The sequence below is a fragment of the Pelmatolapia mariae genome, linkage group LG17 (assembly GCF_036321145.2).
Source record: "Pelmatolapia mariae isolate MD_Pm_ZW linkage group LG17, Pm_UMD_F_2, whole genome shotgun sequence".
Taxonomy (NCBI): domain Eukaryota; kingdom Metazoa; phylum Chordata; class Actinopteri; order Cichliformes; family Cichlidae; genus Pelmatolapia; species Pelmatolapia mariae.
The window spans coordinates 25,963,332-26,107,510 of NC_086242.1; the positions used below are offsets into that span (position 1 = coordinate 25,963,332).

General features: G+C 41.6%; 4 protein-coding genes and 1 long non-coding RNA gene across 5 annotated transcripts; 1 reads left to right on the top strand and 4 right to left on the bottom strand.

Moving 5' to 3' along the window:
* Window positions 1–26,009: 26,009 nt before the first annotated feature.
* On the bottom strand, window positions 26,010–43,304 carry pomgnt1 (protein O-linked mannose N-acetylglucosaminyltransferase 1 (beta 1,2-)). The gene is made up of 21 exons (XM_063460169.1): window positions 42,818–43,304; window positions 41,884–41,986; window positions 40,947–41,062; window positions 40,144–40,209; window positions 39,648–39,761; window positions 39,442–39,559; window positions 38,736–38,834; window positions 37,366–37,493; window positions 36,390–36,460; window positions 36,218–36,293; window positions 35,149–35,232; window positions 34,948–34,989; window positions 34,397–34,455; window positions 31,903–31,975; window positions 31,627–31,755; window positions 31,176–31,301; window positions 30,951–31,015; window positions 30,817–30,861; window positions 30,581–30,716; window positions 30,382–30,491; window positions 26,010–28,813 (listed from the first exon to the last, which is right to left on the bottom strand). The coding sequence occupies exons 1-21, from the start codon at window positions 42,935–42,937 to the stop codon at window positions 28,732–28,734; spliced, it is 1,962 nt and encodes a 653-aa protein (XP_063316239.1). The 5' UTR covers window positions 42,938–43,304; the 3' UTR covers window positions 26,010–28,731.
* Window positions 43,305–45,111: 1,807 nt separating this feature from the next.
* On the top strand, window positions 45,112–46,578 carry LOC134646666 (interferon-induced protein with tetratricopeptide repeats 2-like). Its single transcript, XM_063500530.1, has 2 exons — window positions 45,112–45,116; window positions 45,279–46,578. Exons 1-2 carry the CDS (start codon window positions 45,112–45,114, stop codon window positions 46,576–46,578), a joined length of 1,305 nt encoding a protein of 434 aa, XP_063356600.1.
* Window positions 46,579–51,595: 5,017 nt separating this feature from the next.
* Window positions 51,596–53,219, bottom strand: LOC134647150 (uncharacterized). Its single transcript, XR_010096808.2, has 2 exons — window positions 52,980–53,219; window positions 51,596–52,313 (listed from the first exon to the last, which is right to left on the bottom strand). It is a non-coding gene; the product is annotated as an uncharacterized LOC134647150 (long non-coding RNA).
* Window positions 53,220–69,470: 16,251 nt separating this feature from the next.
* LOC134646667 (mucin-2-like) lies at window positions 69,471–85,786 on the bottom strand. Its single transcript, XM_065469462.1, has 9 exons — window positions 85,018–85,786; window positions 84,015–84,971; window positions 78,368–78,484; window positions 76,637–78,070; window positions 74,801–76,582; window positions 73,145–74,566; window positions 72,074–72,961; window positions 71,369–71,596; window positions 69,471–70,579 (listed from the first exon to the last, which is right to left on the bottom strand). The coding sequence occupies exons 1-9, from the start codon at window positions 85,784–85,786 to the stop codon at window positions 69,471–69,473; spliced, it is 8,706 nt and encodes a 2,901-aa protein (XP_065325534.1).
* Window positions 85,787–115,214: 29,428 nt separating this feature from the next.
* Window positions 115,215–119,420, bottom strand: LOC134646669 (mucin-5AC-like). Its single transcript, XM_065469463.1, has 5 exons — window positions 119,347–119,420; window positions 119,051–119,155; window positions 117,813–118,252; window positions 115,862–117,763; window positions 115,215–115,714 (listed from the first exon to the last, which is right to left on the bottom strand). Exons 1-5 carry the CDS (start codon window positions 119,418–119,420, stop codon window positions 115,215–115,217), a joined length of 3,021 nt encoding a protein of 1,006 aa, XP_065325535.1.
* Window positions 119,421–144,179: the final 24,759 nt, after the last annotated feature.

The following is a 144,179-nucleotide window of genomic DNA, read 5'->3' on the forward strand; positions in this document are numbered from 1 at the left end:
TCACTCTCCCCTTATTGGAGCCTTTATTTCTCATTCTGCAGCCTGTTATTCAGTCACAGTCCACTAACTGTAAGACTCTTTCTGTCTCTATAGATGACAAAGACATTGTTTCTCCACCACTACCACCAATTCTCAGTCTCATAAAACCTGGTTTACTCCCAGTCCCTTTGCAATGTAGCTCCTGAAAAAGACATCCAAGACATCACCGTCAAAGGTCTCAAAAAAGGTGAAAACTGTGCCAGTTGTGATAAGTGTATTTATAGCTGGCACACTTTTCACCTTTTTGTAGATGGGGCATGATGGTGACAGAAATGGGGTTTGAGGGGAAATATGCTTCTTGCATCACATTTAGTCGACAATGCTATGATGTACTGAACAGGTTGAAGAGACACCCCAGAGTAAGAGGTGGAGAGTGGAAACAAGAATAAATGAGAGAGTCAAAAACAAAGAGAATGTGTAGGAAAGACAAAGACAGGAAGCAGGAGATTTTTCCCATAAGGGACATGTCAGTGTCTGAAAGAGTGCTGGAGTGTGGAGTGCTGGTTCCTGATGTGGAGCAGAAGGGGGTCCCATGACTGAAACCAGTCTGATAGAGCCTGACTGCTCATATGAGGCTTCAAAGTAGGGTGAGTGGAGGGTGAAATACACAGAGGGGATGGAGAAGGTTAAAAGGGTATAAAAGAAAGTGAAGAGAAAGTCAAAGATGGAGAGATGAAAGAGGAGCAGGAGAGATCATGGCAATGACATTTTATTTATAGAGCACATTTCATCATACATACATATAGTTAGAGTTCTGCAAAGATAGCATTACAGCAGTCTGTTAGCAAACGCAAGTAGAAACAAAGTACAACAGCTATCTGGTGAACAGAAATTCACCAGAAAGTATCACGCAGCAGTGAAATCAGCAATTGAATAGACTACTGACTTATGACAGTAAGACTGTAATATGAAATGTGATCCAATTCTAAATTTGCCATGACTCTTTGTCATGTTAATGAAAATGTATTATATATTTTTTACATGATTAATACTGCAGCAGAACAACATCACATTTAGCCCTTATCATATTAACCTTTTTTCACTTGTTATCCATATTTACCTATCTCACTCACCAAACCTAGAGACTAATAGTCACTGGGCTTCCCTTTGATGTTGTGTTGTAAAGCACCTGGAGATAACAGTTTCTGTGAAATAGCACTGTTAACTACTAAGCTATTCAGTGAATGCCCATGGGGATACTGGACACATACGTAGTGTCCAGTTTTTGTAAAGCTGAAGATGGAAAAATTACACTGCAGTCCATAAAATTAATGGAGGATGGTAACATTCTCTCTTTGTTACTGGCAAAGCCGTAATCCTGGAGCCTTCCTCCAGAAACCTGAAGGCTGGCTTTCTTAAACAGCATTGGATGGTTATTGAATCGGTTCCTGTTCAATGAGCCTGTGTGAGATAAAGGTAGTGACATAAAGATGCTGTCATTTTGTTCACACAGTTTTAAAAATGGTGAGGTTTTGACTTGACCCAAGTCCATAATAGGAAGCTCTGGCAGCAGCAAAGTTAACAACAACAACAACAAAAAAAAAAAAAAACAGGAAATGCAGATGCCTTCACACAGGTCAGAGAAACTATATTAATCCCAGAGGGAAACTGTGTTGTCATAACAGCAAATATACACCAAACATCAAGCACTCATATAAAATGAGTGTAGAAACAGAGATATTGATAGAATAAATATTAAGAAATTTTAAGGATATTAAATATTAAGATAAATAGATAAATAGAGATAGGTATAAATATAAATATACATATAAATAATAGCAGCGGGAAGGAACGACCTACTGTAACGTTCCCTCAGACAGCGAGGTTGAAGGAACCTGTTCCTGAAACTGCTCTTCAGATTGTCCAGTGTGTTATGGAGGGGATGGGAGTCATTGTCCATCATTGCCTGCAGTCTTGCCAGCATTCTGTCACTGATCACCTCCTCCAGGGTGGCGAGCTTCATGGCAACAACAGACTCTGCCTTCTTGATGAGTTTGTTCAGTCTGTTTGCGTCCTTTGCTTTGATGTCTGCAACCCAGCACGCTACAGCAAAGAAGATGGTGCTTGCAACAACAGACTGATAAAACATATAGAGCAGCCTACTGCAGACATTGAAGGATCTGAGCCTTCGTAGAAAGGACCCTTTTTATAGGCACTGTCCGTGTTGGCAGACCACTCCAGCTTGTGATCCAGTTGAACTCCCAGATACTAAGGTGGACTCCATGGTACAGTTAATTGGGATTTTTATAAGATGGAAAGAGGAAAAGAACTTTTATTTTTACCCTCAGGGGCTGCTGGCATGAAATCTAGACACAAAGACTACTACACTGTCTAGTGACATCTCTGTTTGGATTTATAAGACATCATTAAATAGTCAAAAATTGTGGTTGAAAGAATCGATCTGTTGTCTGTAATGCTCATGCATCAGTCTAATTGGTGCAGCATTTAATGTGATGTAATGTGGTTTCTTAAGTAACGGCAATGGCTATATCCATAGGGAGGCTTACTTGATTGTGGACCAGTGTGAGACACTACAGGTTGAAGTCTTCATGAACCAAGCAGTTTTTTTTACATTTTAAGCTGGTTTCCTTCTATTAGGCTACATAGCAATTTTTCTCATTAGCACAAAGAAATATCCAAGATACACATTTGGGTACTTATTTGACTACACTCTGTGTATTGGAAATATATGCAAATTAGTGCATAATAATGATGATGACCCTATTTGCCTTTTCAAACATAAAAAATGCAGGAAACATAAGGAATGCTACAAGTAAGTGTCATTGTAGTAGTTATTTCATCATTTCTTTTTACCTGTAAATACTACTTTACAGTAAACATTACAATGCATAGCTTAAGCTACAGTCACCCTGGGGAAAGCAGTAATCTGATATAACAACAAGATCAGTGTGAGGCTGTCTGTCTGAGATTATAACTTGTTGATTTATCAGCTCTGTAAAAACAAAACAATGTAACCAATTAATGTATCCAATAGTAAAATTTAAATGATTCTGTACTAGTAGAATAAAAAATGACAACACTAACGAGACAAAGCTGACCAGACAGTTAAAGTGAAATAATATTAATTATTAAAGATACACCATATTATACTATTAAGTGCAGAAACATTATCCAACATATCTTACATTGAAAATAATAGTGAGAGTGAGGGAAACAGAAACTGACATACTATGTTAAAATTGATGCACTGCTCTTGACGGATGGCAAAGTAAATGCAGAAGTCAATAAAGAAATAAAAAAGTGAACTGAACAGATCATCCCATTTTCAATTAAACAATTGAACTTACTTATTTTTGTCAAATGGGAATTACTTGCACATACTTAACAGAAATTTGCACATGGACACAATTTTTTCCTAAGTGTACAGTATATGGATCTTGTTTCTCCTACAGATGGGTGGCCTCACTCTGCTGGCATTGGGGATCTGGGTGAGCAGTGATGGGGGTTCCTTGCTCCAGATCTTGGGACCTTTCTCCAAACAAAGTACCCAGGTGGTCAATGTTGGCTTCTTTTGCATTGTCATCGGGGCTGTGCTGGTGCTGCTGGGACTCTTGGGCTGTTGTGCAGCCCATAAGAAGAGCAAGTGTCTACTCCTTACAGTAAGTGGACAACTCCTGCTTTAGACCGTGGCTAATAAAGTACCTGAACACTGGCGTAACAAATGAGTGTGTAGCAAACAGTAGGAAAAAGGAAAAGAACAAAGACAGGAAGGAAAACCATAGGGTACACCCAGAGTCACTCCCTGTGTGCATTCAGATGGAGAAACTCACTTGGTGTGCAGAACTTTGAAGCTGACAATGAGTCACTAACAGATTTTCCAGGCTCCGGGGGCCTAGACAATCTTCTAATATTTTTACTACCCTGTCACGTCAGTCACTGATATCATACACAGTTTCCGGTAGTCATTTCAGTCTGTCTTCAGAGTCAATAAAAGTTTGTCACCTGTAATTGCTTAAATATTATTTCAGTGGAATCATATCTCAATCACATCTCAATGGAAAGTTTAAGCAACTAAAGAAATAAGACTAAATGTTAAACTTCAATTCATTAGATGGAATCAAACAGCAATCATGGATTAATAATCTATATATGTATTGCCTCACTGCTTTTAAATGAGGACACTGATATTAAGATCAAAAACACTAAAAATGATACTGTGCGGTTTCATGAAGTGGCCCACATTGTTTTGGTATCCCACCCATCCTTGCATTTACACTGGGTTCATGAACCACCCTCCTTCCTCATCCATATCAGCAATACCACCAACCCTTGTACAACACATTGTACATTATTACACTCATTAGTGAAGACGTTAACTACCTCTTAGCCCACTGCAGTGAGTAATGAGGAGCACAAGCAGCACATTTTACCCCTGCAGAGCCCCCATCACGTCTACAGCTCCTGGTGAGTTGAATGACAGCAGAGGAGTATATTCTACAACTGGCATCACAGTTAACAGCACATTTTTGGCCTACCTGAGAAACTGCTGTAATGAACTAAACATAAAAAATGAGGATGGATCATCAGCTCTGTCCTTTTAGCATAGACCTGTGTACTCACTGTCCATTGATTTTACAACAATGCGACTATAGATAAGCTTTTTTTTATCAGTATATTTGAAAAATCTTGACACATTCCCCTCTTCTTCTCTCCCTGCAGTTTGCCTCCATCATGCTCATCATATTCATTTCTGAAGTGGCTGCTGGAGTTGTAGCTTTGACCTACACCTCATTTGTAAGTTTTCATTTCCTGCATCCATCCTTTTTCTCTTTGTCCATTGCTCTCATTCCTTTTTCTTTTGTCTTTTTTTATTTTTCTCATCTAGTTCTGCTTTTTCTCCCACCCTTTCACCTCATTGTGCCATTCTCTGGATTTTATCTCAATATAAATGTTCTATCTTAGCAGTGGACTATTATTGAATTATGGGCTTTATGTCCACCTCACTACATTTCTGCTACTTAATGACTCTGGGATAGCCTGGGGCTGTGTGCGCTGTCTCTCACTTTGAACAATATATTACTCTGAAATATAAAACCTAAAGCATTTTATATGCAAAACAGCCTATTTAGATATGTGTTCCCCTCTGTCTGCCTTCTCTCTCTCTCTTTCACTCACATACACACACACTCACACACACACACCTGCATACATGCATGCTCCATTTTCATTTAGTGCCACACCAAGTAAAAATTAAAAGGAATTCAAAGGCGCTGTGAAAAGGGAGGTTAGTGAAGACTGGGGTCCTTAGAGAAAATCGGTTGTGCCTGAAATTCCGGAAGCAAGAATGGTAATCTAATACTTGGCTTTCTGCAGCTGGGAAATGGGGAATAGAGCAGAGGGAACTCTGCAGTGCTTGGAAATTTCATTTAATTTGTTTGAACTTCTGCTGTTGATAAACCAGTTCAAGCTGCAGGTGCACACTGCAAAAGGTATCACAAAAAAGGACAAAAACAAGCAAAAACAAACAAAACAAGCAAAAGAAAGTCCTGTAGATTATAACTGCTGAAATATTTCCCAAAACCAAAAACTGGAGGACGTAAGACTTTTTGGTAGTCTTACATAGCTACAACACATGTACATCCTGATCAAATCATTGCTGGTTTGAACACAAAAAGTGATCAGACCTAAGAAGTGAGTACTTAGTTCAGTTTGACTGGCTCATTGTGATTTGCCAAGTGGCTGCTGCATTTATTTCTTTAACTTACTCTAAATTTCTACTGATTCTTCTCTACTAATTCACTCAGTCACATACACATTCATACAGCACTTACTACTCTATGACATAACATTCTCATGCTCTCATACTCACACACACTGACTCCAGTGAATGTGGTTGTAACTCAGAGGGCAACTCATTATTTTGCCCAGGGATACTTCTACATACAGACTGATCCTGTCTGTATGTAGAAGTATCCCTGGTTGATGACCTATTGTACCTCCTGAGCCAGAGCTGCCCCATATCATTTGTATGATAATCCAGTGAAAACAACTATCTCATGTATAGGCCTACTGATGATGTCAAATGGTGTGCCACCTGGCTAATCTTTAGAATTGGTGACAAAGGGCATCTGTGGTGGAAACCAAGCAGATTTATTGTTGGCCATTATAATTTACCATTAGCCCACCAGCAGGCCCATTTTACAAGCACTTTTTAAATGTCCATAACTCTGTTACCGTTTGTGCTAGAGACAAAATGCTTTGGAAGTGAGCTTTACTGGGATATTGTGTTATCATGGTAGCAGAAGACATCCACAAGGTAGTACTGTCTGAACATGGATGTAAAAAAAATCAGGTCTAATTAGATTATTTCACATGCGCTTCACGTTTTCATATTCCTCAACCATTTGGGGCTAGAGAGAAAATTCAAATGGTTCCTTAAAGATGTTACTTATTTTTTTCATTTTGCACCCAAAATAACAAAATAATCCACTGGACCTGTACAAATCTTGGCCAATAAAGGATAAACTACCTCAGTGATCTCGTCCCCAGACTCTGCTTCCTCTACAGAAGATGTGTCAGTGGGATTAAGGAGGTCCTCAAAGTATTCCTTCCACCGGTTGACTATATCCTCAGTTGAGATCAGGAACACCCTCTGCACATCCCTGATTTTTTGGCTTCAGCTACTGCTGAGCCACATTCTGTTTGGCTTGCCTGTACCCATGAGCTACCTTTGAATTTCCACAGGGTAACGCGCTGTTCCGACTAGTTACACCCCTCTAGGTCTCACTGTTGTTGCCCACAGTGTTAAAGTCTCCCAGTAGGAACACTGGATGGAGCACGGTCGAGCACCCCGCTCAGCGACTCCAAGAAAGTTGGGTATTCTGAACTGTCATTCCATGCATAAGCGCACATGTCAGAACACTTTCTCCAACCCAAAAGGCAAAGGGAAGCGACCTTCTCGTTCACTGGTGTATGTGTGTGCAAACTAGCCGGACAAAAATACTTTAATACTGAGGCTTTTGAATCAGCAGTTTTTGAACTAAATTGATATATATACATATATATATATATATATATATACATACATACATTTTTTTGTTGAGCAATTTTAATTTTTCATGCAGTTGCCCTGATGTTCTGTTAAAGATTATTTTTTGCAGTGTCCAGGTTTGCATGTAACTTCTTTCTCTGGGTGGAATCCAATATATTATGTTCCTGTTCAATCCTGAGTGTGCCACCTATCAAACAAAGAAGCTATAGGCAAGTGTGTTGGTCTTTGTCCTTGGAGACTGAGCAGGGAGCTGTTCTCCTGCTGTCGTTCTCCGAGTTTGTTAAATTCAATCTCTCCACTCTCATTTCCAAAAGCTGAGCAAACCAAAGCCAGCCATGTAAACGGCAACTGGTGAGAGATGTTTTGACAACAGAGAGCATGCCTGTCTATAGAAAGTGAGGAGTGGGTCCAAGCTATTGTCTGAACTCCCATTAAATGTAAGATATAACTCAGCTTTGTTTTCATTAAAACAATTTAATGTGGTCTTTCTTATCTTTAGCATCATTGTTCATTGCAGACATGGTGAGTTCCATCGTGGATATTAATGTGTGAGACCAGCTGTCCATCTCCTGCTTTTCATAAGACACAATAAAAACTATACCAGTGGAATAATGAAAATGGACAATATACATCTAATATGCATATATATAGCTGCCTGTGTAAATGTGTAAGAGACAGAGGCGGGTACAAATAAAGGAGAATATAAATAAAGTCCTGATCCAACCTGTATTATTTATCTGCAGCATAAAGCTTCCATTTTGGTTTCTGGGTCTCTGCTGCTCATCTAACCGGGAAGTCAATAACCTTCAGGTAGTCAGAGTAACTGAGATTTCCAGCATGTATTATGAGAAGCTATCAGTGGTCATTGTCATGGTTCTTTTTGTACAAAGTGACCAAAGTGGAGATATATTACAGGGCTGATATGATATGAGTTTTGAGTACATAAGTGAAATAGATGTGCTGTTATGTTTAGTGACACCACAGCTGTGCCACTTTAATTCTTATTAGTTAACCTTACTTAGACAATGTTTGAAAACCAAATGCCTTAAAAAAAAAAACAAACAAACAAGAGGAATATAAATGTATGTTGTACTGATACATGTACAACAGATAAAAAAAAGTATTGAACATGCCACCAAATTTTCTAAGTAAATATATTTCTAAATGTGCTTACTTAGACTTAGATCCTCCCATGCTTTATGTGGCATATCGGGCGGCAAACGAACGCCACCAGGCTCGATCTTGTGCCCGGGTTTCAGCTTCTTCCAACGATATATTCGATGTCTTTAGGTCTTGATGGAATGACCTTCGCCAGGTGTTGCGGGGACGTCCTCGTGGTCTTTTAACGCCCAGGGGTTGCCAGCGCATCGCTGCTTTTGGAATCTGTGTATCAGATGAGAAAAAGTAGAGGTGACAAGATGCAGCCCTGCCTGACGCCAGTGGTGATTTCGAAGAAGTCGGTGTGACCATTTCCGGTTTTAACGCAACAGCATGATCGCAAGTATAGGTCCTTGAAGATGTTAATGAAGATGGTAGGGACACCGTACAAGCGAAGGATCTGCCAAAGAGAATCGCGGTGGATGCTATCGAAGGCCTTCTTGAAGTCGACGAAATTGATGGCGAGTTGTTGCCGGTACTCGACGCACTGTTCGATGATGTTTTTAAGACAAAAATCTGTTCCGTGCATGATCGGCCTATCCGGAACCCAGCTTGCTCCTCTCGTAGACGTTGGTCGAGGGCACTCCTCAGTCGTCGAAGGAGGACGGTACAGAATGCCTTGCCAGGCACAGAGAAGAGGGTGATGCCTCTCCAGTTGGTGCACTCAGAGGTGTTGCCCTTCTTTGGTAGCTTGACTATGGCGCCCTTCCGCCAGTCCTCCGGCACTGTGCCACTTTGCCAGCACTTGTTGAACAGGGTCGTCAGTTCTTCCACCATGGCTTGGCCGCCGTGTTTCAGGAGCTCTGCTGGTATTTCATCTAGGCCGGCCGCTTTGTTGTTCTTAAGGCTCTTGATCGCGATCTTCACTTCCTCGATGGTAATTCTGCCAGTATTGACCCCAAGTTCATCTTGGGAATCCTCCACCTCGAAATTGTATGTCTTGGTGGGCTCTGGCTGGTTAAGGGTTTCTTGGAAGTGTTCTGCCCATCGTTTGTTTTGCTCTTCTTGGGCGATCAAGAGCTTCCCATTTTTGTCCTTGACCGGGACATTTGCATTGGTCCTTGATCCAGTAACCTCGTTTACAATGCGGTATAGGGTCTTAGAATCATTCCAATCCGCTGCTTCCTGAGCCTCGGCACCTTTTCGTTCTAGCCATTCTTTCTTGTCTTTCCGACAGCTTTTCTTCACTAGCCGATCTAATTCTGTGTAGCGTCGGGTTCGTTCCTCTCTGGCTTGTTCGGTTTTGGCCTGCTCTCTTTTGAGCTTCGCAATTTTTCTCTCATCGATCAGTTCCCATGTTCTTCCTTGGATCCACTGTTCTCTTCTCTTTCCTCTGCGTCTTCCGATGGTGTTTTGGGCAGACTCCACAGTTGCGTCCCTGAGGCCAGTCCAGAGGTCTTCAACGTCTTCCCTTTCTCCAAGGAGGGTGAAATGATTTTGCAGCTCTAAAGTGAAGGCGCTGACAACGGTCGGGTCCTTGAGCTTCTCGATTGCAAACGGTGCATTTGGTGCGGGCTGTCTTTGGTTCCGAAGTTTGAGTTTGACTTTCGCTCTGACTAGATGGTGGTCAGCTCCAACATCCGCTTTTCGATAGGCCCTTGCGTCTTGCAAAGCCGACCGCCATTTTTTGCTGATACAGATAAAATCAATTTCATTGAATGTACGCCCATCCGGTGACCGCCATGTTTTCTTGTGGATCTCTCGGTGCTGGAAGTATGTATTTCCTACGCACAGCCCATTGTGCTCGCAGAAGGATACTAATCGTTCGCCGTTATCGCTAAGATGCGTTGAAGATGCATGCGGTCCAACCACTGTCTCCAATCCCAATCGGTCGCCGCCCAGCTGCGCATTAAGTGTCCGATGAGGATCTTAAGATCGTGATTCGGGATGTCATTAAAGACGTCTTGCAGCTGATCGTAGAAGTTGTCCTTGAAAGCGTCTTCTGTATTGTCCGTTGGCGCATAGACTTGCACAATGGTCGTCTTGGCGTGTCCAAATCCAAAACGAGCTGTGATGATGCGGTCGTTAACAGGTTTCCAACCAATGAGTGCTCTCACGGCTTTTTTGCTCAATACGAGCCCCACTCCATGTTCATGTCGATCTTCATGACACGAGTACAAGATCGTCTTGCCATCACTGATAATTCGGCCACTCTCTATCCACCTCATTTCACTGATTCCAAGGATGTCTAGCCGATAATTGTCAAACTCCTTCAAAAGTTGAGCCAGCCGTCCGCTCTGATATAACGTGCGAACGTTCCATGTCCCAATTCTTGTGATGGTTTTGGCGGAGAATAATGCTTCCATCGGGCGCTGGATGCCATTTTTGGTTTCTTCCAGCACCGTCATCCCATTTGAAGTAGAATTCCAGCCACGTTGTCCAAAACTTCTGCTTTCGTTTGTCGTTTCTGTAGCGGTAGGGTTTTTTACAGGGACGGGTTGCTAGCCCGACGCCCAACCCTCCTCCTTTCTCATCCGGGCTTGGGACCGGCCATGGCGGAGTTCTAAATGTGCTATTAACATGAAATTCTGATTAGATATTAGTAACATCCATTCTAACCCACACATGCAATAAACCAAAACATACATGTCCATGAATTAAGTTACTAAAAGTATTGAGCGCATAAAGAAAGGGAGGTGTGAAAAGGCATGGAAAGCCATGACACCAGCTGAAATCTATCAGTAATCATGAATGAAAAACTGCCACTAGGTGCAAATTAATATCAGCTGGTTCAGTCCCAACTAATGACCTGTAAAGAGGTGACTCATTACCAACGTTTGACACAAGAAACATCCCATGATGGGAGAAATCAACACCTCATCTTTCAAGACCTTCACAACCTTATTTTTGGAAAACATACAGGAGAATTTCTGGTTCCTGTGAGCACTGTTGGGACCATAATCTGGAAGTCAAAAGAACGTAATTTCACCATAAACCAGCCATGATCAGGTGTTCCCCACAAGATTTCACACAGAGCAGTGAACATAATTATCAGAAGAGTTTTCCAAGAATCAAGGACCACTTCTGGAAAGCTACTTCTTGCTGGCACGTATGGACGTATCCAGTGGCACAGTGCTCCCAACCTTTTTGTGCACGGTAGTTGGGAGCACAGTGTTTTCATGTTTTTTATGCCTTTTTATTGCGTCTTCCAGCAATGCACTGATCATTTTTAGACATCGACCTCAGACAGAACCCGGACTTTACTTTGGATTGGACAGACAGCATCCCACCTGAGTTTGTGAGACCACCAAGCGCTCTGTGGGTTTTTGTCAGGAACAGAAGGCGACGCATATGGCGCAGGGAGAGGAAACAAAAGCAGGGATGCACAACTGGCTATTGCATCCAGCTGTGAAAATAACAACACAAACCCCTGCTTCCATCCATTGCCAACATCCCCCCCAGGAAACAGACCCCCTCATGGTACCCGGGCCATTAAAACATGGCCAGATGATACTCTCCTCCAGCTACAGGACTGTTTTGATCTGACAGACTAGTCCATGAACAGCAGGATGAGGAGACCTTCACTCAGTCTGTCCTTGTCCACTGGGACAGTGACAATAACCATCTAGGTTTCTCCTAACCAAAAACCTTGAATAACGAGTGAAGTCTCTCTACAGCACTACCAGAGCCAACCTGAGGAGGGGCATCCAACTGGTCAAGGAGGCCTATGGGAGGAGGACAGAGGGCTTCCCTTTGACACCCTTTTCTCAATGAGAAGCCTGGGCTCGGGTGAGCCTGAGTGTCCTGGAGGTACTTTCCCTGCCGGATACACGATGGACGGGTGGCATAACTGGAGGGTCGTGTGTCTGGCGGGACTGTCGATTGAAGACGCTGAAGATATCTACCTATTCGGAACCATGATAACAGGGTTCTTGCTGATCGGAGCTGGCTTGGCCCTGGCTTATCGAAGATTAAAGAAAGTGGAATCGGCTGTTCAAAACCCCACAAGGCTGCCCGCTGGGTTTGAAACAATGGGACGAGTCGTGAGTTCTCAAAATGGGCTCATTGAGTGCAGCACGGATAAGATCTTGGAGAGGCTTGCGGCTGCCGTGAACACTCAGAATAAGACCTCTGAGCGCAAATTGGATTACATCTTGGAGAAGCTCACTGCGGTCGTGAGTTCTCAGAATCTGCTCTTTGAGCACAAGAATGACAACATCACGGAGCGTAAGTTTGATAACATCATGGAGAAGCTCACGGCTCTCCAACAGGAGATTGAGAGACCAGTGTCGGACTGTTAGAACAGCTTTGAAATTCACATGAGTTGTTCGCACTAAAGTAAAAACCACCATCTCTTCATGCGGCTACCACTTCGGCGCCAGCTGTGGTCTCAAGGCTGGAGCTGAACAAAAACACCCTGATAACAGACTGTGATTAGACTGTTTCTTCCTATTCTATGCAAGGCCACCTGGGTTGGCTGGAAGACTGTTTACTTAGCCTGGCAGGGCGAAGGACACTGTCTCAGCTGAACTCTGGACACACATACACATACACTGATACACACTCATCCCCCCTCCCTTTCCAAACGCCTTCGATGTTTATCCCCTCCCGGGCAAGATGGCGGTCGACTGGACCAGCGCAGACATGCTGCAGGACCGGATGCGCTGTCTACACCGGCTCTCTCTTACCCTTTACCCGCCCCTGTTGCTTGTCTTGTGTTTCTATGGTGTATTGATAGTCATGTGCTTTTTGTGCTGAGGTGTTTTTTTTTCTGTTATCAAACTGTTCTCCCATTAGGAGCTCAGTCTGAGTGGAGTTTTTTTTCTCCTCCTCTCACCTCATGTTATGCATTTTCGTTGTTTTTTCCTATCAGCCTACCTCTCTGACATGTCTTCCCAATGTGTTGTTTGTGTAAGGTTGTCAGAAGGTTCCTTTGTAAGCACGAATGCGCCATTAGCGTCCTGCCTGCTGTAACCTATAATTTCCTTCGGGATTAATAAAGTATTCTGATTCTGATTCTTCACTGACAACAACCCCGGGTAGGTGCGGAGAGGTATCCTAACTCTCACTAACTACAAAGAACAGTGCTAACCAACCCCTGACAGCAGCCTCAGAGTCGCAGAGGAGCTCAATACCTTGGTTTGACGTCGGTTTGACGTCACTCCTCCCCCACATCCCTCACCTTCTGCCTTCCATCTCCCCCTCCCCCTCCTGTTCAACTTCTCCCTGACTTATGCCATGGCTTCCACCTGTCTGAAGGCTTTCACCATCATTCCCATCCCCAATAAGACTGGCATAGATAGTCTCAATGACTACAGACCTATAGCCCTCACACACACCTGTTTGCTTAGAGAAGAAATCAGTCCACGGAGGATGCCATCAGCACTGAGCCATCAGGGAGAGCAACTTGAGTATGGTCTTTGTAGACTACAGCTCAGTATTCAACACCATAATACCAGACAGCCTCACCACCAAACTGGACCACCTTCAGATTCCCCTGCCACCTGCTCCTGGATCAAAGACTTTCACAAACTGGCCTCAATCAGTCCCATGCGGCCACCTAACTCTCCCCTCCACTGTCACTCAGCACAGGGCTGCTATCACTGCTTCCACTTAACGTGAATTTTCTTTGTTACTTCAGTACTTGCTTTAAGTTAACATTACTCAGAAATAATGAGTACAGTGGTCCCTCGCTATAATGCGGTTCACCTTTCGTGGCCTCACTGTTTTGTGGATTTTTTTTTGTGCAATTTTGCATGATTTGTTTTGTTTTGTTTTTTAAACAGCGCATTCTGCGTAGACCATTGTCAATCAATCTTGTGCCGTGTCTCCTGTCCAGTACAGAATGCATTCATCTTATCAAATTTACATAAATCCTCGATCGCTAGCAGTGTGGTTCTGAAGTGCTATACTGTCTGTTTGTAAGTTTTCTCCCCAACAAACACAACAATGTCGACAAAACATTTTGCACCATCAAAGACACCAAAAGGCAGAGGAAGATGCTAACCATCGCACAAAAAGTTGGACTTCTGGACATGCTAAAGGAAGGTAGAAGTTACTGTATTTTTGGGACCATAAGGCAGACCGCATTATAAGGTGCTGTAAGTGACACAAAACAGTCAGATAAGTCAAACTTTATTCAACTCATTCTTCTTGCTTCCTCTACTTCCGTATCATTATTTTTAGAACTCCCGCAATAAACGAGGGACCACTGTATATGTTATTTTTACCACACAATCAACAGTAACTTATTAAAAGCTAATAAAAAGCATATATTTTCCATTTCTAAGTAAGCTACTGGAATTTTCCGTGTACAACAGAGTCAAAACTGAACTTTTTTTTTTATTTATTTAAATTTGCAACCAGACGCTAACCCAGTGGTTCCCAAACTTGTTTTTTGCTAGGTCCCCCTTTGTTTTACAATAAAAACACATCCTCCAACCACAAACACCCATATTTTGTTTTCAAACTCCATTGCAGTTATTTTATTATTTCACACCTTAAACTTTTAGTAAACAATTAAACAAATATAGGTAAATAAGTAAATAAAAGTAAATACTAAGCAAATAAAAACTCTTTTACGCTACGTCCACACCTACACTGGTATTTTCTATGCCTTTCGTCCACATGTAAATTGCGTGAATCACCAAAAAAGGAGATTTTTTTAAAAACTCCTTCCAGGTTGGAGACTTTCAAAAACTCCATTCTTGCGTTTACGTGTGGACGAGGAATACGGAGTTCATCACGCAACATCAAAGGTGTGTGCCTTTTTCACATCACGCTGTGTTTACATGAGATGAATTTCTACAATGGCGTATAGAGACAAAATACTGTTACTGTTAATCTGATTATCTGCAGATTTTACACGCTTACATACACACACGCAGTTACTGTCCCTCCATTTAGAAAGGCAGAGGCGTCATGGTGTAATTATTTTATGTGTAGTCGTTTTTTTCCTGTGTAATAATATTCAACATTGCTATCAATACATTGTTCAAAAAATGCCTCTCTGTGGAAAATGGGTTCAAAAACATAAACAACAGTGGGATACTGTTTGTCCGTGATTTGGGCAGTCCACTGCGTGCTCCCGACACAGGGGAAACAAATTCTGTTGGGGAGACCTACCTTGGCACTTGTGTAGGTGAAGGCAAACGCAAGATATGCTTCATCATATTTTCTAATCTTTGGCTTGGAAAGAAGTTGGTTTGGAAACACATTTGGCGATGCTTCATGTTCTGCTTTGTGTTTGTGTGGGAGCCCCGTCAAAACTCTGTTCATTATGCTAGCAGTGTCCCCCGCAATGGCTCTGGGCCCCCACTTTGGGTATCTCTGCGCTAACCCAACAAGGAAAAACATGGCTAAATATATAAAAAAGGGATCACTTATGACAATTATAACAACTACACACTGTGCGTGTGTGTGTGCGTGGGCGAATGCACGTGCACGCATCCAACAGAAAGTGACAAGGTGCAGGGCAATTGACAGTGTTGAATTAGCCTCCTAGTAATATATCTTTCTGATCTTAGCCTCACTTAGGGGGCACATTTAATTGTGACTTGTATCGCAGCATCCCCTTGGGATACCCCATGTATCCCATTCACTGTGCACGCATTCAAACATGTCCACGTACACAGAGAAGCTAAAAAGAAAAAAAAATAGGGCTGTACATGGCTACATGCATTTAGAGTACATTTCTGACCCTCCCTACCCATCAATTAGGTTTTTGTGACAGTACTTGATAGGATTATTTATCAAAACAGAAAGAGCAATCTGCAAAGGAAAGGAAACAAAGAAGGGAGGGCATGAGGGCAAGCTATCCTTGTCATGATGCGGCTCTGTGCAGGCAGGAAAGGACCCAATCGCAGACTACACGGAGGCAAGAAAGTGAACTCAAAAGGCAGCTTTATTGCTGACACAAGGGGAAAACGGTACAAAAGTAAACTGGGAAAATATAAACTAAACACACGGAGAGGCACACAAGGAAACAAACAGCCATGGATCGCGACACGGAGCACAGGAAGACACAGACACTAAATATAAGAGGGATAACGAGGGAAGTGAGGACGCATCTGACACAGATTACCTAGACATCACAAGACACTAAAACTAAACATAACAACCTAGGGAGTATAGATAGATAGGATTGTCAGTGGGTCATTTTGACCCAGTGACTTTAGAAACAAAATATAAAATTCAGACTAAATGTGTCCAGTGAGGATATATTTGTTTATATATGATGTCAGTAAATCTTTTTTTTCACAGGCTGAGGGGATCTTGAGAGCATGGGCGACTCCTGCTCTACAGAAGCAATATGGTAATGATCCTGTTGTCACTAAGCTCTGGAACAGCACCATGACACAGGTACAGGTATTATATTGGATATTGGAAATCCTGCGTGTTTTCATATTCTTGTTATATGTGTTTAGAACTTTATATATAAACTGTATATACATTCACCACTGATTTATGTATACCTGCTCAACTGCATATTAACATATATATCTGTTCTGCCAGTCACATGACAGAAACAAATGCATTTAGTCATGTACAAAAGTGGTTTAAGGGACTTGAGCATGGCATAGCTGCTGATGCCAGATGGGCTGGTCTGAGTATTTCAGAAATCGCTGATCTACCTGTATTTTAGAACATAGTCATCCTACAGACAGTGATCTTCAAAAGAGAAAATATCCAGTGAGTGAAATTCCTTGTTAATGTTGGAAATCAGACAAGGTTGGCTGGGATGCTTTGAGCTGGTAGGAAAGCAACACTAACTCAAATAACAGACAATTGGAAACACATTGTCTTGTCGGAGGAGTCTGGATTTCTGCTGCCTGAACAGGATCTAGTAACCATCACAGTGGCAAACATCCAACAAAGAGTCTCAAGCATGAACAGCACCAGTTGGACAGTACCAGGCCCCAACATGATTCACATCTGCTTGCTGAAGAACTAACTGCACTCCATGAACACCTGGCAGCAGAAATGAACCGGTTGCTAATGGACAACACGTAGCTGGAATGGCTAACTTAAGGCTGGACATTGCTGATCAGAGGGGCAAAGCATCAGCTACTGGTAGACAGAGCAGTTGTTCAAGATGCTCTCCCCCCACTGTTGTTCTCCGTAGGCCTGAACTCTTTCATCCCAGGTGACTGACAAGACTGATTACACACACTGCCTACAGAATAGAGCAATCGTTAGCCACCTCCTCTACATGGATGATATCAAGCTGTATGCCAGGAGTAAACAGGACATCGATTCACTTATCCATCCCACCAAGATCTACACCAGTGACATTGGAATGCTATTCGAACTGGAGAGGGAACAAACAAAGAGAGTGAAGGTAGTCAGAACTGAGGGGATTGCAAAACCAAAAGGGAACATTGCAGACACTAAGGTTAGCGAGAATTACCGGGCAATCTCACAGGGATGTGGGAATCATGAAGCGGCTGCCAGGAAAGTTGCAACCACTAAATACCTGCAGAGAGTAAGTCCGGAAGAGTTAGCTGAAAGAGAAGAATGAGATTCAGGCAAGTAACACCTACACCCTGCTGGAATATGTGTCCGAAAGAGGAGATAGAAACCACTAACATCAAGACAAGAAAGTGCCTTTAAGAAAGGACCATTATGTAGATAACCCTCTTCACATATTTTCCTGCGCATGAATAACACAAGAATGTCATCCTTCTTTCAGCTACATTGCTGTGGTTTCTCCAACTACACTGATTTCATGGGCTCTAACTTCCAAAATGCAACTGGAGGCAGCCTGCCTTCCATCTGCTGCAGGACCAACAACAACACTTGCACCCCAGCCCAGGCAGAGTACAGCAATGTGCAGGTGAAATTACCACATTATACATTGTGCAGCTTTAGCATGAAAACAATGACAATTCAAACAAGCTAATGTTTAGCAGGAATACTGTTTGCCATGCTCTGTGGCGTTCCAGGTCCAGTTCACTGATATGTAGCAGACAACTGCCAGCTACATATGTAGCTGTTAGTGACCACTAATTAGAATCAAAATAGAATCAAAAGAAGTGAAAACAATTATTCTGTCACGCTATGAAGTTGTCTGGGGACTGTGGGCCTGGAAGTAAAGCAGGTTACCTACTAATTTGAAAGTTGGTAGTTTGATTGTCGGTTCCTCCGGTTTACATGTTGAAATATCCTCGGCCAAGATTCTGATGCCTTTATATGAGAGTATGTGTGCTAGACAAGATGGTATGGCATAGAATAAAGCACTGTATGAATGTGTGAGCGATTGGGAGAATGAGGCTTGTAGTATTAAAATGCATTTTGAGGGTTTAATTCTAGTAGAAAGTGCTATTTAAGTATGGTTGTTAGATAAGAACTAACCATAGAGACCAAAACCTGTAAAAGACCTTTTTAATGCTGTAATATTAAATATGTTTACATAGACATAAATGGTGTTAAGCATAAATAAAGTGTATATTCCTGGTATTGAAACCATGCCACCCACATTGCAGTTCATTACTGACACATGGAGTGGTGTGAAAATGTGTGTAACATCCTGCCCAATGACAACAATGTCCAGTAAAAACAATGAAAACTGTCTACTGCAATTATTTTTTTGTTTTTTGCCTTGCGTTTTTAAGCTTTAACATTTTTTCAGGTTAACTTATCTTCAACTGAAATCTCATTGTAGCTCCTGCGTGGATTGAATTTCCACAGTCATTCTTTCTGCATAACCTCAGAGCTATGCAAACAAATGAAAAACACCAAAATGTCACTAAGATTTTAACAAGGGGGGACCATGTATGTCTAAATTCTATGACGGTAGCAACAGTTAAAATATTTGATTCTGGACCAAGTGTTGACTGCCCCAAGCATCTTGATTCTGGCCTAGAAATGTAGTGGTTTTTCAGCCAGCCATTATTTTGCCGTTTTGTGAATGTTTTTTTGCATTAGTGTCTGCATGAGTGTCAGCCATGCGTGTTATGTTGATGCATTAGGAATTAACCAGAGCTCATTTCCTATCAGGGCTGTTTTCAGCACATCCTGATGATCATCAAAGAGAACGCTAGCACCATGGGAGGCACTGCTGCAGGAATTGGATTACTGGAGGTAAAAACTCATGCAAAGTTTAATGATGCATTCATGTTTATGTCATTCTGTTTGGACTCTTACACTTTTGTTTCTCCAGATTGCTGCCATATTGGTATCCATTAACTTGTACTGCCACCTGGATAACGAAGATAGCTGAGAGGTCTTCACAGAGAACATTTTGGGAGTGACAGATAATTTAATTAAAAAGCAAATCTATATTAACATCACTCTTATTCTTTTTATGCAATAATTAGCTATAAAGTCATATTTATTATGTAAAAAACCCCCATTATATATAAGTTTCTGTTAGAAGTAGTACACTTTTACCAATATCATCCTTGGTTTTCAATGTTGCCTTTTCAAAAAGAATGTATATATAAAATAAAATATTTCAAACATTTATTGAATGTGTTTCAGTGTTGGGTTATTTTTTCAACACCTTTTGGGGGTTTTTTCTGATTTTTATCCACATTTAGTGGCCACAGTTTCAGTTCTGCAGCAAAAGTCAGAAAGTCAACTCAGTATAAGGACCTAAAGGTAGAAGCAAACGAAAAACCGTGAGCTGAAGAGGTTCTGTCAGCGAGCACCCAAAACAAAATGATTTAGTTTAACTAACAAAAACCCTTACTTGCAGGCAATTTGTGCCGGACATGCACTGCTTCTTTAGATTTTTCATTTCATATTTAACGGAGAGTTGAACAAAAGTCTGTTGTGGATACAAATTGCTTCAGGTGACATATGCTAAATGTGATGTGAAAGAAACGTAAATGGTGGACATAACATCATACTGATGATGAAAATGAAAATCTAAGGTACTGGAATTTACAATAAATGTTTTTTTAAAAAACATATAGATGCTAATTGCTGCATGGGTAATCATGTTTGTGGAAGGTTTCATGCAGATTAGTCAACCTGTTAAGGAGTTCCGAGGGTACATATAGACATATGTACATAAATATGCTACAATCATATATAGTAAGAAAATTAAGAAGTGTTCTGTTTGGGGAAGGGGAAGTACTGGATTCCTGCATTCAATTCAGTTCAATTCAGTTTTATTTATATAGCACCAAATCACAACAAAAGTCGCCTCAAGGCGCTTTATATTGTACAGTAGATACAGAGAAAAGCCCAACAATCATAAAAACCTGATCCCATCTGTGACATACAGTGGTGGAAGAATGATAGCTTGAGCCTGTTTTGCTGTACAACACCAAGGACAGGTCAGTATGCATGCTGGAATTGAAAAATATGTTGTTAATTGATCTTAAGAACATATTTTAAGCAATGGATTCAGGGAAAAGTTTTTTACATGTGCTTTTAGATTTAACAGCTGCTTTTGACACAGTGGACCATAAAATTCATTACCAGACAGCAAGAGTGGGTGGGCATAATTGCCTCAGCTCTGCAATGGTTTAGGCCCTACTTCTCTGATAGGAGTTTCTGTGTCATGATGGATGATTTTCTTCCGCTGCTTTTGACTTCAACACAGCGTTTAATAATGTTGATCACAATAATTACATACATCTAGTAGAACATGATGTAGATATTAAGGGTACTGTGCTGCAGTGGTTTAAATAAAATCTATCTAAAAGACTTCAATTTTTTCATGTTAGCATTAGTTCCGTGCTAGGACCAATACCATTTGCATTATATATGATTCCTCTATGCAATATAATTAGAAGGCATTGCATAACAATGCCACAACACAACAATGCAGATGACAGCGTGAATTGTTCATGAAACCACATAACATGCACCAATTAGTTAAACTACAGTAATGTCTTAAAGACATAATGATCATTAATGTCCTGCTTCTAAATTCAAGCCTTCAGCTGATCCAAAATGCTGCAGAGAGTACTGATGTAACTTTTTGGCTTCTTTTCACTGGGTCCCTGTTAAATCCAGAATCAAATTTCTAGACGACGGCGTAGTCTGACTGTTTATGTTTTCTCTGTATTATTGAAATAATGTAACTTAATATTTTTACCTTTTTAAAGACATTTTTTCCTCTATTTTAATTTCAACTGTTTATTCACTGCTCTTGAATTAATGCTTTCAAACATTATCCATTAGCCTTGTTCAAACAGTCATTTATAACAGAAAAATAACAGCAAGAAGTACAGACAGGCTGACTTTCAAATGAAAAAGAAACAGCATGTAAGATATTTGATCAAATGAGATCATGTTATATTTATTACACAGTTATACTACAAGTTGTAGAGTTCTGTATAAATTGATTGAGTTCCCTCTGTCATGGCTGCAGTTGTGTAGTGAAATGAGAGTGAGGAGACACTTAAATTTTCAGCAGGCACACTAATCTATAATTTAGATGATGCATTAACAAAATGTCTTTGTATCCTATGAAACATGTCACTCATAGTGATGAATGCACAGAGAATTTCAATTCATCTCTGCAACTGCTCTTGCTCCCACAAAGCATCATTTCAAAGTTTAACAACTAACTGATCCGAGACCACGGGTGAAGATCCTTTTCTTTTGCTTTTGTTACAAAGTCAGTTGAATTCTAAAAAAAAATTAATAATAATAATACATGAAAAATTAAAGAATATTAGCACTGACATGCATGGACTCCACCATGCAATTCAGTCCAGATCACCGTTGTCATGCCCAAATAATCTCAGTGGTCCTTTAGAGAGGTGTATGTCCTCTGAGGCATCTACAAGCCTAACTTTGATGAGTTTAAATCCTCAGATCTGTTTCATTTTGATTGCTGGCTTAAATATAAAGCAGAATTTAAAACTCTTCCATCAGAACAGAAATGTCTCTACAGCTTCAACTTTTAATTATACTCACATGAATGATGCAAGTCAGCCGTATGGTTGGTCACTTGGACATGATCGGGATGCCCAAACTAATCACACAAATGCTCAATGAGGTCAGGGTCACAGGTAGGCCATTCTTTTCTTTCTACTCCCAAAATCTGGAGCAACTCCCTGATAAAGGGGGAGCGAGCAACTTGGACAGGACAGTGAAATGGTTTAAACAACAGATACTCTTAATTTTTCTTAACACTTTCAGCAGAGAGTCACAAAGGGCAAGTGCAGAATATTAATTTTATTAACTATTTATTATTGAATCACTCTTATTTCTTCAGCCTAAACCTTTATGGGCCTCAATCTCTCAATCCTATCCCTAACATCCTCCCCAGTGCAACAACCGTCTGCATGTACTCCTTCACTACATCCATGAACCTTCCCCATCTTCCTCTTTTCCTCCATCCTGAACATTGTCCAATATATCCACTATCACTCTGTATATGACCAAAAAAATCTCAACCTTGCCTCTCCAACATCATCTCCAAACTGCTCAACCTGAGCTGTCAGTCTGACATAGTAATTTCTAGTTTTGCCCATCCCAATGAAAATCTTCAGCCTACAGTGTCTTTTTTTGTGTGTGTCACTGTCCCCAAACCATTCACGGCTAAGTATTGTCTGCACCCGCTCACCATACCTCCACTCTCTTTACTTTTTTTGCTTTGGATGGTTGACCTCAGGTAATTAAATTCATTCCCCTTTAATCCCTCTACTATTTTCACCTTAAGATTGCACCTCCTCTGGCTCAGTCATCTTTAATGCCTCTTCTCCAAAGAGTACCTCCACCTCTTTCACTTGGTCCTTACTCTCACTACAGTTGTCTGCAAACAGTGAACAGACTTTCCGGCCTGAGCCTCATTGCAAACAAGAAGGGGCTCAGAGGTGATTTATTTTCAGCATTAATAAATGTTGAAAATATATATGTACATACACATATATATATATATATATATATATGTACATACATATATATATATATATGTACATACATATATATACATATATATATATATATATATGTACATACATATACATACATATATATATGTACATACATATACATACATATATATACGTACATACATATACATACATATATATACATATATATGTACATACATATATATACATACATATATATATATACATATATATATATATGTACATACATATATATATATATATATATATATTAGGGGTGCAACGATACACAAAATTCACGGTTCGGTTCGGTTCGATACTTTGGTGTCACGGTTCGATATTTTTTCGATACAAAAAAATGTTCATGCTTTTTTAATTTGTCATTTATTAAAATTATAAATATATATTTTAACTCAAAAGTACAGTTTTTAAATTTAATGTTGCTGAAACGACAAAGTAATAAAAAAATAAATATCTCATGGAAAAATCCCTCATCTTTGGAAAAGAGAGTTTATTACAGAGAAATGGCTCTTTCCAAAATAAAAGCTATACTATACCCTTCTTCTGGGGTATACTCTAAGCAGCATATTAAACATATCAGGTCCCCATAAGGAGAATCATGTGCTAACGGCTGTCTAAATGACTCGGGTAAAGTTTGTAGCATGCGTGCTTGTTGTTTTTGTCTGCTTCCACTTGTCTTTGCACTAGGATGATGTCGGAGTAAATGTGCAGTCATATTCGTTGTGTTCCCACTAGTGCTGTCAGCGTTAATCTGAAATGACATTAAGGCCACAACAAGGCAAATCTCCGTTAACGAGCTACCGCGGATCGCCCCGTGCGTGGGGCTGGACGGCGTCAACACGTTAACGAGCAAACTGCGCCAACGCAGTAGTTCCCACCCTTGTAATTGAGCATTGCGTGGCACATCCGACATGCTGTTTTACTTTTGTCCATGATGCGCTTACCTTCAGGGTCATACTTCACATGAAGACCAAAATAGTTCCAAAGGCCAGATCTGAATGAGGGTGGGGGAGGTTCAATTTGCCATGCTGCAATGAGCTAAGCTTCTGTCTTGCTAGCTTGCGCTGCGCTCAGTGGATCTGCGCTCGACAGTGCAGCCTAGGCGGAGTAGTCTAACGCAGATCCACAGCATCGTCAGAAGAAAAGTTGATAAAATAAATTAAAAATTTTGTATTGTTCGATACACATGCGTACCGAACCGAAAGCACTGTATCGAACGGTTCAATATCGATACGAGTATCGTTGCACCCCTAATATATATATATATATATATATATATATATATATGTACATACATATATATATATATGTACATACATATATATATATATGTACATACATATATATATATATGTACATACATATATATATATATATGTACATATATATATATATGTACATATATATATATATGTACATATATATATATATGTACATACATATATATATATATATGTACATATATATATATGTACATACATATATATATATGTATGTACATACATATATATATATGTATGTACATATATATATATATATATATATATATATATATATATGTATGTACATATATATATATATATGTACATATATATATATATATATGTACATATGTACATATATATGTATATATGTACATACATATATATATATATGTACGTACATATATATATATATGTACGTACATATATATATATATACGTACATATATATATATGTACGTACATACATATATATATATATGTACGTACATACATATATATATATATGTACGTACATACATATATATATATATGTACGTACATACATATATATATATATGTACGTACATACATATATATATATATATGTACGTACATACATATATATATATATGTACGTACATACATATATATATATATATATATATATATATATATGTACATACATATATATATATACATATATATATATATATATGTACATACATATATATATATATATATATATATATATACATATACATATATATATATATATATATATACATATACATATATATATATATATATATACATATACATATATATATATATATATGCATATACATATATATATATATATATATATATATATATATATACACGCATTAGACTTTGGAATGCAATTTTCACCAGATATCTGGACTACTAACTCTCTCTTTACATTTAAATCGCTGCTCATCTATTCAGAATTGCATTCCCTCCATGACTCCGTCTTAGTCTATTTTTTACCTTGTTTAGCTTTTATGCTTTCATACTTGTTATTTTTTGTTTACCTTTTGTTTTTATTTGCTGTACTAATGTAAAGTGTCCTTGTGGGTCTTTAAAGGTGCCTATAAAATTTTTTTTTCAGCCTTTCTAAATGTTGAAATATATCTTTAAATATATTTAAATATAAAAAACCTGAATACTTATATCCTAACATATTGTGTGTGTGTGTGCGTATGCGTGCACACGCACACACATACACACAAACACACACTTTTCAACTTGAAGGTATGGTTTCTCAAAAAATTCAGCTCTGATATTTGTAATTAAACAAGCCACCTGCAATCACCTGAGAACACTACAAGGCATGGCTCTTTTTATGTCTGTAGAAGTCTGCCTCCACACACATGCATGCATCAGAACATGTGGCTCTCCTTGAACAAAAGAAAAGACTGACATCAAGGGGGCTAATCACCAAAAAACAAATAGTTTAACTGCAAAAGTTGGACCTCAAAGGATAGGAAGCCACACTCATCCTTGGTCAGCCACAATGAATACAGAAATCCACCGAGTCCTGAGGATTTGCATACATTTCCCTATGTGGTTTTTGCCTCTCAGTTCCTTTGCATTCCTCTCATGGGAAATCTGGAGGCAGCTCTCTTTCTCTCCTCTCCTCTCATCCCCAACACACACACACACACACACACAGAACAAGAAGAGCTTCTGGTTTATTCCATGAATATTATACACACATAATAAATCTTTATTTATGAATTATTAAAATATTGTACAGTCCAGCCTTGAGGGGGGAAAAAAGAAAAGCAAAAAGCATGAGAGTGAGTTTAAAAAAAAAAAATCTTTATTCATCTCCAAGATAAAAGAAACTCATACATGTCAAACTGCATTCAAGTCCACAGATCCTCCTGTGTCACTCATACGAAGCACTTTCCATTATTTTCAGAATCCTGCCACAGTATTAAATCAACTGTATTGCTATGGAAACAATGATTCAATTCAATTTAACCTTTGAAACTCAGAAGCAGCAACACCACAAAGTGAAATGAAAGAACAATCCAGAGGGGGAAAAAAAAGACAATTTGTAGAGATCTAAAACCAGAGAAACACATTAGGACTTAAACTTAGCCCCAACTTCAGTGGTTCATTCTGACAGGTAAACACCTTCCAATCAAAAGACTGCAAATACTAACATAGAATTAAAATTCACATTCATTTGGTTAATGCATTCTTATCAGCTGGTAAGAACATGTCCAGTATCTCTTCCTCACACACACACCTCTCTGTTAACATGGTTGAAAACTCCACGTTCTTTCAAAATGTCTGGCAGTATATCAACATCTGGATTAAAAGTCAGTGTTTTTAGACCTCGATTGAAACAAATGTTTCAATTACCTTTTCATTTTTAATTGCCTGAAACATCAATAAGAATTGTTTGAAAAGATAACATGACCGGTACAGAGTGAATAAATGCTTAGCCAGTTTTATAGTGTAACTTTCAAAATAAATGTATCCATAAGCAGATAATACTTGGTTTGTTTTTGCATGTCTTACCATAAATAATATCAACATTTTCTTAAAGGGTTGGGTTTCTATTTGACCACCAGTTAGAAAAGCTTTACAAGAGAAATAGCTCTCTCTCTCTCTCTCTCTCTCTCTCAGCTGCATCTCAGGGCATTGAATTCAGCCAGTGAGATTATCAAATAAATCTTCTCACGTATTTACTACTCTTAAAAATGAATAACACTGCAATGAGAAACTCAAACAGATAAAAATATGTAACGAAGATTTAGTACTCTTTTCACATTGCTACGTTCAGTGGATGGAAGTGGTGGAGCCTCTGGCCTCCAGGATGGTTGAGAGAGACCAAAATTTACATGCACACTAAGAAATTAGGAGGGAAAAAAAAAGTTTTTAACACATGCTGCATCCATGAAGTAGCTGGTTGCAAGTACCTGCCTGCTGTGATGTCTGACCCACAATGATCTAATTAATATATGACTAAAGTGCTAGTTTGGGGATTTCATTTGGTACAAGCAGAGAAATTGACTCGGTTCTTTAGGGTTTATACCAGGTGTTCTTGTTATCTGAGCCCTTCTTCTACATGACTGGATGGCTGTGTGAAAAGTAACAGTGTTGAGCTCAGTTTTTTAGTAGCTTCAGTAGCTGAACACTGTTCGATCAGGAAACAAAGAAGCAACTGGATGTTCAGCACCTTATGCAGCTGCCGCTGTCTCTTGTATCTACAAAAACAGCAGCAAGCACAGAAAAAAAGCGTCTGCTTCAGGAAAAAGCAAAACAAAACAACAACAAAAAAAATGCGTACACACGTAAATGCTGTGCTGGGATACAAATATCCTGAACTGTTTTTTTAGCACACACGTTTGCATATTTAGATCTGATCCTAGACACGGATTTTGCTGCTTTTTTTGGGTACACAACAAAAAGGTTTCGTTCCTAATGATTGTTAATTATGATTTTCAGTTCCTGTGTCAATTATTACTTGTTGGTACTGGAAGGGCCACATGCTTTTTTTCCCCTGACAGAACAAAAGCCAGTAGTGAACTTTACCAGAAACAGATAATTACATGGAAAAAGGTCAATTTACTTAAAAAACAAACAAACAAAAAAACTGCCCGAATTTAAAGTGATTTGTTCAATGTGCATCATTTTGTAGGTGAGCACACATTAACATCACAGCCTTTGCAATTTCTCTGGTTTCAGATGCACATGTTGTTAAAAGTATGACTTTTCAGGTTTTTGTCTCTCAGCCACCTTTCAGATTACATCATCAAGCCTAATCCGAGGCAAGTGATCTAAACAGTCAATAACAGTACAAACCCATGGGGCTTTTACACTCGATATCTAATGCTGAGAAATATGCCAACCTTTAGATTTCACACACACACACACACACACACACACGCACACACGCACACGTTTACATTTTTTCATTGTAAAAGTCAGACTCTTAAAAATGCATTGAACTTGATCAAAGTGGATTTTCTTATTTAGAAAAAAAGCACTAACTTTTGGCAGATGTAAAATAAATAGAGATTCGTTAAAATGTATGTACAAAAATGGACAAACACTCAGTAGTTAAAACACCAAACTATGAGGAGCACTGGCTTCATTCAGGTCAGTGTGTTTATGTCAAAGATGTAGCTTAGTGATCGATCCACAAAAAGACACAGCTGTTGGCAGCTGTACACTGTTGTGGTTAAACAATCACAATTAACTATAACTAGTTTTAGCATCACTGCTGGACGGACTCACCAGTGCTGTTTGTAGTGTTAATTCTTCCTAAAACATAAAAAATAGACTCAGTGTCCCAGGTATCCTCTTGTACCGGTCAGACCTGTAGCTCTGGGCCCCAGGCTGGATTATTAATGTTCGTTGTTGGAGAGAAGTAGTAGTGTTAAGGCCAGGGCTTGTTGAAGTCTCTGTTTGTGTGTGTGTGCGTGTGTGTGTGCGCGCGCACGCATGTGTAACATCAGATCTACATCTGCTCCACCGGTGCTCCCTCTTCTTTAGGAGGAGGCTCTAAATGAATGGGAGTGACATTCGCTGGTTTCCTCACACTGATCAGAATAAAAGAAGAGAGTACACATGAGGTTAAAAAAAGGAAGTGGAGAGATGATAACATTAAGCAGAGATCAGAGAATCTACACAGAAATACAAGTGAATTAAGGCAAATTGTTTTTTTATCTGGTGTGAATTTACCCAGGATGGTTATTAAAATGAGAATTAAAAGCAAAAGACTTTAGGAATGCAACTGTAATTGGCTGTTCTGGTTGTTGTGAATCTGAAGCAGATTAACCAACCATTGTCTCTTGTGGTCTGACAAGAGAACATAGGAAAAACTATCAGTAAATCAGTAATTAATGCAAAGACAGGGTAGAATTTCTCACTCCAACTAGAGATTCTGTTAAAGGGCTTAAAGTTATTTTACTGAAATAAAGTTTCAAAAACAAAAACAACTGGATGGTTGAAGAAAGGAAGTGTAAACAATCACAGGAGTTATCATATTACTTTTGAAATAAATTCCCTTTCTCCCTCTGATGACTGGCACAGTGCAGCAGGAGTGACTTTGGTTCTTTGTATACTATCATATTCACATCATGTCTTGAGTTGGAGTTTATATAACATTTATATAATTATATGAGTAAGTTTATGGGCAATGGAAGGAAATCAAACATTTTCTTCAAATATCAGTGCTAATGAATTATTTATGAATTATTCCCTCCTCTCTAACGAGGTACCTCTTTAAAAGAAATGAGCCAGGGTACTCAAGAGTATTTCAACAGTCTGCGTTCCTGAAATGCTCTTCTCATTAAAAGCACCAGTTGTAACCAGTACCTCCCACATGAACCCTTAGATCCTTCACTTAATCATGTTTACAATTAATAAATCTGCTCCTTGTGTTGCTATGAGAAGCAATCTAACCATAAACAAGTGAGAGATGCAGGATCTCACCAAAATATCAACAATCTGGCTAAAACTTAAACCTACATACAGAGAATGCACCTTCTAAGCATTTCAAAGCTAAATGCCAACTGTGTAACAGAATGTGTGCTGGATGCCAATCACTTGAGGTTTGGACCTGAATACATCCATTCCAACAGAAGACTGCAGGTGATAGCAGACTGCCTGCCTGATATCATAGGCAGGCAGCAAACAGAGACAATATGTTGTTTAGATTGCATAAGTTATTTGCATAGCCCTTTATCTATCCAAAGTACCAGAAAATCTTCCTTTCTCCCTTTCCTGTCACGTAAAAGGTCATTGTTTGCCTGTGTTTCCACTGTGTTGAAAACCCTGAATTATTCATGTAACAACCAGGCCACATCTCTGCTGTTTGCATCCCTCTCCATCTCCATTTTCTGTTCTGCATTTACAGGCCGTCACACAGAACCTGCTCCTCTAACACAAACAGAAGCTGCTCTTAGGTAATAAACAGGATCTTTTACGGTTTCCTCTCAGGGGTGTGAAAATGTTTCATCTTGTTTCATACTGCTTTAGGGTGCAACTGCTGTAAAACATCAGATAATGATCATATGATTTCCATGTCTCTATCTCATTTCTTGTTTTCCCAAAAAGCACAGAAAGATTACAGGTATGGGCTACATATAATCTGAGAGTTACTTACGAGTACGGGGAGATCGGAACAGCGACGACCAACACATGGTTCCTTTTTCTGAAAAGCCGCCATAGACCTCTGTGGTATCCCCGAACATCTAGATCCCAAACGTGCAGGCACTAAACAAGAGACATGATTGAATTCATAAAGGGCTTAAATCACTGCCTGTAAAAATCACAAGCAAGACCACTTATGTAAATATGACCACCTTGGCAAGCTCAGTCCAAGTGGATGTGTCTGTTTCAGACTCCATCTTAATGAACATGATGTAGCTCTTCCCCTCAGAGTCAGGTAGGAATGAGTCCTCACATGGGTTTTTGGTGTGGTCTAGCACCTCTGCCTCTCTGGAATAACACACACACACACACACACACAAAATTTACTTTTTGTGGTTTACAACAACCATAAGCAAACACGCTGAGTGATGCCAGAGTCTGTACTCACTTCAGCAGGTTCTGGATCTCAACTTCATAAGCATCTTTCTTCAAGCTGTGAAGCACAATTAAAACCAAGTCTGTCACCATGTAGCCAGATTACTCACAGAAAACAATAGCATTTAATCACATGGCTGTACACACCTGCCCACATTCTTCAGCTGTACATTGGGAACAGTGTTGAACTTGTGCTTTTTGAAATATACCTCCTATGTGACACGATAAGACAAAAACAGCAATCTTTAACAGCGGGCTAAAAAGATACAGCTGACTTAACTGCTCTAGTGCTGCTTTCAGACCTGTCGCTTTGTGTCAGAAATACACAAATGAAAAGCTGATGACAAACAGCATTTTCCTTTCAGATCTTACGTGAAAATAGCCATTCATGTTGAGGCCGATGATACCGAAGTGGTAGGAGCGGGATACATCAGGGATGATACACTCTCGGCCTTTCCTCTGTTCTGGCATTCGCATCCACATGTCCCAGTCCCACAGCTACAAGCCAGAAAGAGCGCAGGCACGCATTTAGTCACGATCTTTTTGCCACGGCCTCATACGCATGCACAGCGTGTTCCTGCATTTGTTTTTACTTGTCAGCTAGACACTATTCTTTTTAAGCACTACATAGATATTATTCAAGGTTTTTAGCATTACAACATGACAGTAAAAGCAACAACATAATATATTAAAAATCCTTTCATGCAGCTCCTTTTTAATCACTTTGCTAAATGACAATCAAACTTCACATATCTATTTATGGCCACTGGAAGAATCAATCAGTGACAAAATATCACAACAAAAGAAAAGAAAACTCCCGTACCTTTTCAGGTGTAGGCCATTTTGGCTCCAGCTCATCTTTGTAGAGGCTTTTCTTCAGCACCCAGCCCAGGCCGGGCATACTCTCCACCCTGTAGAGCAGGGCCGGGTCCTCTGCTGTGTGCTCATAACCCTGATCAACACCACATATAGGGGAGCGTTATCATCTACATAACAAAGACTGGTGGGACAATGTTAATAAAAAGCAGGCTTAGAGAAGTCAAATAGAGAAGTCACTTAAGTGTGAAAATAAGGAATGCAGATGATAGTCAGCACTCACCTGGTCGTTCCAGGCTGAAATACAGTACAGGCTGTCATCCTCATCCAGCAGGTGGATGGTCTGACTCAGGAAGCTACAGAAACAGAGAAAATATTGATAATGTAACAATTTTCTGACAATAGACTGAATATAAAAAGGTGTCTAGTTTGCAGTTATGATTTTAGAAAAAAAACAACCATGAACAAAACTTTGATCTACACAGAAGACCTGAACATACCGATGTCTGATCACTGAACAGGAACATTGTTGTGGAACTTCAACAGATTAGACTGAGCTTTTCTACCAGACCTTTCATAGCAAGTGGTCACTGTGATTGACAGCTGACACAGGGAGCTTCTGAACTGGACTTGTAGATATTGCTTCAAGAAACTACAACTATTGTACATAAAGAAGAAATAACAGGCTTGTTTTTGTCAACAGAACCAAGCTTTAATTTCACTGCTCTCTAACTGAAAGCTTGAAGCTCAAAAGCAAACTGGCGCAAACACAGATGATGGCCGCAAGTTCTTCTCCACCATTGAAGTCAGAGCTTCAAACAGATTGGTCAGCCCAGGAGGGAAGCTGGAGCTTTCACAGCAGCAAACACACAGTTCAAAGCACAGTCTGTCCAACAAAGGAAGGCTAGAGGTTCTAACAGAGCAGAGCATTATTATCACTGTCGATCTACTGCCATCTGGTGGTGAATCTTGCAGGTCAGAGTGTTAAAAGGCCGTCTCAGCTGACATTATAGAATCAAAAACATCGTTAAAATGTCTCGGAAGAGCTGAGGATGCTATGCAGAAAGTTCTCTTTAACAAAAAAATAAAGATGCATTTCCACTTTCTCTCTTCATCATTTCTTAATTAAATTGTGGCTAACTATAAACCACAGCTTGCTGCAAAAGCAACAGCACGCAGTTTGGACACATATTCCTAGTATACGTTTGGGTCCTTAAGAGTTAGCATCCCATTTAATGCACAAGCTCTCTTTCTCTTGGAGAAAGAGATTGAGCACCAGTTTTAATGTGTGCCTACATTCAAACCCACAGGTGGCTTTGTTACACGAGGACTGAAACAAGCAACCTTCACAAGAATGCGCACTGTGAGTTCATCTCCAAGGTTAAAAATGAAAATACAGCGTTCTATTCAATGGTCCTGAAGTGTCTTATGACGCGATTATGCTTCACATCCCCACCCTCCCATATGGAAGGACTAGAGTACTGGTGCAAGTTGCTGCTTTGATGTCGTTTTGACCGGTCGTGCACCTCTCAATTTGTCTAACTTGGTGCGTTCTTTCACTGCCGCTGCAGCCAGGACGAAGATACAAGTGTAGGACTGTCAGTTTTTACTGTAATTTTAATAACGTCTCAGTACAGAAGCTCAGAGATCACAAATTATACAGAGATGTTGCAACAGTTTGACTTTCTGTGAGGTCTTTGCTAGTCCTGGTTTTGACTTCTTTTCCTTTTATACCAGCGCTGATAAGTACTCAGTAAGTGCTGGTATAAATGGTACAGAGCTGTGGCGGCATCACTGTCAGGGTGCAAAGCAGCCAATGTGGCAGGAATCACGGGTCCCTTATGGAGACCTTTTAGAGGATCACCTGGAATGGAACTAACTGGTGTGTATTATCTGGCTTCATGTATAGATAAAGCTCGGTATCATCTACATAGCAATTAAAATGTATGCTATGCCCTAAAAATGATACTGTCTAAGGGAGGTTTGTATTGTATACATAGTTTAGGCAAAGTTACACACTGATGCAACATTAATTTTAATGACCTCTAACTGATGTAACCAGGTGTTATTAATACCAACAGGAATTATAATATTACAGAATTTACGTTTATCCTTAGTCAACACTTTCAGGGTTTCTTCAGAATCGCCTGCTCTGGGCCCTGGAAGACAATCTATTATGGTTGCTGGTGTCTCTAATGTCACGTATCTGAAAACTGAATCACCAATAATCAGAGTCTGTTCCTTGGCGGGTGTGGTGCTGAGTGGGGGGGGGGAAAAAAAACCCCAAACAATTCAAGATGGTGGAATACCGTGAACTTCTGTTTAGGGCTATGCTTCATCCTAATCATCACCCAGCCAGCCTGATATCCAGGCTGCTCAGGACAATACAAGGGGAGAGCCACCAATCAGTCAAGCAAGAAAAAGTGTAAGGGGCATACATTTTAGACTTTTAACTGTAGTTTAAAGCATTTACAGCTTACTACACTGAAATAATTAAGTAATACATAAACAATTAAATACACTTTAGAATAACATTAAATGTAAAATCAATTTAAAGGGAGTTTGCTCTGAAATAATGGAGAATTTTTAGCATAGATTCCAGAAGCATGAGTAGAGTCTAACAGCATGAGACTACCAAGTTAAGAACCAAAAACAGCAGCTGCATAAAAAGTTGTCAGTAGAGAGTAACTACATATCAATCAGTAAGAGCCCTTTTCTGGAACTAACATGGACATCTGGCTGCTTTTAGTAGTGGTAATGTAGACTGGAAGAAATACCTGAAGAAGTCAATGGATATATCAAGATCTTCTTCTAGTACAATGGCATAATTAGCATCCTGGGAAAAGATAAAACAGACACAACAAACTCTAATGAGCGCATACATATGGTACATACAGACTCTACCCCAGGCAACTGCACAATAAAACACCCACAGTGCATTCACCCCAAGAGTTCACTGCATAAAATCATAATGTCAGTGTTGACAGTAAGAGTTTCAGAAGTCTCATTAATATTGAGTGGAAGCAGAAATTTATATGTATACAGTTACAATTCAGACTTATGTTAGAGGGTTTACCTCTGGTTAAGTTGCAGGTTAGTTATGATGGTCAGAGAAACAAATGAATTGGAGCAACTGAGTGTGCACTCTGAAACCTCTGTTTGGACGTGTCAGATGATTTTTTTTTTTTTTTAAATTAAAGAAATGCTGAAGTGCAATGTAAAATTGAGGCTGTACAATGCACTTATTATAAAAGATGAAAAATTCAAATAAGAGTTATAACAAGCTGCATTAACATGATACAGCTGAGTGTTTGATGTTGGTACTTACTGGGTGAAGATTGAAGGTTGCAGTCAGACTCGCTTTGTAGTGCTGTGGTTGAGGAAAGATGTTTGAGTTTCACAGTAACAAAGAATAATTTAATAACAACACTGCTGAACGTTTCTATAAAGGAAACATCGGTCCTTTAAAATCTATGCTTGTATTGCTCTGAATTATGTGTTAACCCTTGAATGAGAAGCTCTTGCTTACCTGAGACACTCTGGCATTCTTGATGCTAATAGGTGTGTGTTGAACTCCCTTCAGTCCAAACAGGTCAACAACATCCATTGGCTCCTGAGTGAAAAAGGCAGATGTTTGAGAGCTACAAACAGATTCTTCAATAATGTGCAAATTTTTTCCCTGAACAAAATCCACTGAGGGGGTGAGTATAACCTGAAATGACCATTCTGTTTCTAAAAGAAATAGAAACATAAAGAGAGAACACAAAAAACACCCCAAAAACTGGATTTCTGTAGTTCTAGTTTAAATTGTTTTAATCTCACAAAGAATGCAGTTTAATCCTATTTTCGTGGTAATTATGACAAGGATACACTGTAGAAATTAAATATTATTTTTTTAACATTTAACAAGATAATTAATTCATAGATTCAGTTCATTCATTTGCTAAAACACACGTGATCGTTAGAAGTCAAACTGACTCGCAATAAAAAAAAGATTTGGGGGCAGTGGTCAGTGGTACCCCTTCGTCTCCTAGAGAGAGAGATAGTATCAATTTCAAAAGCCTTGTTTTCAAGTTATTGCATTCACAAGACTTTCTAAAAAACTTGACCTCTGACCTTGAGGTTGAGGTCACTGAGATTCAAACTCATCCAACATTTTTATTAGGAGCACCAATATTATCAATTTCAAATTCCTACGAGTTACTTGAGTTATCGCATTCACATCTTCGGTGTTCACGCTGCCTGCCCAGCAGGTTAACAACAAATCCGCATCAGCTTCTTACAGTCAAGGTGTAAAAAGTTACCAATAACTTCAAAGTCTCTGACAAGGAAAAAAATATATAGATACTTAAACGATCTATAAAGACTTCTGCAAATAAAATTATGTTTGTTGTATTTGTTTAAAATAAGGTATTGAAATATGATGTCTTGATTAAGATCTTAAAATTGTATGACTTTGATAGTCACATGACCTAACACCAGCAAAGGTACACCCCAATCACTGGCAGAAGTAAACTGCAGCAATCACAATAAATAAATACATAAATCAATTAATAAACAAATAATAATAATAATAATAATAATAATGATGAAGGTACCTCATAATATCCATCAATGAAGACTGTGATCATCTGTGGGTTAACACCATGGGCTGAAAGAAGTGACCTCAGCATACTAAACAACAACAACAAAAAAACCAAACACTTAGTTATATTTTTACAGAGATTTATTGCTTCGCTGTATGACAGAAGAGTATTTTTCAGATCTTACCGGTAGAGATAGTTAGGTCTGTTTCCTGCAATAACGGCCACTGGGACATTGAAAACATTATTGATGGGGAGCTGCAAGGACAAAACAGAGTAAAAATGTGATCATACTGAATCTATACTTGCACACAAGAAACTCAAATTAGTGGACAAGAATCGGTAAAGCATACACCTGATTACTTAAATCCAAGTATATGAGCATTTCAACAATGACACTTTACATATAAAATTATTTTGAACTTTATTCCCTTAGGGATTCATAAAGTATTCTGAGTTTGAATCAGATATAGGAATCAGAATACTTTAAACTCATCCAACATTTTTATTAGGAGTCCCACAAATTTCCCCTTGTGGGACTAATAAAGGTATATCAATCAATCAATCATAGACTATACAGCCTCATGTAAATTCGGCAATTTACCTTTATTTTTCCATCTGTCTAAGAAGTGGTTGTTTAACTACTGGACTCTAAGCTAACTCAGTCCTTCCTGTTCTGTGGCATCCTTCGGGCTTGTTTGTCAGATGGAGCCCCCTTATGTCATTCAACTGTCTTGAGTCCCTCGCAGCATGCTCAAATTCCAGCTCCACCATTTTGGACTGCAGATGATGACAGTCTGTTCTGTTCTGTTGTGGTGATCCACTGCAAACTGGAGGGTCACTCTAACTGAGCCTGAAGAGCACTAACGCCAATATCCTGGGCTCACTACAGAGCAGCACAGGAAGTATCATCGAGACAGTGAAGTTGAGCATACTCAAACATACGAGCAAGTGTGCTCAGTGCCTCACTACTCGCTCAAATGCTACGCTCACTTCCGTCTTCATCCAAGACCAAAAAAACCATACAAATTATAGCAAAATAAATAAATATCATTTGACTGACGAAAGGACATTACTTCCTCCTTACAGCTTGGCATTCCTGTGCTTCCCCACACAGGAAAAACATGGTGAAACTAAAGAGTCGTGTCTGTTACATGTCTTACAGGGTCAGGATTAAACTCTACGGGTGCCGGATCTTTGCAGCTGCAGATGCTGCCGTATCCTTCCACCTTGCTGCAGAAGAGTTTCCTCCTCCTGTTCAGCTCCGTGTCTGCCCAGTGGCACTCTGCCTCTGCAGAACATAAGATCACATCCCAAATTATTTTACAGTTTTTTTGTAACATATAAAATTATTTTGAACTTTATTCCCTTAGGGATTCATAAAGTATTCTGATTCCTATATCAGCAAAAAGGTTGGGGTGGGGAAAAAGGCTGGAGAAGTAAATAATACTAAAAAGACAGAGCAGGCGGAACATGTTGCAATACATTAGGTTAACTGTCAACAGGCCAGCGACATGACTGAAAAGAACATGTTAGAGAGGCAAACTTGTATCTGTGTCATCCATAAATACAGTTTAAAGCTCTATCATGCAAAAGAGGAAGATGTATGTGAACATGATTCAGGCATGCTGTGTTCTGCTCTGAGCCAAAGCTCACGTAAAATGACTGAGGCAAAATGGGAAACTATTCTCTTGTCAGACAAATCCAAATTTTAAACTATTTTTTGCAAACATGGCTGCCGTTGCATTCTCTGGATTAAAAAGAACTGGGACAATCCTGCTTGTTATGAGCACTCAGTCCAAAAGCCTGTATCTCTGATGGTATATAGATGGGTGCATTAGAACTGCCAGCTTGTACATCTGAAAAGGCACAATTAATGCTAAAATGTGTACACAGCTTTTAGAGCAACATGTGCTCCCAAAGAGAACACTTTTTTTTTTTTTCCATGTGAGGCATATTTCAGCAAGACAATGCTAAAAATACATTGGTTAGAATTATAGGTGTTGAACTGCCCTGCCTGCAGCCGAGACCTTTAATTAGTTAAAAATATTTGACGCATGATGAAATGAACTAATATCTTTTCTCAGTTTTAACATTTGTGTTATTTTGTGCGTAAAATGTGTTTGACTCAAATCATCATCTTGTTTTTAATTTACATTGTACAGTTTCCCCAATTGTGGCCAAAATGTAGCTCATGCTAAACCTACAAAATGTGAAATCCAAAACTACCGGTGACTTCAACCATCATTCATATACAGTCTTTGGCTCAAACTTTTAACTCATCTAGTCCCTACAAGGTCGGGACTAAAATATACTAATATAAGCAGAAGCAAATCCCCCACTTTGACTTTTTTCTCAAGGACCCAACCTTTACTGCATGTCATTGCACTTTCAAAAGATTATTCACAAAAAAGCTACAAGTCTTTTAGTGAATAAACAACTTTTTTTTTTTTTAAATAACATTTTGTGCACCAGAGGGGAATCAAGTCTAAATACTTCACCTTTTGTCAAGCATGCTAAAACTGGCTCTTACCTTCAGAGGCAGTGAGTTGCACTTCAGTCTTGAGCAGCACTGGGTCTCCCCAGGTAGACAGAGCTGGAGACTTTGAATGCTTCTCTCCATAAACCTGACCTGAACACAAAAACAACGTCAAGTCAAGAGAGGTAATCTCAGGGCAAGTCTAAACTCTTGTTTTTCCTTTTGTCTCTTCCTCCCTACTGACAGCTTAATTAGTAAAGATCAAAGATGCCTTTTTATGGTTTATACTGATAACTTCTCAACAAAATCCAAGTTTATGTAGAAAATAGTGATGAAAAACTGCACAGACAATTAAATATATCCATCTCTTTTGTTTCTTGTACACCAACGACGATTAAGTTCAGCCTAAAAAAAAGTGTAACCATTAGTGACAACACCTCAAGCACAAAGGTCAAGACACAAATGTGAATATGTAGAACAAAAAAGTCTTTCTTTCAGTCATACACGGTAAAGCTGTAGTGGCCCAGAAAACAATCTAAGCTGATCCTAGTTAAAAAAATAACTAAATTAAATTTTTAAAAAAATCATATGTCAATCAACGATAAAATGGTGCACTTTGGGCTGACTTTGTGAAATCTCATAATTAAATCTTCTTAGTGTTTCTAAACAACCAATGATATGACTGATCGATTTAGTGAAGCTCTTCCTGTATAATGGCTGTCCTCAGTGACATTGATAAAATGAAGGTCTGCTTTTCTACCTCCTTTCTTCACCACTAGAGTCCACATGTCTCTCCAGCTCAGATTGAGGGACACCTGGCTGCCCAGACTCTTGAGCAGGTTCTTAGCAGCATCTTTCAAGTGGAATGTGCCCTCATCCTGCAGGACAAAAAGAAACACAGCTACCAGTATGGTTTACGACTGGAACATGAATATCCCCTTCACTCTTCAGACAATAGCTCCTGACCTTTATGGTAAAGATAAGGATTCGACCACGAGTCACCATATTGAGGAACAGGATCATGGCTTCATCCTCATGGGGAGAGTAGGTGTCAAATATCCTCTTGGCCATCACATGACCCTGTGACACACACGCACACGCACACGCACGCACACACACACACACACACGACCACTTATTGGCGCCTATTCAAATACACCTATAAAAGTTATTTCTGCAGAGGCCACAGTTAAAGTGTCTTACAAAAAAACTGAAAAATCAGAAATTGCTAAAAATCTACTACTGACATTTGATAAGTTTAACTTCGACGTTGTTTGTATTGTGATAAATACAGCTATAAAAACAGTGAAACACAGTTAGCAAAAAATCATGATAATATGATGCATCAATTTTTTCCTCCCACCTCTAGTATGTACAGTAATTGCAGTTTGTTATATTTACATATGAGTTACCAGTGGAAAGACATGCGTCATGATATGAAGAATAAGCAGCACATGCTCACAGTTGCTTGATTGAGAACTATCACATGGATCCCTCTTCCTTGTTCTCGCATGTCATCTTCCAGCACCTGCAGGAACAAGTAAAATAAAGAAAAACAATATTTTTACTGAGCCAAGTGTGTCAGACACTAATCTTACCTGGGCAGGCTCCCCAGGTATACTCTACATTGTTTTATTTCTATTTAAAATACATTTTATCTATTAGCGGGATAGGGACTTCATTGCCAGTGGCAGTCTATCCACATGATGAGAAACTTACTGGAGCCTAATTTGTATTGTTGTTGCTGTACATGGTATTATTTATTAAATACAATATAATTCTCTAAGAAATGTGGCATGTGAATGCTCGGCCAGAAGAAACAGTCTGACGCTTTGTGTCTATCATTAACCAAATTAATTATAAAGGATTATTACCATTTTGAACATGAATTCAATTACATTAAAAAGCCAAAATTTAAACACCTTGCATTGCTAATATTTTCCTTGACAAAATAGAACTCAACTGAAAACCTAACAACAAAATAAAGGTTAGTAAGAGACAGAAGGGCATCCACTTAAGAGGAAAGATTAGTCTAGAATGTATAGATTGTCTTGAAAACTGGGATGGTGAGAGGCCCATGCAGCAGCAGCTTACTCGGTCTGAGTAAGATTGTTGACGTCTTCAGGCACCTGGAAAGTTAGTGAGACCAAACCCTCTGTTGTTGTGTGAGTCGGCTATATTAGCTAAGCCCCTTTGAGTATTAAAGCAGAATGTCTCAAGTAACCTGTCAGTAGACATCAGCCAGTTAACCAGTTAATCACCCACCGTGGTGCCATCTACTGCCACGTAGACCTTGGAGCGGCTGGAGTACACCTCAATGTCGAGGACTTTGCGTCCATTAGCCGGCCTGCGTGCTGTTTCCATGTTAGGAATAACATCCTCTAAAGAGAGAGAAAAACAAACATCAAGATCAAGATGATGCACTTCATAATAAAACTACACTTTAATGGAACACTTTCACTTCGTGTATCAGAAGGTTAACGAGTGATGGGTGGATCTGTCAGATAGCAACAGACAGATCAACCCTCAACTCTTCTATTAAACTGATTTTGTACATATTTAAATACTGACTGTTACATTAACATACAGTAAACGTTTCAGAGGAACTGACTGAAAGCTACATTACTGTCCAGAGAGTCACAGAGTTAGACATTTGGGCACTATAGACTGTACTGTATACACATATTGTAGATTAGATATTTTATAGAATCACCTTGAGGAAACTATATAAATAAAACTGAATTGAAATCCATGACAAAATCGCAGTGTCTGTCCAAGTATACTGATGGGTGAAAGACTGTAGTTAAAGTTTACTCTGAAATCACAAATCAAGATAAAAAGTTCAAGCTGACATGTAAAAGGATGAGACGTCCATCTATCAGGCCGACAGGTCGAAATACTACTAATCACAAAAGTCTGCTACAACGCAAAGCTAAAGCTGTGGTCACTCGCCAACATTCATCATGGGTAGAATGTCATGGTAACGAGTTGCTTGTAGCAGGGTTTTTTTTGCAGAGTTATTGTACAGCACAGACCTTTAAAGACTTAGAATTAGACGCAGAAGTGTGAATTCATTTAGGATTTTCGCCAATCCACACAGGGTCAAAATCGTACATACAGGCTTAAATTTATACATACACTCACTTAAACCTGAGTGTACTAAGTATAAGTAAGTAAAATGACATGTGAACATGTTTCTCACCATATTCTTGGGCTGCTGCATCTTCACTGGCAACTCTTCTCGTATCCAGGATGAGTTTAATGTTGACTATGACGGTTATCAGCAGAAACAACACAGCACCGGCCTGCAGGATAAAAAAAAAAAAATGTATCAGTGTTCATCTTGATGTCTGTAGTTAGTTAATTTTGATATTATTAAACTCTACAAATGGTTCACTTAATTGCTGATCTGCTGGCACTAATGAGTCTTGATTTCTGCAGTGAGATTCAGATGGTATTTATTTTACTGTCATTTAAATGCGACACCCAACAAGTACTATTGCAGACCACATCCCTCCCTCTATGACTACGGTGTGCTTATTCTGACGTCTGTTTACGGGACAACAAACCATGTTACAAAGCTTAAATCAACTCAAACTAGTTTCTTGAGCATGACAATAACCTCAATGTACTCAAATGGCCTCCACAGTTACCAGATTTCAATCCAGTGGATTGCTTTGGGATGCAGTGGAATGGGAGATTGAGATGAATGTACAACCAACAAATCTGCAGCAGCTGTGTGATGCCATCATGGCAATATAAATCAAAATCACTGAGTGTTTCCAGCATCTTGTTAGATCTATGCCATGAAAAATGAAGGAAAATAGGGGTCCAACCCAGTACGAGTAACATGTACCCTACAAAGTGCCCAGTGAGTGCATCTAGGAACAGGCACTGATATAATCAAGCCAGGATATGTCTTGCACCCTTTACTTTGAAAGAACACCTGACATTTCCTTTACCAAAACCTTTTGGCAATATGAAACCTTTAAATATGAGCTAATGTGGCTTGTTAAATGCAAAACAAGCGAGAAAACAGGACAATTAGCCAGGACAAAACGTTTACTTTACTGATTTACAGCAGCAACATCACTCTTTAGCTGAGCTCTATCAGTACAGACCGTTTAACTATTTACCTGACAGAACCGGCGAATCGTCCTCTTGTTGGTCAATTTGTATTTCCAGGTGAGATAGAGACTCCTCTGTTGCCGGGGGATGAAGGGCTTAGCTCGGGGATTGGGGGTCCAGGTCTCCATCCCGGACACAGCTCACGCCCTCCGCCTGCTCTCCTCCACTTTCTGCAACCGGGACATGCACAACTCCACACCACCAAAACACGGCTGACTCTTACATGCTCACCTGAGCTAAACAAGAGACGCGAATAAAAAGGCACTGTACACAAATAGTCACCAAGTTTAGCCGACGACACCAAACTGCCATGTGACTGTACGGGGCTTTAACATGCTCCAGACGCCTCTTTTCTGTTCACGTATGAACATCATTAATCACGGAGTGATCAGTAAGTCTTGTAGTGACATTTATATTCCATAGCAAACAGACGCTTCCAGAAAAGTAGCTTTAAACAGCAACATACACAGAGTTTCTGTCGCAGAGCAAAATACGTCACAGAGGTCCTCTTCCTTCTTCGTTTTTTAAATAGGCAGAAAAGACATTGGCGTATATCTGCCCTCTACCGGTTGTTATTCGAGTTAACGCTTATGATTGACGTTAATTTGTTTGTTTGTTTTAAAGTAAGTAAGGTAAGTAAGAGCCCGCTTTCCTTCGTATTTTAAAACTTAGAAGGACTTAATGGGAGCAATAGCACTGTGTATTTCAAGTTGAAATGTCAGAACAACAACAACAACAACAAAATAGCACTGCAGCTTTTACAGTCTTTCTGTGTAGAGCTTGCAGGATGTCTCCAGGAACTCCAACTGGTGATTCTATATTGGCTGTAGGTGTGGATGTAAGCATGATGGCTGTCTGTCCATGTTAGACCATTGACAGACTCTAGACCTGTCCAGGGTGTACTCTGACAGCCAGGATGGGCTCCAGGCCCCTATGGCCCCGAATTGGATATGAGAAAAAAATAATTGATTTATTTATTATTTACCAGGCCACCTTTTGCCAAGTTTTCTTAGTTGCTAATGTTTAGAGAGGTCACATATTTTAAAGCTAAACATCCATGTGCAAAATGCTGACTACTGCAGAGACAGACTTTCATTTGAATAAGTTTCAAGTTTCAAGTGTTATTAGTCATATACAGATAACAGCGGCACATCACTACTGGCAATGAAATTCTAAATATTGTACATAGAAAACCCCCCAAATTGCACATAAAGTAACACTTATGTATATATAAAATATAATAAAGAAATATAAGTTGAGAAACAGAAAATTAAAAATATGAGATGAGGTGCAACTCCCCACTCCAGCCACTCATAAGAAAAGGCCAGCTTCACAGAACTGAAAATGCCTGGCACTAGTTTATTTGGGACAATGCCAAAACAGCAAACAAAGGTTTAAGTTCCCTCTTCTTCCCTAACTGAAAATAAAAGGCAAAGAAAGACCATTTTTATTGCCTGTGCTCCTAACCAACAAAAAAGAGACAACAGGATTAAATAAAAATGGCTTCTTAATCCCACTACTGCTGCAGTTTATAACCACCTACTGGAAATAAGTCTGACTGCTGGCATTATAAACCAAGCTCGTACATAAAGGTACCGAATGGCCGGTGATGGGTGGCCCAACACCCCATTCCCATACATAGAAGGGATGCCTTCTATGAAAATGGTAACAAATCAGGACGATTTCTAGCTAACCAGTCAAAATAAGTTAAAAAATGACTATATGTGCCATTAAAGACTCATCTGGAAGCCCTGAAAAGTATGCCCAATAATAAACATAGATTACTTAATTTGACAGACACAGTAAACACACTGAAACCACAGTATTGTCTCTAAATGTAGAAAAAGCATTTGATAGAGTTGATAGGGTAGGGCTCAGCCTTTAACTGTGTGAACTTCATTTATTTAAACTGCACTTTGAATGGAATGACTTTGAAAAATAATTTCAAGAGGAATTCAGTTTAGACATCACCTATGACCTCACCTGGATTTTAGCCTTCTGATGGCTTAAAATATCTTACCTCAGGTAAAGAAATCAAAAAAGTAAGGAATCAACACTTCAGTTTCCTGACTAATACTTTGCGTAACACCCAAAATTAATCATTTGCTAACCTATCTTGCTAACCTAATTAAACATACACGTGGCAGTATTTTTTCATGAGAAGTAATAGTTCACTAAGTTCAAAGTTCATCATTTACAACAGTACAGAAGTTAAACATGACTGACTTTTATGGTGCCACACCCAAAGAAACAGTCCAAAGAAAGGACACCAGTGCTATTTAGAAAGCAACTGAGTTAGAAGATGAGGTGAGCAGCTGCTTTTCTGTTTTTGTTTTTTTGTTTGTTTTTTTGTTTGTTTGTTTTTTTTTTTTTGTTTTTTTTTTTGGGGGGGGGTATGTGATTTGAATATATTATATTTATATATATTATTTATGAATGTGCATTTGTTTTCATTTTGAATCCCCATAGTTCTTCTCAGAGTCTGTCAACGCTGGAGTCCAAACTGGAGGCTCTGCAGTGCCACTTCAGCTGGAATCTGGACTGTAGCAGGTCCACACTTTTCCGTCTCAAGTACAATTTGGAGGACATTGGCACCGAAGAGGGGAAGAGCTGGTTGGGTCACATTTATAACTTGCAGGGGTTCATTCACTACCAGCTGGGCTTCAGTGAAGATGCTCTGCGTTTCTTCAGCAGGGCCACAGAAGCCTTCCGTCAGATGAGAAACACAGTATCAGATGAGGGTCCCTGGCTGGTAGTGAACTATGGGAACCTGGCTTGGCTACACAACCAACAGGGAGAACAAGTACAAAGTCAGAATTACCTGTCAAAAATTAATGCACTGATGAATGAATACCCATCTCCATCCCAGGATGAACTCCATCCAGAGATCTATGCAGAAAAAGCCTGGACCCTGATGAAGTTCAACAAAGAAAAAAAGCTGCTGGCTATAGATTACTTCCAGAGAGCTATCAGGATGCAGCCTGACATGGTGGCATGGCAGACCAGCTATGTGTTAGCATTAGTGAATGCTCATAACAATAGCGACCATGCCATCGTGGAAAAAATGAGAATCGCCAAAGAACACGATTCAGAGAACTTGTACCTTGCTGCACTTTACCTTGATGCATGTCCTCAAAAAGGAACAAAAATGAAAGATGAAGTATGCACATTGGCCAGAAGAGTTTTAAAAAAGCCAGTTAGTAGCTACAGTGGTATCAATCCAATACTTATGCTTTACAGTAAATATTTATCTGTACATGAAGCTATTGATTTGATAGAAGAAGCTCTGGAAAGACATCCAGATGAACGTTACCTGAAGTGGTGTGCTGCAAACTGCTACAGAAGTAGGATCTTTTTCAAGCAGACAAGGACCGGTCTGCTCGAGCGCAGCATGATTGACAAAGCCATCAGTCTCTGTAAGGAGGTGATTTCCCTTTACCCTCATTCTTCACTTAACATGAAAATAACTCTTGCAGACCTATATGTAAAGGTAAATGAGCACGACAAAGCTGACCAGATATATAATGAACTGCTAGAAAGTGACCTGGAATATAAAGAGCAACAGATGCTTTACAACAAATATGCAAAACATTTATATTTTAATGGAAAGTTGATTGATAGACAAAAGTCAATAGAATATCACAAGAAGGCAGCAGCGATACCACACCAATCCTTCTTTCGCGAAAACAGCATTACAATGCTGAAGAAATACACTGAAAAATATGGTAGCAGAGAAATAGAGGAATTTCTAATGAAGCTGCAACAGTAAGAGCTCACACTAAGGTTATGGAGAAGAAAGAGAATAAAGATAAAGAACATTTACTATGCTGGCAGTCTAAATGTTTGTAACGAAACTAATAATTAATTATTATTGATTCAGATATTGTTATAACAGTAACAATAACATATATGACCTGAAAAAGAACTGTATTGATTTTAATATTGTTCCATTAATGTTACTGACTCTTACCCAAGTTTTGCAGTTTGCATTTGTTTTTTGTTCATTCATTTAGTTGTGTTTTACATAAAAGGTCTAATTTTGAAAAAGCTGAATAATTTTTTTTAAGAGCTTTTGTAGTTGTCTCTTGTTATCCTCTGCGGCTGAGACAATAAAATGAAGCTACTGGAAAATGATCTGGAACACTATGACACCTTCTGAAATGAGATCATAACAGTTATGTGTAAAGGAATGCAGAGTGATCAGCGGACATCTCCAAGCTGGCACGGGCTCATGATGCGAAAAAAGAAGTGAGCAGCTGCACGGTGGATTTCAAGCAGTACTGTCCTCAGCTTCTCACAGACAGTTTACAAAATGTGCACATCGACAAAGACTGAAGCAGATAGTGCAAATCAGGGGTATCAAACTGATTTTACATCGCAGGCCACATACAGCCACTTTGATCTCAAGTGGACCAGTGAAACCCTCTTTTCTGTTAGTGTAAAGAAGTCACATCTTTAACTGCTTTTCTACATGATAAAGAAAAAGCTGAGAAAGAAAGAAATCTGTCAGCACCTCTCTTTGGACTTGAATTCTAAGAAATAAATGTGTAAAATTACTGAAAAAGTACTGGTCCACTCTTAGAAAGAATAAGTTAAACATTTTTTAATTCTAATGTAATGTGTAAAACACTAAATATTTTAAAAATGTGCACTGTTTTTGTGTTATTTTCAGAATCCAGCAAAAGCAGGATCTAAAACAAGCAGTTCAGTATTAATGTGATTGTGTTTAAGTGTATATTAACTATTATATTCTAACAATATAAATTGAATGAATGTAAATATCCAATTATTGGTCTTTTTCACAGTCCTACCAAACAATCAGATCACAGTATTTCCTGTTGCTGAAATAAATTGTTTTCCCTTCACATGCTCGTTCTCATATTCAGTGTCAAGAAGTCTGTCACACGCACACATATATTAATGCTATTTTATGATTACTTGTTACGAATTTCATACATTGTTTGTCACACTTACACTAATATAAGAGGTAGGGAGGAGACTGGGGGAGAGAGATATCTGAGGATAACTTTGAGTGATATTGTTAGATATTACACTTTTAATAAACAATGGCAGAGTATCCAATGTTGACATTAATGTGAACAGTATCTTTAAGTCCACCCTTTATGTTGCCTGACATGTGTGTCTGTAATGTCATCATTAAATTAAGCTAATACAGTAGTGTTAAATAACCGCTGTTTGTTCCAGGAGCAATTAAAATGAACTTAGCCAAAGACTACTGGATAAACTTACCAATGTAACACAGTGTCCACCAGTAGATGTGAGCTATTAGCAGTTTGTTGTGAACCAGGAAATTACACTGTTTAGGTCATTGTTAGGCCAAGCTGAGATGCCACAGGATGTTCTAACTGCTTTAAATGAGCTGTCAACTCTAGTCAACACAGGTGAAAACTGTAATCTGAACTTCAATCAGGTGTCACTATTACAAGGAGATATGGGGCAACGAAAATACAGTACATGTTAAATGATAAGATATACGTGTTCAAATAGTGTCAATTAACACACAACTATTTTTTTTTTTATTTCTATATGATAATTCTTCTTAATTAAACAATAAGAACAAGTAGTCTGATGTCCTATAATCATTATGAAGCTATAAATTTAAATACAATAACACATTAAGTTTTTGTACAAAGTATTGGTATCGGATCTGTATCGTCGAGACCAACTTCTTCTTTTGAGTTCTCTACTAAGTACGTCTGCTCAGATACACAAGTTTTTTTGTAACTGCAGCTGTCAAAGCTGTCATTGTGACGTTCAACCCCAATTTTACAGAATCCAGTTAATAATTATAATAAAGTTAAGAGAAGAGTGGCTAAAATACAACAGATGCACTATAGATGCTGTTCTCATGTTCCCTGGTTGGCTTAAATCTGAAAGGGTCAGCAATTCTGTCTCCTCATTTCTGTTGTGCTATAGTTCCTCATGTTCCATAGGTACTTCAGGAGACCCACTTTGCCATCCCTTAAGGTGACAATATACCGTCATTGTAGGGCTGATGGATATAACGATATATATCGGATGACGATATGAAAACCTCTATTGTTTCATATTATGCTATAATTTGTTTCATGGTGTCGCAAAATAAACTGTTTACGGCAATATTTTTTTTATCGGTTTGACGGTCACTGTAGTGGCTATATTAATTTCTTAAAGTTCTCTCTTTCTCTTATATTTAAAATAACCACACTATGGATGGACAAGTGACTGTTTTTACACGTTGACGTTAGAAACAACAACAGTGAACCCAGCGTGTGCCTCCGCAGTCCGCTTGTTTTTTTTTTTCACATAAACCTTTCACAATAAAGCTGAAGAGCCTGTTGAGACTTTTCAAAATAAATTGAAATTATGACAAAATACATTATTCTCAAACATTTTAGAATAGGCCTCAAACAAATTACCTGAAATAAAAACATGAAGTAACAATAAATGGCGCTTACAGGCAGCACGTGGATGCACTTTACCACTGGACTGGAAGAGCTTATAGGCAAACTAATCACTTCCTCAAAAAACAGTTATGGAAGGCAAGATGCTATTGTAGTTCAATGCACACCTAGACTTAGAATGTAACAGTGTCTTCTCAGCATGTTGGGCAGAAGGTGACAAAGTTGGTTTATTTGCCCATTGAACAAAGACAGACAATGTCAGAATTCAACTCTGTTGTAAGACCATCAGACCTTTGGGTGCTGCATTGCTGTTATTTCTGCATGTCTATACAGAAGTTTAATATGCTTTATCAGATCAAGCCTTTAATTGAACACGCACAAAGCCAAAGCAGCCTGGACAGCTGGAAGCTGCCAGTAACACTGAGTCTTAGGATATAGGAGCAGTGAGACACTGAGACTTTTGTTGCATCAAAGTTGTAGCAAGCTACAAAGTTGATGCAACAAAAGTGTCCTATATAAGTCTGAGGTGTGTCAGGTGTTTTGGCATCTACTCATAGATGAAGTTGCTGGGAATGTGTGGAAGAGGCTTTGTTCTGTGAGATCTTCATATCCCACCCTTCACCAGAACTTTGACCAGATTCCGATGGATGCTAAATGGTACATGGACTGGTTCTTATATAGCGCTTTTCTACTCTGTCTGAGCACTCAAAGCGCTTTATACAACTAATTCATTCACCCAATCACACCTATTCACACAAGCACTTCTAAGCTTAAGTATCTAACGTTCATAACAATTCACACTCCGATGGATGAATCGGAGAGCAACATGGGGTTAGTATCTTGCCCAAGGATATTTGGCATGCAGACTGGAGCAGCCTGGGATCAAACCACCGTATGGGCAGAAATCTGTGCCATCAGAAACTGAATTTGAATAAGTTAAATTTGAATTTGAATTGTAACTTGAATAAAAGCTTTTGAAAACTGAATTTGAATTAGTCTAATTTGAAATTGAATTTATGGTTTGAAAATGATCATCACTAAATTGAAATTGAATTTTATATATTGAAAATGAATTCATTTGCTTTGAAACTGCATTTTATCCTTTAAAAATTCAGCTCTCGAATAATTTCAGTTTCACTCTCACCATTCAGTTTCAGTTCTACAATTCAATTTCAGTTCCAAAATTCAGTTTTTTGGAACTTACTTCCGGTTCCGGTTCAAGAGTAAACGAGCGCAGATTAATAGAACTACGTTTTACCAGCGGGCCGAAAGTGTTACTGACGAGAATCTACAGCGTCTTGAGCTGAATTAAGACTTCAGAAGTCATTCGTCATGTCGAATGACCAGCGGATAAACTCTCAGGTTGGTAATAAATGTATTACGTGTATAAGAACAAGCGTCATGTTAACAATTGATAGCCGTACAGTAACTTTTATGCTTATTGTAGCTGTTAGCTAAAAAAAGCTAATTTAGCCTAGTTTGCCCTGGATTTAGCTTTGACAAACAAATATGATCGACTGTTTCTAATAGAAATCCAAAGTTGTCATCTTGTACCCTGTCAGAGCCTTGTATGCTTGCAGAGACCCCTACAGTAGGGAAACATGCAAAACAGCGTCCAAACCTTTGTATTTTAGCTTTATTTATGTCTTACACAGCATCCCAACTCTTTAGCTAACTTAATAACTTTAGCTAAAGTGAATAGTTAGTCTAATTCATTAGTGCAGCATTACTGGATCACCTCCGTTTGAAGTGATATGATATGTGACTATCACTGTGTTTAACTACCATAATAATTCTTAGAGTACTGAGTGCATGCTTAGTTTTTTTTTTTTTTAACATACTGCTCCATTGCTATGTTTGACAGGCTGAAGTTGTCGGGTCACCTCCTAAATCGATCATCTTTTACAGGTGTTTTGTGCCAGAAATGGAGTGTCCACTGAAGACTGAAGATACTGAATCTCTACGCATTGCCATTGATCCCTCTTGTGCCTTCATCTAGACAAGAGACATCAACTTAACCACTCTCACATGCTCTGTACCTACATCACCTTCCCTGACAGTCGTAGCTTGGCTCATCTGAGGGTGAAATTATAAGAATGTGTTATTTGGCAAAGTGCTCTCTAGGGTTCCTAAATAAAATATGGCATTGAGGTCATTTCTTTTGAATTAATCCCTTCTTCTGAAATATAAGAACCTCTCCTGGTTTTAATGGCACTTTGGATTTCCTTACTTTCTGTTCCACTCCCAACCCCAAACAGATGCTGACACAGTAACATGGAAGAGGGAAAGAAGTTGGAAAGGACTACTATAAATAAACCTAATGCCTAACAATGAAAAATGTAAAATAAGAACAATAATAATAATAATAATAAAGATAAAAGATGAAGTAACAAGTTTTTTGTTTATTCCAAATGATCATCCAGATGTCTGTGACATGTGATGACAAACACCATAATGGAAGGCCTTTGTCATCACATGCTTAAACTCATATTTTTGCATATGCTGAACAGGCAGTCAGACATGCTTGTAACTGTGGGGTAGAAAACTGCATGAACACCATACGGCAGGGGTCTCAAACTCCAGTCCTCGAGGGCCGCTGTCCTGCAACTTTTCCATGTGTCCCTGTTGCAACACACCTAGTAGGTCATTAGCAAGAGTATAGAACTTGAATGCATGCTGAGTTGGCAATTCAGCCATTTGATTCACGTTACAGCAGCTCATGAGTGAATGAACATGGTGCAATAAAAGTATTTTAGAAGTATATGTTTCCAAATACATATATTTACTTAAATTTACTTGAGTAGGTAGGGTTAGGGGTTGCCACCTCAGCATGCAGTCAAGTTCTACACTCTTGCTAATGACCTACTAATTGTATTCAGGTGTGTTGCACCAGGGACACATGGAAAAGTTGCATGCATCCCTCGAGGACTGGAGTTTGAGACCCCTGTCATATGGAATATGACAGGTGTGGTTGAACTGCATGAAGACTCTGAAGTTTCTCTTCTCTTCTGGCAGGACAGGAATGTGGCCTTGTCCTGTGAGCCACCGTAAGGATGTACTTAGAGTAGAACTGGACTGTCACCGGCCTCAGGCTCTTCACCTTTTCAAAGACAAAGCAGTCATTTTGATAAAATATTAGATATTGTTTACCTGTAAATGCACAAAGAGAATTTAGAAATGTAATTATTGTCAAGAGTGAACAAGCACTGATAGTGTAATCTACAGCTGTGGCCAAACGTTTAGAGAATGAGAAGTGTTGTTTGTTTATTTACAAAGTTTGCTGTTTCAGTGATAGTTGTATATCATATTATATCACTTTAAACAGGTGATCCAGTAATGCTGTGCTAATGAATTAGACTAACTATTCACTTTAGCTAAAGTTATTAAGTTAGCTAAAGAGTTGGGATGCTGTGTAAGACATAAATAAAGCTAAAATACAAAGGTTTGGACACCGTTTTGCCTGTTTCCCTACTGTATTCAATTCAATTCAATTTTATTTATATAGCGCCAAATCACAACAAAAGTCGCCTCAAGGCCAGCTAGGGGTCTCTGCAAGCATACAGGGCTCTGACAGGGTACAAGATGACAACTTTGGAATTCTACTAGAAACAGTCGATCATATTTGTTTGTCAAAGCTGAATTCAGGGCAAACTAGGCTAAATTAGCGTTTTTAGCTAACAGCTACAATAAGCATAAAAGTTACTGTACGGCTATCATTTGTTAACATGACGCTTGTTCTTATACATGTAATATATTTATTACCAACCTGAGAGTTTATCCGCTGGTCATTCGACATGACGAATGACTTCTGAAGTCTTAATTCAGCTCAAGACGCTGTAGAATCCCGTCAATAACACTTTCGGCCCGCTGGTAAAACGTAGTTCTATTAATCTGCGCTCGTTTACTCTTGAACCGGAACCGGAAGTAAGTTCCAAAAAACTGAATTTTGGAACTGAAATTGAATTGTAGAACTGAAACTGAATGGTGAGAGTGAAACTGAAATTATTCGAGAGCTGAATTTTTAAAGGATAAAATGCAGTTTCAAAGCAAATGAATTCATTTTCAATATATAAAATTCAATTTCAATTTAGTGATGATCATTTTCAAACCATAAATTCAATTTCAAATTAGACTAATTCAAATTCAGTTTTCAAAAGCTTTTATTCAAGTTACAATTCAGATTCAAATTTAACTTATTCAAATTCAGTTTCTGATGGCACAGATTTCTGCCCATATTTTTTACTGCAGCAATTCTCACACTGAATAATTTACCTTTTTAAATGAGCCATGAATTCTTGGTTTTCTATTTAATCAATTATTTTATTTCATAAAACATTCTTGACAGAAAAACGGCACATCCTCATACATCTGTTTACTTGGCACATCTAATCCATTCCAATTTATTTATAAAGCACTATTTTGACAAAGTGCTGTACAAAGCACCAAAACACCATACAATAAAGCAGCAACAATAATATTAAACATGTAACGAGTTTAAGCAAAACAAAAATGTCACTGACACGTTGCTCATTCGTGGTGTACTACTACTATACACCCTAATGATCAACATGTCAATGATACGTCAAAAATTAGGTCCCAACAAGATTGTTCCAATAAGTCTTACCATTATTATTGCCTTAAAATGCTAGAAATATTATCAGATTCTCTTTGTTGAAAGGCTACATGGTGACTTAAAGTTGCGGTCATTAAAATATGCATAACATAAATAGCCTTTTCTTGACCAGATGTCTTGCATAATCCATTTCTAACCTCTTTTATTGAAAAATTCAATAGTTGTCCTGAAAAAGCTGAAGGATGGTTTATTTGAAGACACTTCAGCCATGTAACAGTTGATAGCAAATGAAACAAAAATGGATGCAGAAAATAAAAGGTCAGCTTAAGGTTTAACTAAAAACAACACTGGCTGATGGTAGGGGAAAGTCACACTTTCCCATTAAAACAGTGTCAGGTTTCGTCACTGTCGGGAAAAAACACTCCCTCCACAGTTTCCCCAGAACTATAGGGATGGGAAGCTTGAAACAGCCATTTTAACACTGTAGCTGTGTCCGAATTCAGGGGAAGGATGCTTCAAATGCTGTATTTGGAGGCAATGACGTCACAGCGACACGACAAAGGCTGTCCGAATTCAAAGAGTCCTTCAAATGTGGCGACAAATGCATCTTACTTTTCCCCGAATTTGAAGGATGGCTGTGTCCAAATTCAGGGGAAGGATGCTCCAAATGCCATATTTAGAGGCAATGATGTCATAACGAAGCCACGAAGGCTGTACTCAAAGAGTACTCCAAATGTGGCGACAAATGTGTCCTACTTTTCACCGAATTTTAAGGGTGGGTCCGGTGTATCCTTCTTGTCCTACCATATCCCAGGATTCATTGCGGGCCGTTTTTTCTGATAACAATGTTGATCGAATCAGGAGAGGAAAACACTATGAAAATCTGGTGGTACAAAAGTTAAATTTTTGTAGTGGTTGTGTTGTTAAGCTATGAGCATCTGCATAGACATGTTTTTTTCTAATTAAAATAACCGTAAACTAGCTTGTGTGGTGGGTTCTGCGGTTTTTCACGTATTGCTGCTTACATACAGCCAATTTTGATTTTTGTGAATTCATGTTTTGGTGATATGTTGTAGGGAACAAAGACCAAATGGCTCAATTGATTAAAAAGAGGAGAAAACGATCACTACTTCACTGCGGTGAAGAATTCACCACTGTGGCATGGAGGTACAAGAATAAATCAATTTACACATTTAACCCTAATGTTGTACAGCCGTGGTCCCCAACGTTTTTTGCGCCACAGACCGGTTTATGTCAGACAAGGACCGGCCTTTAAGGTGTCGCGGAAAAATACAACAAAATGAAATGATATGACCAAGACAAAAACTGTGGTATTTTGTAACTATAATAAAAAACATGAATTCACTGTGTAATTGTATAGCTTTATTAGCAGCAGCATCCTGAAATTCGCCAAAATTGAGAGTAACATCCTCCTCTCTGCCCCTTAACGCTCTCTGGTCGCTATTGTATCACGTAAATATTTCTTTCAAAATAAGACACACAACTATCACACGGGAAAAGACCCAGGGAAACCGAGTTAACGATAAAAACCCTGAAACCCATAAACTTCACACCTGAGCCTCAACTCTCGCGGCGGTACCAAATGATTAACGGACCGCTGCTGTACAGAACCTGTGGTGTCCTGACAGTATTCCTCTGGTGTTCTGCTGTAAAAAATTTTAGATTTAAGGATTAACATAGTTGCCATGGTTTCATCTCCTCTCTTATTTGTTGTGTGTGTGATCAAGACAATTCTGGAGAAGATGGGCCTACAGGGAAAAGTCACCCACTTGCAGGCCAGAAGAAATGGGATAACTTAAAAAGAAATACAAAGTATGTATTTGTGTTATCAAGAAGAGGAAAAGAGACAGGGATGATGAGCTGCTAGACCTCATAAGTGAGGACATGAGGCAGCAAAGAGAGGATGAGGAGAGGAGAGAGCAGGGAGAGGATGGACAGACTGTTTTCACTTCTTGAAAGATCAATTCCAAAATGAGTTATGCATTAAGAAATGTATTTATTTGAATACATTTGTGACATTGTTATATGTGTTGCATTAGTTTAAAAGTTTTATGTTAGTAATAAATTCATTACAACAAACACTAACTGTCACTGAACTCATTTTATTTACAGGTATTTTTAACATGTATGAACATAGCGCTAACTTTGAACAATTTTACATGGATATTTATTTGATGGCAATAAAGTAAATAACAATAACAATTAAACAAGAATATTTCTAATATGCCAACAATATTTAAAGAAGGAAAAATAGTACTTACAGTTGTTTATAGAGGATTAACCTGAGTGACCTGTTCCTGGACCCTTCCTTTAACAACTTTAATAGATTAGAGGAAGTCTCTGGCAGTGTTGCTGAATCTGCCGAAGCAAGATTAGACATGGATGGATGGGGTGCTGCAACTGAGACCTGCGCTTTGTCTTTCTGGTCGACGAGTGGAGAATCACACAGGGTGGTCTGCAAAGAGAGCTTTAGGATGCTTCCTCCCACTGTCCACTGCATCGTCCATCCACAAGGTTTGCAGGGCTGGCTCAATCGACGGCTGCCACACCACTAAGTTGTTTTCAACAATATGCAAGCAGGAGATGGTGGAAGCTATATTACTACCAGTACAATACTTGTAACTCTGTAGCAGACAGCAGTTTGATAAAGTGTTATGAAAAAAAAGAAACCAAAAATTCTAAAGGTTTCAAAGAGATGGCGATGACAAATTTTTTCTAGCTCCTCCAGAATTAAAAATGTATATAAAAATGGAGCGACATTTCTGTGTCCATTTAAAAGTTTTCGCGCTGTGGTGCTAGCGACTGGAAAACACGAAAGTAAGGGCGGACTTGAACGAAGACAGGTTGTCCATAGCTGTTTATATGTTGTATACTCATTGTTTTTTCAATAAAGTTTGTATGGAAAAAAGGGGGCTGTCCACAGCTGCTCACTTCCTGCCTACCCGTCTGTCGAAGGATACTACCTACGTGATGTAGGTAGGTAGAATCCTTCGGCGCATCGTGAATTCGGGCACAGCATGTGTTGAGCTTCTCAAGCACAGATGCTTTGAAACTATGCTCCAACGCATGGTTCAAAACACCCAGATCATGTGACCATGACTGAAAATGGTTTTGGTGTGCTTCACACACTTTAACAGGCTCAATATTTTTCTTGTCTTGTTTGTGCAGGGATTTCTCCAAAACATGCGATGACCATCAATATTTAGAGTCTGGTATAATAAGTAGTTTAACCTCCTAAGACCTGAACTCTTTCACGGTATGCATTTTTAATTTCTCTTTGATATTTGGGCTGATTGGGACGATTTTACATTGTTTTACATTGATGAATGTAAAAACAAAGAATTACCAGATTTTTTATTCCCAATTTTTTTTCTAAGAAAAATGAGAGCCACATATGAGGATATTTATATAAAATTTCGATAGGACAGTAGCAGTATAATGTCCTCGTAAGTGGATATCTGGCCCTTGTAGAGCAAAATTGAGTATTTTGGTCTAAATAACCCAAAATGTGATGTCCACATATGTGGACGCCAGGTCCTAGGAGGTTAAAATTGTACAGGCCTTGGCTGTGTCATTGTTTGACAGAACAACACTATCAGGATTTGGCAGTTGTCAAATTGGGCAGCAGGTGTCACTGTGGCATTGGTTTCAGATTGTTTCAAAGCCTTGATACAGTTCAGGCACAAATACTTCAAACATTGCAGTGTTTCACGAAGCCTCACCCTCCCCATCATTAACAAAAGTCTCTGCGCTCTCTCCAATTCCATGCCACAGGATTCCTGGATATGAAGGAGAAAATGGATAAGTAATGTTCACGAACAGAAAGGTAGCCGTGACTTACAAGCTGGTGTTTCACTGATTGTTTGTCATACAACAAATTAGTGTCAATTGAAGCTCACCCACTTTTCTAAATAGTGGCTTTTGACGAGCTCTTTAAAGGCAGCCCAGATTCGGGAACCCTCCTCACGGTCTCAATGCTGCACAAAGACAAGAACACCAAAAAGCACACACACAGGCTACATTTAGAGAGTAGTTGTTTGAGAGTGAATATTCAGTAAATAGTGTATTTTACGGGTTATGGCGTCCACCTGAACAGCAGCAAAACTTTGAGTTCCGACCTCTACATCCTTCGAGTACGCCTACGCCTCAGTTAAAGCCATCCTTTTACTGATATCCTCTCTGACAGGATGCCGATTAAACGCAGAACTAAACCTAAAACAGGATCACGCTTCATCGGCTTCCGCGTCTTCGCCACCGTCTAGCCGCACAGCGCGGCGCATGGAGATGCCGGAAGCCACGGACTTCGGTGAGGAAGAGCGGCAGCAAGTGTTACGGGCTTATCGCGAGGAGGAGCTGCGTTGGAAGCCTTGGCTCCGTCCCGACAGGGAGCTCTCATCTGTTGCCTCGCCTCGGCCGCTCGCCCTCAACGCCCTGCTCAGACTTTATTTCCCCCGCCTCGTTTTTAGCGAGGATGTGGGCAGAAGATGAGGAGATTGCTGCCACATCACCCTCTGCTTTGGTGGCATCAGTGTCCATCGCACCTGCTTCCAGAAAGAAGCGGCATCGGCGCCGCCATTGCACCGCGCTACCTCCGGTGAGTGACTGTGTTTTGGTGTCTCACGATCCTTCTATGGAGAAGAGTGAGATGAACATTGATTTGCCGGGGCCGGAAACTATAACGGAATTGTGCTCTAAAGCTGAAAGAACTGTGTTTAGTTTCTCAGAAGGGTCTACTACGGGTGTCATGGATTCTGACCTCTATGAGCGACAGGAAGCAGCTTGTGCCCAGCTAGAGAAGGAGCTCTGGGGAGAGCTGTGGCTCACTCCCGATTATCTGCACATTTTCCGGGGAACTCGCCTGGCTCTCAGGGGCCCCCTGAGTCGCCAGAGACTCACACCACCAGCGCCTAGCTCCCTAGCCTCACCCACCTCTTCTCAGCTATTAGCTTTGCCAGTCCAATCAGTTCACTCGCCTGCTGTTCAGCTTCCAGTCCAGTCGGTTCACTCGCCTGCTGTTCAGCTTCCAGTCCAATCAGTTCACTCACCTGCTGTTCAGCTTCCAGTCCAGTCAGTTCACTCGCCTGCTGTTCAGCTTCCAGTCCAGTCGGTTCACTCGCCTGCAGTTCAGTCTCCTGTCCTCCAGTCCCCTGCAGTTCAGTCTCCTGTCCTCCAGTCCCCACGCGTTTGTTTTATTCGTGTTCATCAGCCACAATAAAAGGCTCGCTTTTTGTTTAAGTTCACTCCCATCTCCTCACTTGTGTTCGCACCTGGGTCCACCACACACACCTCCGCACGGTCTGTCTTCACAAACCGTGACACAAACCAAGAAATAAAAAACGCAAATGGGGCGTTTTCAGAGAGGCTTACCTCAGCAGAAACTCGTATTAGCAAAGCTGAAGAATTTATTTTGAGTGTCTTCATAGTTTTATTTTTCAGATACACCAATTTTTATATACTGCAGAAAAAACGAAAAACAATCCTATAATGCAAATTTGCAAAGAAAACAGCATTGTGCATCAAAATAAACTATTTAAAGCAGTGCAATTTGAGTTCTAAGTGTCCTAGAAACTATACAGAGAAGCATAAAGTCAAACATGACTTTTAAAAACACCAGTATAGGCTTATAAGGCCTACAAGTAAAAAACTACATTTTCCGCGAAAATGACATCACTTCCGGTTTCGGGCAGGTAATGGCGGACATGCGATAGTTCCGCTGACATCTATTTCAATGTAGGAAGTGTTATGAACAGCTGATCGGATCGGCAAAGCGTGTTTTTGGAATATTATGTTTTTGTTCCTGCAAGTGCTTTTTATGCAATTTTTGCAAAGCTATATGTGGAAGGAAACCATGACCTAGGACAAGCTGATGGCATGAGATGTAAGTACAACTCCTCCGGTTTCATATGCAAAAAAAAGTATTGCGCTAGCCTACGTGGTTCCGGTTCTACGGGGATTTAAAAATAGTTACGCAAAACGGAGCGTGCCCGCTCCGACCGGCTTTAAAGGGTTAATATGGTCGGAGGTACGTTTCAAGCTTTGAATTAACAATAAGACATTTTTTCAGCTCCTTTTGATTAGGGATGGGTATCGTTTAGGTTTTATCCGATACCAGTGCCAAACCAGTACTTTTGAAAAGGTGTCAGTGCTTAAACGGTGCTCAAACCGGTGCTTAAAGAATGGAGAACACAAACTTTGTCCTAAAACCTCTCATGTTTAGCTGGTTTTTTCTTTGTAAAAAGATAACAATGTTAGCATTTTTTTCAGCTATTGGGCATATATGGTATCACTCTTGGCTGGAAGCAGTGCTTAAACAATGGAAAACACACAAACTTTGTCCTAAAACTTCTCATGTTTAGCTGTTTTCCACTTTTTCTTTGGTCATTTTAGCCTTTTTGGCCAGGGTGAAGGGAGTATCTGCCATCAAACATGAAGACAGCCGCATGTAACTATGACGGTGTTTGCTAGTTCACCTTACATGCATTAATTTAATAATGTGGTTAGCGTACTCAACGTAAATTACACACGAACAACATTAAGCTACTCACCCAGAGAAGAACGGCTGCTGCTGCCATCATCATCCGTCATAATTTCTGCTACACCGGCAGGGCTAGGGCCAGGACTGTCCTCTTCGGGTTCTTGGTGGATGTTGCTAACTCCAGGTTCGATAACAGGCACCACACCCGTAGTAGGTACCGTGCATTTCTTGGCTTTAAAAAAAACCCGCTATGCGTCGCCAGGTGTTTCATCAGATTGGAGGTGTTACCTCCTTTGCACAGTATCACCTGAAAGCACTTGTTGCAGGCTGCTGAGTTTGCATCTTTTGCTGTGAAGTACAGCCAGACTGTTGACCGCTTTTCCTTGGGCATTTTTAATCTGTAGCTCTGCTCTAAAAGAACGTATGTACCTGGGCCCGCCTACTATCCTTGGAAAGGTAAAACAATTGGCTAGAATTTGAAGTGTATGACATCTCAGGAAAATAAAGCACCGAAATATCCATCCATCCATCCATCCATCTTCTTCCGCTTTATCTGGGGCCGGGTCGCGGGGGCAGCAGCCTAAGCAGAGAAGCCCAGACCTCCCTCTCCCCAGCCACCTCCTCCAGCTTATCCGGGGGAACACCAAGGCTCTCACCAAGGTCAAGTTAGTTAATTCAATGAAAGCATCCTCCTGCTCTCTTGATATTTTACCTGGATCTTTGTTTAAAAATGTCTTTCAGTCTATTGGTCCCTGTGTGCTCACAATTATCAATACCTCACTGGTTTCTGGTCAGGTCCCTGTTTATTGTAAGAATGCTGTTATTCACCCACTGTTAAAAAAAACCCAAGCTTGATGCTTCTCTTCTCAGTAGCTACAGACCGATTTCAAAATTACCGTTCATTGCTAAGATTTTAGAAAAGGTGGTGGCTAAGCAGCTTATAGCTGTTCTAGATGAATACAGCATTCTGGATAAATTCCAATCTGGCTTTCGTAGAGCTCACTCTACTGAAACCACACTTCTTAGAGTCTCCAACGACATTTTGATGAGATGTGATGCAGGAGAATGCTCCGTTCTGTTGATGTTGGACCTGACCTCCGCCTTTGATACTGTGGACCATCATATTCTGCTAGATAGGCTGAGACACTGGGTGGGTATATCAGGGGCTGCTTTGGACTGGTTTGAATCCTATTTGCATGAACGATCCTTTTCTGTTGCTACCTCTAAGTACAGTTCCTCTTCTACTTTTCTTGCCTATGGTGTGCCACAAGGTTCAGTTTTGGGGTCTTTATTGTTCTTACTGTATTTACTTCCTCTTCAACACTTATTGAGCACTTTTAAGGACATTTCGTATCACTGCTATGCAGATGATATTCAGTTATATATCTCCTTTAAGCCCCATGATGTTTCCAAGCTACAGATTTTGCATAAGTGCATAGACTCCATTAGATGTTGGATGGCTGGAAACTTTCTTCAACTAAATGAGAAGAAGACTGAAGTTCTTGTTTGTGCTCCTAAAAATTTTGGACCTAGTGTTATGGAAAACTTGGGTCCACTTGCTACATTTGCAAAACCGTCTATCAGGAGCCTTGGTGTTAGTATTGACTCAGCTCTGACTTTGGATGCCCATGTAAAATCTCTGGTTCGCTCCTGTTTTTATCACTTGAGAAACATTGCTAAGCTGAGTCCCATTGTATCGCACTCTGAATTAGAAATTGTCATTCATGCATTTGTTTCATCTCGTCTGGACTATTGTAATTCTTTGTTTACTTGTTTATGTAAAGCCTCTTTGGAGCATCTGCAAGTTGTTCAGAACGCTGCTGCAAAGCTTCTGACCAAGTCCTCCAAGTACTCCCATGTCACACCCCTGCTGATTCAGTTGCACTGGCTCCCCGTTAAATTCAGAATCCAGTTTAAGGTTTTGACCTTGACTTTCAGGGCTCTGCATGGACAAGCACCAACATATATAAGTGAACTTTTACATCCATACATTCCCAGCAGGTCCCTGAGGTCATGTGACCAGGGCTTGCTGGCTGTCCAGCACACGAGGCTGAAAACAAAAGGCGACAAAGCTTTTGTAACTGTGGCCCCCAGATTGTGGAACTCTCTCCCTTTGAGCCTGAGATCTGTGGACTCAGTGGTCGCTTTTTAAAAACAGCTAAAAACTCATCTTTTTAAACTTGCTTTTGGTTGATTTTTATTTTTAGGTTTTAGCTTCTGTGAAGCACTTTGTGATTTTTATCTTGAAAGGTGCTATATAAATAAAGTTTTACTTACTTACTTACTTACTCTCCCAGGCCAGCCGAGAGATATAATCTCTCCATCGTGTCCTGGGTCTGCCCCGGGGCCTCCTCCCGGTGGGACATGCCCGGAAAACCTCACCGAGGAGGCGCCCAGGAGGCATCCTTGTCAGATGCCCGAACCACCTCAACTGGCTCCTTTCGATGTGGAGGAGCAGCGGCTCTACTCTGAGCCCCTCCCGGATGGCTGAACTTCTCACCCTGTCTCTAAGGGAGAGGCCAGCCACCCTTTGTAGGAAGCTCATTTCCGCCGCATGTATCCGCGATCTCGTTCTTTCGGTCACGACCCACAGCTAGTGGCCATAGGTGAGGATAGGGACGTAGCTCGACCGGTAAATTGAGAGCTTCGCTTTTACACTCAGCTCCCTCTTCACCACGACAGACCGGTGCAGTGTCCGCATCACTGCGGCCGCAGCACCAATCGGTCTGTCGATCTCCGGCTCCCTTCTCCCATCACTCGCGAACAAGACCCCGAGATACTTGAACTCCTCCAGTTGGGGCAGGAACTCATCCCCGACCCGGAGTGGGCACTCCACCCTTTTCTGGCTGAGAACCATGACCTCAGATTTGGAGGTGCTGATCCTCATTCCCGCTGCTTCACACTCGGCTGCGAACCATTCCGGTGCGAGCTGGAGGCCATCACTCGATGAAGCCAAGAAATAGCCTAGAAATCCTGTCCATAAAACTTATGAACACAATCGGTGACAAAGGGCAGCCCTGGCGGAGCCCATCACCCACCGGGAACAAGTCCGACTTATTGCCGGCAATGCGAACCAAGCTCTTGCAATCGTTGTACAGGGATCGAATGGCCCCACCCCATACTCCTGCAGCACCTCCCACAGGACATCTCCATTCCAGCACCCTGGCACAGACTTTCCCAGGGAGGCTGAGGAGTGTGATCCCCCTGTAGTTGGAACACACCCTCCGGTCCCCCTTCTTAAAGATGGGGACCACCACCCTGGTCTGCTAGTCCAGGGGTACTGCCCCTGATCCCCACGCAACATTGTAGAGGCGTGTCAACCAGGACAGCCCTACAACATCCAGAGCCTTCAGGAACTCGGGGCGGACTTCATCCACACCAGGGACTCTGCCACCAAGGAGTTGTATAACTGCCTCAGTGACCTCGCCCCCGGAAATTGGCGGGTCATCCCCGTCATCCCCAGACTCTGCTTCCTCCTCGGAAGACATGTCAGTGGGATTAAGGAGGTCCTCGAAGTATTCCTTCCACCGCCTGACAATTTTCTCAGTGGAAGTCAGCAGCGCCCTGCCAGCACTATACACAGTGCAGGTAGAGCACCGCTTTCCCCTCCTGAGACACCTGACGGTTTGCCAGAATCTCTTCGAGGCAGTCCGAAAGTCTTTTTCCATGGCCTCTCCGAACTCCTCCCACACCCGAGTTTTTGCTTCAGCCATACCCAAGCCGCATTCCGCTTGCCTGTCGGTACCTGTCAGCTGCCTCCGAAATCCCACAGGCTAACCAAGCCCAATAGGACTCCTTCTTCAGCCTGGTGGCTCCCTTCACCTCTGGTGTCCACCATTTGGTTCGGGGATTACCACCACGACAGGCACCAACCACCTTGCGGCCTTCGGACCTTCGGACTCAATGTCCCCAGTCTCCCTCGGAATGGTAAATGGTAAATGGCCTGTATTTGTATAGCGCTTTACTAGTCCCTAAGGACCCCAAAGCACTTTACACATCCAGTCATCCACCCATTCACGCACTGGTGATGGCAAGCTACATTGTAGCCACAGCCACCCTGGGGCGCACTGACAGAGCTGCCGGACACTGGCGCCACTGGGCCCTCTGACCACCACCAGTAGGCAACGGGTGAAGTGTCTTGCCCAAGGACACAACGACTGGGACTGTCCAAGCCGGGGCTCGAACCGGCAACCTTCCGATTACAAGGCGAACTCCAAACTCTTGAGTCATGATCGCCAATGCTGTTGAAGCTCTGTCGGAGGTGTGCGTTGAAGACCTCGCGGACTGGGACCTCTGCTAGGCGTTCCCAGCACACCCTCACTACGCGTTTAGGTGCAAGAGTCTCCAGGTGGAGCACCTTCCAGCACCCCACCCAGGGACTCTAAGAGGGCTGGGTACTCTGAACTGCCACTCGGTGTATAAGCGCAGATGACAGTCAGGACCCGTTCCCCGATCCTAAGGTGCACGGAACAAACCCTCTCATCCACCGGGAAGAACTCCAACGTACCGACAGCAAACCGAGGGGATATTAGAATACCCACCCCAGCCCGCCACCTCTCACCAGGGGCAACTCCAGACTGAGACAGAGTCCAGCCCCTCTCCAGGAGACTGGTTCCAGAGCCCAAGCCATGCGTAGAGGTGAGCCCGACTATATCTAGCCGGTACCTCTCAACCTCACGCACTAACTCAGGCTTCTTCCCCACCAGAGAGGTGACATTCCATGTCCCAATTGCCAGTCTTGGTAGCCGGGGATCAGTCCGCCAGGCAAAATATAGCATAGTCAAATCAAGGAGATCCATTACTAGACCACACTTGAGAACTTGGCTGTCGACATTGTTGAAATCCCTTGCTTTGGAGAAACTTACGTCTATGATTAAGGGTAAACATGCTTCCTTTAAAAAAAATGTGGGGAAATTTTTTTGTCATTTTTGAAATGTGAGGAGATGATTGATGATGAACAGATATGACTGTACCCATTTAACTTGTACAGGAGACGTGGTGTTGTGGTTGTTGAAGAGAACCTGGGGGGCTTGCATGTACCGGACTGTTCAATGGAAGGGCAGGAGATGGAGATGTGGAATTAAATGGACTGAAACGGAAGAGGACACAGCTCAGTGCTGCAACCGTTGTGTCGGATGCAGTGTGTTGGGTCTGTGTTTCCACATGCCCCACTAGTTTAGAGACTTATTCCTCATGAAGAACACAAGACATAACAGAACATCTTCAACCGGTTTTTAACTCGCTAACGAGGGAAGCCTTGGTCAGAACCAGGCGGTGGAGCATAATGCTCATCACCTGTCTCTAGCCCAAATCCTTCAAAGAGTAGCTTCCCTCGCAGCTATTTATTCCCATGACAGTTACAGTTTACACACTACAACACAACACAAGCACCTCTCACCGTAAAACCCCCCAATGGTTCTAAGACAAGGCACTGTGTGTGTGTGTGTGGTGGGGGTGCGTTTGTGTGACCTCCTGCTCACCAAAAGGATCATAAAAGCAGGAAGGAACATCAAACAGAATCTTCACAAGGGATGTGCTTGTGATAAAATACTACAGCCTCCTCCCAGAACTTCGAGAGGCTGGGGAGGGGGACAAAGGAATGTCTTGATCCTACTGCTTGAACTAAGACTTTACAAATTTAAGAACCACAATGACAACATTCAACAATTTGACTTAACACAGTGTTGGTCAAATTACTGGAAAAAAGTAATCAGTAACTAATTATTGATTACTTCCCACAAAAAGTAATCCCGTTACTTTACTGATTACTTATTTTCAAAAGTAATTAGTTACTTAGTTACTTTTTAAAAACACGATTTACAATCTGAATAGGTGATAAAGCAATAGATCTTTCAGCCCAATTCTACTTTCTGTCTAATCCATCATATAAAATGTAATCAAATGGAAAAAAGCCTCTTTTTAAAATTTGTTTTATTTGGGTTTTTTTTTTTATTATTTTATTTTTTGCTTTTAAATTAAACACAGCATGCTTATAGAGATTCAATTGAGGACAATTACTTCGTTTAGCATTTGTGAACTTATAAGCAGAAAAAGAAAAAGAAGGAGAAAAAAGAGGAAGAAAAAATACAACCCCCAAAACTATTATAACAATGTTAACTAAATGAAGAGTAATATAAAATAAAATAAAATAAGAAAATTCACGCGGAGTGTGAGGCATGAATTATGATCAGTTAATTTTTAAGAATTCTAGAAATGGCTGCCAATCATTTTTTTTTATGATTTTATGGTATTTTTAATTTGTTAGTTGTTTTGATCTGTATTGTTCAGCACTTTGGTCTGCTTGGTGTGTTCTTAAAGTGCTATACAAATAAACGATGATGATGATGATGATGATGAAAAACTCGCCAATTTCCCCTTTCTATCAAATCTCATCTGTTCCACCCTGGCCACAGACACCATCTCATTAAGCCACCTTTTAAAACACGGGGCCGAAGAAGACCGCCACTGTAAAAGAATACGTTTCTTTGCAGCCAGCATACCCATTGTAATTATCTGTTTTTATGAAAAGGAAAAAGATTCGATTGATGCAAAAGTTTAAAGTCATTCACAGATTACATTTTTCTAAACTTAACCGGATCTATAATTCTGTATCCCCCTTATGTGATAGATGTAATATCGGTGAAGGTTCCCTTGCACATCTATTTTGGCATTGCCCTGTCTTGAAAGCTTTTTGGAGCCAGATTTTTATGTGGTTTTCAAACCAATTTAGGAAAAAAGGACCACTTGATGGTACACTGGCTATACTTGGATCATTTTATTTATTTTAATCTTTTAACTTTATGCATCAAGCAAAAATTAAATTATATGCAACATTCTCTGACTGGAAGAAATTTTTTTAACATTTAAACCTATTTTCTGCACATTCCCGCACATAAAATAAAATAGGTTTTTGTGTTTACACTCAGTCTTTCAAATAGATGCAAGTAAAACACAGCAGAAAATAAATAAAATCAAAGACTCAGCGGTCCTGTTGCTCTATTTTCACCTGTTTAGCAGGAGTGGGGCAGGCGGATGTTTGCCCTGGTGCTGGTGTGCCGCAGCGGTAAGTGGAAGAATCCGCAAATTTCTCTGTGAATTTCCCATTCTGTGGTAGCGTACTCGGTGCTTGCTCGGAAGTTAAGGGGTTTTTTCACTGTAAAAAGAAGTTTTCTTCCCAAGCAGTGAACAGCGGACGCTAATGTTTTTGTCACTTTTTATGTAATTAAACTCAAAGTAAGGTCAGTACTTCCATGCTTTAAACGCTGCACGGTCATACTCTCTCCCGCACTTGATATATTATCCATTGTTGATCTGCACACAGCTGGTTCCCATGAATGTCGCACTCGCTTACGTCATTGTCATGAGACACTCATTAAAAAAAATCACGGTTTTAGTAACGCAGTAACACAGCGTGCTTACGGGAAAGTAACGGTAATCTAATTACCTTTTTTGCAATAGTAATCACTTATTTACTCGTTACTTGAAAAAAGTAATCGGATTACAACTACAACAATGGGCATATGTCTGTGAAGGTTCTCAGCTGACAATAGAGAATGCTGCAAAATATCACTCAGATGTGTAGTTGAGAGTTCCCTGTCCTCCTCCCAGAAGATGGCCCTGCTGATGGTCATGAAAACTGTACAGGGGATTGTAAGCAGCAGCCTCCCCAACACCAAATGCATGTGTGATAGGTGAGTCCTGAGTCTGGGAACTGCCCCTGGTAGGCAGAGCTGGTTTTTGTCCCTTTCATAAGCTCAGGTGTGGGCAATTGGGTATTCTCTGGAGCACACCTGAAGCTACGAGTGCTTGGTCCAAGCCGGGCAAGTTGGCACTTTTAACTTCTTTTATGGACGCTTGATGCAGGCCCCCTAGCCTTCTGTTAGAACGGTAGGTCATAGCAAATGGACCACTTGAGTTCTGGCTCTTTGGCAGAGATTTAAAGTTATTTGCACCCTTGTAGGTGGGAAACATTGCGCTATTCCGGCAGAGAGACGTGTAGTGGAGTCCACCGCCACTGACCAATATTTATTAGGGTGTGACGCGAACTTGTGGACAGGTAATGAAAGCAAAACAATTGGAGAGATACTCCCGCTGCATATTACTGTCCAGCGTAAGTGATCTCCTGCTTTTATTTACAGAGTACAGAGCTGCTGCTTTGCTGAGTGGATTTCTGGCTGCGGGCTGAGGACCCGATACAGCGGTGTATTTTAATTTGTTTTAACCTGGTGTAATCCGACATATTGTGGCGGCTGCGGCTGTCGATTTTGTTTGGGTTTCATTTTTCTGTATCACTGGCACCGCAGATATTGTCTTTTAGTGTTTTACCCTTTTTTTATATATATATTGTTGCAGACAGTGAAGGCGCTGCGTGGAAACCAATCCCTTTTTTTCCTTGCTGCTTTTTGCATGCACCGCGGTGAGCCTGAGTGAAGACAGCACTGAAGATTTGTCTTTTTATAGTGTTTTGCCCAGTTGGGGTTCAGTGTGAGTTGCCATCCCTTTTAACGTGTGTGATATGTTGATTTGTTTTTAACCGGTTCCCCGCATCGCTTATCCTGTCTCACGGGCAATCATACAATTTTATCGTTTTATTGTACTTAATCAAGTAAAGCTTTTAATTGCTTTTAGGTGCCGCTGTTACACCTTTACTTTTATTTTGTATTAAAATTAAACCCATTTTAACCGACTGGTACACAGCAGATTTAGGAAATGGCCTTGAGACACTTCATTAATGCATGTATCTTCATTAATATATAGCAGATTAAGTAGAGAGAGAAATATAGAAAATCAAAGCCACAAAGGGAAACAAATAAACAATACATAAATATAATTGTGCTTCTTTCTTTTATTTACAAAGCATGCTTTGCTATTATTACAAGGACTTCTTTGTATCACCCACTTGGTATAAACTAAAATCCAGACATTTGCATACATGGAAAACAATATGCATATAACGCATATTTAAAATAAATATTATAAATAATATTAAGTATTGAACTGACACAATTGTCTATGCCAACAAACAAAGAAGTCTTACATACTTATTCCAAGTCTGCTTCAACAATACTCTATTGCCTTTTTTCATGGACTTCAGTTTAACAGTGATTTGTAAACACAACTCAAATCTCGAAAAGGTTTGTGAGTCTTGCATCATATGTTTTTTTGTTTGTTTTTGTGTTATTCGGACTTCAATGAAAGGTAAAGAGAAGGAGTCCAAGCAGCAGATGGATCATTCCCAGTCTGATGGAACAAGCATCGCTTTTGGTTGTGGAGGCAGTAGTTGTACTTGATCCTGCAGCTGTAGTTGTAGAAGTTGTAGCTGGGGTAGTGATTGTAGTTGTAGTGGTTGTAGTTGGGGTAGTGGTTGTACTTGTAGTGGTTGTAGTTGGTGTAGTGGTTGTAGTTGTAGCCGTGGTTGTAGTTGGTGTAGTGGTTGTAGTTGTAGCCGTGGTTGTAGTTGGGGTGACGGTTGTAGTTGTGGTAGTTGTTGTTGTTGTTGAGGCGGAGGTTGTAGTTGGGGTGCTTGTTGTTGAGGTGGTTGTTGTAGTTGGGGTACTGGATGTAGCTGTAGTTGGGGCGGTGGTTATAGTTGGGGTAGTGGATGGAGTTGTAGTGGTTGTAGCCGGGGTGGTGGTTGTTGTTGGGGTGGTGGTTGTTGTTGCGGCAGGGGTTGTGGTTGTAGCTAGAACGGTGGTTGTAGTTCCGGTGGTGGTTGTGGTTGTAGTTGCAGCGGTGGTTGTAGTTGAGGCGGGGGTTGTGGTTGTAGTTGGGACGGTGGTTGTAGTTGCGGCGGTGGTTGTAGTTGCGGCAGCTGTTGTAGTTGGGGCGGTGGTTGTAGTTCTTGGTGTGGTGGTGGTTGTAGTTGGGGTGGTGGTTGTAGTTGCGGCGGTGGTTGTAGTTGTTGTTCGGGTGGTGGTTGTAGTTGGGGCGGTAGTTGTAGTTGCGGCGGGTGTTGTAGTTGGGACGGTGGATGTAGTTGTTGGTGTGGTGGTGGTTGTAGTTGGGGTGGTGATTGTAGTTGTGGCAGTGGTTGTAGTTGGGATGGTGGTTGTGGTTGTGGCGGTGGTTGTAGTTGTAGTTGGGACGGTGGTTGTGGCTGCAGCAGTGGTTGTAGTTGCGGCGGTGTTTGTAGTTGGGGCGGTGGTTGTAGTTGTTGTTGGGGTGGTGGTTGTAGTTGGGATGGTGGTTGTGGTTGCGGCGGTGGTTGTAGTTGTAGCTGGGACAGTGGTTGTGGTTGCAGCGGTGGTTGTAGTTACGGCGGTGGTTGTAGTTGTTGTTGGGGTGGTGGTTGTTGTTGGGGAGGTGGTTGTAGTTGCGGCGGTGGTTGTGGTTGCTGCGGTGGTTGTAGTTGCGCCGGTGGTTATAGCTGGGACGGGGGTTGTGGTCGCGGCCGCGGGGGTGATTGTTGTTGCGGCGGGGGTTGTGGTTGTAGCTGGGACGGTGGTTGTGGTTGTAGTTGTAGCTGGGACAGTGGTTGTAGTCGCGGCGGTGGTTGTAGTTGTTGTTGGGGTGGTGGATGTAGTTGTAGTTGGGGTGGTTGTTGTAGTTGCGGCGGTGGTTGTAGCTGCGGTGGTGGTTGTGGTTGTTGCTGGGATGGTGGTTGTGGTCGCCGCGGTGGTTGTGGTTGCGGCGGTGGTTGTAGTTGGGCCAGCTGTTGTAGTTGGGGCGGTGGTTGTAGTTGTTGGTGTGGTGGTGGTTGTAGTTGCAGCGGTGGTTGTACTTGTTGTTGGGGTTGTAGTTGCAGCGGTTGTTGTGGTTGTAGTTGGGACGGTGGTTGTAGTTGCGGCAGTGGTTGCAGTTGTAGCTGGGATGGTGGTTGTGGTTGCAGCAGTGGTTGTTATTGCGGCAGTGGTTGTAGTTGCTGCGGTGGTTGTAGTTGTTGTTGGCATGGTGGTTGTAGTTTGGGTGGTGGTTGTAATTGCGGCAGTGGTTGTAGCTGGGACGGTGGTTGTGGTCGGGGCCGCAGCGGTGATTGTTGTTGCGGCGGTGGTTGTAGTTGGGGCGGTGGTTGTAGTTGTCGTTGGGGTGGTCGTTATAGTTGGGGCGGTGGTTGTAGTTGCGGCGGTGGTTGTGGTTGCGGCGGTGGTTGTAGTTGGGGCGGTGGTTGAAGTTGTTGTTGGGGTGGTGGTTGTAGTTGGGGCGGTGGTTGTAGTTGCGGCGGTGGTTGTGGTTGCGGCGGTGGTTGTAGTTGTGGTAGCTGTTGTAGTTGGGGCAGTGGTTGTAGTTGTTGGTGTGGTGGTGGTTGTAGTTGTGGCAGTGGTTGGGGTTGTAGTTGCAGTGGTTGTAGTTGCAGCGGTGGTTGTACTTGTTGTTGGGGTGGTGGTTGTAGTTGGGGCGGTGGTTACAGTTGCGCCGGGGGTTGTGGTTGTAGTTGGGACGGTGGTTGTAATTGTTGCGGCAGTGGTGGTTGTAGTTGGGGCGGTGGTTGTAGCTGGGATGGTGGTTGTGGTTGCAGCGGTGGTTGTAGTTGTAGTTGGGACGGTGGTTGTAGTTGCGACAGTGGTTGCAGTTGTAGCTGGAATGGTGGTTGTGATTGCGGCAGTGGTTGTAGTTGCTGCGGTGGTTGTGGTTGTTGTTGGGGTGGTGGTTGTAGTCGCGGCCGCAGCGGTGATTGTTGTTGCGGTGGTGGTTGTAGTTGGGGCGGTGGTTGTAGTTGTTGTTGGGGTGGTGGTTGTAGTTGTGGCGGGGGCTGTCGTTGCAGTTGGGACGGTGGTTGTAGTTGCTGCGGAGGTTGTAGTTGTAGCTGGGAGGGTGGTTGTAGTTGCGGCGGTGGTTGTAGTTGTGGCGGGGGTTGTGGTTGTAGTTGGGACGGTGGTTGTAGTTGGGGCGGTGGTTGTAGTTGTGGCGGGGGTTGTGGTTGTAGTTGGGGTGGTGGTTGTAGTTGCAGCGGTGGTTGTAGTTGTAGCTGGGATGGTGGTTGTAGTTGCGGCGGTGGTTGTAGTTGCGGCGGTGGTTGTAGTTGCTGCGGTGGTTGTAGTTGTTGCTGGTACGGTGGTTGTGGTCGTGGCAGTGGTTGTAGTTGCGGCACTGGTTGTAGTTGCAGCGGTGGTCGTAGTTGCGGCGGTCGTTGTAGTTGTTGTTGGGGTGGCGGTTGTAGTTGCGGCAGCTGTTGTAGTTGGGGCGGTGGTTGTAGTTGTGGCGGGGGTTGTGGTTGTAGCTGGGACGGTGGTTGTAGTTGCGGCGGTTGTTGTGGTTGTAGTTGCAGCGGTGGTTGTAGTTGCGGCGGTGGTTGTGGTTGCGGCGGTGGTTGTAGTTGTGGCAGCTGTTGTAGTTGGGGCGGTGGTTGTAGTTGCCGCGGTTGTCGTGGTTGTAGTTGGGATGGTGGTTGTAGTTGCGGCAGTGGTTGTAGTTGTTGCTGGTACGGTGGTTGTGGTCGCGGCAGTGGTTGTAGTTGCGGCACTGCTTGCAGTTGCAGCGGTGGTCGTAGTTGCGGCGGTCGTTGTAGTTGTTGTTGGGGTGGCGGTTGTAGTTGGGGTGGTTGTTGTAGTTGTAGTTGGGATGGTGGTTGTAGTTGCAGCGGTGGTTGTAGTTGTGGCGGGGGTTGTGGTCGTAGTTGGGACGGTGGTTGTAGTTGGGGCGGTGGTTGTAGTTGTTGTTGGAGTGGCGGTTGTAGTTGTGACGGGGGTTGTCGTTGCAGTTGGGACGGTGGTTGTAGTTGCTGCGGTGGTTGTAGTTGTAGCTGGGAGGGTGGTTGTAGTTGCGGCGGTGGTTGTAGTTGCGGCGGTGGTTGTAGTTGCGGCGGTGGTTGTAGTTGTAGCTGGGATGGTGGTTGTAGTTGCGGCGGTGGTTGTAGTTGCGGCAGTGGTTGTAGTTGTTGCTGGTACGGTGGTTGTGGTCGCGGCAGTGGTTGTAGTTGGGACACTGGTTGTAGTTGCAGCGGTGGTCGTAGTTGCGGCGGTCGTTGTAGTTGTTGTTGGGGTGGCGGTTGTAGTTGCGGCAGCTGTTGTAGTTGGGGCGGTGGTTGTAGTTGTGGCGGGGGTTGTGGTTGTGGCGGGGGTTGTGGTTGTAGCTGGGACGGTGGTTGTAGTTGCAGCGGTTGTTGTGGTTGTAGTTGCAGCGGTGGTTGTAGTTGCAGCGGTGGTTGTAGTTGCGGCGGTGGTTGTGGTTGCGGCAGTGGTTGTAGTTGTGGCAGCTGTTGTAGTTGGGGCGGTGGTTGTAGTTGCCGCGGTCGTTGTAGTTGTTGTTGGGGTGGCGGTTGTAGTTGGGGTGGTTGTTGTAGTTGTAGTTGGGATGGTGGTTGTAGTTGTGGCGGGGGTTGTGGTCGTAGTTGGGACGGTGGTTGTAGTTGGGGCGGTGGTTGTAGTTGTTGTTGGAGTGGTGGTTGTAGTTGCAGCGGTGGTTGTAGTTGCGGCGGTGGTTGTGGTTGCGGCGGTGGTTGTAGTTGCGGCAGCTGTTGTAGTTGGGGAAGTGGTTGTAGTTGTTGTTGGGGTACTAGTTGTCGTTGGGGTGGTCGTTGTAGTTGCTGCGGTGGTTGTAGTTGTAGCTGGTACGGTTGTTGTCGTTGTGGCGGGGGTTGTGGTCGGGGCGGTGGTTGTAGTTGCGGCGGCTGTTGTAGTTGGGGTGGTGGTTGAAGTTGTGGCAGTGGTTGGGGTTGTAGTTGCAGTGGTTGTAGTTGCGGTGGTTGTAGTTGCGGTGGTTGTAGTTGCGGCGGTGGTTGTAGTTGCGGCAGTGGTTGTAGTTGTTGTTGGGGTACTAGTTGTAGTTGGGGTGGTTGTTGCAGTTGCAGCGGTTGTTGTGGTTGTAGCGGTGGTTGCAGCGGTGGTCGTAGTTGCGGCGGTGGTTGTAGTTGGGGTGGTTGTTGTCGTTGTAGTTGCAGCGGTGGTTGTAGTTGTGGCGGGGGTTGTGGTCGTAGTTGGGACGGTGGTTGTAGTTGGGGCGGTGGTTGTAGTTGTTGTTGGGGTGGTGGTTGTAGTTGTGGCGGGGGTTGTCGTTGCAGTTGGGACGGTGGTTGTAGTTGCTGCGGTGGTTGTAGTTGTAGCTGGGGGGGTGGTTGTAGTTGCGGTGGTGGTTGTAGTTGTGGCGGGGGTTGTGGTTGTAGCTGGGACAGTGGTTGTAGTTGGGGCGGTGGTTGTAGTTGTTGTTGGGGTGGTGGTTGTAGTTGTGGCGGTTGTTGTGGTTGTAGTTGCAGCGGTGGTTGTAGTTGTGGCGGGGGTTGTGGTTGTAGTTGGGACGGTGGTTGTAGTTGGGACGGTGGTTGTAGTAGTGGCGGGGGTTGTGGTTGTAGTTGGGATGGTGGTTGTAGTTGGGGTGGTGGTTGTAGTTGCGGCGGTGGTTGTAGTTGTAGCTGGGATGGTGGTTGTAGTTGCGGCAGAGGTTGTAGTTGCTGCGGTCGTTGTACTTGTTGTTGGGGTTGTGGTTGTAGTTGGGGTGGTTGTTGTAGTTGCCGCGGTTGTTGTGGTTGTAGTTGGGATGGTGGTTGTAGTTGCGGCAGTGGTTGTAGGTGTTGCTGGGACGGTGGTTGTGGTTGCGGCAGTGGTTGTAGTTGCGGCGGTGGTTGTAGTTGCGGCGGTGGTTGTACTTGTTGTTGGGGTGGCGGTTGTAGTTGGGGTGGTTGTTGTCGTTGTAGTTGGGATGGTGGTTGTTGTTGCAGCGGTGGTCGTAGTTGCGGCGGTCGTTGTAGTTGTGGCGGTGGTTGTAGTTGTTGTTGGGGTGGCGGTTGTAGTTGGGGTGGTTGTTGTCGTTGTAGTTGGGATGGTGGTTGTAGTTGGGGCGGTGGTTGTAGTTGTTGTTGGAGTGGTGGTTGTAGTTGTGGCGGGGGTTGTCGTTGCAGTTGGGACGGTGGTTGTAGTTGCTGCGGTGGTTGTAGTTGTAGCTGGGGGGGTGGTTGTAGTTGCGGTGGTGGTTGTAGTTGTGGCGGGGGTTGTGGTTGTAGCTGGGACAGTGGTTGTAGTTGGGGCGGTGGTTGTAGTTGTTGTTGGGGTGGTGGTTGTAGTTGTGGCGGTTGTTGTGGTTGTAGTTGCAGCGGTGGTTGTAGTTGTGGCGGGGGTTGTGGTTGTAGTTGGGACGGTGGTTGTAGTTGGGACGGTGGTTGTAGTAGTGGCGGGGGTTGTGGTTGTAGTTGGGATGGTGGTTGTAGTTGGGGTGGTGGTTGTAGTTGCGGCGGTGGTTGTAGTTGTAGCTGGGATGGTGGTTGTAGTTGCGGCAGAGGTTGTAGTTGCTGCGGTCGTTGTACTTGTTGTTGGGGTTGTGGTTGTAGTTGGGGTGGTTGTTGTAGTTGCCGCGGTTGTTGTGGTTGTAGTTGGGATGGTGGTTGTAGTTGCGGCAGTGGTTGTAGGTGTTGCTGGGACGGTGGTTGTGGTTGCGGCAGTGGTTGTAGTTGCGGCGGTGGTTGTAGTTGCGGCGGTGGTTGTACTTGTTGTTGGGGTGGCGGTTGTAGTTGGGGTGGTTGTTGTCGTTGTAGTTGGGATGGTGGTTGTTGTTGCAGCGGTGGTCGTAGTTGCGGCGGTCGTTGTAGTTGTGGCGGTGGTTGTAGTTGTTGTTGGGGTGGCGGTTGTAGTTGGGGTGGTTGTTGTCGTTGTAGTTGGGATGGTGGTTGTAGTTGGGGCGGTGGTTGTAGTTGTTGTTGGAGTGGTGGTTGTAGTTGTGGCGGGGGTTGTCGTTGCAGTTGGGACGGTGGTTGTAGTTGCTGCGGTGGTTGTAGTTGTAGCTGGGAGGGTGGTTGTAGTTGCGGCGGTGGTTGTAGTTGTGGCGGGGGTTGTGGTTGTAGCTGGGACGGTGGTTGTAGTTGGGGTGGTGGTTGTAGTTGTCGTTGGGGTGGTCGTTGTAGTTGTAGCTGGGATGGTGGTTGTAGTTGCTGCGGTCGTTGTAGTTGTTGTTGGGGTTGTGGTTGTAGTTGGGGTGGTTGTTGTAGTTGCTGCGGTTGTTGTGGTTGTAGTTGGGATGGTGGTTGTAGTTGCGGCAGTGGTTGTAGTTGTTGCTGGGACGGTGGTTGTGGTCACGGCAGTGGTTGTTATTGCGGCGGTGGCTGTAGTTGCAGCGGTAGTTGTAGTTGCAGCGGTGGTTGTAGTTGTTGTTGGGGTGGTGGTTGTAGTTGCGGCGGTTGTTGTGCTTGTAGTTGGGACGGTGGTTGTAGTTGGGGCAGGGGTTGTGGTTGTAGCTGGGACGGTGGTTGTAGTTGCGGCGGTTGTTGTGGTTGTAGTTGCAGCGGTGGTTGTAGTTGTGGCGGGGGTTGTGGTTGTAGTTGGGACGGTGGTTGTAGTTGGGACGGTGGTTGTAGTTGTGGCGGGGGTTGTGGTTGTAGTTGGGATGGTGGTTGTAGTTGGGGTGGTGGTTGTAGTTGCGGCGGTGGTTGTAGTTGTAGCTGGGATGGTGGTTGTAGTTGCGGCAGAGGTTGTATTTGCTGCGGTCGTTGTACTTGTTGTTGGGGTTGTGGTTGTAGTTGGGGTGGTTGTTGTAGTTGCCGCGGTTGTTGTGGTTGTAGTTGGGATGGTGGTTGTAGTTGCGGCAGTGGTTGTAGTTGTAGCTGGGACGGTGGTTGTGGTTGCGGCTGTGGTTGTAGTTGCGGCGGTGGTTGTAGTTGCAGCGGTGGTCGTAGTTGCGGCGGTCATTGTACTTGTTGTTGGGGTACTAGTTGTAGTTGGGGTGGTTATTGTAGTTGTAGTTGCAGCGGTGGTTGTTGTTGCAGCGGTGGTCGTAGTTGCGGCGATCGTTGTAGTTGTTGTTGGGGTGGCGGTTGTAGTTGGGGTGGTTGTTGTCGTTGTAGTTGGGATGGTGGTTGTAATTGCAGCGGTGGTTGTAGTTGTGGCGGGGGTTGTGGTCGTAGTTGGGACGGTGGTTGTAGTTGGGGCGGTGGTTGTAGTTGTTGTTGGAGTGGTGGTTGTAGTTGTGGCGGGGGTTGTCGTTGCAGTTGGGACGGTGGTTGTAGTTGCTGCGGTGGTTGTAGTTGTAGCTGGGAGGGTGGTTGTAGTTGCGGCGGTGGTTGTAGAAGTGGCGGGGGTTGTGGTTGTAGCTGGGACGGTGGTTGTAGTTGCGGCGGTTGTTGTGGTTGTAGTTGCAGCGGTGGTTGTAGTTGTGGCGGGGGTTGTGGTTGTAGTTGGGTTGGTGGTTGTAGTTGGGGCGGTGGTTGTAGTTGCGGCGGTGGTTGTAGTTGTAGCTGGGATGGTGGTTGTAGTTGCGGCGGTGGTTGTAGTTGCTGCGGTCGTTGTAGTTGTTGTTGGGGTTGTGGTTGTAGTTGGGGTGGTTGTTGTAGTTGCTGCGGTTGTTGTGGTTGTAGTTGGGATGGTGGTTGTAGTTGCGGCAGTGGTTGTAGTTGTTGCTGGGACGGTGGTTGTGGTCACGGCAGTGGTTGTTATTGCGGCGGTGGCTGTAGTTGCAGCGGTAGTTGTAGTTGCAGCGGTGGTTGTAGTTGTTGTTGGGGTGGTGGTTGTAGTTGCGGCGGTGGTTGTGCTTGTAGTTGGGACGGTGGTTGTAGTTGGGGCGGTGGTTGTAGTTGCGGCGGTGGCTGTAGTTGTAACTGGGACGGTGGTTGTGGTCGCAGCGGTGGTTGTTGTTGCGGCGGTGGTTGTAGTTGTAGTTGTGGCGGTAGTTGTAGTTGGGCTAGTGGATGTAGTTGTAGTTGGGGCGGTAGTTGTAGTTGGGGCAGCTGTTGTAGTTGGGGCAGTGGTTGTAGTTGTAGTTGGGGCGGTAGTTGTGGTTGGGGCAGCGGTTGTAGTTGGTGCTGCAGAACAGGCAACACCTGATACGGTACCAACGCTCTGCATGAAAGGTAGAGAACCCAGGCTTGAAGCAGCTGCACACAGGTTTGCAGATGCGCAGCCGTAACCTGGATACGTGCTGGTGCCACTGTTGACTTCAGATCAAAAAGAAGAATTTCAGGATAAGTTTCAAATTGGCTAATTTCAGGGAAGCTTAATATATTTCACACAAAGAACAATTTAACAGCTTTTTAAAATGTTTATGTGTTTGTCTGACTTCCAGGCTTGAAATTTTAAATCTTATCACAGTAACTTTCACACCCAAGGATAACATTTAGTATAAATTAGGATAAAAGTTTCCGCTCTTTTATATGTCAGATGTATCACAAAAGAATTTGAAATCATCTTTGATAGAAAACCGATGACACAACTGATACAACATAAAGACTTACTGGTTGATTGGAAGCATTGGTTCTCCACTCCCTGACACTGTAATGTGGAGGAGCACTGGCCAGTGGAAGGGTTACAAAAGGTGCATACTCCGCCATTATTTGACTGAGAAGCAGGATCTAAAACAGAAAAGAAGGCCATTTCATTTCAGAACAGAGACTCTTACAACATCAGATTATTGTTTTTATTTCTTTATATTATTCTTTTGTCATCAATGAGCAACGTAGTATTTAACTTACTTGGTAGAGTTTCTGAGTTGCAGTTATCTGTGTTGCAGCATTGAGCAGAAGCCAGAGCACTTTGAAAACCCAGGTCGACTGAAAATGTCTGAGAGGTTACGGCTGGACACAGGGAGGAAGATGCACATCCCTTGTAGATTTGTGTAACCGGAGTTCCAGATGAAGTAGCTACAAATTCAAAGTGCAGTTTGTTAATGTTGATGGAACACAAATAGCTTCACAGTGGATGTAATTTAGTGAAAATATGAAATATGATATGAAGAAAACATTACCTAGAATGGTAGCTGTAACACACATTGTTTCCGATGAACATGTATTTGCTGTTGTGCTTGAACATGCTGAATCTGTGCAGGTTTGGCACTGGAGGGCTCCAGCTGCAATCAGGAGAGAAACACAGAAATGATGATCACAATTTAAATATATAGCAAATATGAGATGTTTTGAAAGTTCATATTGGGTTACAACAGGTTACAGTCCAGTCAATACTACTCACTAAGTTTGGAAAAATAATTACAGTTGGAGATAAAAAGATAAATGATTTAAAGCTTTAAATTAGACTCTCTTCTATCTGCAGGTAAAATGAGTGTCCTTACCTGTGGTGGAGAGTGCCCAGAGGAGAAACAGAGAAAACGGCAGCTTCATTGTGATGAACAGGTCAGTTCTGCAGATTACTGGAATCCCTGGACTGCGATACTAAAGCTGAGGAGCACCACTGCACCTTATATACCTAACAAGTGACCTCAGGTTTGGGTGTGTTTACATTTTTACAGCATGATCATTCATACAGTCAATTCTTCTTTCGTCAAATCATTATGTCAAAGCATCTTACCACACCTTTCTTCTTCAATTCAACAACAAGTATTCATGCATCAAAACAAGCTCAGAAATTTTCTTTTACGTTGTTAACTTTTCATTAAATGAGAATGACTTCATGTCCTGTTTCATTAGTCATAATTGACACAATTTCGATTTTTGGTAAATGGTAAATGGACTGATTCTTGTACAATGGTCCCTCATTTATCGCAGGAGTTACGTTTTGAAAATAACCTGCGACAGATTAAATCCACAAAGTAGCCAGCTTTATTTTTTTTAATTATTATAGATGTTTTAAGGCTGTAAAACCCCTCACTACACACTTTATACACTTTTCTCAGAGAGGCATGAGCATTTTCACACTTTTTTCCCTCTCAAAGTTCAAAAAAAAAAAAGCATGCAAAATTGCACACAAAAAAATCCGCAAAACAGCGAGGGCGCAAAAGGTGAACCGCATTATAGCGAGGGACCACTGTATAAAGATTTTCTACTCTCCCGGAGGACTCAAAGTGTTTTATACAACAACGTTCTGGTAACCATAATTGATTTTCGATTCATACAATTCAGTTTCTTCATCATACAATGAATCTAACTTTTTAAAAGTTAGCAGATCATGGAATCCCTACCTCGTCTTTTTCTTCGTTCTTCATTTACATTGCTTTATATAACTATACTTTCTCATATTTGGTAGTTTGTTTTTATTCACAAATTTAAACAAATAACAACTGGTTGTAAAGAACTGAAAGAATCCCCCTCAAGCTGTAAATATAGTAAAATAACCACTTACACTGCCAAATAGAATCAGGATCAAACCTTATGAAACAGAACTGGAATGACGGTCAAGCCTACATGCTTAACATTCAGTATTGTCCACTGCATATTTAAATACTGTTAATGATAAATACTGTCTAGATAGTAAATTCAGGAACCCTGAGAATCTTTATTATCTTAGTTAGATGACATAAGTTTCAGATACTATTCATCTGCTCTACATAGTATAGATAGTTTTTAGGCCTGTTATTTTTCTCATTTTTTTATAGATGAAAAGAAATTAAAGAAAAATCATGTGTTTTAGCGACTGGCTGCTAGTGTTGAAGTCGCTATATACAATTAATTAATTAATTCTTTCTTTGCTAAGTTATCTCATTCCTTGGCTTTTTGTGCTTTTCCTGATTCATCTGTCAGTGTTAATTGGATTAACAGACAAACAGTCCTCTGATAATGGTTAGGTACAAGGGCTGGACTGAAAGTAGGGGGAAAATCAGCCGATGTCCAAGGAAAACTCTGAAAGACCTTCAGAAAGCCTGGAGAACCATTGCTCAGGACCCATTTAAAAATGACAAGAATGTCTGAAAATCTGTCTCCTTGGAAGCAATATAAGAAATGATGGGTGACTTAATACTTTTGCACAGTAGTGTAAGGCAAAGTAGTCAAAAAAATAGCAAATAATGTACTTTATAAAGATAGCCAAACAAGTCATACAAGCCAAGTTATCATAATCTAGTTTAGAGTTTGTTTGTCAAAAAGAGGGACATTTTGTCTTAATATGATTGTTACAGCCAAGAAATCATCTAAACCTCCTGATATACCATTTCAAGTGTTTTCAAGAATGATCATCAAGCATAACTGACGCTGAAAATCTGTCACAGTGTTATGTCACTCTCTGAATTTGCCACACCTGCTGTTGTTAAACCTATGCCATTGCCACCCTCTCTTTGAAATGTAATAATAGCACTCTTCAAATCAAACATACGGCATGCTGTTTATCAAGTATAATCATTTTACATACACACACCTGACTTACGTAGAAGTTGTTTTTGTTCTATTATGGACTTTCTGTGAAATGGAAATAACGCAGGTTGTTTCTGATGTACTTAATTAAGGCTTTGGGCATGACAGTAATTCTTCAGCTATTTTCCTGGTATGTAACCTACACACCACGGCCTAGTTATCTTCAAAATATATACTTCTTCTTTACTTTTTCTTTACTGCTTTACTCTTTTCTGTTTCCATGTCTTAGATGAAACACCTGAACCACTGTATGACAAATATGAACTATAAAAGGAAGCCTTTGGCTGCTGACGATGAAACTGCAAGGGCAAACAACCTGAACTGTTATCATGTCCAATTTCAAATAGACACTTACAAGGAATACCTTGATATCTCGGACAATGTAAAGTACAATATAAATAACATGACAAATTTATGCACTGTTATATTTTTTTCTTTAACAACACAGTTAGGAACACATTCACAGCTAAGGGGTATAATATAGATATAAGAACAAGTGCACTGCATATAATGAGCTTAAAGAATCTTGTATTTTTGACTTTTATTTTTAACCTCCTTCCCTTAGTAATCAAATATAGCGTCAGACAAAATAAATCCAATAGCAATATTGCTAATAATAATCCTTTTCCTCCTAAATGCTGTGATTTAGTTATACACATATAGAACCATATACAACAGGTAACATGAGTATTAAATATGTTGCCAGTTTGCTAAATACATTTATTTATTTATTCATTTGTCTAAAGGTGTTATTGATAGGTAATACTGAAATTCTCATCAGATCTCAGTAACAACTCATCAAATCCACACATGAGAGAGATCAAACCATAGATCTCCATAAATAAAGCTTTGTGTATTAATGAGAAATGATCCAGGGAAAAAGTATTGAACCGCTTCTTGAAATTTATTAAATACATCATGCAAAAATTCTTTGTTGCTTTGTTACGACCCCTCTGCTAGGGGCCAGGGCGAGAGTAACATAAACAAGCCCTTACACAGGAATCTAACAGAAACAGGGATTTTATTACCAATTTTACAACAGAAAACTGTCAGGGCTGCGCAAAGCAAGCCACTGGGCAATGTTACATACACACACAAAGGAAATAAGACACAAGGGCACTGTAGACAGCTAAACAAGACTTGGGGAAGGGAGGAAAAATAACTTAATACAATAAGCCCTACTCAGCTAACCTTCCGAGAACAAACAAGTGGGACTGGACAGTGCTCGGCTTTACACACACAGTTTAACTAGCATTCACAAAGCGGGCTGAAAAGGCAGACTGCGCTCTCAGTCTAAGCAGCCACGCCAAATGACAGATCATCAGTCTTTTATAGACACAGGTGAGCGGCTCAATCGGCCACTCGTTGTTTCCCCGTGTTCCACATGGTTCTAACCGGCTTAAATAATGAATTGTAGAATAAATTCTGCATTTGTAAATTCATTTTTGAATTCCAATTTAATAAATTGCATTTCAAAATCATTTTTCCAATTGCACTTTAATAAACTACATTTCAAAATCCTTTTTCCAATTGCATTTCAAAAAACATTTTTGAATTCCAATTTAATAAACTGCATTTCAAAATCCTTTTCCCATTTGCACTTTAATAAACTGCATTTCAAAATCCTTTTTCCATTTGCACTTTAATAAACTGCATTTCAAAATCCTTTTTCCAATTGCACTTTAATAAACTGCATTTCAAAATCCTTTTTCCAATTGCACTTTAATAAACTGCATTTCAAAATCCTTTTTCCAATTGCACTTTAATAAACTGCATTTCAAAATCCTTTCTCCAATTGCACTTTAATAAACTGCAATTCAAAATCCTTTTCCCATTTGCACTTTAATAAACTGCATTTCAAAATCCTTTTTCCATTTGCACTTTAATAAACTGCATTTCAAAATCCATTTCCCTTTCCTGTTCGCTCTGGGATTAGCTGCTGGTGTCACTGGCTGTATCCCAATTCAGGGTCTGCAGTAGTGATGCGCGAATCATGAACGAATCGTTCAATACTCGAGAATCACTTCACTGACTCATGAATCATGATTCACAAGCCCAACTGACTCACTGACTCATCCCTGTTGCTGTTAGCAGCAATATATCTAGCTTATAATTAAAATTGTGGAGAAAAACGAATAGTTATGTCTATAACTTCTGTTCCCTGAAGGAGAGGAACGAGGTACAACACATAAGTATGGGATATCACGCCCTCGCGTGTCCTGGCTGAAGAAACCTTTATTCACGCCTTTAAGGCAGATGACGTGTGATGACACGCGCACGGCCCCGCCTGCACATATAGCTGCTGTCATCACAGTCATCCCTCAGTTCGATAGCCGCTCTTCACCGAGCCAAACTGCTCAGTGGGGCCACCTTGTGTTGTACCTCGTTCCTCTCCTTCAGGGAACAGAAGTTATAGACATAACTATTCGTTCCCTTTCATTCGATTCACTCGGTACAACACATAAGTATGGGACATATATACACGCCCCGCAGAGCAGCCACCGAACCGGAATCGGGCCACTACTTCCTTAGTGAGTGGTAGACCCAGCAGAAAGGACAGTATGAGCCACCGAAGGGGCTGTAACGTCCAACCGATAAAACTGCACAAAAGTGTGCGGTGATGCCCAACTAGCTGCCGCACAAATATCAGCTACAGGCACCCCTTTAAAAAGAGCCCATGAGGTTGCCATCCCCCTGGTGGAATGAGCCCTCACCCCGTGGGGCAAAGCAAGACCTCTGGTGCTGTATGCCAGTGAGATAGCTTCTATAATCCAGTGGGACAGCCTCTGTTTGGACAGAGATCTACCTCTATTTGGATTGGCGAAGCAGACAAACAGCTGGTCACATAAACGCACATTCTGAGTGCGCTCAATGTAGGTGCGTAGCACACGCACTGGACAAAGAGAATGCATCCTCCTCTGCTCCTCAGATGCAAAAGGAGGGGAGCAAAAGCTCAGCAACTCAAACTCCATTGAGCTATAAGATGCAGGCATGATCTTGGGAAAATAGGCAGCATTTGGATGCAATACGACCTTGTGGCCATCAGGAGAAAACTGTGTACAGGCGGGATGCACAGACAGCGCATGAAGGTCACCCACTCGCTTTGCCGAAGCCAAAGCGAGAAGTAATGCGGTCTTATATGAAAGAAATTTCATATCCACAGACTCAATGGGTTCAAACGGGGGGCTACAAAGGGCCTCCAGCACCAAAGACAAGTCCCAAGCAGGGACACTGGACTTAAGCACGGGTCTCAGCCGGCGAACTCCTTTCAGAAAACGTATGGCGAGGGGATGTGCACCTGGTGTCACCCCATCAAAGCCAATATGACAAGCAGATATAGCTGCTAAATAAACCTTAATTGTCGAAAATGAAAGGCCCTTATCCAGCAGCTCCTGCAGGAATGACAAAACATCCACAATAGAGCACTGAAATGGGAGAGTGTGGCGGTCCTGGCACCATTGCTCGAAGGCTCGCCATTTGTAAGCGTACAAGCCTCTAGTAGATGAGGCCCTAGCGCTCTGAATTGTCGCTATCACACTAGCACCAGCCTCCTCCGGGGATGACGCGATGCACACAGGCGGTGAGAGAGAGTCCAGCGTTGAAACGCTCTCATTTTTAACAGTCCAAGTGGCACTACGGCGATCATAGATGCCATCATGCCAACAAGCGTAATATCGTCTGGAAACGCAGTCTGCGTCCCAGCTGAAACTGAGCGAGGCAGCGATGAAACGCGGCCACTCTGTGATCCGACAAACTTGCGCGGCTGGAAAGCGAGCATATTTCCAAACCGAGGAAAGAAATCTGCTGACTCGGGATTAGCGAGCTCTTTTGAAAGTGTGACAGAACCAGTGACAGCTGTGTCTCCGCCTGCTCTCTGGAACAAGCTGCGAGAGCCCAGTCGTCTAGGTAGGCTAAGATGCGGATGCCTCTCTCTCTGAGGGGCGCTAGCGCTGCTTCGACACATTTTGCAAAGGTGCGAGGAGCGAGCGACAGCCCGAACGGCAGCACTAGGTATTCGTAGGCTACGCCCTCGAATGCAAACCTCAGAAACTGCCTGTGTTTCGGGTGTATAGCCACATGAAAATAAGCATCTGTTAGATCGATTGTCGCAAACCAATCTCCCGGGCCGACTGCATTCAAGAGCTGTCTGAGTGTTAGCATCTTTAACCTGTAAGTACGTAGATACGTGTTCAAGACTCGCAGGTCGAGGATGGGACGAAGCCCTCCCCCTCTTTTCGGAACAACAAAATAGCGGCTGTACCAACCTTTGTTTGTCTCCGAAGCGGGGACCACTCGTATTGCTCTTTTCTGCAATAGCGCCTTTATTTCCTCTCTGAGTATCATGGCCGCCTCGGTGTTGACAGTCGTGTTTACGACTCCTTGGAAACGAGGCGGCTTGACCCGGAACTGCAACCGGTAACCCATGGCAACGGTTCGCAGCACCCACGGAGAGGGGGCGCAAGCGCGCCACTGAGGGAAGTGAGCAGCCAGCCAGCTGACCTGCAGCACCGTAGGCGGGGCGTTGTCACCCCCCAGTGTGTCTGCAGGGAACTGCATGACCTGCCTGACCTGGCTCATTCTGCCCGCAGGCTGAGCATTTGTGATTGTTTGAGAATAAACAACACTCTTTATTGATTGTAACATGGGAACATGTACATTCACACAGTTTGTTGGAGGCACCTTTTCTGGGGCACAACAATGAAAAACAGCGGGAACACTCGATGTGGTCACCTGAACATTTAACACACCTGAACAGGGAGTTACCTGAGGCATTTTGTGTGCAGGGGTTTTGTGCTTGGGAGACAGTGTTAGGAAAGTGCAGCGCCTTCTGGGGCTGACAACCTGAACAGAACTTAAGCGGCACCTCTTGTGCGGCAACAGAGGGGTAAAAGCAGCGTCTCCCTGCTGCTGGACCCCTTCTCCACTCGAAACCACAGCTAGGAGGGCTGAGGCTTCTTCCTCCTGGGCGTCGGGTCCCGCCGGGGGCCCGGGGGTGGGCCTTTGCTCCAGGCCGACTGGCGTGGAGCTCGGGCCGGAGGATGTGCTCTCGCTGGCGGCACACCCACTTCAGCAGTGGGCGCCGATCTCTTGCCAGTCGGCAGAGGAGAGGCGTGCCTGTGAGAGCTAGCTGCGGGCTTGGGTTTCGGCTGACGTCTGGGGATGATGTCGCGCAGAGCTTCTGTCTGCTTCTTCCTCAGATCGAATCTAGCCTGAATGGCTTCAAGTGAATGTCCGAATAACCCAGCCGCAGACACTGGTGCGTTCAGATATACAGCTCTGTCCCTATCCGGGACGTCAGAGAGGGTCAGCCACAGGTGCTTCTGCGCCACTACTGTCGAAGCCATCCCTCTGCCCAGGGAGAGCGCTGCACAGCGAGACGCACGGAGGATGTGATCTGTGGCGACTCTGACCTCGTTAAGAAGAGGTGCCAGCGGGCTGTCATCAGGAACCAGTGATCCGAGCTCCGCCAGGCACATTGCCTGGTACGTCTAGAGCATAGTTACGGAGCACATGGCGCGAGCAGTGCCGGCCTGAGCCCGATAAATCTTCTCCAGCTGCGAAGCAGAGAATCTGCAGTGCTTGGACGGCAGAGTTGCGGGGCCGGCGACACCATGGTTATGGGACGGGGCCAGATAAGCAGCCAGAGACGGCTCCATAGGGGGTGGGTTAGCTAAGCCAGCCCCCTCGGCGCCGTCCAACTCCATGTACTGGCCATAGCCGGGCACAGTGACGCGGGTTTGTCCCATGATGCTGTTAGCTCGCAGACAAAGTCTGGGAACATGGGAAGGCAGTTTTTGGCCGTTGCGGGCTCCGAACCGCGACGGCTTCTGAACTGGCGGAGGAGAGGGCCAGTCCACCTGCAGCTTCTCAGCAGCACGGCGAAACAGGGAGAAAAGAGAGGTGCCATCGTGGCCGACCGGCGCAGCAGCGGCGGCACATTGGCCCGACAATGAGCTCTCCTGCTCATCCTCCGACAAACCATGGATGTCCAGGCCGATGTCCAGCACGTCATCGTCTTCCTGGGGAGCGCTGGCGGGCTTCAACCCAGGCTGAAGCCCGTCAGCGCTCCTGCATGGTTCTGGCTCGTCATCGGCTAACCCGTCAACATATTCCATGTGGTCAGCCCAGCTAATTGCGGGGACATCGACCGGAAAATCCTCGTCTTCGGACTCGGACGAAGCCGGGGCTCCAGACTCGGAAAGGAGAGGGTCATGCCGTGCGACAGCCGAGCGTCCCAGCACTTTTTCCACAAACGTCACCCGTCTTTCCAGGGTCGAGCGCCGGAGCTGGCGGCAAAACGCACAGGCTTCGGGCTCCGTCAACGCTCTCCTAGCGTGGACGATCCCCAGGCAGACAGGGCAGGCATCGTGCTGGTCGCTGTCGTGCAAAGAGAAACCGCATCCCTGAGGACAGGGGCGAACAGAAGATTTCTGCTTTGCTCGCTTCGGTTTGGAGTCCATTCCAAAACGCAAAGCGAAACGCTGCACAGGAAAACTTGAAATTAGCGCTCCGCGGGCAGCCTACACACCAACAGCACGGTGGAGGCTAACACCAACAGGGGCAGTTAAGCTAAGTTCAAGTCGGCAGACAACGGAGCTAACTAGCAGCAGCTAGCTAGCCCAACTCAGCAGAGGTGTTCTCAGCGAGGTGAAGAGCGTAAGAACTGAGGGATGACTGTGATGACATATGTGCAGGCGGGGCCGTGCGCGTGTCATCACACGTCATCTGCCTTAAAGGCGTGAATAAAGGTTTCTTCAGCCAGGACACGCGAGGGCGTGATATCCCATACTTATGTGTTGTACCGAGTGAATCGACTGAAAGGGAACACAACATCCAGTATCTTAACAAAAACATTTCTGCTCTGAACTGGAAGAAAAAACCCTGAGTAGAAGCTCACATCAAGACAATAGCTCCTCGGTTCACAGTAGCATCGCTCTGCTAACATGCTAACAGCACATTTGAGCTATTCACCCCCTCCCTCCTGTGCTGAATCGTAGACCCAGCGAGTCACTCAGGACTCGCTAACCCCCTCCCTCCTGTGCTGAATCGTAGAGCCAGCGAGTCACTCAGGACTCGCTAACCCCCTCCCTCCTGTGCTGAATCGTAGAGCCAGCGAGTCACTCAGGACTCGCTCACCCCCTCCCTCCTGTGCTGAATCGTAGAGCCAGCGAGTCACTCAGGACTCGCTAACCCCCTCCCTCCTGTGCTGAATCATAGAGCGAACGAATCACTCACTCACTCACCCCCTCCCTCCGGGCTCACAGCTTCTTCTTCTTGGTTGGCAACCAATGTTAAGGCGCATTACCGCCCCCTGGCTCACGGCTCAGTGGACATTTAGATGAGAAAATATATACTTGACACATTTAAGGAAAATACTAATAAAATAAAAATAAACAAGATAAATGTTCCCTTTAGAAATTTTTTTGCTCTTTTTTGCTTTATAAAATAGTTGTTTTCTTTTAGAATCACTCATCTTAGCAGTAGGATTTACATGAAAAGAGAAAAGAAATTAAGTTGAGTGAAAATGTACATTTTTTGCACTCTCTGGTCAACTGACTCAGTGAATCAAATGACTCAAAAAACCCGATTCACTTTGGTGAGTGACTCATTAAAACTCGATTCAGTAAAAAGAATCAAATTTACCATCACTAGTCTGCAGCCTTAAAGTACGCAGCCTCAACGGTCCTCAAGGGCCGTGTACTCAAAGACCGCTAAGGCCGGAAGTGCGAGGCTTGTGAAATGGGACGGTCTAGCCTCCGTCGTGCTGCCCAGGTTGCCTAGCAACCATAACACCAACCGCTGGAAACGTTTCATACAGCTTTGTTTGACAGAAATGAAGGAGAACATATTTTGTTCTTGTGTTTGTTTCTACACGAGCTTTGTGTGATTTAATAAGTATCTGAGGCTGAGACCACAGGACTGTAAAACATGATTGTTGGCCTTCATTTCTGTACTGAACAGTCATTTAAGATTAGCTAGTAAATAACAATTAGCTAATGTTGTTCATGAGACTAAAGTCAGTGTAAATATGATATGGCCAATATTATAGTTATTATATTAATTATTATAAGTTATTACAGCAGTGAGTTTGAACTCTCAAATCAAATCACTTCTATTGTCACATCACATGTGCAGGTACACTGGTACAGCACATGTGAGTGAAATTCATGTGAGTGAACTCTGTGTCTAATACTGAGCTTCAGTAAAGATTCAAGTTGCAGTTATTTATATTTCCTATCACCTTAAATCTTCACTCAAAGACAAGTATCTTTGACAGTGTATATGTAGATGTATTATATATAAGAGACAAATATTGTCCGTTTAATATGTTGGCATTACTAAATTTGGCTCAATGCTTACATATATGTGTAAAAAGAAAATGTACGAGCTGTGAAAACTGTTTCTGATAAACAAAGAGTAGACTGATATATGAAATATTCCTTTATTGGGTGAGAAAATCAGACCATGTCATAACTGCTTTAAGTCATACAGAATAGATATCAGAGCCTTAAACAGGCTGACTTCTGCTAAATGGGTCAAACTGGGCAGAAAGTATACAAACACATAACATCCTTATAGAATATGATGTAACACTATAGATCAACTTACCTCAGAATATATAAAGCATATAAACAATTACAGCAATATGATGCAACAAACACAGCAGTACTACTAATCCAAAATACTCAAAGCTTCATAGAACTGAAACAAACATTTATTTTTAGCTCCATTCTGCTGCTGATACATACTTTAGGTTTCTGAATATTAAACTTGTTTCTGCCTTTCATAGTGTGTAACTTGAAGGCCCTGAGTACTTTCTCCCACACTGAAAACACTGGAATGATAAAATTATTTGAACATTACCTAATAAGACTGATTCAGGACAGACAATTAGTTATGTTAAACTTTTCTAGCAGTCCTTCACAAACAGGGAACAGTCTGTCTATTCTCTCCATCTGTCAGCTGCTGCTGGCTCTTCCTCCTCCTCTTCCTCACACACTGCTGAGTTTGTCCTGGTGGATCATCAGGGGTGCAAAGCCTCACAGATGATGTGCAGCAGTGGGTCCCTCAGTCTGTCCTCACTCTGGACACTTGCAGTTGTCACACATGGAAATCAAATGTGTGATAAGCTGCAGGATTCAAACACAAGTGTAACTTATAAATACATGTTCATACTTTTATTCCACAATCAGAGAGAAAGAAACAGAGAGAGAGTGCAGGACAGACAGACAGGTGACAGTCTCAGGTGTACACACTGCTACAAAACAGCACAAGAGAAGGAGGATTTAGTGTTTGTGTTATTACGAGTGCTAAACAAGAAGAGTTCCCAGATGGTACAGTGGACACATGTGTGACTCCTGTGATTAAAGCATCTTTCTTTCAGCTTAACGAGTGAACCGTCAGCTCGTTCAAACACACGTTAAAGTCCGTTTGGCTCGACACCACCGAACAGAGGCAGCAATATAACATAGCTAACATTAACAGTGCAGTGAATCCTGTTTGTGCCGTGATATTCAGGACTGCAAACTGAGCAGCATTCACTGAAAGTACAAACATCGCTAATGGCAAATAACTTTGCCGACATGTGGCCAACAGTAATGTTTTAATGTTCCTCATTATTAAACATTTGCACATAAATAAGTGGCATAATATTCAGTACTTACGTTTAACAGTTTACTCTTCGGCCGCTACGTTTCTGCCGTCTGCGGCAAAATCATCCACAGTGACTGCCGCGCTATGAATTGTGGGATATGTTGGGCCACGAAGTCTACGGTCGTGTCCAAATTCATGGGCTGCCTCCTCCTGAGGCCGCATTTGTAGACCAATTATGTCACAGCGACGCGCCGAAGGCTGTCCAAATTCATAGGCTGCTCCGAATGCAGCCGACAAATGGGTCCTCATTTTCTCCGAATTTGAGGATGGGTCTGATGTATCCTTCTTTGCCCATCATATCCCAGAATTCATAGCGCGGCCCAGCCAAACTCTAGTTTCCGGTAATGGCGGCCGGTACTACGTCAGACTGTTAGAACCAGCACTGAGCCCTGTTACATTTATAGTGTTAGAGCAATGGCTGCAACCTACAGCCTTTAAACTAGCGATTAAAATGCTGACAGTAAACTCGTCAGTCCAGATGTTACCACATTACTTTGTGATACTTAGAGTTCAAACAACTGAGACAGGCTGATTAAAATAACAGCTGTCAGTTCTCTCATTCCTTATATCAAGACTGGAGATCACACTACTGATTTCAGTTCATTTAATATGTGAGTGCACAGATTCATTCTCAACTGGACATAAATGATGATCAAAGGTTGTATATATGATGAATTCATCAAATCCCAGCCTCTAACACAGTGTGCTGAATCTTAGCTTTGCTTTGAATGTCCAGTATATTCTAATCAGTGCAATGTAAGCATTCACTGAACCTACCTACAGTATCTACACCTGTGTGGTAAATGTGTGGTAAAGATACAGATAATGAAATGTCATTATTAATACAATATACATCATGAGAAACAAAAGCTGAAATTGATTCAGTTTAGTACTTTTCTCTGTATGCTCTGTGATTATAAAGGCCTTAAATTCTGTGATATATACTGTAAATGATTTTCACAGAGGTCTTAAAGTAGTTAAATCACTGCTGATAGTCTGGTTGTTTATATTTTCACCAGATGTGGGTGTGTCCTCATCTCCCAGAGGAGTCCAAATTGTAATCAAACAGCCCTACAGACACAAAAACATGTGATATTAACTTAACATATGTTAAGTTAATATGGGCATATATTTTACATGGGCTCAAGATTGTTCAGTATATATGGGACCCACATGGGTTTCTAACATTAAATCCATATGGGTGGGCATCCAATGTAGGTCCTAGTTGGGTCAGTGATGGTAAATGTGTACATTGGTTCAAAATGGTAGCACATGCTTATGTGAGGATTCTTCTTCTGTGAAGAGCCTGAGAAAGTGTTATTTGAATAAAGGAGGATTTATTCCAAACAAGCCCATCACAGATTGCACACAACCCAGGGAGTTCTGAAAGTCAAATTGTAAAAAGAATCTCAAAAGAAAGTATGAACATAACTCTCTTTTATAACCTGCAGACGGCACTCATGGGGTACCATTCTCTAACGAATCACCCTAACTTTAACATATTTGGCACAACCTCAGTCTATCACTTTTGCTATCCTTACGTACAGTCAGATGTTCTTTACCCTTCATTTTTGACCCTCTCAGTATTTAGCCTTGGCTAGCGAATGTACTTAAAGTCCACGTTGAGACCTCAAGATGTTATGTGTTATCAGACACTACAGCCCAGCTGTCAAGTGAGACTATAGGAACTTTGATGTTTTTGAACATTCAATGTTACTCACACTATTCCAAATAACTGGTTTGAAACTGGTTACTTTTTAATTTTAGATTTCATTTTAAGTACTTAATTTGAACTTTCAGCGCTCTGCATGGTGAGGCTCAGATAAGATAAAATAAGGACTTCATGATTCTTCTTAGGTAAATTCACTTGTCACAGCAGCAATAATAAGTGATTAAAACGGACACAAGAGTAGAAAAAAAGAAAAGCAAAAAATACAAATAAAAAACCTAAGATAAAAGTGAATTACACAGACAAAATCCAGATTTGGCATTTGCAAATTAAGGATAAGGATTAGTGTATTGACACTATTGAAACTTTTCAAAAGCAGTCTAATGTTAGAAGAGCTTTTAGGTAAACTGTTATTATTCTTCTTATCATTATTATATATTTTATTAATTATATTTTTATTATGATGTTGATTTGGGTGACAATTATTTGATAAATATTATGTATTAATTTTTTAAACATATTAACCATCCCTATGCTTAAATAAATAAAATTGTTCTTTTAAACTTGTGCATTGTTTGACTTTTAAAATTTTTGTATCAGGTGGAAAATGACTTTTTAAATAAAGTTGTTTTTAATGTGAGCGGCTCCTATTGGCTCATTTAAAAAGAGGGAGGAGCAGATTGCACCGCCTAGCCTCTAGTCTTCGCGGTCTTTCGTCAGTTGCGCCTTTTCTCTCCCTGGTGTTTGAGAACGTGGAGGACAACAGGATACCAAAGAATCGAAAACTATGACAAAGGTAAATACTTAAAGTTTTCTAAGTTTTCATCAATGGTTATTTTAGTAACTTTCTATAGTCATCCTAAACGGTAATAGGGGGAGAAGCATAACATCTTTAGCTAGCAGGTAGAACTGGGTTAATTTACTGCATTGTCTTTGGCAAACATAATTTAAAGTTAATTACAAAACTCTTACTGCCTATATTCTACTCGAAAAAATTCATCTTATCTTATTCTGTTTTCATTGCGCCATTCTCTCTATACAGTTTTTGAATTTACATATTATAACGTACGCGGCAGGTTTTTTTTCTGTGCTTCTGCAACTGTTTCTTAGGTTTTCCTATAAGGTTTTTGTAATTAATTAAAAAAATATATATTATTTTTTTTGGCTTTAGTGGATTCCCGCTCAGCTAACTCGGCCATTATGCACTACCCAGTAAACAAAATGGCTGAACAGTATCTTAAATGTTTGAACATGAGCTAGTCATACCATGTCACGTAATATTCATGTGCAGTGTAGCAAGCTCACCTTATAGGGGTGTAAAACATGAGGTGTATGAGGTGATTGTTTAAATTACAGGAGTAGATGCCTGCAGCTGAAACAGTTTTCTGATCTGAACGTGAACCTACTGGTCACGTTTACGGTAATGTTACCAGATATGCATTGTACTATAGGAAAACGGTGGTGGATCAGTGTGCAAAAAGCCCCCAAAAGAAACACACAGCTTCTTTAGCTCAAACACTGTCTGATCTCTTAGATACTGTGCTGTTCCATCTAGTTGTTGGTTACTGACAAATGTTAGGTTATTAATTAATTAAGAGAGTGCAGCTGTTCAGATCAGATGGTGAAGTAGGAAAATGCAGAACATGTTACTATAGCTGAATACTGTGTAAAAATACTAGTAATAAATCTAACTCCCATTTATGGCTTTTACTACTGTGGGGCTAAATGAAAAATTACAGACATAATGAAATCTGCTACACTTACAAAGCTTAAGTTTAAAACAATTATTATATATTAAGCATTTTTTTGCTCTTTTTTTATTCTTTTTGCTAATAATGGACTCAATTTTATTATCAAGTTCAAAGACCTATTAAACTTTTAAACCATTAAATCCAGGAAATTAGATGCCCGTAAATGTACGAGACCCTCTTTATGGCTAGTATCCCCAAATATTTAATAATTCTTTCTAAAAGTACACAAATTTTGTTCTTTTCAATTAAATAGTGCATGTTTAATGTATTCTTGAGCAGGTAAAAATTCCACTAAATTAGTTTTTGCATATTTTTAAGTATAATCAAATTTTTATAGTTTGCGAGTACTTTTAATTTGGAGATTTTGCCACTTGTTTTGAAGTTTGGATAGTGCTTTATAGTAATTTGTAAATGTTTTGAAGTCATCTGGCTTCTTAATAATTTAATAAAAAAATTAACAAGCCATGTAATAATTTGAAAACCACTAGGGACCACTTATTACTATGTCACCAATTTTTTACTTAAAGGAATTTAGGAATTATGTCTGTCAAGACATTTGTTCTGGCATAAGTCACCATTTTGATATATCTTCCTGTGACTTTAAAGTCTGTCAGCTAGTTAGATACATTTTTGCACTGCTAGTGTTTGCTGCTTGAATTGGTCAGTTTACCATATAAACACATGCAGTGCCTTTCAAACTTTTAATTACACTGTTCATTTTGTGCATTAGTAAGAGAATCTTTTATATTGAATTATCCTGGGAAAAAATGAAAATGTTTGTATTTTTTTTTTCTCATGCACTTTCTTTCATTTCCTTATCACGTTTAGATTCTTCAAGATCACAAGCACCATCTTTAACATGTAAGTAACTTTCATATAATTTGTATTACTTGTTATTATTATTATAATTATTATTATTATTGAAAAGTGATGGTCTTTGGGGCATCCTTGAAAGGAGTGCATTACTTCATTTTTTTTTACTGGTATTCAGTATATATATATATATATACACACACACATATATATATATATATATATATATATATGTGTGTGTGTGTATATATATATATGTGTGTGTGTGTGTGTGTGTGTGTGTGTGTGTATATATATGTGTGTGTGTGTGTGTGTATATATATATATATATATATATATTTATATATATATATACATATACATATATAGGCACAGGAGGCAATGATCAATTTTAAAATTTAACATTTATTTACATTTCCATCTTTTATGCTAACAATAATGCCAACAGTGTTCTCTTCACTTGTCCCACAACTCTGACAGTTTTGGTCCTCTGCTCTCCTCACAATTGGCTGATTTCCATCTGAGCTGCTACTGCAAACTGCATTAAACTGATTTTACATTGCCTTGCTATTCTAATCTTTATCTGCATTTTGGACTACAAATATTCACACCTGCTGCTAGTAACCAGAGCTCACAAGAGTGCAAGGCGTGTAGTTCAATAAAGTGACCGATGTGTTCACTAGCTGATTTCAATAAACCGGTAACTTATCAAATCTATATTTTATAGGAAGTACATTACTGATAAAAGTGGTAATAAACACGGTAACCAATAAAAATTTAAATTTCCTGTTATAAAAAAAAAATACTGCTGTGAGCTCGGTTTTCTAACACCAGGTGTGAACATCTACAGTCTTTAAGCTCTGGTAAAGATTTAAAAATAAAAGCATTAAATAACATAACATTAAACACTAAGTTAGTTTGATAGTGTTGACTGCAGCAGCTCAATGTTAATCTGCTGATCGTGATGGAAGCAGATGAGCGTTTTTCATCATAGTTGTTGGTGATGTGTTGGTCGAAACGAAACAGCTCTTAGAGCCGACTCTTTGAAGTGAACAACGCGAGTGTGTTTTTTTTTTTCTTTCTCTCACCCTCTCTCTCGCACTTTTTTCCGCTTCACTCCGCACGCGAGCCTTGTGCTTTGCGCTGGGCAGAGGGGGGAGGGGCGGTAGTTACACTCGCAGTAGCACAGGAACAGAGCGGGAGGGAGAGAGAGAGAAAGAGAGCCAGGGACAACAGCGTCACATTCGAAAGCTATCGTAATCATCCACAACTACTTTCAATTGCGGATGATAAAGGATTCAGAAAGTTTATTCATGCAGGCCCATATGACAGAGAATGTGCATCTTCTTTTTGTTTTCATATTTTAATTTATATTTGTGTTGTGGTTTGCAGTGTCTTGTGTTGTTTCACTTTAAATTTGTTTAAAAAGAAAAAGCTGAAAATTTGAATAGTTAAAAGTTGAAATGTAAATAGTTGTTTTTTGTATTATATGATTTATTTATTACATTTTATGTGGAGAGAATAAATAAAAATATATTTACGGTGCCCGCTAGAGACAAAGCGCGTACAAACCCCAAAACATGTAAAAAAATATTCCAAAACACGTAAAAACTCCATAGCACGTACAAACTCCTAAGCACTTACAAAACACAACAGAAGTGCTCCAGGAAGCTAGGCACAGTGTTGAGCTTTTGTTACCTAGTGGCTACACAAGCCAGGAAGTACCAACGACCGGATTTGGTGTGTGGTAGTAACAGGTAAATGAACAGTTTTTGGAATTATTTGAATATATATGAGTGCTTGTGTATAAATACACAAACAATACACATATGCTTTCAATTGTGTAATTTAAGTGATCTAGGTAGCTCTGTTTTGGAAGTTCAGTTAACGCTAGAAATGTGTTTTAGGGTTTGTACGTGTTTTGTCTCTAGGGGCCACCATATATATTTATATATAAACATATATAAATACAACCACGTTTCTTTTTTTACATTAGTAATTCCTTTTGTGCATAATTTTATATTGTTGTTAATAATAAATTAATTAAAGCAACAAAACAACCTGAAGAGCCAGTTGGGAGCCCAAAGAGCCAGCTCTTTTTAGTGAGCCGAGCCGAAAGAGCCGGTTCTCTAAAAAGAGCCGGAAATCCCATCACTAGTTGTGTAATATGCTGGTATTGATATGATCAAAAATGAACTGAGTTGTTTCGTATTCTATAGAAATTGTACATATAATTAATAACAAGGCTTTCTGCTGATGTTATTAATTAAAAATTTATTGTTTTATTTTTAAGCAACAACTTTTTAGCATGCAATCAGTCCATGCTGTACAGGACAGATTTGTAAACTGTGCATACAAAAATAGACTATTTTACAAAATTGCTCATTCAACAAATGTAAATCACAGCAGATTTTTTTGTTGTAGTGCACTGTCACAACTAGAAATGTGGGGGGAAGTCCTCAAAATTGAAGGCAGAGCAGGAAAATACATGGAAATAACAATTTTCCTTTAAGCACATCAGTAAAGGTCGATCCGGATACTTGATAACTGTTGGTATAGGTATGACATGAATTTGAATCTCCATTATCACAGGTTTTAATTGGGAGGCAACATGCAGATATACAGGAGGACTATAACAGCAATTCCTATTGCATACAACTGTTTTAGAAAATACCAACAACACTGTTAATTTATCACTTGCTGGTCTATAGACTTTACAGTGTGGATGGATGGAAAATCCATCTGGCTCCACTCTGGCTGAATTGGTGCTACAAACAACTCTGCGCTCGGCTTTCCTGGCTGTGTGTGGATTTATACTTACACATCCAAATTTTGACTCTATTTTTCTTCCTTTCAGCTGATTGGTCAATTTCATGTCAATCACCAATTAAACAATCCAATCAGAGAACATCTCCAGAAGTTGATTCTGTTCATCTGGACGTAGCGTTTTCAGTGGGAGAAAATGCTGAAAGCGCTACGTCCAGATGAACAGAATCAACTTTTGGAGATTTACTTACCTGGATGATTGAGCATGCATCAAGACAATCAGACAACAGATAGGTTTGGCTGTTGGAGGACTGCATTACGGAGCTTCAGGTCCTGGAAGAATAAATTCCCTTTTACATACCAGACCAGCATTTTTCTTCATTACCAAGAAGGAAAACAGTCTGTGCGTGTCAGAGTTCAGTGGTTTTTGTGTCACAGGGCTTATAATATGTGTATAAATCTGGCCAGGGACCATCACATCACACTGCTATCATATTTTTTCTGTTGCTATCATGTTTCTTTTCTGAGATGTTGTTACTTTTATGACAGATGTAACGAGAAATCTTCCAGAAAGTTAAATTTTTTATTCTAATCAAATATTTGATTCTGATAATAGATAAAGTTTTTTTTTACTTTTGTTCTGCTATGATAGTTTATACAAATTTTGGCCAATTCCTATTTATTTTAACCCTCAGCCCCCAAAAAGTCGCCAGCGACAGGTTTTTCCAAACCTGTCTCATCAAACCTGAGCTCTACCAGGGGCCCAACACGCCTGGACTTTTAGAAGAAAAGAGATGTCCAAAAATAAACCACAGGGTCAAATACTTGATTTTGTTCAGTGTTTTAGAGTTATTAATTTGAATTGACTAATTTAAATATTTTATTCATGTACATTTTGATTGCCTTCAGTAAAAATGGCAAAATTTCAATTTCTTTTTTTTTTCTGTTATTAATCCTTGATTACATTCATATAGTATACAGTAGAGGAAAAAACCTACCAGATGTGTAAAGTAGTAGTAATACTGAAAAAAGGGACAAAAGCACACACAGTCACAGCTGATTTTATGACACTTTTACAGCTAAAACAATATATAATTCCGGTTATCCTGCGTAACATTATTGGGGATAAAGGGTTAATGAACCGCAATTAATTTTTTTAGTTTAGCTTGTGTTTACTACCATATTTTTTTTATCACCACACAGTAAACATTAAGTAATATGTAAAGCGTCCATTTATCCTCCATTCCGGTCCATTATCTTAAGCTTAGGCTGCTGCCCCTCAACCCAATCCGGTACTAAGTAGAGAGGCCCAGACTTCACTCTCTCCAGGCACTTGGCCCAAGGCAGTCCCAGGCCAGCCGAAAAACATTGTCCCTCCAGCATGTCCTGGGTGTTCTGGGTCTCTTTCTGGTGGGACATGCCCAAAACACCTCACCAGGGAGGCATCCTAACCAGATGCCATTATCTAATCTGTCCTTTTTGTATGTTCCCCTCAGGTTGCCATGGTAGCAGATACAGGGGGAACAAGTGTAGACGATGCCACAAGAAGGATGATGAAATTCCTCATATGACCTGAGCTGGCTGTGGAGTACAACATGCTTGGCCGACATGGGAAAAAAAAGTTCAGAGATTTACGTCTTTTTAATGTTGTGTATGGTAAGTTAGTTTCACTTGAGACATTTGAACTTTAGAAAACTAAACTTTTTTAATAAAGTGTTTGAAAGTGTAACTGAGATTGGTTATCATGCAATTTATATATATTTTTTGAGGCAATAAAGTGAAATAAACATTGTTCTTTGCAAATCATCACCAAATTAAGTAAGCTAAGATTAACTTTACTTTGGCTTGCCCATTTTTCTTCTTCATTTGCAGAGGCACTGAAGAAGAATTATTTAACATCAAAAGTCAACTTGCAAGAAGCAGAGAAGGCTCTCTCCAAGTGGTTCACTGGAGCTAAAGACAGAGGAGGACTGAGGGCTGCAAGGGTACAAAATAGACTTACGGCTCTGTAAAAAAACAAAAAAAGAAACCCTGCTGATTCAAGATAAGCTTTTGAGTTTTCCATCTGACTTTTTCTCACTGTTGCAACAGTTCCGAATATCTAAGGAATTTTGATGTAGTTTGACATTTCTAGTTTTTTAAAAGTTTACGCACTTTGGAATACAGTTACGTAAAATCACAGTTGTTGGACAAAATAAATGTGAAAAATGTTGTTTTGTGTACCCTCGTGATTTTTGAAATGGTTTTATTTACAAACTAGTTTTTGTTTGTGGTCAGCTTTAATATATTTGTTGTCTTTGTGTCACAGAACCCGTATTAGCCATCTGAAAAATTGATTTTGTGACTGTTTTACTACATGGGGCCCACTCAGTGCCAGAAATTAGCCAATTCAAACTAGAAGTAAGATGCAACTACAGAACCCACTGATAATGCCATTCCGACTTTTTAGCTCATGTTTTCCTCATGTCCCACTAAGAACTTGAAAGATGGGGCCCGGGTGGGTTTCTGTGTACTTTGCCTAGTTGGGGCCCATTTAGTTCCCAGATTTTACCAATATAACACCGAGATGGGCTTTTAAAATGGGGCCATTATGGAACCCGCGGACAATCCCACTTAAAGCCCACTTTTTAGCCTATGAGGTAACCACATGGTACCCACAAAAAAACTTGAAAGGTGGGGCCCGGGTGGGTTTCTGTGTACTTTGCCTAGTTGGGGCCCATTTAGTTCCCAGATTTTACCAATATAACACCGAGATGGGCATTTAAAATGGGGCCATTATGGAACCCGCGGACAATCCCACTTAAAACCCACTTTTTAGCCTATGTGGTAACCACATGGTACCCACAAAAAAACTTGAAAGGTGGGGCCCGGGTGGGTTTCTGTGTACTTTGCCTAGTTGGGGCCCATTTAGTTCCCAGATTTTACCAATATAACACCGAGATGGGCATTTAAAATGGGGCCATTATGGAACCCGCGGACAATCCCACTTAAAACCCACTTTTTAGCCTATGTGGTAACCACATGGTACCCACAAAAAAACTTGAAAGGTGGGGCCCGGGTGGGTTTCTGTGTACTTTGCCCAGTTGGGGCCCATTTAGTTCCCAGATTTTACCAATATAACACCGAGATGGGCTTTTAAAATGGGGCCATTATGGAACCCGCGGACAATCCCACTTAAAGCCCACTTTTTAGCCTATGTGGTAACCACATGGTACCCACAAAAAACTTGAAAGGTGGGGCCCGGGTGGGTTTCTGTGTACTTTGCCCAGTTGGGGCCCATTTAGTTCCCAGATTTTACCAATATAACACCGAGATGGGCTTTTAAAATGGGGCCATTATGGAACCCGCGGACAATCCCACTTAAAGCCCACTTTTTAGCCTATGTGGTAACCACATGGTACCCACAAAAAAACTTGAAAGGTGGGGCCCGGGTGGGTTTCTGTGTACTTTGCCTAGTTGGGGCCCATTTAGTTCCCAGATTTTACCAATATAACACCGAGATGGGCATTTAAAATGGGGCCATTATGGAACCCGCGGACAATCCCACTTAAAACCCACTTTTTAGCCTATGTGGTAACCACATGGTACCCACAAAAAAACTTGAAAGGTGGGGCCCGGGTGGGTTTCTGTGTACTTTGCCTAGTTGGGGCCCATTTAGTTCCCAGATTTTACCAATATAACACCGAGATGGGCATTTAAAATGGGGCCATTATGGAACCCGCGGACAATCCCACTTAAAACCCACTTTTTAGCCTATGTGGTAACCACATGGTACCCACAAAAAAACTTGAAAGGTGGGGCCCGGGTGGGTTTCTGTGTACTTTGCCCAGTTGGGGCCCATTTAGTTCCCAGATTTTACCAATATAACACCGAGATGGGCTTATAAAATGGGGCCATTATGGAACCCGCGGACAATCCCACTTAAAACCCACTTTTTAGCCTTTGTGGTGCCCACATGGTACCCACAAAAAACTTGAAAGATGGGGCCCAGGTGGGTTTCCGTGTACTTTGCCCAGTTGGGGCCCATTTAGTTCCCAGATTTTACCAATATAACACCTATATGGGCATTTAATATGGGGCCATTACGGAACCCGCGGACAATCCTATATGGGGCCCATTTTTCAGCCCATTTCCAAACCATATGGGCCCCACATATAAATGTTGGCTGGGATTTTAATCGCTAGTTTAAAGGCTGTAGGTTGCAGCCATTGCTCTAACACTGTATAAATGTAACAGGGCTCAGTGCTGGTTCTAACAGTCTGAGCTGCTTCCAGCTTTATTTGTGAAGAGCACAGCAGCTTACAAAACACGTAGCTAGCTCGTACAGCTGCGACGTAATACTTTCATAAGCTAAGATGACCTTAAAATAACGGGGCTACGTGCGGTGATGCTAGCGTTAGCCACGTTAGCGCGTTACCTTCACAGGTGGTCAGACTGAGTAAACAGTACGGTGTACATTTTAGGACATCGTCGGGTCTCAGGAAAAAAGTTGTCAGGTCTCAGACGAAAAAATGTCAGGTCTCAGACGAAAAAATGTCAGGACTCAGACAAAAAAATGTCAGGTGTCAGACTCAGACGAAAAAATGTCAGGTGTCAGACTAAGAAGAAAAAATGTCAGGCCCCCCTACACTTTTTACGTAGCCCGGCTGCTCGAGCTTTTTTGCTGGTTTACCACGACTGATGACTCGTTTAATTAAGGTAAATACAACCATGTCACTGTTATAAAAAAAAGACACACAGCTCATCATCTTATAGTTCTAAAATCACTCTGTTGTTAATTCGTTAGCTAGATTAGCCGCTAGCATATGCACTGTGTTGGAGGCTTGTTGCTAGCTAGTTAGCGATGCTACACACCTGCTACTCTAATAGTCTGTATTATTGAAGGATTCAGCACTACTTATGTTTTTTTAATCCATTTTTAGACAGCGATGAGATCATCTGCACACTCTACAGAAGCCCAGAGTTACTGTTAATATCAAAAATATAATGCTGTCCTTTGAGATTTTAACATAAGACTGTGAGTGTCATGAAACTAAAACTGTTTAAATCTTCAGAGCCCTCTACAGCCTGGTAACATGGAAACTTTAAAAACAGCAGCAGAAGGTTTCAGTAGTGTAATTTGTTCTTTTCATTTAATAATAGTCAATATTATATCAACATCTACAGTCACCCTGGAGAGAAACTAGTGAGGGAGACCATCAGGACCAAGCTGGGTTTCCTGGGTCCAGAGGTTTGGAGAAACTTCTTCCCTTTCTTTCATCACAGCTGTCCTGTGCCAGAAGTTCTGTTGACCCACTCAAAAAGGCATCATTTAAGAAACACCAGGAAGACTGAAGCTCATTGCATTGACCAAGCAGGACTCCTGATCTTCACCAGCAGCTCCCTCACAGGGAAATCTTCAGCACTCCTCCGTAGGCCCACCCCAGGAGATGGATAAACCCAGCATTTCATGAACACTGTGATGGAGACCTTTGGTTTGTGTAATGTTATAAATACTCAGATACTCACCAGAGGCTCCAGGCTTTTACATAAAGATATTATATTTAGTCCTGTAGAAAGCCATATATTTAAAAATATATGATCCTCTCTGGTTACTCTGGTATGAATAACTCTGAATCACTTTATGGTAAATAACACACTATCTGCAAAAAACTGTGAAAGAATTCCAGGTGACAAGTTTGTAGTTCAACATACAAGTGACGACCTTTGACCTTCATCAGGTTTTATTTAATTGTGTTAGAGAAAATCTCATATGCTCTTCATGCAGCTGAGTACATCAAGTGTTTAAAACGGAAGCTGTGCAGGTCTGAGATCAGCAGCTTTGTGAAACACCAAACTGAGGTCCTGTTAATGCTGATATATAGTGACACAGTTACATGAGTGATTAATCCTTTTGTTTTTTTGTCTTTAACTTTATCAATAAAGCTGTAGCTTTCACTACAGCACATGTGGTACTTTAACCTTTGCACTGTTTTCATCAGTTCTGAAAGAATCCCCCTCAAGCTGTATATATTGTAAAATCTTAAAACAACAATGTCATACTGCCATTATCCAGTGCAACACCAAAGAACCAACTGGAATAACCACTTACACTGCCAAATAGAAATATGATTAAATCTTATGAAACAGAACTGGAATGGGTGTTGTACAAGTAACGACGGTCAAGTCTAAATGCTTAACATTAAGTATTGTCCACTGCATATGTAATTACTACTAATGATAAATACTGTGTAGATAGATGGTACATTCAGGAACCCTGAGAATCCTTATTATCTTAGTTAGATGACTTTTTGGAGCAAACATACTTTTTTATGCCTTTCAAACTGTGTTATATTTTGCATTTTTATAGATTAAAAGAAATTAAAGAAAATCCTTTAAATAAATAAGAACAAGTTTGTGTTTTTGTGACTGGCGTCTAGTGATGAAGTCACTATATAAAATTAATTAATGAATTCTTTCTTTGCTAAGTTCGCATTCCTCATAAAGTTCTCATAATCTCATTCCTTGGCTTTTTATGGTTGACTGATTCATTTGACAAACAGTCCTCTGAAAATGGTAGGCTGAGTTATCTTTTGCATTTTTTAATAGATTAAAATGAAGAAATGAGAATAAACAGGTTGTCAACAGTGGTTTCACTACTGGGTTTTGTTGAAACCCAGTAGTGAAAAGGTAAACTAAATGAATATCTTATATAATAAGTGAGCTGAGGCTTCAGCCTACACGTTAATATGTTTATATCAATATTCAACTCTTTAACTTTAAATATTTAACTAATTTATTGAGCTCTTAACTGTTAGGGTTGAAATTTTTTGATTTTCTGCATTTACTACAAATGTGCCCATATGTGTTGGCACTCTTTCTTTGGTCAAAAGCTTCGTTCGGCGTGAGAATGACCTAGAGTGCAGAGGGTTGATTAACATCAACATTAGATTAACATTAGATCATCAAGGCTAGGCAGAGAGGTGTTTTCCTTTTCTGTCTCTTACAGAGGAGGGAGCAGATACCAGACGAGGTCACGGAGGTATGAGGATGATTCACAGCAGACAGCAAGACTGCCATGTCCGTGTGGGAGAAAGATAGCTACGACAATCTTTGTTTTTGTCTCACTATTTAATATTGTACAGCTCGCTTAAGGGTCATCCTTTTGTGAACCAGATGCTTTATTTCACATAGAGGTCCACAGCGCTGGGTAAACTTGTAATTTCAACTGCCAAAGCAAGTTAAATGTTTCTAAATGACAGATCTTCTCCTGAAATTCTTTCTGAAAAGTTTTGAATGCAACATAACCTGAAATTGATTATTACTGTTATTTCAATTATTGATGTAAATTTTTTATTGTTGATGTGCCACTTTCAAAAATCTATAAATAATGACAGGGGCTACAACCAGAAAAAACAATGGCTATTTTATCCAAAGTACAAATGATACCAAATAATGTAGTTTATAGAGATAGGTCAACGAGTTCCTCTGTTTATAAAACAGAGGGACCAATAATATGAGATACATCAGTCTAAAAAGTAACTATTCAGTTGTTAAAAGATTTTGTATTTTTAATCCCAAAATCAATATAACACTATCTGCCAAAAAAAGAGTGATCATTGTAGATGTCTATTTAATTAACTAATACTATATAAAAGTTTTCTTTAACACATGAATGTCATTTGTTCAACACTTCAAAATAAAACCTTGATTTACTCATATACACAGTTCAAACAGTGTGGTGTGGTATCGGTTTGATTTTATGTGTAAGATGAAAAAAAAAACATTAGATGTTCCTTGATGCAAGAACTAGCAATTATGACTTGGCAGTAACTGTCTGAATGGAATATAAAATAATGATGTTAATCACTCATTATTTTCTTGCGCCGCACCTGCTTCAGTTTTCCTGTACAACTGGTTTGTTGAGAAACTGGCAGCTTGTGATCAATGGTGAAAAACCTGCTGCAGGTGTGCCAGCTGCCTTACCTTGCAGGTCAGCAATACTTGAACAGTGAAGTAACTGTACTTTTACTCAGCTACTGTACTGAAGTGTCTTTAAGCTCAAACATTGATTTTCTGTATTACCAATCTATACATTTTGCTCTTAATATGATTGTTACACAGCTTAAACAGACAACAAATCATCTAAGCTATTACCATACAACTGATGCTGAAAATCTGTCACACAATGTTGTCACTCTCTGAATTCGCCACACCTGCTGTTGTTAAATTGATGCCATTGCCACCCTCTATTTATAACTTAATGATGGGGTGCTGCAAATTAAAAATATACCGCATGTTGTTTATCAAGTTTGATCATGTGTCACACACACCCGACTTACGTACAATAAGTTCTTTTTGTTCTATTATGGCCTTTCTGTGAAGTAGAAATAATGCAGGTTGTTTATGATGTACTTAATTAAGGGTTTGGACATTACAGTAACTCTTCAGCTATGTCACCTACACCCCACGGCCTAGTTATCTTTCAAATATATGCTTCTTTATTACTATTCCAAACAGAGTAAAGCATTCCTGCTTTACTCTGTTCTGTTTCCATGTTTTGGATGAAACATCTGAAACACTACTGTATGACAATTATGAACTATAAAAGGAACCATTTGGCTGCTGAGGATGAAACTGCAAGGGGAAACAACCTAAACTGTTTTTATCTCCAATTTGAAATGGACACTTACAAAGAATACCTTGATATTCACACACATTCACAGCTAGGGGGTGTTGTGGAAAATTTTAAATAAAAGTGCAACCACTAGGTGAGTGTGTCTTTTAAAGTGAGGTTTATTTAAAAAAAAAGAGAAATACTGCAGTGGAGAAAACATTCAGGTCAAACACCAAAATGGTTTTCTGAGGAAGGACAACGACCTGGACTCTTTTATAGCTTCCCAAACACTCTCAAACAAAGAACATTCCACAGCAGATCGTATGTCCCTATACCTCAGTCCAGCTCATCCTTCACCCCTTTACTACTCCAAGAAAGGTTACAACCACCCGTCACCTCCCTTGAGCAGGATGTCTGGATATCTTCAACTAAACAACAGGCCCTCTGTGAAAAGTGCAATAAACATGGGGCCCACTTGTGATAACATTCATGCATACTACTAAGTGAGAAAGTAATATTACTATTACTAATGTGGTATGGTTAACAGATGTGATAAATATATTTTGAAAAAAAATCTGCCAGTACAGGGGTATAACACAGATATAAAAATAAGTGCACCGCATATAGTGTACTTAAATGCACTTTCTCTTAAATCACTTGATAGTTTCCTTGGCTGTGTGTTTGCGATCATTTACTCCCTGGAATGCCCACCCCTGTTTTATCTTCATTAAGTATGCTTAAAGGTAACATTCACAAAGGTAGCATGGTTTGACTGTCACGGACCCGGTTCCGGGGACTTGGGGTCCGTGAACAGTGTGGACCTTTATTATTATTATTATCATTATTATTATTATTATTATTGGATGTATGTTTGCTGCACTGTGCTCTTGTGTTCCATGCTTGTGTGTGTACGTGTGTGTGTGTCTGCGGGTGTGGCTAGAGGATGAAGGACAGCCACCTGCAGGCCTGATGGGTGTGGCCCTGCCGGCTGCTGGTCACGCCTAGGTTCCCACACACCTGCTTCTGATCAGGCTCGTCGGGGGAGCTACTTAACAGAGTGATGGAGCTTCCTCCGGCGCAAGATCGTTGAGTTAGACTCCATGAGGATAGCGAAACACAGGACTGCAGGACGCACGGGGTGTGCGCAGGCACAGGAGCAGAGAGCACGGAATACCAGCACTTGGGAAGAGGACACGTCACGGGAGTCGAGGGAGCACTCTGGAGATTTATTGTGTGGTGTACATTTACCTCACTGTAAATAAACGCACTGCTCATTCCACTAAGTCCAGCGTTTGGGTCCTTTCTCCAACATCCCCACGGTCTGCCAGCCAGACCGTGACATTGGCACTTCATTTTACCCGTCAGAGTATGTTTCTAGCTCTTATTAACAATGGTAGGATGATTTGGCACTTAATTTTAGCCGTTAAAGTATGCTTCTAACTCATATTCACAAAGGTAGGATGGTTTGCCACTGAATTTTACCTGTGAAAATATGCTTCTAGCTCAGATTAACAAAGGTAGGACGATTTGCCACTAAATTTTAGCTGTTAGTATGCTTGTAGGTCACATTCACAAAGGTAGGATGGTTTGGCACTTAATTTTACCCGTCAGAGTATTTTTCTGGCTAATATTCACAAAGGCAGTACGGTTTGCCACTTAATTTCGTGTTGTGCGCATGCGCAGAAACAACGGGTAGGATGGCTTGTCAGGTAGGATGAATTCCCATCTTTGAAGTGAACGACGATGGGAGCTTCTTCTTTTTTTTGCTCACCCTCTCTCTCTCAGTTTTTTCTTTTTTTCTCTCTCTCTGTTTTTTCACGTCACGCCACACGTTAGCCTTGTGTTTGCTGAGCAGAGGGGGGAGGGGCGGTAGTTACACTCGCAGCAGCAGTAGCACACGAACAGAGCAGGAGGGAGAGAGAGAAAGAAAACCAGGGGCAACAACAAGAGACAACACTGACACATCAGAAAGGTATAGTAAAGAAAATGAGTGACACCAAGAAAAGAAGCAAAACCTCACCTGAGAACTGTCCACCCATCAGTGCAATGGGAAGATAAAACACAGTCAGTTGAGCGTGATATTAATGAAGGTGACAGTGTGCGTACTGCAACTGTTGCTGCTGCTGCTGCTGCTGCACACACACACACACACACACACACACATATATATATATATATATATATATATATATATATATATATATACATATATATATATATATATATATATATATATATAACACCCAGCACGCCCCTACGGGCGGTTTATCCTTCAAGCTCGGGTCCTCTACCAGAGGCCCGGGAGCTTGAGGGTCCTGCGCAGTATCTTAGCTGTTCCCAGGACTGCGCTCTTCTGGACAGAGATCTCCGATGTTGTTCCCGGGATCTGCTGGAGCCACTCGCCTAGCTTGGGAGTCACCGCACCTAGTGCTCCGATTACCACGGGGACCACCGTTACCTTCACCCTCCACATCCTCTCGAGCTCTTCTCTGAGCCCTTGGTATTTCTCCAGCTTCTCGTGTTCCTTCTTCCTGATATTGCTGTCATTCGGAACCACTACATCGATCACTACGGCCGTCTTCTCCTGTTTGTCTACCACCACTATGTCCGGTTGGTTAGCCACCACCATTTTGTCCGTCTGTATCTGGAAGTCCCACAGGATCTTAGCTCGGTCATTCTCCATCACCCTTGGGGGGATCTCCCATTTTGACCTCGGGACTTCCAGGTTATACTCGGCACAGATGTTCCTGTACACTATGCCGGCCACTTGGTTATGGCGTTCCATGTATGCCTTGCCTGCTAGCATCTTGCACCCTGCTGTTATGTGCTGGATTGTCTCAGGGGCATCTTTACACAGCCTGCACCTGGGGTCTTGCCTGGTGTGATAGACCCCAGCCTCTATGGATCTTGTACTCAGAGCTTGTTCTTGTGCTGCCATGATTAGTGCCTCTGTGCTGTCTTTCAGTCCAGCTTTGTCCAGCCACTGGTAGGATTTCTGGATATCAGCCACCTCCTCTATCTGCCGGTGGTACATACCGTGCAGGGGCCTGTCCTTCCATGATGGTTCCTCGTCTCCCTCCTCTTTCTTGGGTTTCTGCTGCCTGAGGTATTCACTGAGCACTCGGTCAGTTGGGGCCATCTTCCCAATGTATTCTTGGATGTTCATTGTCTCATCCAGGACTGTGGTGCTGACACTCACCAGTCCTCGGCCCCCTTCCTTCCGCTTAGCGTACAGCCTCAGGGTGCTGGACTTGGGGTGAAACCCTCCATGCATGGTAAGGAGCTTTCTTGTCTTTATGTCAGTGGCTTCTATCTCCTCCTTTGGCCAGCTTATTACCCCAGCAGGGTACCTGATCACGGGCAGGGCATAGGTGTTGATAGCCCGGATCTTGTTCTTACCATTCAGCTGACTCCTCAGGACTTGCCTGACCCTCTGCAGGTACTTGGTGGTTGCAGCTTTTCTAGCGGCCTCTTCATGGTTCCCATTCGCCTGCGGGATCCCCAGGTACTTGTAACTGTCCTCTATGTCTGCAATGTTGCCTTCTGGTAGCTCGATCCCCTCAGTTCTGACTACCTTCCCTCTCTTTGTTACCATCCGACTACACTTCTCCAGCCCGAATGACATCCCGATGTCATTGCTGTATAGCCTGGTAGTGTGGATCAGTGAATCGATGTCTCGTTCACTCTTGGCATACAGCTTGATGTCATCCATGTACAGGAGGTGGCTGACAACCGCTCCATTTTGTAGTCGGTATCCGTAGCCAGTCTTGTTAATGATCTCACTGAGGGGGTTCAGGCCTATGCAGAACAGCAGTGGGGACAGAGCATCTCCTTGGTAGATCCCGCACTTGATGGTGACTTGTGCTATGGGCTTGGAGTTGGCCTCTAGTGTTGTATGCCACATCCCCATTGAGTTCCTGATGAAGGCTCTTAGGGTCCTGTTGATCTTGTACAATTCTAGGCATTCCAGTATCCAGCTGTGGGGCATTGAGTCATAGGCCTTCTTGTAATCAATCCAGGCTGTGCACAGGTTGGTCAGTCTGGTCTTGCAGTCTCGGCTGACTGTTCTGTCTACCAGTAGCTGGTGTTTTGCGCCTCTGGTATTCTTGCCAATCCCTTTCTGTGCCCCGCTCATGTATTGACCCATGTGCCTGTTCATCTTAGCTGATATGATGCCTGACAGGAGCTTCCATGTAGTACTGAGGCAGGTTATTGGTCGGTAGTTGGATGGGACCGGTCCCTTCTTGGGGTCCTTGGGGATCAGGACCGTCCGACCTTCGGTTAGCCATTCCGGGTGTCTCTCGTTAACTAGCAGCTGGTTCATTTGTGCTGCCAGACGCTCGTGGAGTGCAGTCAGCTTTTTCAGCCAGTAGGCGTGAACCATGTTGGGGCCTGGTGCTGTCCAACTCTTCATACTGGAGACCCTTTCTTGGATATCTGCCACTGTGATGGTTACTGGACCTGTTCAGGGAGGTCGCTATGATCTGCCCTCAGATCCACTAGCCACTGAGCATTGCCGTTATGGGTTGCGTCCTTCTCCCATATGCTCTTCCAGTATTGCTCCGTCTCCAGCCTTGGTGGTGCTGTTCTGTTATTGTTCCCTTGCCACTGAGAGTACACCTTTGCTGGTTCTGTAAAGAACAGCTGGTTTATTCTCCTGCCTTCTATCTCTCTGGTGTACCTCCTCAAGCGGCTGGCCAAGGCTGTGAGTCTTTGCTTGGCAGTTTCCAAGGCCTCAGGTATGGACAGCTTGCTGTATTTCTTATGCACCTTCTTTGTCGCGCCTTTCTGCAACTCCGTTAGTTGGCTAACCTCCCTTCGTGCAACTTTGATCTTGCCCTCTAGCCTCCTTCTCCATGGAGGGTACTGCCCCTTGTGGCTGTTCAACTTGTAGCCAAGCATCTCACTGATCACTGCTGCCGTAGTGTAGATCAGCTTGTTAGTGTCGGTAACCGTGGTTGTAGGTATCGTCCGTAGTGCTGCATTAACATCATCTAGCAGACCTTCTGAGGGTACTTCACGTAATCTTGGTAACCGGCTACGGGGGATCCAGGTTTCAAGCTTGGCCATGATCCTATCTTTCAGTTCAGTTCCTCTCGCACTCAACGATCCTTCTCCTATCGCACTTGGGGCTATGTTCAGGGGCAATCTCGGGTGGGGGTGATGATATCTCCCCCCTGAACTGGCATCCTGACTCCTCCTTGCCGTAGCATTTATGTTGTACCTCGTCAATCTCTAGCTGTGATAGCAGTCCCTTCTTTCGAATGTTGGAACACTGAGCTACTAGTTGTTTCGCCGTTATTGTGGATGTTGGGTATCGAAGAATCCATAGGCCCCTCATCCTATTCATGTAACCCCTTCCGCCAGGGTTACTTGCGTAGTAGCATTCCAACAACGCCCTGTTTTCATCTCTTGCCCACCGATGCCTTCTTGTTATGTATATGTGTATATATATATATATATATATATATATATATATATATATATATATATATATATATACCACAACCACCTAAACCAACCCAGCGCTCTATTAGACAGTTTTTTGCAGAAGTCTGTGACCCCAGCAAGGAAAACACTCTCCCAAAAATCATCCCAGGTCTATATGACAGAGAACGTGCATCTTCTTTTTGTTTTTCATATTTTAATCTATATTTTACTGTGCTGTGGTTTGCAGTGTTTTGTGTTGTTTCACTCTAAATTTATTTAAAAATAAAAAATAAAAGCATATTTATATAATAAACATATATAACTAAAAAACCAAATTTTTTACATTAGTAACTTATTTTGTGCATAACTTTATATTGTCGTTGATAATACATTAATTAAAGCAACAAAACAACCTGAAGAGCCAGTTCTCTAAAAAGAGCCAGAATTCCCATCACTATTTGAGAGATCTGGCTGTATTGATAAAAAGTCCATGCACACTAGTTCAAGAGGTCTGGGGGTCTTAATGTTTATCGATGGAGCAGCCTCCTCTGGAGCCAACAGATACATCACTCAAAGGCTTTAACTTATTTTATATAGTTATGTACATTTTCACCCAATAAAATCTGGCCCTTGCCAAATCTACTGTTCGTTCAACTCCAAGGTAGCATGTATCATGATGAAGGCTTCTAAATACAGTGGCTCTTAGCTCCTCAAGGAGCATAAGCTGATATGAGATGTTAAGACCATCTTTCCACTTACCGACTCAACTCTTTGAGTAACAAGGAGTGTGTGTGTGTACAGCAACCGGTAAAATAAAGGCGATACTCCATGTTTGCATTTGTCCTTGGTTTGTTGTTCCACTTCCTAATTGGTGGATAGCCAGAGGTTAGTTTGTTAAGTGGTCGGACAATGATGGAGTATCCCTGAATAAACTTTCAGTAATATCTAGGGGACCCTAAAAAGGACTGAAACTCTTTAAGATTGGGGATCGGCCAGGTCTTTAGGGCCTCAACTTTGTCAGGGTCAGTCTCCACCCCTCTTGCAGAAACAATGTGACCAAGGTATTTTACCTATGTTTGAAAGAATATGCACTTCTCTGGTGCCAGTTTCAAGCCATATGACATCAGTTATTGCAGGACACACTCCAAGCATGGTTCATGTTCCTCCAGAGATGATGAGAAGACAATCAGGTCATCAATGAACACCGAACCTCTTTTAGATTCATATCACCCACACACTTCTCCATCATACTCTGGAAGGTCAAAGGCGCATTTGTAATCCCCTGGGGCATCCTGTTAAATTCCCAAGATCTGAGTGGGCAAACAAATGCTGTCTTACGCTTAATTGTCTGTTTCTTCCATCTTGAGATGAAGACATTGGGGTGTATGGGACGCGCTCTCTGTTTAAAGGGTGTCTGATCAGTTTGATATGGTGTTTGACTTTGTCAGCATGCCCAAAATCCAGGCCATTCTGAGAGAAGACATTTGGCATGTCGTTTAACATGTTTGTAATTCACTCCTTCCATTCAGTGGGTATCAGTAAATCTACAAAATCAAAGCTTAGTTCTGAGGAAGACTTGAAATTTAGAGCAATCTGGTTCTCTGACAGTTTGCTTTTTGTGTAGCACTTGTACTACAGCATTAACATCTGCCAATGTTTTGGGGAGTATGACAATGTCATGATTGGTTTCATTTCTTACTACGACAAGGAGAAGACATGGGCGTTTGCGTGGTAAAGTGACTGCAATTGCTGAAACCAGTAAGAGATTTGGTAGTGAAGAGCCCAACTGGATGTTCAAGGACAACATCTTTTTGTATGTTCACAGGATTTACATTGAGAGAGGCCTCCAGGACAACTGTCTGTCCTGCAGAAACAACTGTAGGCAACTTATCTACCAGTTTTGCGCAACCAAGACTACTAGATTTAAAGTTTCTTTGTCATATCTTGAGTATTTTTGAGAACCACTTGATACCAATTCAACAAAGGCTGAAATTTTGATCCTTCTACTTTAACATTTTTAATGACAGATTTCATGATTCAGCTCTGATGATTCAGTAAGGACATCTCCTGGTTTCATCTGCATGTTTCCCTCTCACCACATATCCAAACCGATATCATGACCAGCAGCTTTTACAGCTGTGGCTCCAACAAACATCAACTGATACTAGAAATTAATATTAAATAAATTCTAACAACAGCTGATCAAGCTTAAATGTGCTGCTGTTGTTTAGCGCAACATCCGTTGGGTTCCTCTTTCTGGCGCAAAGTGGGCGATAAACAAACAAGAGAGACGGCACTTGAGTCAGAAAAGCCGATCAGCTGATCATTGATCAATTTCATGATTGAAGTAGCAACAGGAGAGGAAGGGGGCGAGAATGAGAGAAGAAGAGGCAGCTGACAGGTAAAGACACAGAATAACTCCAGCTTTGTGTCTTTTTCCATTCTAGCTGAAGTACGGAACAAACTGTGTTCCTTTTCAGCTCAATACGTAATATTTTCTTTGAATACGGAACAATTCCATTTTTTAAGGGATGGTTGGCATCTCTAATAGCTAACCTTATGAATAAAATAAAGTTCACTATCAGTAACATCATAGCACCCACCCAGCTGTATAGAAACTCGATCATGCTAGCTAGTACGCAGTACGAGTTACTGTAACTGACTGTAAAAAGTCAGCACTATGAAAATAAACTACACCTAAACTTGGTTTATATCTGACCCAGGTAGACTGCAGTCATAACTTCTTACCTGAAGTTCAGTTCACCTGACACTCGGACCGGCGGCTGCCTTGGGTCTCTCCTCCTCCTGCCTCCCCTTTCCCTCATCCACCTGCTGGCCTCTGTGGAAGCTCCGCCATTGCCACTACCAAACTGAGTTATTTTTACACATCTGCCAGCATCTGGCCAATCCAATCCATCAAAAAAAAAAAGCACAAAGGGAAATAAATGAACATATAACTAAGAGAAATTGTGCTTCTTTATTTTATTTCCAAAGCATGCTTTGTTATTATTACAAGGAGTCATTCTTATCACCCACTAAGTATTAAATAAATGCCATGCATTTGGATACATATAAATGTATATATTATATCTGTAAAATAAATAATGTTCAATATTCTGGACAAAATTGACATAATTGTGCATCATGTAAACAAACAAAGAAGTCTTACATACTTGTCCCAAGTCAGATTCAACAAGACTCTATTGCCTCTTTTTATGGACTTCAGTTTAACAGTGATTTGTAAACACAAGATAAATCTCCAAAAAGTTATTGAGTCTTGTTAAAGCATCATATGTTCTTTTGTTTATTTTTGTTTTATTTGGGGCTTTAATGAAAGGTAAAGAGAAGGAGTCCAAGCAGCAGATGGATCATTCCCAGTCTGATAGAACAAGCGTCACTTTTGGTTGTAGAGGCAGTTGTAGTTGCGGCGGTGGTTGTGGTTGTAGTAGGGACGGTGGTTGTAGATGCGGCGGTGGTTGTAGTTGGGGCGGTGGTTGTGGTTGTAGTTGGGACAGTGGTTGTAGTTGCGGTGGTGGTTGTAGTTGAAGTTGGGACGGTGGCTGTAGTTGCGACGGTGATTGTGGTTGGGGCGGTGGTTGTAGCTGGGATGGTGGTTGTAGTTGTGGCGGTGGTTGTGGATGTAGTAGGGACAGTGGTTGTAGTTGCGGCAGTGGTTGTGGTTGTAGTTGGGGCGGTTGTTGGAATTGCGGCAGTGGTTGTAGTTGCGGCAGTGGTTGTGGTTGTAGTTGGGGCGGTGGTTGTAGTTGCGGCAGTGGTTGTAGTTGCGGCAGTGGTTGTGGTTGTAGTTGGGACGGTGGTTGTAGTTGCGGCGGCGTTTGTGGTTGTTGTTGGGACGGTGGTTGTAGTTGCGGCGGCGTTTGTAGTTGTAGTTGGGACGGTGGTTGTAGTTATGGCGGTGGTTGTAATTGGGACGGTGGTTGTAGTTGCGGCGGTTGTTGTGGTAGGGACAGTGGTTGTAGTTGCGGCGGTGGTTGTGGTTGTAGTTGGGACGGTGGTTGTAGTTGCGGCGGTGGTTGTAATTGCGGCAGTGGTTGTAGTTGCGGCGGTGGTTGTGGTTGTAGTTGGGACGGTGGTTGTAGTTGTGGCGGTGGTTGTAGTTGGGACGGTGGTTGTAGTTGCGGCGGTGGTTGTGGTAGGGACAGTGGTTGTAGTTGCGGCGGTGGTTGTGGTTGTAGTTGGGGCGGTGGTTGTAGTTGCGGCGGTGGTTGTACTTGCGGAGGTGGTTGTGGTCGTAGTTGGGACGGTGGTTGTAGTTGCCGCGGCGGTTGTAGTTGTGACGGTGGTTGTAGTTGGGATGGTAGTTGTGGTTGTAGTTGCAGCAGTGGTTGTAGTTGGGGTGGTGGTTGTAGTTGCGGCGGTGGTTGTGGTTGTAGTTGGGACGGTGGTTGTAGTTGTGGCGGTGGTTGTAGTTGGGACGGTGGTTGTAGTTGCGGCAGTGGTTGTGGTAGGGACGGTGGTTGTAGTTGCGGCGGTGGTTGTGGTTGTAGTTGGGACAGTGGTTGTAATTGCGGCGGTGGTTGTAGTTGCGGCGGTGGTTGTGGTTGTAGTTGGGGCGGTGGTTGTAGTTGCGGCGGTGGTTGTACTTGCGGAGGTGGTTGTGGTTGTAGTTGGGACGGTGGTTGTAGTTGCGGCGGCGGTTGTAGTTGTGACGGTGGTTGTAGTTGGGATGGTAGTTGTGGTTGTAGTTGCAGCGGTGGTTGTAGTTGGGGCGGTGGTTGTAGTTGCGGCGGTGGTTGTGGTTGTAGTTGGGACGGTGGTTGTAGTTGGGGTGGTGGTTGTAGTTGTGGCGCTGGTTGGGGTTGTAGTTGCGGCGGTGGTTGTGGATGTAGTTGCGACGGTGGTTGTAGTTGGGATGGTGGTTGTAGTTGCGGCTGTGGTTGTAGTTGGGACGGTGGTTGTAGTTGCGGCGGCGTTTGTAGTTGTAGTTGTGGCGGTGGTTGTAGTTGGGGCGGTGGTTGTAGTTGGGGCGGTGGTTGTAGTTGGGACGGTGGTTGTAGTTGTGGCGGCGTTTGTAGTTGTAGTTGCGGTGGTGGTTGTAGTTGGGGCGGTGGTTGTAGTTGGGATGGTGGTTGTAGTTGCGGCGGTGGTTGAGGTTGTAGTTGGGACGGTGGTTGTAATTGCAGCGGTGGTTGTAGTTGCGGCGGTGGTTGTGGTTGTAGTTGGGACAGTGGTTGTAGTTGGGACGGTGGTTGTAGTTGCGGAGGTGGTGGTGGTTGTAGTTGGGACGGTGGTTGTAGTTGCGGCAGTGGTTGTAGTTGCGGCGGTGGTTGTAGTTGCGGCGGTGGTTGTGGTTGTAGTTGGGACGGTGGTTGTAGTTGCGGCGGCGGTTGTAGTTGGGACGGTGGTTGTGGTTGTAGTTGCAGTGGTGGTTGTAGTTGGGGCGGTGGTTGTAGTTGCAGTGGTGGTTGTAGTTGGGGCAGTGGTTGTAGTTGTGGCGCTGGTTGGGGTTGTAGTTGCGGCGGTGGTTGTGGTTGTAGTTGCGACGGTGGTTGTAGTTGGGACGGTGGTTGTAGTTGTGGCGGTGGTTGTAGTTGCGGCTGTGGTTGTAGTTGGGACGGTGGTTGTAGTTGCGGCGGCGTTTGTAGTTGTGGCGGTGGTTGTAGTTGCGGCGGTGGTTGTAGTTGGGACGGTGGTTATAGTTGTGGCGGCGTTTGTAGTTGTAGTTGCGGCGGTGGTTGTAGTTGGGATGGTGGTTGTAGTTGCGGTGGTTGAGGTTGTAGTTGGGACGGTGGTTGTAATTGCGGCGGTGGTTGTAATTGCGGCAGTGGTTGTAGTTGCGGCGGTGGTTGTGGTTGTAGTTGGGACGGTGGTTGTAGTTGCGGCGGTGGTGGTGGTTGTAGTTGGAATGGTGGTTGTAGTTGGGACGGTGGTTGTAGTTGGGACGGTGGTTGTGGTTGTAGTTGCAGTGGTGGTTGTAGTTGGGGCGGTGGTTGTGGTTGTAGTTGGGACCGTGGCTGTAGTTGGGACGGTGGTTGTAGATGTGGCGGTGGTTGTTGTTGTAGTTGGGGCGGTGGTTGTAGTTGTAGCTGGGACGGTGGTTGTAGTTGTAGCAGGGACGGTGGTTGTGGTCGCGGTGGTGGTTGTTGTTGCGGCTGTGGTTGTAGTTGTAGCTGGGACGGTGGTTGTGGTCGCGGCGGTGGTTGTTGTTGCGGCTGTGGTTGTAGTTGTAGTTGGGGCAGTCGTTGTAGTTGGGGCAGTAGTCGTAGTTGGTGCTGCAGAACAGGCAACACCTGATACGGTACCAACGCTCTGCATGAAAGGTAGAGAACCCAGGCTTGAAGCAGCTGCACACAGGTTTGCAGATGCGCAGCCCTGAGCTGGATACGTGGTGGTGCCACTGTTGACTGCAGATCAAAAAGAAGGATTTCAGGATATGTTTTAAATTGGCTACTTTCAGGGAAGCTTAATATATTTCATGCAAAAAACAACTTAGCAGCCTTGCAAAAAGTTTATTTATTTGTCTGACTTCCAGGTTTGAAATTTTAAATCTTATCACAGTAACTTTCACACCCAAGAATAACATTCAGTATAAATTAGGGTAAAAGTTTCCGCTCTTTTGTATGTCAGATGTATCGCAAAAGAACTTGAAATCATCTTTGATAGAAAACCGATGACACAACTGATACAACATAAAGACTTACTGGTTGATTGGAAGCATTGGTTCTCCACTCCCTGACACTGTAATGTGGAGGAGCACTGACCGGTGGAAGGGTTACAAAAGTTGCATACTCCGCCATTATTTGACTGAGAAGCAGGATCTAAAACAGAAAAGAAAGCCATTTCATTTCAGAACAGAGACTCTTAGAACATCAGATTATTGTTTTTATTTCTTTGTATTATTCTTATGTCTTCAATGAGCAACGTAGTATTTAACTTACTTGCAAGAGTTTCTGAGTTGCAGTTATCTGTGTTGCAGCATTGAGCAGAAGCCAGAGCACTTTGAAAACCCAGGTTGACTGAAAATGTCTGAGAGGTTACAGCTGGACACAGGGAGGAAGCTGCACATCCCTTGTAGATTTGTGTGACCGGAGTTCCAGATGAAGTAGCTACAAATGCAAAGTGCAGCTTGTTAATGTTGATGGAACACAAATAGCTTCACAGTGGATGTAATTTAGTGAAAATTTGATATGAGAAAACATTACCTAGAATGGTAGCTGTAACACACATCGGTTCCGATGAGGAACATGTATTTGCTGTTGTGCCTGAACACGTCGAATCTGCGCAGGTGTGACACTGGAGGGCTCCAGCTGCAATCAGGAGAGAAACACAGAAATGATTATCACAATTTAAATATATAGCAAATATGAGATGTTTTGAAAGTTCATATTGGATTACAGCAGATTACAGTCGAGTCAATACTACTCACTCACTCAAAAATAATTACAGTTGGAGATAAAAAGATAAATGATTTAAAGCTTTAAATTAGACTCTCTTCTACCTGCAGGTAAAATGAGTGTCCTTACCTGTGGTGGAGAGTGCCCAGAGGAGAATCAGAGAAAACGGCAGCTTCATTGTGATGAACAGGTCAGTTCTGCAGATTACTGGAATCCCTGGACTGCGATACTAAAGCTGAGGAGCACCACTGCACCTTATATACTGAACAGGTGACCTCAGGTTTGGGTGTGTTTACATTTTTACAGCATGATCATTCATACATTCAACTCTTCTTTCGTCAAATCACTATGTCAGAGCACCTTACCACACCTGTTTTCTTCAATTCAACAACACGTATTCAGGCATCAAAACAAACAAAGTATTTATTTCTTTTTTTAACCTTTTAATAAATGAGAATGACCTCGTGCCTAGTGTCATCAAACTGTCATCTTTCATTTTGATTTTGAAACCATGATCGAGTTTTTGTTGATACAATTCAATTTGTTTATAACAGCTGACACTTTCAAATAAAATCAGGATCAAATGCAGGGGCGATTCTAGGATCAGAGCTTTGTGGGTGCTGAGCACCCGGAAAGCTGCCCAGCCAAGCAAGATAAACTACTCGTCACGATGAGACTTCTTCCCTGTCCCTGTCAGTCACTGCATCCTTAAATGTCTCCAGTTGTCCTGAGTTCTCTCTGACTGTCTCCTTGGTGCATTTAAACCCCTTTTCCTCCCTGTCCTCATAATTTTACCATCTCTGTGCTCGTCTGCAAATTTCTTTATTAAATCATAAGATTCTTAAATTCATCAAGTCTCTCTGTGCCTGGGTCCCCGTCAGTGTTGGGTGTAATGCGTTACTAAGTAACGCGTTACTGTAATTAAATTACTTTTCCACTGAAAAAGTAGAGCAACTAATTACTGTTCATTTTTAGGTATTTTATTTACAGTTACTTACAATGTACTTGCGTTACATTGTAAAATAATTAAACTCGCTGAATATCATCATTTAATTTCTTTTTTTTTTTTTTTTTAACCTGTCCCGTTTGGTTCTTTTGCCATCAGAATTATTGTCTAAAGGCGAAGAAAGATGCCCAACGGATTTACTTTACCAAATGGACCATCCCAGCCTTGCCGTAATGGTCCATTTGATTCAACTTTTTATTGTTTATTTTATTTTCACTTGCTGAATACGGGACAGACTTGACTGGAGGAGAGAATGTGGAGAAAGAAAGAGGGAAAGAAAAAAACCTGAGAAGAGGGACGGGGAAAAAGGGCAAAAAACAAAAACCAACAGAATAAGCAGACAAAAAATACATATATCGATCACCTGGATCACCTGTTGAGAAAGAAAAAAGAAAGCAAGCAGAAGAAAACGAGAGTAATAAACAAGATCACAATGATATATGAGAATATGACAGTAAATACTAAATATTAAACATTATTGTGCAGCACGTGAGATCGACAGCGCACAGTGTGCTTTGAGGTAGGAGCCAAAAAGGGTGTAATTTGTGTGTGTGATCACCCGTGTGTACACCTGTGAGCATGAACGCGCTTGTTTTTAAAAGGTTCCTTCATGTAATGATCTGCTAGAGGGTGTGGGGGGATCATCATTTAATTTCAATAATTTATCTTCTAAACGTAGAAGTAAATTCTGCCGCTTTAACATCGCTGTAGTGCAGGTGCACGTCATTTCGTGCCAGTTTGCTGGAAGATGTCGGCTGAAGCGTGTGGCTGTTTTATGAAATGGACATATTCCCGTCTTTTCCCATATGGAAAAGAAATAGTAAAAACTTATATGATTTACTCATGAAAGTGGCCACTTTCTCATTACTTTCATATATTGTTTTAGTAAGTATCCAAAACATACAAGTTTCATTATATAATTTTTCAAGTGATCTTATATCTGTTTTCATCCTTGTATGCTTTTCATACAAGTTTCACACAAGACAGATACAAACTTTATACGATATACAGTGGCTTGCAAAAGTATTTGGCCCCCTTGAACTTTTCCACATTTTGTCACATTACAGCCACAAACATGAATCAATGTTACTGGAATTCCACGTGAAAGGCCAATACAAAGTGGTGTACACATGAGAAGTGGAACGAAAATCATACATAATTGCAAACATTTTTTACAAATAAATAACTGAAAAGTGGGGTGTGCGTAATTATTCAGCCCCCTGAGTCAATACTTTGTAGAACCACCTTTTGCTGCAATTACAGTTGCCAGTCTTTTAGGGTATGTCTCTACCAGCTTTGCACATCTACAGACTGAAATTCTTGCCCATTCTTCTTTGCAAAACAGCTCCAGCTCAGTCAGATTAGATGGACAGCGTTTGTGAACAGCAGTTTTCAGATCTTGCCACAGATTCTCGATTGGATATAGACACCAGACAGGTCAGGGATAAAGTTATTGAGAAATTTAAAGCAGGCTTAGGCAACAAAAAGATTTCCCAAGCCTTGAACATCCCACGGAGCACTGTTCAAGCCATCATTCAGAAATGGAAGGAGTCTGGCACAACTGTAAACCTACCAAGACAAGGCCGTCCACCTAAACTCACAGGCCGAACAAGGAGAGCGCTGATCAGAAATGCAGCTAAGTGGCCCATGGTGACTCTGGATGAGCTGCAGAGATCTACAGCTCAGGTGGGGGAATCTGTCCATAGGACAACTATTAGTCGTGCACTGTACAAAGTCGGCCTTTATGGAAGAGTGGCAAGAAGAAAGCCATTGTTAACAGAAAACCATAAGAAGTCCCGTTTGCAGTTTACCACAAGCCATGTGGGGGACACAGCAAACATGTGGAAGAAGGTGCTCTGGTCAGACGAGACCAAAATGGAACTTTTTGGCCAAAATGCAAAACGCTATTTGTGGTGGAAAACTAACACTGCACATCACTCTGAACACACCATCCCCACTGTCAAAAATGGTGGTGGCAGCATCATGCTCTGGGGGTGCTTCTCTTCAGCAGGGACAGGGAAGCTGGTCAGAGTTGATGGGAAGATGGATGGAGCCAAATACAGGGCAATCTTGGAAGAAAACCTCTTGGAGTCTGCAAAAGACTTGAGACTGGGGCGGAGGTTCACCTTCCAGCAGGACAACGACCATAAACATAAAGCCAGGGCAACAATGGAATGGTTTAAAACAAAACATATCCATGTGTTAGAATGGCCCAGTCAAAGTCCAGATCTAAATCCAATCGAGAATCTGTGGCAAGATCTGAAAACTGCTGTTCACAAACGCTGTCCATCTAATCTGACTGAGCTGGAGCTGTTTTGCAAAGAAGAATGGGCAAGAATTTCAGTCTGTAGATGTGCAAAGCTGGTAGAGACATACCCTAAAAGACTGGCAGCTGTAATTGCAGCAAAAGGTGGTTCTGCAAAGTATTGACTCAGGGGGCTGAATAATTACGCACACCCCACTTTGCAGTTATTTATTTGTAAAAAATGTTTGGAATCATGTATGATTTTCGTTCCACTTCTCACGTGTACACCACTTTGTATTGACCTTTCACGTGGAATTCCAATAAAATTGATTCATGTTTGTGGCTGTAATGTGACAAAATATGGAAAAGTTCAAGGGGGCCGAATACTTTTGCAAGCCACTGTATATATATCTTTTCCATATGGGTTCACTTTTCTGAAACAAGCAGCCAAGAATATTACAGTAATATGTAAGCTATGTCCTGGGGAGAAAAAACTATCGGCTGCTGTTAATAGCACGAGTAATCTACTGAAGCGTCTGACACGAGAGCATAGACGAACACTTCTGAGTGATCCTTGTTCATCATCCATGGATAACACCGCGGCAACTCCTGCTAAGCAGGCACAACTTGATTTTACTTCAGCAGCACAGAAAGCGTCTGAAGGTGAGCTTAAAAAATGATTGCAGGCTACATTGTGGAAGACATGCTACCGCTGCGTACTGTAGAGTCTCCGTCTTAAAAAAAAAAAATTATTTAAAGAGTTTAATTTCTATTGTTTGTCCACTCAAGATTTATAGGGATTTTAAGAAGTATTTAGTTTAATTACTTATTTAAAGTTACTTTTCTGACACAGTAATTAGATAAGTATTTTAAATACAATATTGACTAAGTAATTAGTAATTAGTAATTAATTACTTTTTAAAAGTAACTTACCCAACACTGGTCCCCGTCACAAAACATGACATCAATGTTTTGTACATTTTAAGACAATTTAATCCCCACATTTGTGAAAGAAAAGCAAAACACTTTTTTGAAAAGTTTGTAACAAAACCATCAAATTTGATAACGGTTATTTAAATGCTGTAAAATGGTAAATGGTAAATGGTCTGTATTTGTATAGCAGTTTACTAGTCCCTAAGGACCACAACGCGCTTTACACATTCAGTCATCCACCCATTCACACACACATTCACACACTGGTGATGGCAAGCTACATTGTAGCCACAGCCACCCTGGGGCGCACTGACAGAGGCGACTACTAAAAGACTGCTACTGCAAAAGAAGAATGGATTGGAATAAAAAAAAAAATACATATCCTAACCTTAATTACTGGGGGAGAATAATGAATGATAGTGAGTAAAAAGTAAAACTGACTGCATTTTTTGAACAGAGACTCACTTTTATTATGTATGTATAATATAATACAGATACATAAAAAATACACTCCAAAAAGTAGAAGAGTCCTTATAATGTACAAATGTACAAAATATTATTTAAAAAAATTATAAAAAATGGAGGCAACTTTGCCTAGGATACAATGTATACTACTTATAAAAAGATCTTTACTGCAGCTACTATGGCTCTATGGCAGATTTTTTATTTTATTTTAACCTGTGTCGCCTCACCTTGAGGTTTGCAAATCACTTTTGGTGGTCAACTCTCTCAAGCAGTTTAACAGTTTCTGTTGTGCCTGTCACTGTTCCCTGTCCATTTTCTTCCCTGGTTCTTTCTGACCTTGTACTTTCTCCTCACGTTCCCCTCTTTCCTCTCTCCTTCTTTGGACTGACAATCATACACAAATAGATTGTATTGAATTAGATGAAAAACAATTACATTAATATGAAAAAAAATACTATTAAGATCACTAATAAAAAAGTCCTCTCTCAGTGTACTTTCAACCAAAAGGCAAATAACCAAATCACATGTACATCTAATAAAAGGTATAAATATTGAAAAACTGATCCAAAATTATTCTTGACTGATGGATCATTTGATCTTACACTTTTACCTGAATGTGGCTCCTTTTTTTGTAAAAACTTCCTTATATCCATTATGAACCTGGCTATCTCTTTGTACACACACACACACACACACACACACACACACACACACACACACACACAACAAGGGTTATAAGTTTAATGGGCATCCCGTCAGTTAGTTAGTACCTTGGGTTCAATATCGGCACATGCACATATGACAAAATAAGCAGCTTCTCTTATTCCATTTCAAACAGGACAGTGGTAACAACACTAGGCTACAATATTAAGTTTTAGATTTTAAATAGGCTATATAAATTTCAATGGGAGCAACAGGACGGTCAAATGTAGCTGATTTTACTACAGAGTAGAATGGATTGTAGGGTAGCAAACATCGTCGGAAAACACGTTTTCAACACAGCAGGTTACCTGGGTGTAATGTTTTTCAGCTAAAAAGAAACATGGTCTGACTCCTACCTAACTATATAAAGAGTATAACTGCAGGTTAAATGCAGCTAACATGTCCTGTTTTAAGCCAAGCACTCACACCTCCACTCCGCTGCGTCTCAGCCACTATCGCTCTGGCAGAAAGGGCGCTAGAGCCAGAGTAGGGGAGAGGCGAGCTGGAACAAACTATTTGGGGGGGTTGGGGGATCCCATATGGAAAAGATATATATAAATCTTATAAATTTTGTATCTGTCTTGTGTGAAACTTGTATGAAAAGCATACTAGAGTGAAAACAGATATAAGATCCCTTGAAAAAATATATAATGAAACTTGTATGTTTTGGATACTTACTAAAACAATATATGAAAGTAATAAGAAAGTGGCCACTTTCATGAGTAAATCATGTAAGCCTTATATGATTTACTCATAAAAGTGGCCACTTTCATGAGTAAATCATATAAGTTTTTACTATTTCTTTTCCATATGGGATACCTTTTGTTGTTAAAATATTACGTCTCAACCAAGTACTGTATGCTTTTTATATTTTTAGTAGTGTGTCACACAAACAGCAAATATTGTCAAAAAAAGTAAGAAATCTTGGGGGTACTTTTTGGGGGTGCTAAAAACGCCCCTGATCAAATGTTTCGAAACAAACCTGGAATGACTTTTCTACAGCTAATGAAGGTCGAACCTAAATGTTTAACATAAAGTATTGTCCACTACATATACTACTAATAAATAGATCAGGGGTAATCGACTGCATTTGTCCAAAGACCAGAATTTTATCTGGAGACACTGTGAGGGCCAGTTGCTCTCATAAAATAACAGACTCACATTACCTGTACTGCAGCAAGCCACCAGAGGCAATATTTTAGGCTTCGTATTAATGAGGCTAATGATGCATGCAGTGCTTTAGTTTGTGGAGTACTGGCAGCAGAATGACCCGCATACATTACACCATGAAAAACACCACTCTTGAAGAGCCTTAACCTGTTAATCCTCGGGTGCTTTCTGGGGTTCCTCCTAAAAAGACATACCCAAATGAACTGATTATTTCTCTACAATTACAAAGTTTGTGTAAAACATCTTGTTATCAAAATAAATCTAAAACCTGTGAAACATAATGATAGGTATAAGCATCACAGCAGATTCCTACTGTGTCAAGGTAACTGAGGATGGAACACAGAAAAATATTTTCTTGTGTCTGTTCTAGCATAACACCCTTTTGAAAATATGATGCAGTGGACCATAAAATGAAGAAACCCGCAAATCACCATATGGACATCACCCTTGGAAAGTGTTAGGGTGGGAAAATTATTGATTGTTCATAAAATTATTAGATAAAGTTGTTTTATTATTTTGATATATACACAATGCAAATGTGCTCATAAATGAGTTGGCGCTCCGTGTTTTGAGGGTTAAGAGTTTCATTTATCGCTACTGTCTGGATTTGAAATATTGTTAGTGAAGTAGAGTGCAGACGGTTTTGCAGCATGCTTACATACACATACATACACATAGACTGGGAGGTCTGAATAAAATATAAAACAATAATTTTAATCACTCTTTATTTTCTCACCCCGCACCTTCATTTTTTCCCATAGAACTGGTTTGTTGAGAAACTGGCAGCTTGTGATAAACGGTCTAAAACCTGCTGCAGGTGTGGCAGCTGCCTTACCTTGTGAGTCAGATCAATACTTGAACAGTGAAGTAACTTTACTTTTACTTAGCTACTTTACTGAAATTTCTTTTAGCTCAAACATTGATTTTCAGTTTTACGGTTCTATGCTTTGTACAGTTTGCTACCTCATAAGTTACCATTTCAAGTGTTTTAACAATGATCATCAAGCACAACTGACGCTGAAACGCTGTCACACAATGTTGTGTTACTCTCTGAATTTACCACACCTGCTGTTGTTAAACCGATGCCATTGCCACCCTCTCTTTGTAACATAATGATAGGACGTCACAAATTAAACATCAAGTATGATCATGTGTCACACACACCTCACTTACGTACAAGAAGTTCTTTTTGTTCTATTACTATTTGTTCTTTCTGTGAAGTAGAAATAATGCAGCTTATTTATGGTGTATTAATTAAGGGTTTGGCCATTACAGTAATTCTTCAGCTATTTCCCTGGTATGTCACCTGCACCCCACGGCCTAGTTATCTTTTAAATATATGCTTCTTTATTAATATTTCTTTACTCAAACTTCTCAAGGGTGGCCCGAGGGCCCAATGTCCTCTAGTGGGCCCTGTGCTCTGCACCATAGAGCCTTGTTGGCTAAAGCTGGGCATACACTGTGTGATTTTTTTTTGTTCAGTCGCATTATTCAACTCCTGCTCAAAGTGTACGACTGAATCGCAAGGGTTAGAAGCTCATAGCTCACGATGTATGTTCTCACACTATACGGCCCGATGCTCTGATGCGACCTGAGTGCTCACACTGTGCATCCATACACAACATGTGGTGTTCTTGTTTCCGAATGTAGCAGAACAAGAACCCCGAAGTGAGGAGACAGTAATCTGAGAATTTGAAAATGCTCACCTAAGAGAAACGCGCTGCCTTGGTAATGTGTGCCATTCTGTGCGCAGAAACGTCTAAAAGGAAAAGGCGATGGCATGTATGGACAAGGAAATGGCTGGGCAGACGTGGGCAGTACGGTTTGTCAATTCTACAATGAGAACTGGAGGTAAGCAGCAACAGCTAAATTGCACTTATCTACACAGGTACGTTATCTGCACGTGCCTTACACATGTTGATGTAGGCTTTATCTAATGATGGGTAAACTTTTAAAGACATCTGACACGTCTACTTTCATTAGGGCAACATTTAATTGTAGCCTATTAGTGTTTTATGTAATTGGATTACTGGCCAATAACTATAGTATTTACTAGCCTAGTTACTTTTACCCTTTTACTTGAGTAGCATTCTAGTGAGTGACTTGAACATCTACCAAAGTGATTTTGGGGACATCTTTCTGCTTTATAGAACATTGGTTAAATATCAGTTAGACTCTTCAATTACCAATAACCAGTGTTGGGCAAGTTACTTTGAAAAAGTAATTCAATTATAGTTACTAGTTACTTCTTCAAAAAAGTAACTGAGTTAGTAACTGAGTTACAATATTCTAAAAGTAATTAATTACTTGAAAAGTAACTATTGCGCTACTTTAAAAAAAAAGTTTAACCCTCTGGGGTCCAGGGTATAATTGCCCATTTTTAACTACTTTTGATTTTCCCTCCACATTTCACCTTTAAAAACTATTTACTTTGCCTTGTTTAGTATCATCCTTTTCAGCACAACCTCATGTGCCTGAATTTACAGTCATGTTTTCATTTTGAAATACTGTATTAACACAGTTGATCTAAAATCAGACAAAAACCATAAAATCAGAGTAGAAAAAGTTATATTTTTTACTGTAACAACCACAAACATCTTTAATGAATCATATTTCATAACTTTAAATGCAAATATTAATTGTCAATTTTAAAATCCTATGCACAAGTTTTGCAAACAACAAAGTTATTTGCATCCATTTACCTTTTACCCTTTTTTTAAATAACCATTTCAAACTATTTACAGAACAATCAGCTGTTCTGCATTCAATAAGATGCCACACAAATTATTTGTGCCACTCCAAATATTTCTGTCCACTATAAAGGAGAACATCACAACCTGATACCTGCAGGTCTGACTGCAGCAGGTGTATCACTCCTTTTTCTACCTGGAGACAGCAGTCGCCTCATTGTTCTGACACACAACATAAAACTATCCACAACACTACACACTAACTACACAAGACAACACATGAACTACACACTCCGAACACACTAAACGTCACAAATCCCTCACATCTCAAAACTCGCTCTCTCTTTTCCTGCTCTCTCTCTCTCTCTCTCTCTCTCTCTCTCTCGCACTGCATGCTGGGAGTTTGATGGTGGTGAGTTTAGTGTGTCTGAGTGAGAGTGTGTGATTTTTTTCACTGAATGCTTTTTTTCCCCGTTTTCTTGCTGTGTTTATTGTATGATTGTTTCATAGCTGTTTGTGATTGTGTAGTTTGTATTTCAGTTTGGCAGGGATGGCGTCCAGTGGGACGCTGTCTCTGTCTTTGAAGCATGGAGTCAGGGTGGTGCCGCAGCCGAGCACCACTGTCGAGCAGGTGCTGTTGGCTGTAGGTGAGCGGGTGGGGCATGGAAACATTTCGTATGCTTCACGTATGAATAAAGCGGTTGTTGTATTCTTGAAAGAGCAGGGGTTTGCCAATCAGCTTATAGAGAGTGGCCTGTATTTGAATGATGAATTTAAGCAGGTTTTACCCCTCACAGTGCCCTCCACTCGGATCACTGTGTCGGGGGTGCCTCCGTTTATTCCCAATGCGGCTTTGGAGCAAGAACTGAAGCGCTTTGGGAGATTTGCCAGTAGCTTTCGGACAGTGAGTCTGGGCTGTAAGGACGCTAAGTTAAAGCATGTTTAGTCCCTTCGGAGGCAAGTGTTCATGTTTTTAGACTCCCCCACACAGACACTGGATGTCTCCTTCCGTGTCAAACATGAAGAAGGGTTCTACATGGTGTATGCTAGTTCCGGGAACATGAAATGTTTTGAGTGTGGAGATGTCGGTCATAAGAAAATAATGTGTCCTCACAGACAGTTTGCAGCGGGACCTGCTGTGGCTGATAGTGGGGAGGGGATTAGCAGGCAGCAGGCGCTAAACGTGGCTGCGCCTCCGGCGCGGGGTGAGACTGCTGTTGCCCCAGCTGAGGCTGTGCCTCTAGTGCGGGACGAAGCTGCTGTTGACCCGGCTGGAGCTGTGCCTCCAGCTGGTGGTGAAACTGCCCTATCTAAAGAGAACACTGTGCCCTCGGTGCGAGGTGAGGTCGGCGTTTCTCCCGCGGACGCTACAGCTGTGGTGTGGAGTGAGGTGAGTGATTGCATGACTACAACCAAGCCGAAAGAGAGGGTGGAGGCTGGACCTGCGGTCAGTACGTCGCAGAATGGGGATGAAATGGGGAGCTCTGAGTTGGGTGTAGAGTGTGTTGTTGCCTCGGGGGAAGGAGAGGTGGAGGAGCAGCAGAGCAGGACGCCTGCTGGTTGTTATGGTAACGACGCGAATGACATGGAGTGTGATTCTGACTCTGATAATGTTTCTGTAGCAGACAGTGTATCTCAAAATGCAGATTTGTATTCTTTGGAGGAAATCGTGGCTTCTCTGGATGACACCTTTGGTAAAAAGGTGAATGTTAGGGAATATTTCCCTGATGTCGAGAAATTCATTCGGTCAGCTATGACTCTTCAGAAAGTTGTGGGATTGGACTTACTGGATGGTAATAAGCGTTATCGTCTGAAGAAACATGTTACTGGTCTGAGGAAACAGTTGAAGCGTCTGAATCGATAGAGACACTGTTTTTACGCTAAAACGTTATGATCATACAACACTGGGTGTTTCATCTCTGCTGGGTTTTTCTGTTTGCTTTCTTGATGGCTTCCTCTTATGTGCAGGGGTTGAGGGTGGCCTCCTTGAATGTGAATGGGTGCAGGGATGCAAATAAAAGAGCCTTATTAGCTGAGGTGATCAAACAGAAGAGATTAGATATAGTCTTTCTCCAAGAAACACATACTGACAGTTTAAATGAAATAGACTGGGATCTGTGGTGGGGGGGGGCAGAAGTTTCTTAGCCATGGGACAAATTTTAGCGCAGGAGTTGCTGTTTTATTTTCTCCTTCTCTAAATGCGAATATTTCTTCTAGCATAGAGATGGTAAAGGGCAGAGTCCTTTTGGTGAAGGCTGACATTGAAGGTTTTATTTTTACTTTTGTTAATGTCTATGCACCAACCTTGGGGTCTGAGCGTGAGATTTTGTTTAAAACCTTAAAAGAAAAATTAAGTGGTGCTGCTCAAGGGGACTGTGTTGTGTTGGGTGGGGACTGGAATTGTTGTCTTGACTTTACTTTGGATAGGACTGGGGCGGAGCCGCATCTTCAGTCATCTTCTGCTTTATCAGATGTCCTACGGAAAATTTATTTGGTTGATGCGTGGCGGATGAAGCATCCCTCATCCAGGCAGTATACCTGGGTGAAAGTGACTGATGGCAGGATTAGTGCAGCGAGATTAGTCAGGTTTTATGTGTCTGTTTCATTCACTGCTCGAATTATTAACTGTCAGTGTTTTCCTGTTGTTTTTACAGATCATCACTTAGTTTTACTGGAGCTGTTTCTATCTACCACCAGCAAATCCAAATCTTTTTGGTGGTTTAATATAAAATTATTGCATTATCGGATATTCTGTGACAATTTTAGGTTTTTTTGGGATTGCTGGAGATCAAGGAAGGGTGATTTTGATTCCCTTACTCAATGGTGCGAGGTAGGAAAGGCCCAAATTCGTGTGTTTTGTGAGCAATATAGTTTTCTTTTGACGGCCAATATCATGAGAACTGTGCAGGACCTGGAAAAAGAGATAACACGTATGGAGAATGTCTCTGGTTCAAAGTTAGGTCAGCAGAATAATGACTGTCTACATTCTAAAAGGCAAGAGCTTAACCATTTTTTACATGAGAGAGCTAAAGGAGCTTTGGTTCGAGCACGTTTCACCAGGCTCCAGGACATGGACGCTCCAACCACATTTTTCTGGGGAAATCTGTGGTTCACAGAAAGCAAATGGTGTGTCTTCAGCTTTCGGATGGAAAGGTGACCACAGATCCGGCTGAGATGAGAAGGCATGCAGTAGCCTTTTACACGGACTTGTTTAGTGCGGATAGCTGTGATGTGGACTCTGCTTCGGACCTTCTGTAGGGGCTTCCTCAGCTGAGCCCAGGGGATCGGGACGTTTTGAACAGGGATATGACCTTGGATGAGCTGTCTGCGGCGGTGTCTCGGATGGCTTCCGGCAAAGCTCCAGGAATAGATGGTTTACCATCAGACTTTTTAAGCACTTCTGGAGTCTTCTGGGTCGGGACCTACTGGACGTGTTTAAGGAATGTTTTCTAGAAGGGATACTTCCAGCTTCTTGCAGGCATGCAGTTATCTCTCTCATACCAAAGAAGGGAGATTTAACCCTTCTTAAAAACTGGAGACCAGTGGCCCTTTTATGTGCAGACTACAAGATTCTTTCCAAGGTTTTATCAAACAGACTGAAAATGGTCATTGAACTGCTGATTGGTGTAGATCAATCTTACTGTATTCCGGATAGGTCTATGATTGATAACTTATTTTTAATGAGAGATGTGTTTGATATTTGTAAAGTGTACAATGCTAAAGTTGGCATCGTTTCTATTGATCAGGAGAAGGCTTTTGACCGTGTGGACCATGATTTTCTTTTTTCCACCTTGAAGACCTTTGGTGTTGGGCAGGGGTTTCTGACTTGGGTGAAGCTGTTGTATAGTGATGCTTGCTGTGTTGTGAAGGTGGGAGGAGGGTTGAGTTGTCCTGTGCCGGTTCGGAGAGGGATTAGACAAGGTTGCCCTATCTCTGGACAGCTTTATAGCATTGCTATTGAGCCTTTTCTCTGTAGACTGAGAAGCAAGTTGAGGGGTTTCTCTTTGCCAGATATGGTTCAGAGCCCTCCTGTCGTTGTGTCAGCATATGCTGATGATGTTAATGTTTTTATTACGGATCAAAAGGATGTGCAGGAATTGCAGGAATGTCTGGTTTTGTATGGAAACGCTTCCTCAGCTAGGGTTAATTGGGGTAAGAGTGAGGCCTGTTTGGTGGGGCAGTGGAATTTGTCGAGTATTCCCAAGCTTCCTGGGAACCTTCGCTGGGGTCAAAGGGGCATTAAAACTCTTGGGGTTTACTTGGGGAGTGATGACTTTGTGAAGCAGAACTGGGAGGGAGTGCAGGAAAAGGTGGAGGCTAAGCTGTCTAAATGGAACCGGTTGCTCCCCTACCTGTCCTACAGGGGTAGAGTTCTAGTAGCTAACAATCTAGTTGCCTCATCTTTATGGCACAAATTACTTGTTTTAGTGCCACCACCCAGTCTTCTGGAAGAGGTGCAGCGGCTTCTGGTGAAGTTTGTCTGGTCGGGACAGCATTGGCTTTGTGCGGCGGACCTGTATCTTCCTGTGGCGGAGGGGGGTCAAGGCCTAATAGATGTTTTGTCCAGAACAGCAACCTTTAGACTACAGATGGCACAGAGGCTGCTGTGTGGCTGTGGTCACAGCTGGATGACTTCTGCTCAATTGCTGCTTAGGAGAGCGGGCCGGCTTGGATTGGATAAACACCTCTTTCTTCTGAAGTTGGATCAAGTGGATCTGTCTGGACTTGTGCCATTTTACAGCTCGGTGGTTAACGCCTGGCGGGCGCTGAAGGTCGCACATACTCCTGACCCCAGACCTGGGATGTGGCTTTTCGAGGAGCCACTGTTTTTTAATGACTGTTTTCCCAGCACTGTATTTTCTTCTGCTACAATAAGGACCAAGTTTGTGGAGGCTGGCGTTGTCAAACTGGGTCATCTTATAAGGATGTCATTGGGTGCACTTGGTGGTGTCACAGGCATTAAGTCCTACAGAGTGCTGGAGAGAATTATGGAGGAAGTTTGGCAATCTCTGTCGCCATCACTGAGAGACTTTGCTGGAGATCGTGTCCTAGCTGATCAATGGGCTGATGACAGCGAATATGTTTTCCCTTCATTGATGTTCAGTCCTGCCTTTGAGGAGCAGCCTGAGGGGAGTGGCATGCTTCTCTCCCTGGGGACACCAGTGCTGGGTAGTTTCAGCTCTTGTGGCAAGAAGCAGCTTTATTTATGCTGTGTTAAGGTGCTGAATTTCCGCTCTCTGGTTGGAATCAGGGAGTCAAAATGGACTGACTTTTTTGCTTCAGAACCCCTAAAGGCAGGTGGAGGGTCCTGTATAAGCCTCCTGTTGAAAAACGGATGGCTGACCTCCAGTGGAGGATTGTACATGGAGCAATAGCCACGAACAGACACAGAGCCCACCTGGACCCAAGCACTGGGGAGGGTTGTCCTTTTTGTTCAGAAAGGGAGACACTGGAGCACTTAGTGGTCTGTTGTCCGTGGCTAGTGGGTTTATTTTCTTTGTTGCAGGAGTGGGTGGAATCTTTAGGGGTGACTTTCTCTGTACCTTTGTTTGTCTTTGGCCCTAAGTATTCAGTGCAGAGAAGACGGACCTTGGTTCTGATTAAATTTTTGTTTGGCACAGCTAAGCTGGCAATATGGAAGACTAGGAAGAACCAGATGCTAGGTCAGGGTTGGACTGATGTTGTGCAAAGTCTAAAGGGCCTGTTGGCATCCCGTCTGAGAGTAGAGCATGCTTTTTACTCTCTGACTAATAGTCTGGACTCCTTTGAAACTATGTGGGGTATTGGAAGGGTTTTGTGTTCAGTAGGAGCAGATGGGACACTTGTTCTTAACTTTTAAGTGTGTGTGCTGGGTACCTTAGTTAATGGTTAGTGTACAATGAATGTTGTGATTATGAGGTAGCATTTTTGTGTTAGTTTTTTTGTTTTTGTTTGTTTTGTTTTAATTCGGTGTAAATAAAGTTGTGTGAAAGTCAAAGTCTCTCTCTCTCTCTCTCTCTCTCTCTCTCTCTCTCTCGCTCTCTCTTTCTCTTTCTCGCTCTCTCTTTCTCTCGCTGTCACTCCAAAAACTTCCCCTGTTTTTTTTTTTTTTTTTGCTCATAAGCAGAGAGTGCTTGCTAGCGCTAACGTGACGAAACTATTGAGGAAAAAACGCCGCGTATATATTGTTTATCATGACTCTGGTTTTACGTGGCCTATCAACACAATTTAAAAACTGGTATATATCACCTTGTTGCTTTGTCTTTAAGTGGTCATGTGATTGGCTTACCACGACTACTTTATTCTTCCTCAGTCAAACAGCAGCACTCATGCGATTGTTTTGCCCCCTTAGCTCCAGGTGTTGTGCTAGACAGTGATCATGATTATCGTCCACGGGAGCGCGCAGCTGCTTAAAGCTGTAGCGTCCAGATTACTTACAGCTACTTCCGTGCAACTGATATAAGATGCGGTAAGCTGAACACAGCTTCAACCGCCTGTTTGTTGAAAAATAGTAACGGACCACATTTTCTTGTTAGTAACTGTAACGGCGTTGTAACGATAGAAATAGTAATTAGTTAGATTACTCGTTACTGAAAAAAGTAACGCCGTTAGTAACGCCGTTACTTGTAACGCCGTTATTCCCATCACTTCCAATAACATCCAACATCTAATATGTTGCTGTATTATTGGTGTGTTCTGTGTAAATAGGTAGATGATATGAAGGGTTTTCGGGACCTTCTCCGAATGTCTGTGGAGGACTTTCTCCTGGAGAGAGTAATTCCTGATATCATCAAGAGGGACACACACCTCAGGAAGGCCATCAGCCCCAGGGACAAGCTTTCCGTTACCCTACGATTTTTGGCAACAGGCAAGTGTGTGGACATGACATTTCTGTAATCCTCCGTATTAAACTATAGAATCCTGGGCATAAGGCAAGGTCATCTATCTATATCACATTAAGAAGACATTCACCCCTGCAAGTACATACATATTTTTGCTTTTTTACATCACTGGCCCTCTAAATGCAAGTCTATCTATCCACATACATACTACTACTATGTTCATACTACATAAGCTTACTACTACTACATTCTAATCTCCCTCCATCATCTAAAATCTGTCACTCTACGAAGATCCATCCATGTCCACCTTCCCTTACATTAACCATCTAAATGTACTAGGGCTGTCAGTCGATTAAAATATTTCTGTTCTAATGGAACTTTAACAGGATACTCTTCATGTTTCTAATACCCTTAACAGTATGGGAGTGAACAGATATACTTGCTTTATGCAAATATGTTTATTTTTATTGCAACAATTCAAAACAATGAAAAGTCCAAAATGTTCTTCAGAAAAACCTCAAAGGTACTCAGTGCTCAAAAATATGCTGAAAGGAAACTTAAGCATATACTCCCACACAATGTAACTGTTTAATTCACCATTAGACAGTTAAGGCTCACAAAACATATTCCCATCTAAGTGGGATCAAAACAGGGAGACACAATACACATTAAAAATAAAAATACAATAAATAAAATGCATATGCAACTGTGGGGAGTGTAATACACAAGTGTATCAAGTACAGTTAGGCTATACCTTAATACTTCCAGTGTCTTTGACTAAAACAGTTTGGCTATACTTCTTGTTGCTCTCCAGTTATATTTAGCAGAGGCTGAGCAACGTAAGCTTTTTCCTTTTTCTGTTTTCCTAACAAAACATGAACATGGAAACACCACAAAGGAGAAAGAAAAAAAGAACTAAAAACATACAGTGCATGGGTTGTCCCTATTACTTTTGTTTCTTTGCAATGAACCAGTTGCTCAAACAGACAAGCATTTTGACATTTTCAGATGACAGGGCAGCTCGCTTCTTCTGAACAACATGCCCAGAAAGGGAAAATAACCTCTCACATGGTATGGATGTGGCAGGTGTTGCCAAGTACTAGAGCCAAGTGCCTCTCCTCCGTCTTCATAACAGTGAAAGCATGCGACAGAAGTTCCCACTGTGGTGAAAAATAATGCGCTGTTACCCCAAGGTAGCTGTGATTACTTAGAGAAGTCCAATAGTCTCCGGGGAGTGCAACCGTGTTTGTCTGCCCCAAAGCCTCCTCAACTTTGGCTTTCTCATCTTCATACAAGTTGTGTATGTTGGTTACAGTGGTGGCTCTCGAAGGCAATTCAAATGTGCAGTCGTTGGATGCTATGCAAATTATTATTAAGTAGCCCCTCATCCTCCACAATGTTAATCGGCTTGCAAGCTGCAGCCACCCATTTTGCTATGGCTGTTGAAAGTTTGTTGGGCTCTCTGCGTTAGCTGTGTGCTCGGCTAGCAAGTGGTATTTGAGACTGTACGTACTGAGGTGATAACTCAGTTCACCAATGTTCCCTCTAAGCTGCGCACGTGCGCAATTGCGCACTGCTGGCACGGTCTCTGCGCACAGAAAATCTGCGTTGCGCACAAAGAAAAACTCTAACCTGAATTGAAACTAAAATTAAAACTTCTACTATTCTGTTTTGTAGTGCTAGTCAGTAAGTGACTGGCTGCTCCCGTATGGGATTAGAACGATGCCACCTTATCCCATAGTCCAGCCAATAATGCGATTCACATCGCAAGGCTCGAAAGCACTCTCCGCCTGTGAGCAAAAACATAACCAAAAACACCCCCACCCTTTCCTATTGGTCGAAAAATGTACCATGTCGACCAATCAAAAAATGATATGGCAAGTTGTTAAGAAACGGGGGGAAGTTTTAGGAGTGACAGTGGTGTTTTGAGATGTGAGAGATTTGCGACGTTTAGCACAAATCTTGTGTAGTTAGTGTGTAGTGTAGTCAATAGTTTTGTTGTGTGTGTCAGAACAATGAAGCGACTGCTGAATGTTACAGGTGTTACAGGAGTGATACATCTCCTGTTGTCAGGCCTGCAGGTATCAGGCTGTTGTTCTCCTTTATCTCATAGTGGACAGAAATTATTTTTTGGAGTGGCACAAATAATTTGTGTGGCATCAAATTTGATGCAGAACACCTGATTGTTCTGTAAATAGTTTGAAATGTTTATTTTTAAAAAAAACCTTGGCTGCATTTAAAAAAAAATAGCTGCAAAAAACTTTGTTGTTTGCCAAACTGAGTTACTTTTTTGAAAAGTAACTATATAATTAATTGCCCAACATTGGTCTTTATATACTGTATTTTGCAGACAGAGAGTTACAGGACTCTCTCCCAGACCACAGACTCATACTCATAATACAAGTCAGAGCTTTATTTTAAAAAAAAAGAAGAAGAAGAAAGTTGTGTTTTCAAAATTGGAGTTCAAGTTATTTTTACTTCCAATAGTGTTAACATACTACACAGGTCAATGACTACATTTTTGTTTTACATTTTCATTGTAAGTGAGCTAAAGCAGTTAAATAAAAGTAGTCTAACATAAATGTAAATGCTGTAATTTGATTATCTTAATAAATCACGTAACTTGGATGGATTCGATGCTGGCGTGACCACAGTGCACACGTCTTTGTTTGGTCCAAGGGATCGCTCAGGGAGTTTGTGTGTTCGCTCAGACACATGGAAAATTAGAGGGAACATTGCAGTTCACATGAACAGTAAATAGAAATTACTATGGACTTGTCAAGAGAACAATCTGGCATTGCTTTAAAATTGACCTTGCTGTTCAAAAGAGCTTTTTCTTTATGTATTTCTGCTCACATCTACAACTGCTGCATGCGTCGCTTCTTGATTTCTGAAAAAAAGGGGCGGGCCAAAGGTCACAAGCCGGGAGTGTGTGAGTGCGTTAATTCCGCGTCAAAAAAAATTAAAGGCATTTAAAAAATTGCATTAGCACATTGTTATCACGTCAACTTTGACAGCCCTAAAATGTACCTAACGCTATTGAAGACACTTTGTTCCCTTTGACAGGGGAAACCTTCAACTCATTAAATTTCCAGTACTGGATTGGAAGCACACTGATTGTCATGGAAACATGCACAGCTCTTACCTGTGTACTGCATGAAGATTACTTGAAGGCAATTTTGACTGGAAATACATTATCCATGCTCATACTATTGAAAGATTGACTTGCACATTGTCAAAAACGTCCCATCAGTTAATACAATGAATTTTCACCAAAAACAATTCTCTGAGTCCCAGATGTATTTCTTCAGTCTTTGTTAAATGTGTATTTAAAAAAGTAAAGTGAACTCTGAGTCTGACAGTGGTTTTGAATGTGTGGTTAAGAAAGGAAGTCATTAAGTCACCAGAGATTCATTCACATTCATCACTTTCTACTTGTATTTCACAGACACACTCAACTGACTCTGAGTGGAAGGCCATTGCCAAGACTTTGCAAACAAGTGGCAGTTTCCACACTGCCTGGGGGCTATAGATGGGAAACACATCTTCATCCGACCCCCTCCCAAGAGTGGCAGCATGTATTTTAACTACAAGTCCAGGTTTTCCATCATCCATATGGCTGTAGTTGACGCCAATTACAAGTTTGTATATGCAAGCGCAGGGACACAGGGTAGGGTGTCTGATGCGGAGGTTTTCCCCATTCTGACCTGAGAGAAGTAATGGACAGAGACATGCTGAACTTTACCCCTGTTGATACCCTGCCACGCACGGATGCTATGATGCCACACATCCTAATTGGAGATGATGCTTATCCCCTTCGACCAGATCTCATGAAACTGTATCCATTTTGAAACCTCAACACCAATCAGAGAATATAAAACTACAGTCCAGAGCATGCCACGTTGTGGAGAACGCTTTCAGAATTTGGACAGAATTTTCTGAACAACAATTTGCCTGGACCCAGACAAGGTTGTCACCATTATTTTTGCATGTCTTTGTTTGCACAACTTTCTCTGGCACCACAGATCTAAAGTGCCACCTGGCTATGTGGATTCTGAGGATGCCAACCATCAGCTGGTCGAAGGTGCATGGAGAAGGGAGGGAGAACTTCAGCCTGTTTCAATGGGCCGTGCAGGGAACCCATCAGTGGAAGCGAAGAAGCAACGGGACGTCCTTCGCGAGTACTTTGTCTCACCGGAAGGGAATGTTTCATGGCAAGAAGACATGGTGTAGGTAGACCAAAGATTTTTATTTTATTTTTTTTAATTTACTTAAACTAAAGTAGTAAATAAATAACAAATTCCCTTTGTAAGTACTAACAAAAATAAATCTACCCCTGGGAAATTACCAAAATGTTTTGCTTCGTTAAAAGAAAAACAAAAATATCTTGCATCAAATTATACATACAGTTCTGCAACACGCCACAACAATGAGGTAGGAAAGTCACATTATTATAGTCATAGTGTCACAAAGAACATTTAAATGAACATTTGAATGAAGTATCACAAAGAAAATTTAAAGCATTTGAATGACGCTGTAGTTTCATTGCACTGTGTTAACAGCAGAAACTAGTAAAGTGTAATTAGTAAACTCAAAAATACTGATATTTATATTACTGTTGGAATTATAATACTGTTGGAATTCATAATGGAATGTGTTTAGCACCTGATAAGGGTGAATGGGATGGATGGGATACCAAGGTGGTTTAATATTAGTAGTTTTAATATTACTCTTATTACTCTTTCTGGGTCACAAAATAAACTTTTAACATATTTTTTAGGCGAGAATGTAGCTGTGTACACTTCCAACATCTGCTCGGTTTATCAAGATATCACATATTTGCAAAAGTGGTCCGACGTTTTCGAAGACGTCTGTTATCCACCAGCTCGATAGCTAGCCGGGAGCTCGAGGGTCACTAGAGCTGCCGAGAACGGCAAACTCCCGGCACATCATTTTCAGATCTTTCGCTACTCAGGTAAACGTAATATATAAGTCACTTAGATAACCTAAAAATGTTATTGTTTGGCTTTTTCAGTGTTTTATTTGTTCGTGAGTAAATCGGTTTGGCTGAGATTAAAGTTATTAGATTAGATTAGATAAAATAAAACTTTATTAATCCCCCGGGTGGTTTTCACACAGCTGAATAAACGTCAAACAGAAAACTTATTAAACAGAAGTGTGAGATGGTCAAGAATTTACACCAGTGTCCTGTTATATTTTAGATAGCAAGGAGCAGACAGCTGAGTTTATTAAACTCCACCGAGACAGCGGTGACGCAAATCTGAAGGCTAGACTGTCCAATTTCACAGCCGTTTACTTCCGGCCTACCCGACCTTCTAAGGACCCGGTTCATATAGACCACAAAGGCCGGGTCCTCAGGTGGATGCAGCCTATGAATTTGGACACGACCATCGTGTTCATTATGTTTCTCCTGAGCTGCAACTCTATAGCTCTGTCCTTTGTTTCTCAACTCCTAGGCTACTTGTTGGCCAAACAGCTCCTCAGAATTTGCATTAGATCCTGATAGTGTGTTCTAGACCTGCTGAAGCAGGGAAAGTTTGGCCATCTCAATGTGCTCTGCTGATTTTGGTGTAGGCTTTTGCACTCTAGGTCTTTTAACAGACTGACCAGTGGACTGTTTGAGGTGTTTTCCTCTTCCTGACTCACTGAAACTGGGCTACTGGAAGAACTAAGGACATCTGCTTCAATTTCCACAGTGGACTGATCCTCATCTCCCTCCTCTATTGCGCCTATGTCGTTGACTCTGTGCCAACAGTACAGAAAGTAGACAGTGGGAAAGTGATTACACAGAAATGAAGATCTTAACAGTATTGGTTAGTTCAGATACTAATTTCACACGGTATACTTTGTGGCATTTGTTTGACTAAAAACATTTTCATCTGAGAATTTCATTGGACTTTGACATCATTCTCATCATTTCCCCACAAATATCCTTTCATAAGCTGTGTGTATGTGTTTAAACAACTTGGTTATGAACTTACTCTGAGTGGACTCCATATGTCTATGGACCACATGTCAAGAAATCAAAATTTTTTAATATCCAGATCTGTTTGGGAGTTGGTGGTTTCTGGCCACTGCCACTGGGTTTCAGTTTGAGCAGTTTGCCATACTACATCCAAAGTGATGCATCCCGAGTTTTCACCTCATTCACTCAAAAAGTAACATTACCATGTACTTTAGGATGTATATTTACAGAGTTCAGATTCAAAACTCTCTAAGTGCATTTGTGATGAATATACATAAATGTATTTATATACTTTTGATCAACTTTATCAGTCCAACTCTAATTGGAATGTTTTGTCTTGATTTGTTTTTACTGATAATAACGTTCAAACTGCAGATTGAGAGAGTTTACTTGGAAATTATTATAAAATTTAATATTTTTTAAAGTGGATTTAGAGCAGGCTTGGCCAACGCCAGGCCTTGAAGGCCGGTGTTCTGCAGGTTTTAGATATCACCCTGGGTCAACACACCTGAATCAAATGGTTAGTTCATTACCAGGCCTCTGGAGAACTTCAAGACATGTTGAGGAGGTCATTTAGCCATTTAAATCAGCTGTGATGGATCAAGGACACATCTAAAACCTGCAGGACACTGTTCCATCTTTTTCACTGCCATTTCTGTGTTTGCGCATGCGCAGTGTGAGAGGTTGCGTTAAATCGGCTTGTGGCACTGCTTCAACAGTGTGATGCCCTCACGAAGGGCAACCAGGATTTCAAACAGGTTTGCTGGTCGTGAGGTGTTAATCGCTTCTCATTACCTCATGTATTACTACACGATGCACGACACACGATTAAGGTGAAACTCGGGCCAATCCCCAAAATGGTCGCACGAGTGAAAAAATAGTCTCGAAATGGGCCAAAAATGGCACAGAGTATGCCCAGCTTAAACCAAACCAATTCTTATGCTTTCAGCATGACTGGTTTGCTAACTAGTCAGTGATGGTCTGGGGTTGGGCCTCTACAAGCTAGGCAACGGGCAGCCTGACTGCTATTAGGTATCATCAAGAAATCCTTGGGCCCATTTTCAGACCGTGCTCTGTTGCAGTGGGTCCTGGGTTCCAATGCCCAGCCTCAGCATTATTATTAGCCTCATGCAGGATCTCAGTGATGCTGTGGATCAAGCATGTCCTTACATTACAGGCATGCATACAAGCACATGGGGCCATCCAAGCTACTGATACTGATAATGCTGCATTGTTCTGACAAAAAAGAAGTGCAATATCAGCACAAAATAATGTTTATATTCAACAACTAAAAAAGATTGGTTGTAGAATGGACCCTTTTATACTTCAAGCTTAACATAAATAGACATCCAGAGTGGAAAGCAGTGCAAATAAATGCAAACATGGGTTCATGAAACTCATCTTTTATCAAGATTGATGTTAGTGTAAGCTGTTTCTATTGCAATTTCTATACAAAACTTAAAACAAGTATGAAAAAAAGTGGTTTTCATATTATTATTATTTTTTTCGAGCCATGGAACTGTTTAGCCTGCACACAGTTTTTTTTTTCAAAGCAAAACTTGAGTCTATCCATTGTACGGTCAGACTTAACAATGACAACACACAGACGTCCGAGCTCCATATAACGTAGGAATGCTTTACAAACATTCAGAGATGAACTTACACACTTGCTTTACTTCTCTGGGATAGCTTGCTCGGAGATGAAATGCCGGTTTGGCAGTATGTAGCAAGAATCCAGATGCTTTCAGTTTGAAGTAATTCCAGACAGCCGTCAGGTCTCGCACGCAACAGCCGCTCTTTCACGTAACACATATTGCTCTGATGTGCTAGTGTCACTACCTGGGTTACGCCATGTCGCAAGTTTTGTGAGGTGCTTTTGTAATATTTAATGGATCGGGTTACATTTTTTATTTCTCCCTGTTATCCGATCCAGTAATTTAGGTCAGGATCGGACTGATACCGATACCGTATATCAGATTGGTCCATCCCTACTACACACCATTAAATGCTGGCTCTTCTCTAATATTCAGAATTATAACATTTCAGCACATTAACAGAAAACAGATGAGAAAGGTCAAATGTCAGCACCTAGTAGTCAGACCATCCGCACCCCCTTTTGGGGAAAAACAAGTGTTTGATGGGTTCAAATGTGTCTCTATATCCTTAAGTTAAAAAAACAAAAACAAACAAAAACAAAACATGGACTTATCACTGAGAGTACAATAATGGCCCCACTTATTTTACCTTCTCTTCCAGGTGGCTTGTATCTATCAAATACAATGCAAATAGAACACATCACATTACGTTACACATACAAATATAACATTTATACTTACTGTTAGTAATATTAGGGACAGTGTTGCTACACAAAAGACATGGGTCTGTACATCATGTACATGAAGAAGTTATCATGAGTGTCAAGGGTCAATCTCTGGTCCTTCCGAAATGCAAGTCTGTTGAATGGCCTTTATTTCTACCTTATTTAAATGACATGTATTATTTGTAGTCTTGTTTTATTTGGCTAGATTTGTAATGTATTATATCTATTTATATAGGACATATATAGGAAAGTGTACTTCTACCTGGAATGTAATATGCTATTTAAATAAAGATTTTTTTGCCGTCTTGCATCTTTTTGGGCATTCCTCTAGTCTACACTGTAACTACAGCAGACGAACCAACCTGTGCACTGTCTGTCTGGATTAACTACAAGAAAGCCTATGACTCTCTGCCCCACACATGGATCCTGGTATACCTAGAACTCAGAAGAAATGGCAGGTGTCTTAGAAACAGTATCTTTGTAACTTGTTTGTTCTGGCATTTTATCAGTTTTTGTTTAAAGCTCAAAACAAAAAGTTGCATCAAAATGAAAACAGGAAAAACATTTTACATTATCTGAAAATTAAAATGTACTATATG

What these genes read in the sequence shown, in the direction of transcription:
- pomgnt1 (XM_063460169.1), bottom strand. Translation starts at nt 42,937, where the DNA reads ATGGAGACCTGGACCCCCAATCCCCGAGCTAAGCCCTTCATCCCCCGG. An exon ending in TCCTTATCTTTACCATAAAG is followed by an intron (nt 39,560 to 39,647) that starts GTCAGGAGCTAT and finishes TTTGTCCTGCAG; the next exon opens with GATGAGGGCACATTCCACTT. An exon ending in GAGATCCAGAACCTGCTGAA is followed by an intron (nt 30,717 to 30,816) that starts GTGAGTACAGAC and finishes GTGTTATTCCAG; the next exon opens with AGAGGCAGAGGTGCTAGACC.
- LOC134646667 (XM_065469462.1), bottom strand. Translation starts at nt 85,786, where the DNA reads ATGAGCCAGGTCAGGCAGGTCATGCAGTTCCCTGCAGACACACTGGGG. An exon ending in AACCACAACCCCAACAACAA is followed by an intron (nt 76,583 to 76,636) that starts GTACAACGACCG and finishes CCACCATCCCAG; the next exon opens with CTACAACTACAACCACCGCC. An exon ending in CGTCCCAACTACAACCACAA is followed by an intron (nt 71,597 to 72,073) that starts CCCCCGCCACAA and finishes CAACCACCACCC; the next exon opens with CAACAACAAGTACAACCACC.
- LOC134646669 (XM_065469463.1), bottom strand. Translation starts at nt 119,420, where the DNA reads ATGAAGCTGCCGTTTTCTCTGATTCTCCTCTGGGCACTCTCCACCACA. An exon ending in GACACTCATTTTACCTGCAG is followed by an intron (nt 119,156 to 119,346) that starts GTAGAAGAGAGT and finishes TCCTGATTGCAG; the next exon opens with CTGGAGCCCTCCAGTGTCAC. An exon ending in CCCCAACTACAACCACCACT is followed by an intron (nt 117,764 to 117,812) that starts GCAACTACAACC and finishes CCGTCCCAACTA; the next exon opens with CAACCACCATTCCAACTACA.